Source organism: Hevea brasiliensis, chromosome 14, assembly GCF_030052815.1.
Source record: "Hevea brasiliensis isolate MT/VB/25A 57/8 chromosome 14, ASM3005281v1, whole genome shotgun sequence".
NCBI lineage: Eukaryota > Viridiplantae > Streptophyta > Magnoliopsida > Malpighiales > Euphorbiaceae > Hevea > Hevea brasiliensis.
The window spans coordinates 12433470-12577648 of NC_079506.1; the positions used below are offsets into that span (position 1 = coordinate 12433470).

General features: G+C 32.1%; 11 protein-coding genes, 3 long non-coding RNA genes, 1 other non-coding gene and 1 pseudogene across 16 annotated transcripts; 8 read left to right on the forward strand and 8 right to left on the reverse strand.

Moving 5' to 3' along the window:
* Positions 1 to 15429: 15429 nt before the first annotated feature.
* On the reverse strand, positions 15430 to 15909 carry LOC131172764 (proline-rich receptor-like protein kinase PERK2). The gene has a single exon (XM_058134284.1). It carries the CDS (start codon positions 15907 to 15909, stop codon positions 15430 to 15432), a length of 480 nt encoding a protein of 159 aa, XP_057990267.1.
* Positions 15910 to 21999: 6090 nt separating this feature from the next.
* Positions 22000 to 22106, forward strand: LOC131173463 (small nucleolar RNA R71). Its single transcript, XR_009143779.1, has one exon. It is a non-coding gene; the product is annotated as a small nucleolar RNA R71 (small nucleolar RNA).
* A 2135-nt stretch (positions 22107 to 24241) lies between these two features.
* LOC131173367 (uncharacterized) lies at positions 24242 to 27738 on the reverse strand. Its single transcript, XR_009143677.1, has 2 exons — positions 27249 to 27738; positions 24242 to 24389 (listed from the first exon to the last, which is right to left on the reverse strand). It is a non-coding gene; the product is annotated as an uncharacterized LOC131173367 (long non-coding RNA).
* Positions 27739 to 35475: 7737 nt separating this feature from the next.
* LOC131172765 (uncharacterized) lies at positions 35476 to 38429 on the reverse strand. The gene is made up of 7 exons (XM_058134285.1): positions 38420 to 38429; positions 38282 to 38338; positions 37661 to 37722; positions 37321 to 37334; positions 36942 to 37129; positions 35927 to 36303; positions 35476 to 35787 (listed from the first exon to the last, which is right to left on the reverse strand). Exons 1-7 carry the CDS (start codon positions 38427 to 38429, stop codon positions 35476 to 35478), a joined length of 1020 nt encoding a protein of 339 aa, XP_057990268.1.
* A 10764-nt stretch (positions 38430 to 49193) lies between these two features.
* On the forward strand, positions 49194 to 54237 carry LOC110661831 (disease resistance protein RPV1-like). The gene is made up of 13 exons (XM_058134286.1): positions 49194 to 49599; positions 49816 to 50130; positions 50265 to 50326; positions 50374 to 50549; positions 51014 to 51192; positions 51430 to 51518; positions 51615 to 51762; positions 51866 to 52104; positions 52229 to 52525; positions 52614 to 52956; positions 53063 to 53417; positions 53747 to 53831; positions 54157 to 54237. The coding sequence occupies exons 1-13, from the start codon at positions 49194 to 49196 to the stop codon at positions 54235 to 54237; spliced, it is 2775 nt and encodes a 924-aa protein (XP_057990269.1).
* Positions 54238 to 54397: 160 nt separating this feature from the next.
* On the reverse strand, positions 54398 to 57202 carry LOC131169039 (YTH domain-containing protein ECT4-like; annotated as a pseudogene).
* LOC131173209 (uncharacterized) lies at positions 57077 to 58245 on the reverse strand. The gene is made up of 2 exons (XM_058135193.1): positions 58040 to 58245; positions 57077 to 57411 (listed from the first exon to the last, which is right to left on the reverse strand). The coding sequence occupies exons 1-2, from the start codon at positions 58211 to 58213 to the stop codon at positions 57214 to 57216; spliced, it is 372 nt and encodes a 123-aa protein (XP_057991176.1). The 5' UTR covers positions 58214 to 58245; the 3' UTR covers positions 57077 to 57213.
* Positions 58246 to 67025: 8780 nt separating this feature from the next.
* Positions 67026 to 71345, forward strand: LOC131173208 (disease resistance protein RUN1-like). Its single transcript, XM_058135192.1, has 5 exons — positions 67026 to 67802; positions 68068 to 69133; positions 69254 to 69553; positions 69636 to 69848; positions 69932 to 71345. Exons 1-5 carry the CDS (start codon positions 67318 to 67320, stop codon positions 71318 to 71320), a joined length of 3453 nt encoding a protein of 1150 aa, XP_057991175.1. The 5' UTR covers positions 67026 to 67317; the 3' UTR covers positions 71321 to 71345.
* A 1842-nt stretch (positions 71346 to 73187) lies between these two features.
* Positions 73188 to 75778, reverse strand: LOC131172766 (uncharacterized). Its single transcript, XM_058134287.1, has 7 exons — positions 75721 to 75778; positions 75539 to 75600; positions 74865 to 75006; positions 74303 to 74371; positions 74093 to 74184; positions 73801 to 74007; positions 73188 to 73661 (listed from the first exon to the last, which is right to left on the reverse strand). The coding sequence occupies exons 1-7, from the start codon at positions 75776 to 75778 to the stop codon at positions 73188 to 73190; spliced, it is 1104 nt and encodes a 367-aa protein (XP_057990270.1).
* Positions 75779 to 81974: 6196 nt separating this feature from the next.
* LOC131173108 (uncharacterized) lies at positions 81975 to 85155 on the forward strand. Of its 2 annotated transcripts, XR_009143274.1 has the most exons (5): positions 81975 to 82290; positions 82456 to 82507; positions 82657 to 82929; positions 84228 to 84372; positions 84627 to 85155. It is a non-coding gene; the product is annotated as an uncharacterized LOC131173108 (long non-coding RNA). The 2 variants fall into 2 exon arrangements; XR_009143273.1 differs by lacking the exon at positions 84228 to 84372 and having other exon boundaries at positions 81993 to 82290.
* A 5546-nt stretch (positions 85156 to 90701) lies between these two features.
* On the forward strand, positions 90702 to 95383 carry LOC131172767 (disease resistance protein RUN1-like). The gene is made up of 4 exons (XM_058134288.1): positions 90702 to 91239; positions 92553 to 93615; positions 93736 to 93815; positions 94159 to 95383. Exons 1-4 carry the CDS (start codon positions 90755 to 90757, stop codon positions 95381 to 95383), a joined length of 2853 nt encoding a protein of 950 aa, XP_057990271.1. The 5' UTR covers positions 90702 to 90754.
* A 1843-nt stretch (positions 95384 to 97226) lies between these two features.
* LOC131172768 (YTH domain-containing protein ECT4-like) lies at positions 97227 to 98035 on the reverse strand. Its single transcript, XM_058134290.1, has 2 exons — positions 97841 to 98035; positions 97227 to 97700 (listed from the first exon to the last, which is right to left on the reverse strand). The coding sequence occupies exons 1-2, from the start codon at positions 98033 to 98035 to the stop codon at positions 97227 to 97229; spliced, it is 669 nt and encodes a 222-aa protein (XP_057990273.1).
* A 12069-nt stretch (positions 98036 to 110104) lies between these two features.
* LOC131173109 (uncharacterized) lies at positions 110105 to 113198 on the forward strand. Its single transcript, XR_009143275.1, has 2 exons — positions 110105 to 110305; positions 112565 to 113198. It is a non-coding gene; the product is annotated as an uncharacterized LOC131173109 (long non-coding RNA).
* A 10422-nt stretch (positions 113199 to 123620) lies between these two features.
* LOC131172769 (disease resistance protein RLM3-like) lies at positions 123621 to 124049 on the forward strand. The gene has a single exon (XM_058134291.1). It carries the CDS (start codon positions 123621 to 123623, stop codon positions 124047 to 124049), a length of 429 nt encoding a protein of 142 aa, XP_057990274.1.
* Positions 124050 to 124070: 21 nt separating this feature from the next.
* Positions 124071 to 125579, forward strand: LOC131172770 (TMV resistance protein N-like). The gene is made up of 3 exons (XM_058134292.1): positions 124071 to 124090; positions 124322 to 125393; positions 125514 to 125579. The coding sequence occupies exons 1-3, from the start codon at positions 124071 to 124073 to the stop codon at positions 125577 to 125579; spliced, it is 1158 nt and encodes a 385-aa protein (XP_057990275.1).
* Positions 125580 to 127291: 1712 nt separating this feature from the next.
* Positions 127292 to 129578, reverse strand: LOC131172771 (YTH domain-containing protein ECT4-like). The gene is made up of 6 exons (XM_058134293.1): positions 129522 to 129578; positions 128967 to 129108; positions 128400 to 128468; positions 128165 to 128281; positions 127905 to 128074; positions 127292 to 127765 (listed from the first exon to the last, which is right to left on the reverse strand). Exons 1-6 carry the CDS (start codon positions 129576 to 129578, stop codon positions 127292 to 127294), a joined length of 1029 nt encoding a protein of 342 aa, XP_057990276.1.
* Positions 129579 to 144179: the final 14601 nt, after the last annotated feature.

The window sequence follows — 144179 nt, forward strand, 5'->3', positions numbered from 1 at the left end:
TTGATAAAGCATGAAATTCTTAAAACATGCAAATGCACATAACATTCTAATAGCTTTAATTCTAGCAACCGGAGCAAAGGTTTCATCAAAATCAATACCTTCCTCTTGGTTGTATCCTTGAGCTACTAGTCTAGCTTTATTTCTAACTACATGTCCTTTTTCATCCATCTTATTCCTAAATACCCATTTAGTTCCAATAACAGAGTGCTTTTTAGGTTTAGGAACAAGTGTCCACACTTTATTTCTTTCAAATTGATTTAATTCCTCTTGCATAGCAAAAAGCCAATTTTTATCATTTTGAGCATCATCATATGTTTTGGGTTCAAATTGAGAAACAAAAGCAACATTACCAAAATATCTTCTAAGTTGACCTCTTGTCATCATTCTTTGTGATGGACTATCAAGAATATCATCTTTGGAATGATTTCTATGGTACCTCCATTCTTGTGGAATGTCTTGATGTTGAGATTCCTCAATTTGTAGTTCTTCCACATTTGGTTGAGAGTCATCTTGAATTTCAATATTTGTGGAGCAAGGAAGTTCTTCTTCTTTGTCATTTTGATCATCCTCCACTGGTTCTTTTGATTCAAGCTCATCATTATTCGAACTCTTTGAGTTTAGAATCTGCTCAATTTCATCATCACAAGAATCTTTCCTTTGCAAGGAAGTGTTAGCATCATCAAAAAGTATATGCATTGATTCTTCCATGGTCAATGTTTTTCTATTGAAAATCCTATATGCTTTGTTATTTGTTGAATAGCCTAGAAATATTCCTTCACAAGATTTAGCATCAAATTTCTTGAGATTGCTATCTTTGTTATTCAAAATGTAACATTTGCAACCAAAGACATGAAAATATGCAATATTGGGTTTTCTTCCTTTCCATAGTTCATAAGGAGTTTTCTTTAAAATAGCTCTAATGGAAACTCTGTTCAAAATGTACTTCTGCCCGGAAATATTTTGGTAAACTGTTTTCATTCAGCATTGTTCTTGCCATTTCTTGCAAAGATCTATTTTTCCTTTCAACAACTCCATTTTGTTGCGGAGTTCTAGGAGCTGAAAATGTATGATAAATACCATTTTGAGAGTAGAAATTTTCAAACAAATTATTTTCAAATTCTTTTCCATGATCACTCCTCAAAGATGTAATGCAATATCCTTTTTCATTTTGAGTTCTTTTGCAAAAAGCTTCAAATATATCAAAGGTTTCATCTTTATGAGCAAGAAAGAAAGTCCATGTGAATCTTGAAAAATCATTAACAATTACAAATGTATATGCCTTGCCTCCTAGACTTTTAGGTGTGATTGGACCAAAAAGATCAAGATGTAATAATTCCAATAGTCTAGACGTAGTTACAACATTTTTTGATTTAAAAGATGATTTTGTATGCTTACCAAGTGCACAAGCTTTGCATTGAAATTCTTTTTCAAATCTTAGCTTTGGAAGTCCTCTAACAAGGTTCCTTCTAGAGAGTTTAGCAAGTGTATTCATGCTAGCATGTCCTAATTTTCTATGCCATAACCATGCACTATCATATGAAGTCATAAAGCATGTTTCACAATTTTCTTCAAGACTTGTTAAATCAAGTAGGTAAATATTATCTATTCTAGCACCAGCAAACATGACATTATTTCCATGAATCTCACAATGTGTAAAAGTAAAAATGACTTTAAAACCATTATCACATAGTTGACTAACACTTAAAAGATTATACTTTAATCCTTGTACTAATGCAACATTCTCAATGCAAGGATTTTTACCAATAGTTCCACATCCAATAATTTTAGCTTTACTTTTGTCACCAAATTTGACATAACCTTCTTCTTTTAAAGTAAGAGAGGAAAACTTGCCTTTATTTCCTGTCATGTGCCTAGAGCAGCCACTATCAATGTACCAATGTTACATTTCCAGATACTCCTTAGCGGACACGAAATCGATTAATCTGTTCTTAGGTACCCAAGCAACTTTGGGTCCTTGAGTGTTAGTAACATTAGGTAGGGTTCCTTTAGGCACCCATACTTTCTTTGCCTTAAAGGTTCCTTTCCTAATAGGATAAGCATTAATCATATGACCTTTATGATTACAATAAAAGCATGTAATACTTGGTTGAGAAAAAGATGTAGCTTTAACAAAAAACTGTTTGTATTTTTCATACTTCATAAATCCATCATAACCAATTCCAGATTTTTCATTTGTGGATCTTTGATTCCCAAGAAGTATATCAAGTGTTTCTTTTCCTTTTGTAAATTTAGATAAATCTCTTGTCAAAGATTCAACTTTTTCTTCAAGAATTCTGTTTTTCTCAAGAAGTTGTTCACACACTTCTTTTGATCTTTGAAGCTCATCATTAACTTCCTTAAATAATTTCATTTGAGATTTGTAAAATTCATTTTCTTTTGAAGCCATACTCAAGGAAATATTTTCTGATCTTAAAGCACAATTTTCATGAACTAAAATTTTGCATTTCTTTTTAAAAGTTCTATATTTATCATATGTCTTCACAAATGCAAGTTCTAATTCATCAACATTAGAAAGTTCAAGATTTACCTCATTTTCACTATCTTCGATGTGTGAGCTTTCACTTTTTTCTTCAATTGCCATCATACAAGTGTTTACAGCTTCTTTGTCACTTGTTTCATCATTTGATGAAGAGTCACTATCACTCCATATTGCTGCCATTGCCTTTTTGCTTTTATCCTTTCTAAACTTGTTTTTCTTCTTCAATGTAGGACATTTTGGCTTAATGTGACCTGGTTTGTTACACTCATAACAAACTATTTCACTTGAATGATTTGGAGTCTTTGGAGCATATTTCTTTGTGAACTTCTTGTATTTGCTTCCACCTTTTCTAAATGCTCTTTTGAATCTTTTGACTATCATAGCCATATCTTCATCATCATCACTTGAAGCACTTGAATCATCACTTGAACTAGCTTTAAGAGCAACATTTTTCTTTTTCTCATCTACTTTTTCGGATATGAAAGCTATACCTTTCTTTTTCTTTTGATCACCTTCTTTCTCATCTTTCTTATAAATCATCTCATGTGCAATGAGAGAACCAATTAGCTCATCATAGGTGTATTTTCTGAAATCCTTGGTGTCTTGAATAACAGTAGTCTTTGCTTCCCACGTCTTTGGAAGAGACCTCAGAATTTTCTGTACAAGTTCTTGTTCCTCAAATCTCTTTCCAAGAGCTTTAAGTAGATTGACAAGATCTGTAAATCTGGTACTCATCTCAGCAATAGTTTCACCAGGTTTCATCTCAAATAACTCATAATCACGGATAAGGAGGTTTGCCTTTGACTCTTTTACCACATCAGTTCCTTCATATGTAACTTCTAGTTTGTCCCATATTTCTTTTGCAGTTTGACATCCTGAAATACGATTATACTCATTAATATCAAGAGCACAATGAAAAATATTAATAGCCTTGGCATTTGTAGAAATTTTCTTCCAATCATTATCATCAAATTCAATTTCAGCTTTAGGAATTTGTACCGTTCCTTCACTGGTTTTATAAGGAATATAAGGACCATCTTTAATTATCCTCCAAGCATCAATGTCAACAGATTGTATAAAATTTCTCATTCTAGTTTTCCAAAAGGAGTAATTTGTGCCATTAAAAAGTGGTGGTCTAGTGATGGAATAACCTTCAGCTAAGGGGGGAGGTATACCAGCTGAGTTTCTAGATGAACTAGCCATGTGTATGGATCACTCTAAGGGGTTTAATCCTCAAGCAAGAGAGACAAGCTCTGATACCAAATTGATGTCCCAAAATATGTCCAAGAGGGGGGGTGAATTGGACTTTAAAAACAATTTTCGGTTCTTGCTCAAAACCTTTGAAAATTGCAGCTAGGTTCAACTTAATTGACTAATGTGAAATATGAACAATACAGCTCTATTGACAAGTTGATTCAAAGTTAGGCTATATGCAATCAGTATACTGATCTAACAAATTATATCAGCATTCAGCAGAGATATCAGTATTCTAGATACGTTTTTAACACGACAACGAGGCGTTATACAATATATACTAGCGGCGAGATCAAACAACAAGCAGATTATATCAGATATCAGCAGATTTAGCAGTAAACTGATTTTCTCAGATAGCAGCAAGATCAACAGCAAATGGCCTCAATTTTCATGTCAGCAAAAACATATCAATCATAAAGTTAAAATGCATAAATGTAAAGAGCAAGGGTTGAGAAAATGAACACTGAAATTTTTATAGTGGTTCGGCTTCAACTAGCCTACATCCACTCTCTCAAAGATCCCACTTTGAGTCTTCACTTCACTATTCTTCTCTTTTAAAGGCAAGAGATAAAAGCCCTTTACAAATCTTCTCACCAAAGCTTTTACAAGTAGCTTCACACTTCTACCAAGTGTTATCCCAAACACTTTTTACAACCAAGCTTTAATAGGTGCTTGAATGACCTCTCATAAATGATAATAATGTGTTTAAAACTCACTCTCACTCAATACAACAGAATCTATAAAGAAGAGTTGAGTAAATAAGCCAATGATGAGCATTAAAACACTTTGAGCACTTTGAATGAAAGCTTTTATGATTTTGAATAGTAGAGAGACTTTCATTAAGTGCAAAATGGCCAAAGGAAGGTGTATTTATAGCTTTGGAACATTTTTTACCGTTGGAGAACTCATTTGAACGTTACAGATACGAATTTCAAGAAAATAGCTGTTATTTTATCGTTTTCTGCGATGTTGTGCAGAGTTGAGACAGTTAGCATACTTGAGAAAATAGCAAACTAGTTAGCATACTAAAATAAGTAGCAAACCAGATAGCATACCAGGAAAACTTTTCTGCATAACTTTCAAAACTATAAAACTTTACACCAAATCATAGTCAAACACTTTTTAGGCCAATAATGATATTTAAAAGAAAAATCTTTTGAGGAATTGAAAATAAGCATCATTGACTTTTTCTCCTCAATTCTTTTCACAAGTAATCTTATCAATAAAACTTAACTTCTATACTATGTGTACCTTCAATTCTGATTTTCAATGCAGCCTTAGAAGGTAGCCTTTTCTTCTTTTATCTCCTTTGATTCGTCCTGTGTTATCCTTAGAATGTCATCCTTTCTTCAAAAGCACGAATCCATCATGAAATCCTTGTGTCTTTTTCTTTGAGATACACAACACTTAAAACAATGTTAGTTTGATTCTAGTTGAGTTTTGGTATCATCAAAATCTATGCTCCTTTGAGCTTGTGGGGTCAACACTAATTGCTTGCTTAGCTGACTAATTAAAGTCAATAAAAAATAAATCATAAATTTAACAAAGGCAAAATTGAATACTAATTTTTCAATGAAAATTAAAATTGATAACGTTAACTTGATTAAAAAAGTTAATAAGGTAATAAAATAATTTATATTTTAAATTTATGAAAAAAATTAGCATTTTTCATACTAAAATCTATTTAGTGATTTAAAAAAAAAAAATACAACCCATAATAATAATAATGCAATTTATCTCGTAGAGTTTATTTCATATAAGCTAATCAACTCTTTAATACTATTAATACATATTAAAATATATTTATTTTATATAATTATCACTTTATATGGTACAAACATATACCTATATGTTCCTTTTATACTATATTTATACTTTTTAAATTATTGATATTCTTTTTTTAGAATAATATTAATAGGATTTATTAAAGATAACATTTAATATGTTATATCTCTTTAATATATTAAGTAGATATATAAAAAAAAAATTAATATTTTAAAATCATGACAATCATCATATAATTTAATTAATCTTAAAATATTTAATATCGTTAATCTGTATTTTTATTTTATTGTTATATTTTTTTATTATTTTTTATTAATAATTTTTGTAATATTATAAAATTTTCATTAAAAAAACTATAAAATAATAATAAAAAGTAAATGCAGAATAATTAATGATAAATTTAAAATATTATTTTTTATATATTAAAATTAAAAAAATAAATACATAAACTAAAATTATTTATATATTAAAATTACATGTGCAAAAGTACAGACAATTTTATTGTTTTTAATAATAAATATCATTGTTATTAAATTTAAAATACCTATTGGAATGATAAATCAAAATAGTTTAAATTTATAACCTTATCGGATCAAAAAGTAATCCAGCGTGATCAAATTATTTTTTTTTCCAATAAAATCAATAAATTTTTAATTATTTTTGCAAATAAATTAATTATACTATATTTTTATATATATTAATTATAGAAACTATCATTTATTCAAAAAATTATTGAAGTTACAATTAATTTATGAATTAAAAAATAAATACATTATTTTTAATTAATTAAACTACAAATTAATCTAAAAAAATTACCATTAAAATAGAAGAAAAATCATTTAAATTAAATGAATGGAAGAGAAAATTCTAAATAAAAAGTTATTCATATACAGAGAGAGACTGTGCATAGCACATGCATTTTGCCAGTTGCTAATATTTCGGATGACTTTGTTTGCAGTGGACAAGCTTTGTTAGTTTCAATGCTTAAACATGGATAATTTTTATAATTCATTCCTAAATTTTACCTTATGTTTCACTTCCATTCTTTAATTTTAATTTATTAATAAAAAAATCTTCCATTCCTGAATTTTATTCTATATTTTATTTTTATCCTTTAATTTTAATTTATTAACAAAAAAATCCTTAAACTTTGGCAAATCTCAAATGGAATTTCCTAGTGGGAGTTATGGCCAAATGAACACACAGGTATCAAATGCCATTCTGGGTTCAACTTAACATTTTCTAGATTTCAATTCCCAACTTTGGCTAATATTTTCCCTAGGATGCAATGGTTTCTAGAGCTTGGTCAAAACATAAAAATTGTTGTGCTATGTCTTATAAAACTTTTGGCACTAGTTTCACTCAATTTGCAGCTTTGGAGACCAAGTTATGGCATTTTTGCCAAAACTGGTCAAGCATACCAAAGGAACAGTATTTTGGACAATTTCTGGGTTGGCAGTTTTAGTGACTCAACTTGTGCTAACAATTTGATTTGGTTAAAGGCAAAACTGGGTTAAGTGGTCCTCATGAAAAGTGTAGCCCTATGTCTAAACTTTCCATGGTTAAAATTTTAGGTCATTTGGACCAGTATAGAGAGAGTTATGACCAAATGAACACGTACTGTTCATTTGGTCATTTTCTGGGTTGGCAGTTTCAGTGACCCAACTTGTGCTAACAATTTGAATTTGTTAAAGGCAAAACTGGGTTAAGTGGTCTTCATGAAAAGAGTAGCCCTATGTCTAAACTTTCCATGGGTAAAATTTTAGGTCATTTGGACCAGTATAGAGAGAGTTATGACCAAATGAACATGTACTGTTCATTTGGTCATTTTCTGGGTTGGCCGTTTCAGTGACCCAACTTGTGCTAACAATTTGAATTTGTTAAAGGCAAAACTGGGTTAAGTGGTCTTCATGAAAAGTGTAGCCCTATGTCTAAACTTTCCATAGGTAAAATTTTAGGTAATTTGGACCAGTATAGAGAGAGTTATGACCAAATGACTAGGTTGGGTTGCTGGGAAATCCGAATTTGGGCAGTATTTAGGTCAAGTTTTGGACAGAATTTGGGCATGGTTTCTTCATGGAAAATGGGCTATTTTGGGTCTAGTTTCACCTCCAATTGGCCTCATACCAATTGGGGTCACACAATTTTATTTATGGCCTAAAATGTACACTGCCCTCAACAAACACAACCTGCAGAAAATTGACACTTCCAAAACTCAATCTCCTCCAACTTCCTCACTTCAATTTGCATGCAATACACTTCTATAAGCAACAATCTCATCCCAATAGATCAATTTCAACATTTTATACAAAGTCCTCAACATTTACACAAACCCTAGTTTTCAAAGTTTCAAATTTACACAAACACTACACAATCAAACACCCAAACATTTCAACTAATTACACATTCTCATGGAACCATTTTTCATCACTTAAAAGCAATAAATTTCAAGTTCCATGGCTGCCAAAAATTCAAGGGTTCTTTTCTCTAGATTTTCTTTTTATTTTAATGGTATTTATGCTTAGCTAAACATGCTTTTCATGTTTAATAAAGAGAAGAAGAGGGATTAGTGCACTAACCTCTTGTGACCCACTTCAAACTTTAATCTTTCTTCTTCTTATGGGTATCTAAAGCTTCCTTATGGTGTGGGCTAAATTTTTTGTGAAGGGGTCTATGGGTTTTGGTGAGTGAAAGCTTGGGAAATCAAGCTTTAAGCTTGATAACAATGGTGGGGAGGGAGAGACCAAGGGAGACGGCAAGGAGAGAGAGAGAAGAGGAAGAAGAAGATGGTTGGTGGGGGGTTTTGTCTCTTGTGGTTATTTATATATATATATATATATATATATATATATTTATGTGTACTTTATTGTTTTTAAATTTCATAAATCTATTTCCTTTCTTTTCTTTTCTTTCCTTTTCTTTTCTTTTCTTTTCTTCTTCTTTCTCTTCTCATTTTTCAAATTTAAATTCATAAAATTAATTTATGTTAATTATTCTATTTCCAAATTTTAATTTGACATTTAAGTCAAAATTCACCTCTAGGGGTGAAATGACCAAAATGCCTTTCATGGTGCTCATCGGATTATTTTTATTTTTTATACCAATTAATAAATTCTCTAAATTTTATTTTATTTCTCAAAATTTTTCCTATATTTTTTTTTAATATTTATTTCATTAATTTATGCCTCCTCACTATAGTTTAGGTGTAGTTCCAGACATTTTGACTGTCCGAACAGATATGAGTCGTCGGAACAGTAAATTGTACGGACTACCTATGGTGAGAGCGTTACAATTCTTCCCCTCTAATAGAAATTTCGTCCTCGAAATTTACCTAATGTGAAGAGCTGAGGGAACTGCTACCTCATCGTCTCCTCGCTCTCCCATGTCGCTTCTTCCGTGTTGTGGTGTCTCCACAAGACTTTCACTAGTGGGATCCTCTTGTTTCTGAGTTCTTTCACTTACCGTGCCAAGATTCTGACTGGTTCTTCTTCATATGTCAAATCAGGTTGCACAATTATCTCCTCTGCTGAAATGACATGTGAAGGATCTGATCTGTATCTCCTGAGCATCGACACATGGAATACACTGTGGATCTTGTCCAGCTCAGGTGGTAAAGCTAGCCTGTAGGCTACTGGACCCACACGCTCAATGACATCGTATGGACCAATAAACCTAGGGCTCAACTTACCCTTTTTACCAAATCTTAGCACTTTCTTCCAAGGTGATACCTTTAGAAACACCTTCTCGCCAACCTTATACTCTATATCCTTTCTCCTCAGGTCGGCATATGACTTCTGTCTGTCCGAGGCGACTTTCAAATTGTCTCTGATGAGTTTCACTTTTTCCTCTGTCTGTCTCACTAAATCTGGGCCCACTATTTTCTCCTCACCCATTTCTGTCCAGCATAAGGGAGTTCTACATCTCCTCCCATACAACGCTTCATATGGAGCCATTTTTATACTGGCTTGGTAGCTGTTGTTGTAAGCAAACTCTACCAAAGGAAGATACTTCTCCCAACTTCCTTCAAAATCAATGATGCAGCTTCTCAACATATCCTCCAATACCTATTATGTGATTCATGTCATTTTTAGTAGTCTTTTAACATTTATAATAATTTACTAGGTTCTAAGGGTTACCTGAATCACCTGCTCGATCGGCCCATCCGTCTATGGATGAAAAGCCAGATCTTGAAGTGTAGTTGAGTGCCTAAAGACTCCTGTAGCCTCTTCCAAAACCTCGAAGTAAATCTCGGGTCTCGGTCAGATATGATCGATGTTGGCACTCCATGTAGCCGGACTATCTCATCTATGTAAATTTCTGCAAATCTCTCTAATGAGTAGCTGGTTCTAACTGGTAGGAAATGAGCTGACTTGGTCAATCTATCCACAATCACCCATATAGTATCATGCTTCCTCTGTGTCAATGGTAGCCCAGTCACAAAATCCATGGTAATGCGGTCCCATTTCCATTCTGGTATGGATATAGGTTGCAACAACCCTGATGGAACCTGATGCTCAGCCTTAACCTGCTGGCATGTCAAACATCTAGTCACAAAATCACCAATCTCTTTCTTCATTCCAGGCCACCAATAATGTGTTTTCAGGTCTTGGTACATCTTGGTACTTCCTGGGTGCATAGCATGGAAGCTCTGTGCGCCTCTTTCAAGATATTCTTCTTCAGTTCCTCATCTCTTGGTACACATATTCTGCCTTTATAGTACAGGCACCCATCTCCTTTCAACTCATAATCAGTCTCCTTCCCCTCTTGAGTTCTGCCCATAACAGTTAGCAACTTTTCATCCCTTAACTGTGCCTCTTGTATTTGCTGTAACTGGTGTATGAAAATCCGCAAGTATACGGGTCGTCTCAAGTAATAAAGTAATGAATCTAGTATCGTTCCCACGAGGATTTGCTGTTTGATTACCAAACTATGAATGAAGCGATTATTTGGGCTAATGATTAATGAATAAATGGTAAATGTAAATGAGCAAGATAAATTGATTAATCTAATTGAAATGGGTAAGGAGCAAACAAATAAATTCTAATTCTAGTTCGCAATTAAACTAAAATTAACAATGGGTAATTTAAATGAAGGTCTAATTATGGTAAAAGTGATTCCAGAGTTGGGGTTTTATGCATAAATTAATTTGGATTTGTCTTGGGCATTCCAATTTTTAGGGAAAAATAGAGTTTGAAGGAAATTGATTCTAAATCCCTTTGATATCTTTTTCAAGCAAATCAAAGTGTATTCTAAAATAACCAAACCTACTTTCGTATGTATTTGATTACTTTAAAACCCATTAAGTTTTGTAACCAATAATTAATTCCTCTTAAAATCCTAGTTTATTTCTAAATCTAGGTGATTTTAAGTTCCAATCCATGATTACCTATCAATGACTTTCACCTTTCGGTCCTTCAATCAAAGATTAACACAATACCCAATGGGTACCAACATTAGGCAAGTAAATCAAGCACACAAGGAAGGAATCAAAACTCATATTCATGTAAAATAAGGAAATACCCAGTCCAAATCCACAAATTAATCTAAAACATATTTCCCAACTCTGAAATCTAAAGAAATTACTCACTCATGATGGTATTTACAAGAAATATTGATGGAAAAGTAAAGGAAAACATGATAAGAGGACTGAAATAGAAAAACCCAGGTGGAAGAACCAAAGTCTCTGGTTTCTGGAGCTCCAAAACTGGTGCAGTAGCTCCTCCCCAAAAGAAAATGGCGTCTCCTCCCTTTTCTCTATTCTATTTTTCTTTCCTTTTTGTCTTTCCTCCCCTTCCTCTTGTGGCAAAAATAAGGAAATGATGAATTTATATGGTCCCTAAAAGTTGCCCTAAAAGTAAATAAAAGCCAAGGAGTGGATAGGAAATGAGGTGTAAAATTATCCAAGTCAGCAGCATCTTTCACGTTCTGGGCAGTCGGCTTAACCCTAAGCAGCTTCTTAGCAAATTTTAGCCTCTGGTCGCACTGTCTGCTTAAGGTTAAGCAGACCTTCAGCAAATCTCGGCAGACTTAGAGTAGAATGGACTCTTCTGCTCATGCTTGACTTGTGCTGCTCCTTAAGTACTGCCGCTTTACCCTAAGCATGACCTTAAGCAAAGTCTCAAGCAAATTTCGACTAGTTTGCTCTTTCAAGGCTTGATTTCTTCAACTTTCCTCCATGCTTAAAGAACTTCAAATCTCTTCAAATTATTTCCTATTGCACTCATTGATCTTCGATTTGCCACAAAATCCTATCAAAAACAACAAAATTACAAAAATCAAATATAAAGTATCTAAAATTAACAAATAAGATAAAATAAAGCTAAAAACATAAAATATACTAAAATATGAGGGCAAAATGGATGCAAAACTACCCTAAAATGCCTATATGAATTGAGTATAACAAATTCCCTCAAACTCAAACCTTTGCTTGTCCTCAAGCAATTTAAAAACAATTAATACAATTTGGGGTACCTTACCTTAAATTTATGAAAATTACTTATCCAAACTCTCAAGCTTACCTTTAGCCACCAACACACCATATACCCACTTTCAAGATGCAAAGAATTCAATCCTTACCAAAGTTATCACCGCTTAGCCTTGGGTCAATTATCCATATCATTAAACCCAAACCAATCAATCACAAAGAATAATCATGCCTAAATAGACTAATGGGTAATCCATAAACTAAAGTGTCCCAAATAATGATGGAAGTAAATGAATGGATTAATGATATCCCAATCCCATAGGCAATTCTCCTATTCCAATCTCCACTAATGTAGCAAAACACTATCAAAAGATCAAAAGGACTTTCAAGGGTTGTAATGGGGCCAAGGGGGTGATAATGTGGTTAACAAGGAAAGGATAAAGGTAACAAAATATGAGAATAATCAAATTATTAAAAGATCAAGATACACAAAATATATATATATATATATATATATATATATATATATATATATATATTTTTTTTGAATCAATTGGGAGAAGGAACTTTACAACTTTTCACCAATGCTAGCATATAATTTTGAAGCTTTTAGAGGGACTACATAAATAACATTGACTTTGAATTACAATTGTCCCTTTTCAATTCACCCCCAAACTCATTTCTTTGTGTACTTGGGTGGTGAATTACTTTACATACCATAATTGAATTTGCTAACCTTTTTATTTTAGTCATTTCTCCCAACTAATTGTTATATATTTTTTTTTATGTGTATCTATTACTTAAAGAATTATTCTCATGGAGGGTAAGTAAGTGTTTGGGTTTATGGCTAGGCATTAATGTGGGTTCCAAAGAAATAAGAGAGATAAATGTAGGCTCAAATTGGTTTCAAAGGAAATTTTGAAGTGAGGTTGGCTAAGGCTAAAATATGGGTTTAAAATTCAAAGAATGCCTAGATCATTTCTTTTTCAAGTGTATGCTATGATTTCGCCTTGAAAGGTTTAGAAAGATTGTTCTAGGATTGGTGAGACATCAATTAGCTACTTCTCACCCTAGAGTTTTCTCTAAGCACTCAAAGTCAATGCAATTGATTGGGTGGCCCTTGGCTAAGAAGATATAAACTAAAGCAAGAATCTAACAACTTTGCACCTATCTAGAACTTTCAATCCATCAAACCCTTCTAAAAGTAAGCTTAATTGCTCTTCAAAGCAACTCTCAATCCTCTAAGGACAAGGTAAAAATTTATTTTTATGATATGCATGATCCTAAAATGAATGCATAAATCAAATTAAAATTAAGTGTAATCTATATGAAAACTATATGCAAATGTATGTGTATGAGTATAGACATGTGTGTGGTTTATGTATAAGTGTATGAATTATCTATATATGAATGAATGAAATGCAATAAATGAATGAAAGAAATTTTTTTAAAAAATTTTGCAAAAATTTTGCCCTCACCCCCAAACTCAAATGAAACATTGTCCTCAATGTCTAAAATGAATGCAAAGATGGGCAAAATTGTGTAAACTAATCAATTAATGAAATTTATACAATTGGGGAGTAAATCAATATAAGGTCAAGAATTCCAAAATTAGCTCAAAGTGATATTAACAATGAAGCTTTAGAGAGAAAAATGTGAAAAAGAATCCCAAATGTATGAATTTACACTGCTTAAGATGTTGCTTAACCTGTTGCGTAGGGTAAAGCGAAAGCATAAGCATTGGCAACATACCATAAGCATAAATGGTAAAAGGGTAAGCTGTTACCTCCAAATGATGTGAAACAGATGCGGCTCAAAGAAAATTTGTGCAACTCATCAATGTCAGCAAAATTAGGATTGAAGAAAAAGATAGAGTGCAAAAATAATGTGCAAGAAAATGAAAAAGTGTAAAGAAATAAAATCTAACATTTAAATAAAAAATTAAACCAAAAAGCATTCACAGAGTAACTATGTCCATAGCAGAAAATAAAATAGAGTAAACTAAAAGAAAGAAGTGCAAGTATAATCATAAAAACTAATTACCAAAGTATTACAACTATTACCAAAGTTTGAAAATTAAAATAAACAGATTACAAAATAAACCTAAAACAGAAATTAGAACTATTGCTACTGATCAAGCTCTGCTGTCAAGGCTTTGGTGCTGCGTCAGGATCTGCTTCAGGTTCTGCAGTAGGTTCATTGTGATCCGAAGCTTCAGAAGCAGTTTCCAAATTTTCTGTGAGGTCTTTCATTTCTTGAAGCATGGCTTGGCCCCAATGATATAAATTGTTGTAAGATTGGGCCAGTTTGTTGTAAAGCTCCAACATTTGAAGTTGATGTTGCTTCTGTTTCTTTTTAAGAGATAAAAATCTCTTTTTAAGTTTCTTTTCTAGCTTCTTCTTTTGGTTAACCTGCTGCTGACCCATGGTTTCAATTTTGATTTCTAAGCTCTTCAAGGTAGCAAGAATTTCTGTGGTGTCAGGTGAGGGAACAGATGGTTGGACAGTGAAACTTGCTATTCTGGATTCCAAGGATCTTAAGAGGGACAAAATGTCTGCTGAAAACTGTGGGGTAGTGGTTGGTTGTGGTTCTGCTGGTGCAAAGGTAGTGGGGTCTGTAGTACCAGTGGTATCAGGATGCTGCTGTAACAGAGTATAGGTATGGCCTATTTTCTCACAAACATCCATATGCAGCAACATTGTGCTGTCTATATATGATTCCCCAGAAACTGGCAGCAATTTATATAGACTAGCATCAAAGCTAAATGAGTTTGTTATAGCAGTTATATACCCCCCAAAAACTATACTACCTTTAGTATGCTTTGTGACAATTTGGTGCCAATGAGTAGCTATGAAATGGGCTGTGCTTACTTGTTTTCTCTCCTTCATGCACCACAAGAGAAACAAGTCACCAGCACCCACAATACTGTTACTGTGTCCCCTTCCTAAAACAGTGTAAGAAATGAACCTATGGAGGTATTTCAACACATGATCGACTATCCTAGAGGCTTTTGCAGTCCTTTGTCTATAATAACCCCCAAAAGGTGCAATATCCTTCCAGAATTGAACAGGGTCATAAACAGTTTGCTGCCACTCAATATTTTTATACCCCGAACCTTGAAAACCAAAAATTGCATTCATAGCATCCATATCTAACTCCCTATCAATTCCAGCACATCGAAAATATATCACATCTTTATGTTCAGGCACTGTTGGTTTGAAATTCAGCCTTAAGGAACTCAAAAATTCTAGGGTCAAATCCTTGTACACTGGTTCCCTAATCTTAGCAAAATCAGTCCAGCTAATAGCATCCAAATAGGCAAATACAGAGTCATAAATGCCTAATTCTTTCAAAATCTGCTCATCCATATACTTGTTTGCCAAAATAGGTTTAGAAACTAATTTCTCATAGGCATTTTTCATACCCATATCCTTAAAAGCCCAAGGTAATGGAGAAATTACCTCCTCTATATTATCGGCAGATGACGCAGGTGCTGGAGAGTGTAAGGGAGACTGAGTGCGGAGTTTGGACCATCAGTCTTTGGAGTTTGCGAGGAAGACCTAGTCCTTTTGCTGACTGGTTCAGAGGAAGGTGGAGAATTTAGGTCGAAAGGAACAGAGGGTACTCGTTTTCGTTTTCCGACAGGGGTTTTCTTGGATCTACTTACAGCTTTTTTAGTTTTACCTTTGGTTTTCGTTTGAGTAGGCGCATCCTCAGGTGTTGGTTCTGGGGAATGAGTGTCGAAAATTGGTGTTTCATTTTGCGGTTCGGTTTGCGGCGAGAAGGGAGTTGGCGGAACGAGAGGTGGAATTTGGCTTGGGGGTAGTGGTGGTGACTGAGGTGGTGGCGATTGAGGTAATGGCGGCGTTTGTGGTGGTGGGGACTGAGGGAGCGGTGGACTGGGGCTGGGGTTAGGGTTTGTGGGCAATGAGGATGGAATACCCATTTTCGATTTGACAGAATGTCGAAATCTGCTGAGTTTGGGTTTGTGGGTAGACCACATTTTAGTTCTTACCATTTTAATGAAAAGAAAGAAACCTTTCAGTTTCCCGTAAAAAATTTGCCGGAAAAAATGGCGTTGGAAGGGAGTCGGCGAGGTTTATCGAGAGTGAGGGCGAGGCTTTTATAAAATGGCGGAAGTTTTGGGCTTTTTAAAATGTGGGGCAGACATGTGGTATTATGGGCCATGCTTGGGGTTAAGCATAAGGTTCAGCAGAATTTGCTTAAGACTCTGCTTGACAAGCAACGTCATCAGCAAGTTTCGGCAGGTTTTGGGAAAAATTGTGGTTTTGCTTACCAAAAACAGTCCAAAAGCTATGGAATGCTATTATGACCCTCAGCAGTTACCAAATACACACAAACACCATAAAATTGAGGGATTTAAGTTCATCATCTCTTAGAACTCATCAAACACAATATATTTTCATTTAGCTCATGCAAGCATTTTTCAATTAAGGCACTAATTGTGACTACCTTTTGCACACTTAATGAAATGATCTCCTTTCTGATCTTATACCAAAAGTACATTTCAGCAGCATTTGAGACAAGTTCCAATCAATCAAGAATTGCAGAAAAGACATAGAAATTGACCTTTTAAGCAGCATGAACAGTAGCATAAACAGTAACCAAAATTTGCAGATTACAAAAACTAGCAGCAATTCAAACAAAAACATGTAAATTCCTATCAGACTATAAAATTATATATACACTAAAAGGTGAAACTCAACAAACACTATTTTTGCACTTCAATAAAGCTCACATCAGTCCTAAATATCAAAATTAATCCTCATTCAAGTTACATTTCACAGAATTTACACAAAACACAAAATCAAACATGTGCTATCAAGTAGATTACAATATCAGCAATTTAGCACAAGTTTAAAGGTGTTACTGTTCACAGGCAGTGGATAAATTGCAGAATTTTGCTTATACTTGCCCCCTTTCAATTCTTTCTTTTTGCTACAAGTGTTAATTTGCCCCATCTTCATGAATGACCTACAAAAGATAAACAAATGTCACTTTTGAGTTTAATGAGGGTGAAAACTGAAAATGAAATGAAATGGAAAATTAATAAACTATAAAAGGATACGCTTGGGTTGCCTCCCAAGAAGCGCTTGTTTAAGGTCTTAAGCTTGACCTTCCACTCCAAATCACCTAAGTATCCCTGATTGGAGAACTAAGCCATGAAACCTCTACAACCTTTTGTGTGGGTTCTCCAACAATATAATGCTTTAATCTCTGCCCATTAACTTTAAAAGTCCCTGAGGTTTCATTGCCTATCTCAACAGCTCCATAGGGGTATACTTTTATAACAGTGTAAGGCCCTGACCATCTTGACTTTAATTTTCCTGGAAATAACCTTAACCTAGAGTTATATAGGAGAACAACATCACCTTCCTGAAATTCTTTCCTCCTAATATGCTTATCATGCCATCTCTTAGTTCTTTCCTTGTAAAGCTTGGCATTTTCATAAGCATCCAATCTAAGTTCCTCAAGTTCATTTAATTGCAGCATTCTTTTTTCTCCTGCAGTTTTTAAGTCAAAATTTAGTGTCCTTATGGCCCAATATGCTCTATGCTCCAACTCCAAAGGTAAATGACAAGCTTTCCCATAAACCAATCTAAATGGGGTAGTTCCAATAGGAGTTTTAAAAGCTGTTCTATAGGCCCAAAGAGCATCATCTAACTTTAGTGACCAATCTTTCCTTGAACTATTCACTGTTTTCTCAAGAATTCTTTTCAGCTCTCTATTTGAGATCTCCACTTGACCACTAGTTTGTGGATGGTAGGGTGTTGCAATCTTATGCTTCACTCCATATTTTTGTAATAATCTTTCAAATTGATGGTTGCAAAAATGAGAACCTCCATCACTTATAATGGCACGTGGAGTTCCAAATCTTGTAAAAATGAACTTTTTAAGGAATTTAATCACAACTCTAACATCATTAGTTGGAGATGGTATAGCTTCAACCCATTTGCTCACATAATCTACTCCAACTAAAATGTATTTGTGTCCCAAGGACGATGGAAAAGGTCCCATGAAATCAATGCCCCACACATCAAATAGTTCCACTTCCAATATATTTTGGAGGGGCATTTCATCTCTCTTTGAGATATTACCCATCCTTTGACACCTATCACATGCATTTACAAACTTCCTCACATCCTTAAACATGTGTGGCCAAAAGAACCCTGCTTGAAGAACTTTTTCTGCAGTCTTTGTCACACTCATATGACCCCCATAAAGTGAAGAATGGCAATCTTTAATAACATTCCCTATCTCCTCATCAGCTAAACATCTTCTAATCAGCCCATCTCCACATCTCTTGAACAAAAATGGCTCCTCCCAATCATAATCCTTTACATCAAAAAGAAATTTCTTCTTTTGCTGCCATGTTAGATCAGGTGGAAGGATTCCACACACTAGATAGTTCACAAAATCTGCATACCAAGGGACTTGTGCATTCATGATTACTAACAGTTGCTCGTCAGGAAAATAATCATCTATTGGGGGCTCTTTTCCCAAATTTTCTCCTTGTTCTTGCCTCAATCTAGATAGATGATCTGCTACCACATTCTCTACTCCTTTCTTATCTTTAATTTCCAAGTCAAACTCTTGAAGGAGTAGCACCCACCTTATCAATCTAGGTTTAGCCTCTTTTTTCTGAAGAAGATACTTGATAGCTGCATGATCCGTGTACACTATTACCTTTGACCCCACAAGATAGGACCTGAATTTGTCTACTGCAAATACCACTGCCAAAAACTCTTTCTCTGTAGTAGAGTAATTTATTTGAGCATCATCTAAGGTCCTACTTGCATAGTATATTGCATACACCTTCTTATCTCTCCTTTGTCCCAAAACAGCCCCAATGGCATAATCGCTAGCATCGCACATTAACTCAAAAGGTAATGACCAATCGGGTGGCTGCATAATAGGAGCAGATATCAAAGCTTCCTTTATCCTGCAAAAAGCATTCATACAATTAGTATCAAAATTAAATTCCACATCTTTACTCAATAAATTGGTAAGAGGCTTAGAAATTTTAGAGAAATCCTTGATGAATCTCCTGTAAAATCCAGCATGCCCCAAGAAACTCCTCACTCCCTTCACAGATGTTGGGGGTGGCATTTTCTCAATAATTTCTACCTTTGATTTATCCACCTCAATACCCCTGTTTGACACAAGATGCCCCAAAACAATTCCTTCTTGTACTATAAAATGGCACTTTTCCCAATTCAAAACTAAATTGAACTCTTCACATCTCTGCAAAACCTTAGACAAGTTAGATAAGCATTCATCAAAAGATTTACCATACACAGAAAAATCATCCATGAACACTTCCATAATACCCTCAATCATGTCAGAAAATATGGACATCATACATCTTTGAAATGTAGCAGGGGCATTACATAGTCCAAATGGCATCCTTCGATATGCAAAGGTACCATAAGGACATGTGAAGGTAGTTTTATCCTGATCATCTGGGTGAATAGGGATCTAAAAGAACCCTGAATAGCCATCCAAATAGCAAAAATAAGAATGATGAGCTAGTCTCTCAAGCATTTGATCTATAAATGGTAATGGAAAATGGTCCTTTCTGGTTGCATTATTAAATTTCCTGTAGTCTATACACATTCTCCATCCAGTTACAGTCCTTGTAGGTATTAGTTCATCATTTTCATTTTTCACTACTGTGATGCCCCCTTTCTTGGGTACAACATGAACTGGACTTACCCAATTGCTGTCAGAAACAGGGTAAATAATACCTGCATCAAGCAATTTCAAGATCTCCTTTTTCACAACCTCTTTCATATTTGGATTCAATCTCCTTTGTGACTCTCGAGAGGCTTTATGATTATTTTCCAACAAAATTCTATGCATGCACACAGAAGGATGTATTCCTTTAATATCATCAATGGTATAACCAATTATCCTTCTATGCTTCCTAAGAACTCTCAATAATTTTTCAACTTCACAATCGGTCAATTTAGCACTAACAATCACAGGATATGTAGAATCTTGGCCTAGAAAAGCATACCTGAGATTTGTTGGAAGAGGTTTCAACTCTACCTTCGGTGCTTCACCTTTTTCAAGCTTTGATGATGAAGTTGTTTCTTGCTTCAAGTTCCCAATCTTTTCAATATCAGCCATAGGCAAAGGTGGATTTCCTTCCAAAATTGTAGCATATTCTGCAGCTTCTTCAATCTCATCCCCTTTTCTGATGTTATGAACCAAACAAGCTTCTAAGGGATCTTTAGGATGTTGCTTTTTAAGCACTTCTCTAACCTCTTCATCTATCACATCAACTCTCAAGCATGAGTTTGAATCATCTTTCTTTTTCATTGCTTGAAACAAATTAAATTCAACTTTCTCTTCCCCAACTTCTAATGTAAGCCTCCCATTTTTTACATCAATCACAGCTCCAGCAGTAGCAAGGAAAGGTCTGCCAAGAATAATAGGTATGTGTACATCCTCCTCCATCTCCAATACCACAAAATCCACTGGTATGAAAAATTTCCCAACTTTCAGAGGAACATTCTCAATCACCCCAATTGGAAATTTAATAGACCTATCTGCTAACTGTAGTGAGATGGTAGTAGGCTTCATTTCTCCAATCTTCACTTTCTCATAGATAGACAATGGCATCAGACTAACACTGGCTCCAAGATCACATAAAGCCTTATCTATACTGATATCCCCAATGTGACACGGTATGGAGAAACTTCCAGGATCCTTCAGTTTGGGTGGAAGCTTATTTTGCAAGATAGCACTGCTTTCTTCCGTGAGAGCTACAGTATCAAATTCCTCCAATTTCTTCTTGTTAGATAAAATTTCCTTCAAAAATTTAGCATATGAAAGCATTTTTGCTAAGGCATCAGTGAAAGGAATAGTGACATGCAAAGACTTCAATACCTCCAAGAACTTCACAAATTGTTTATCCAATTTTGCTTTCTGAAATCTTTGTGGGAATGGTAAAGGTGGCATGTAGGCTTTAGGTGCAACATATTTAGGCTCTTCTTCTTTGCTCTCCCTCTCCTTACTTCCTTTTTCTTCCACTGAATTTTCTTTCTCAGCTTCAATTCTAACTTCAGCTTCAGTTTGTTCATCTCCTTCTCTGCTTTTCTTTTCTTCAATTTTCTCTTCAATCTTTTTATCTCCATTTTCCAATATTTTTCCACTTTTCAATGTAATAGCCTTGCAATGCTCCCTTGAATTTTCTGGCTGGCTAGGGAGCTTCCCAAATGCTTTGTTACTTGAAGAGCTAGCTTGTTGAGCTATTTGATTCTCTAACATCTTATTGTGTGTTGCCATTTGATCTACTTTAGATGCTAATTGAGAAATCATTTCTTGTTGACTTTGATGGCTCACAAGTAGAGTTTCAATCATAGATTCCAATCTAGCTGTCTTGTCTAGTTGTGCTTGTTGTGGTAGAGGTGGAGCAAGTGCATTTTGAGGTTTAGAAATTCCAGGAGGAGGGCCTCTATTCTGCTGAAAATTCTGATTTTGTTGATATCCAGAAGGTTGCTGAAAATTCTGATTTTGCCCTTGTCTACCTCCCCAAGAGAAATTTGGGTGGTTTCTCCATGCTGGATCATAAGTTGTAGAAAATGAGTTACCACCTGGTCTTTGATTGTAGTTCCCCACATAATCCACTTGCTCACTTGAAAAATCTTGATTAAGTGTAGAAAAATCTGCTGCACAATTGACATTTGCAGCTCCAACTTCTACTGAATTACTAGAACCTCCGGCTGAAGAATCTACTTTCATGCTTAGCTTGTCCATCTTCCTTGTCAAAGCATCAAACTTAGCGTTAATCATATTCATGGCATCAAGCTCAAACATACCAGCTGGTTTCTTGATCTCACTCCTCTCACAACTCCATTGGTAGTTGTTATAAGCAATTTTATCAAGAGCAGAAAAAGCTTCATCTTCAGATTTCTCCATAAGGTCACCTCCAGAAGATGCATCAATCGTACTTCTAATAGCTGGTGAAACTCCATTGTAAAAGTGTTGAACAAGCATCCACTTAGGAATCCCATGATGTGGACATCTCCTTTGCAAATCCTTGTACCTTTCCCATGCTTCATACAAGCTCTCATCATCTCTAGGTTTGAAAGAAGTCAGCTCATTTCTCAGCTTAGCTGTCTTGCTTGGTGGAAAATATTGAGCTAAAAATGCTTGAGAAAGTTCATCCCATGTTGTGATAGAACCCGGTGGCAAAGAATGTAACCACTCTCTAGCTCGGTCCTTCAGAGAAAAAGGAAATAATCTAAGTCGAATTGCATCATCAGAAACTCTATTTATCTTCAACATATCACTGATCTCAAGAAAGTGTGCTAGATGCACATGTGGACTTTCACTTGCATTTCCTCCAAATTGTGATTGTTGCACCATCTGACAGAGTGCAGGCTTCAGTTCAAAATTATTAGCTTCTACCCTTGGTCTTGTGATACTTGGCATGAAATCTCCAATGTTAGGATAGGCATGATCTTTCACAGAGCGGTTGTTATTGTTGTTGTTGTTGGCCATTTCTTCTTGTAATTCCTCTTGCTCTTGTGCTCTTTCTTGTTGTTGTTGAGCTTTAATTTCAGCTTTTCTCCTCTTAGATTCTGCTCTTAAAGCTTTTGCTGTCTTCTCTATTTCTGGGTTAAAGAATAGATTGATTTCTTCACTTTTTGTCCTTCTCATAAAATAAAGCACCTGAAAAACAAAATAAACAAATTCTCAAAGTAAAATGGTAAAAAAGAAATAAAATAAAATGCCCAAATTAACCAAACAAACAATTGTTCAATATCAAACAAAAATCAAATCCCCAGCAACGGCGCCAAAAACTTGGTGTACGAAAATCCGCAAGTATACGGGTCGTCTCAAGTAATAAAGTGATGAATCAAGTATCGTTCCCACGAGGATTTGCTGTTTGATTACCAAACTATGAATGAGGCGATTATTTGGGCTAATGATTAATGAATAAATGGTAAATGTAAATGAGCAAGATAAATTGATTAATCTAATTGAAATGGGTAAGGAGCAAACAAATAAATTCTAATTCTAGTTCGCAATTAAACTAAAATTAACAATGGGTAATTTAAATGAAAGTCTAATTATGGTAAAAGTGATTCCAGAGTTGGGGTTTTATGCATAAATTAATTTGGATTTGTCTTTGGGCATTCCAATTTTTAGGGAAAAATAGAGTTTGAAGGAAATTGATTCTAAATCCCTTTGATATCTTTTTCAAGCAAATCAAAGTGTATTCTAAAATAACCAAACCTACTTTCGTATGTATTTGATTACTTTAAAACCCATTAAGTTTTGTAACCAATAATTAATTCCTCTTAAAATCCTAGTTTATTTCTAAATCTAGGTGATTTTAAGTTCCAATCCATGATTACCTATCAATGACTTTCACCTTTCGGTCCTTCAATCAAAGATTAACACAATACCCAATGGGTACCAACATTAGGCAAGTAAATCAAGCACACAAGGAAGGAATCAAAACTCATATTCATGTAAAATAAGGAAATACCCAGTCCAAATCCACAAATTAATCTAAAACATATTTTCCAACTCTGAAATCTAAAGAAATTACTCACTCATGATGGTATTTACAAGAAATATTGATGGAAAAGTAAAGGAAAACATGATAAGAGGACTGAAATAGAAAAACCCAGGTGGAAGAACCAAAGTCTCTGGTTTCTGGAGCTCCAAAGCTGTGCAAGAGTTTCCTCCCAAAAGAAAATGTCGTCTCCTCCCTTTTCTCTATTCTATTTTTCTTTCCTTTTTGTCTTTCCTCCCCTTCCTCTTGTGGCAAAAATAAGGAAATGATGAATTTATATGGTCCCTAAATGTGACGCCCCTTACCCGTCTACCGTATAGCCGAGCAAGAAGTGCCACATTCGGTGCCGGAGCACCCTATCTTGTTTTATCATATCTATTGTAAACTTTTTATGTCATTTAAAACATGTATTCTATGTGTAGAAATTTTTTTTTTTTTTTTTATATCTTATTTCTGTGGAGACCCGGACAGAGCCTCCCTTATTTTATTAGCATCTGGCGGATTCCACTAATCACCTGTTAACATGTTCATATTCATTTTACACATTTCCATATCATATTCTCATGTATCATATCATTTACAATTATTTATGAGATCTCAAAATGAAGTATTATCTATTGCATTCATATAGAAATTCATAGATAATAAATTACAAGTTTTCATTTCAATCTCAAAGTTTAATTACAAGTCCAAAATGAAATACATCATAAACTAGTAATTACATCATGACTAGACATAATGAACCAAAATACTAGTCTACACATGGGCCCTACCAAAATACAAAAGACTGATGAGGTGACTCTGATCGGTGGCAGATCTGGTCGGAACTCTGTCCGAATACTACTGTGGCGGCTGCTGATCTTCAGTACCTACGCGATGGAAAACCAACGCGCTAAGCATAACGCTTAGTGGTGCATAATTTATAATAACAATAATTAAACAATTGAAATAATATTTACAAATCATAAATTCTGGGTCTTTTACATTTTTTTATTACACTTTGGAATCAATTAAAATTATTGGGATCTTTCCTGTTTACTTATTGTATATTCAGTATTAATTAATTATTATCAATGCCCAAGAAACCTATAACAAATTATAAAAGCTGGATACACGGGAGTATACGTGTTAGACAGCCATATGTCTGCCCTGTATACATCTGTCGGGCACGAGGCCACCGTCGCACGAGACTCCATCGAGCTTGTAAAGCCAGAAATAAAGTAGGCACAATGGCCAGTAAGTAGGCATATAGCCTGTAGAACAATCATATCAGACATATATTGTCAGTTCATGATTTGCTCTATAAGCAGTACTGCTATCTGTGGTCCCTAATTGGTATACCAATTTATCCAAACTAAATAAATAAGTCTAGGTATACTATGGGCAATTAAACATTTTTAATTATTTTAGCACTATTCACTGTTACTATTTTCTAGTACTGTTCATTGGTACCATTAATTTCATATTAATGGGACATTAGTCCCAATTTACATATTCATATCATTTTTAATATTTAATTATCCTTATGAGTATTTTAATTATCATATATAGCATTTTTCCCATGAACCTTTCTTTAGGTTCATGTTGATGTGTTATCTTTATCTAGGAATTTGACTAGGTTAGGATGTCTATTTAGTCACACTTCCTTCATAACAATTGTTCCTCTATGTTTAAACTTGAATTTCAGTTTTTGAATCACTGAATTTGGAGTTATAGAACTCAAGTTATGGTCAAAATACCATAACTGGTCCCTTTGCCTCTATGCTGTCCAGAATTTACAATTTCTAGTCAACAAACTTTGACCAGTCATTTGATCATTTTATGGTCATTTTTAGACTTAGGTTCCTTCACAAGATATGTTCCTCTATGTCTTAGGGACTCCCAAGTACAATTTCATAATTTTTCAAACTTGGTATAGTGAGTTATGGTCAATGTATTAACCTAGACTCTCAGTCCTATAAGGGCAAAAATCAACTTCAGGGCAGTATGTTTGACCCTCTTTTTAGGGTCTTTACACTTAGAATTTGGCAAAGGTGTCTAAATCAATATTGTAGCCCTAAGTATCATGTTTCTAGATCATATTGGCAAATCTCAAATGGAATTTCCTAGTGGGAGTTATGGCCAAATGAACACACAGGTATCAAATGCCATTCTGGGTTCAACTTAACATTTTCTAGATTTCAATTCCCAACTTTGGCTAATATTTTCCCTAGGATGCAATGGTTTCTAGAGCTTGGTCAAAACATAAAAATTGTTGTGCTATGTCTTATAAAACTTTTGGCACTATTTTCACGCAATTTGCAGCTTTGGAGACCAAGTTATGGCATTTTTGCCAAAACTGGTCAAGCATACCAAAGGAACAGTATTTTGGACAATTTCTGGGTTGGCAGTTTTAGTGACTCAACTTGTGCTAACAATTTGATTTGGTTAAAGGCAAAACTGGGTTAAGTGGTCTTCATGAAAAGTGTAGCCCTATGTCTAAACTTTCCATGGTTAAAATTTTAGGTCATTTGGACCAGTATAGAGAGAGTTATGACCAAATGAACACGTACTGTTCATTTGGTCATTTTCTGGGTTGGCAGTTTCAGTGACCCAACTTGTGCTAACAATTTGAATTTGTTAAAGGCAAAACTGGGTTAAGTGGTCTTCATGAAAAATGTATCCCTATGTCTAAACTTTCCATGGTTAAAATTTTAGGTCAATTGGACCAGTATAGAGAGAGTTATGACCAAATGAACACGTACTGTTCATTTGGTCATTTTCTGGGTTGGCAGTTTCAGTGACCCAATTTGTGCTAACAATTTGAATTTGTTAAAGGCAAAACTGGGTTAAGTGGTCTTCATGAAAAATTTATCCCTATGTCTAAACTTTCCATAGTTAAAATTTTAGGTCAATTGGACCAATATAGAGAGAGTTATGACCAAATGAACACGTACTGTTCATTTGGTCATTTTCTGGGTTGGCAGTTTCAGTGACCCAACTTGTGCTAACAATTTGAATTTGTTAAAGGCAAAACTGGGTTAAGTGGTCCTCATGAAAAATGTAGCCCTGTGTCTAAACTTTCCATGGTTAAAAGTTTAGGTCAATTGGACCAGTATAGAGAGAGTTATGACCAAATGAACATGTACTGTTCATTTGGTCATTTTCTGGGTTGGGTTGCAGGGAAATCCGAATTTGGACAGTATTTAGGTCAAGTTTTGGACAGAATTTGGGCATGGTTTCTTCACGGAAAATGGGCTATTTTGGGTCTAGTTTCACCTCCAATTGGCCTCATACCAATTGGGGTCACACAATTTTATTTATGGCCTAAAATGTACACTGCCCTCAACAAACACAACCTGCAGAAAATTGACACTTCCAAAACTCAATCTCCTCCAACTTCCTTACTTCAATTTGCATGTAATACACTTCTATAAGCAACAATCTCATTCCAATAGATCAATTTCAACATTTTACACAAAGTCCTCAACATTTATACAAACCCTAGTTTTCAAAGTTTCAAATTTACACAAACACTACACAATCAAACACCCAAACATTTCAACTAATTACACATTCTCATAGAACCAATTTTCATCACTTAAAAGCAATAAATTTCAAGTTCCATGGCTGCCAAAAATTCAAGGGTTCTTTCCTCTAGATTTTCTTTTTGTTTTAATGGTATTTATGCTTAGCTAAACATGCTTTTCATGTTTAATAAAGAGAAGAAGAGGGATTAGTGCACTAACCTTTTTGGGTGTCTTGCCAAACTTCAATTTCTCTTCTTCAAATGGGTATCTAAAGCTTCCTTAGGGTGTAGGGAGTATTTTTTGTAAAGGGAGCTATAAGTTTTGGTGTGTGGAAGCTTGGAAAATCAAGCTTGAAAGCTTGACAAAAATGGTGGAGAGGGAGCACAAGGGTGGACGGCAAGAGAGAGGGAGAGTGGGGAAGAAGATGGAGAGAAAAGTAGGTGGGTTTTGTCTCTTGTGCTTTATATATTTATATTTTTATTGTACTTAATTTTGTTTTAAATTTTCATAAGCTTATTTTTTCTTTTCTTTAAATGCCATAAGTCTTTTTATTTTCCTTTCTTTTCTTTTCTTTCCTTTTCTTTTCTTGCCCTTTCCATTTTCCAAATTCAAATTCATAAAATTAATTTATGTTAATTATTCTATTTCCAAATTTTAATTTGACATTTAAGTCAAAATTCACCTCTAGGGGTAAAATGACCAAAATGCCTTTCATGGTGCTCATCGGGTTATTTTTATTATTTTATACCAATTTATAAATTCTCTAAACTTTAATTTATTTTTTCTCAAAATTTTTCCTATATTTTTTTTATTTATTTCATTAATTTATGCCTCTTTACTATAATTTAAGTGTAGTTCCAGACATCCTGACTGTCCGAACAGACATTAGTCGTTGGAACAGTAAAATGTACGGACTTCCTACGGTGAGGGCGTTACACTAAAAGTTGCCCTAAAAGTAAATAAAAGCCAAGGAGTGGATAGGAAATGAGGTGTAAAATTATCCAAGTCAGCAGCATCTTTCACGTTCTGGGCAGTCTGCTTAGGGTTCGGCTTAACCCTAAGCAGCTTCTTAGCAAATTTTAGCCTCTGGTCGCACTGTCTGCTTAAGGTTAAGCAGACCTTCAGCAAATCTCGGCAGACTTAGAGTAGAATGGACTCTTCTGCTCATGCTTGACTTGTGCTGCTCCTTAAGTACTGCCGCTTTACCCTAAGCATGACCTTAAGCAAAGTCTCAAGCAAATTTCGGCTAGTTTGCTCTTTCAAGGCTTGATTTCTTCAACTTTCCTCCATGCTTAAAGAACTTCAAATCTCTTCAAATTATTTCCTATTGCACTCATTGATCTTCGATTTGCCACAAAATCCTATCAAAAACAACAAAATTACGAAAATCAAATATAAAGTATCTAAAATTAACAAATAAGATAAAATAAAGCTAAAAACATAAAATATACTAAAGTATGAGGGCAAAATGGATGCAAAACTACCCTAAAATGTCTATATGAATTGAGTATAACAGTAACAAACTTGGCTTTACACACAACTGAGCCAAAAGTACCCCATCCTGTGCTAAAAACAGTCGAGCATTCAATGCTCTCAAAGCCATCATGGACTTCCTACTTAGGGCGTCAGCCACTATATTTGCTTTTCCAGGATGGTAGTCGATCACACAGTCATAGTCTTTAAGGAATTCAGTCCATCTCCTCTGTCTCAGATTGAGTTCCTTCTGAGTTGGCAAGTACTTTAGACTCTTGTGATCAGTGTAGATGTAACACTTCTCACCATATAGGTAATGCCTCCATATCTTCAATGCAAATATTATTGCCGCCAATTCCAGATCATGAGTTGGGTAGTTCTTTTCATGTGGCCTTAGCTGTCTAGAAGCATAGGCAACTACTTTCCCTTCCTGCATCAGAACACACTCAAGCCCATTATGAGAGGCATCACTATAGATCACATAGTCTTTCTCTAACTCTGGCTGTGTTAACACTGGAGCTTCTATAAGCATAGCCTTCAGCTTCTCAAAGCTAATTTGACATTTTTCATTCCAGTCAAACTTTGCATTCTTATGCAGTAACTTAGTCGATTAAATTGCTATAAGGGAAAATCCTTCACAAATCTCTGTAGTATCCAAATTAACCCCAAAAAGCTTCTAACTTTACATTTACGGGAGGCTTCCATTCAACTATTGCTTCAATCTTCCTTGGATCTACCCTGATTCCATCTGCTGACACAATGTGTCCAAGAAAGGATATCTCATCCAACCAGAAGTCACACTTGGATAACTTGGCATACAACTATTTTTGCCACAGTGTCTGTAGTACTACTCTCAGGTGTTCATCATGCTCTTCCCGGTTCTTAGAATACACCAAGATATCATCTATAAAGACCACAACAAACTGATCCAAGTAGGGATGAAAGATGCGATTCATTAGGTCCATGAAAGCTGCTGGTGCATTTGTTAGCCCAAATGGCATTACTAGGAACTCATAGTGTCCATACCGGGTCCTGAAAGCAGTTTTAGGAACATCTGTCTCCTTCACTCTCAACTGGTGATAGCCTGATCTGAGATCTATCTTGGAGAATACTCCAGCTCCCCTCAATTGATCAAACAGGTCATCTACCCTAGGTAAAGGGTATTTGTTTTTCACAGTCACCTTATTCAGCTGCCGGTAGTCTATACATAGCCGAAGGGTACCGTCCTTCTTCTTCACAAATAGCACTGGTGCTCCCCAGGGTGACACACTAGGGCGTATAAAGCCCTTGTCTAGTAGCTCCTGTAACTGAACTTTCAACTCTCTCAGTTCAGTAGGTGCCATCCTATATGGAGCAATGGACATTGGTGCAGTACTTAGCATAACCTCTATAGCAAACTCCACTTCTCTATTGGGTGGCAAACCCGGCAACTCTTCCGGAAACACATCCGAAAAATCACATACAGTGGGGATCTCCTGCATGCTTGGGCTAGTCTTCCTGGTATCAACCACATGTGCTAAGAAAGCCTCTGACCCTTTCTTATCAATCTTCCGCCGTTGTGGCTGATATGATGGTGGAAAGACAACCCGTTCCTTCACCCACAACTGTAATCACATCCCCATCTACTGTCTGTAGTGACATCCTCTTTAGCCGATAATCTACCATCGCCTGATGACGTGATAACCAGTCCATACCTAATATCACATCGAACTCATGGAATGGTAGCTCAATCAAGTCAGCTAAAAACTCATACCCTTGTATTTTTAGAGGACCACCCTTGTAGACCTTTTTCACCATGACACTATGGCCTAAAGGGTTTGTGACTTGTATGTCCTCCTCTAGCTCCTCTACTTGTACCCCTCTATCAATTGGTGGTGTGATACACACATATGAATGTGTGGAACCCGGATCAATCAATGCACATACTAGCAGGTCATAAAAAGAAAATGTACCTCTAATGACATCACCGGCTCTGGCTCATCTCGAGCTCATGGCATAAGCACGAGGTGCTACCCTAATCTCCGCCTGGACTGTCTCTGCAGAGGCCTCGTGATGTGCCACCAGACAGCCTCGCAGTCTCCTACCCTCTGTCTTTGGGCGCACCTCTCCATCTGAGGTGGAGCAGTGGGAGCACTAGTGTTCCTCTGTGGACAATCCTTCAGGAAGTTATCCATAGACCCACATCTAAAACATCCACCTGTCAACAATATGCACTCTCCTCTGTGGGGTCTACCACAATGTACACAAGCAGTGGTGGGGTGATCTCGTGTAGCCGCACTGGTGAACTACCCACCGATGCACCGATTGTCCTCCTCCTCTCCTTGGAGCAACCGAGACTTTTGTTTCTTGCCCGACCTTGAGTGCATCCCGAGACTCCTTGGGTCTCTTACTACCCGTGTTCGCTGAATCGATGACCGACTGCAGTAACCCTCTTGCGTTGCCTATCTTTTCGGATCGCTCTTCATTTCCGACTCTCCACATCAAGGGTGATGCTATCAACAGAGAAATTGTGAAGTGGTGAGACGTCACTATTAACTCCGATGTTGTCATTCAGTCCATCCTCAAATCTTCGCATTTATCAACCTCTCGGCATCAACTCCAATGCATATTTGCTAAGTCTCATGAATTCTCGCTCATATTCGAGATCGCCACCGCCTCGCTGCAGTGAATTCTCCTTCTGGCCTCCAAGTACACATGACTGATGTATTTCTTTCTGAATTTAGCCAGAAAGAAATCCCAAGTGATCTGTGCAGGCTGTACCACTCTAGATACTGTCACCCACCATCTATATGCATCCTCCTATAGCAGTGACAGAGCACACTCCAACTGCTGCTCTGGGGTATAGTGCAACTGCTGCAGTACCCTCTCTGTCCTCTCCAGCCAATACTCTGCTGCGGCTGGATCATCATCCCTCTTACCTCTGAAATCAATTGCCCCATACTTTCACAGTCTCTCTAGTGGAGATCTGTGTATAGGCTGCGGCTGTGGGGGTGGAGGTGGCTGTACAGGTGGTGGTGGTGGTGGTGACTGTGGCTGTGGCTGTGGAGGTGGAGGTGGCTGTGGCTGTGGCTGTGGCTGTGGAGGTGGAGGTGGCTGTGGCTGGGGAATGGCTCCGGCGAACTGACGGAACAGCTGTGTCATCTGTTCATAGAAGGCCTGCTGTGCCCTACTCACAGTACCTCGAGATGACTCTGCTCTACTGCCACTTCTCCCTCGACTAGGAGCAGGTGCGTGACTCTCTACTTCCTCCACTATCGGTCTTGGAGGTCCGTGCTCTGAAGGATCAGATGCCATCGATCCTATAAAAAAAAGACAAAGAACAGATTTGCATTAGTGTCACCTCGACTCTATCTAAAGGCCCATGCATGTGATGCAACTATTTCTTTCTATCTATCTAGGTCTAGGACCGCCTAAACCTCTGCTCTGATACCACTAAATGTGACACCCCTTACTCGTCTACAGTATAGCCGAGCAAGAAGTGCCACATTCGGTGCCAGAGCACCCTATCTTGTTTTATCATATCTATTGTAAACTTTTGATGTCATTTAAAACATGTATTCTATGTGTAGAATTTTTTTTTTTTTTTTATATCTTATTTCTGTGGAGACCCGGACAGAGCCTCCCTTATTTTATTAGCATCTGGTGGGTTCCACTAATCACCTGTTAACATGTCCATATTAATTTCACACATTTCCATATCATATTCTCATGTATCATATCATTTACAATTATTTATGAGATCTCAAAATGAAGTATTATCTATTGCATTCATATAGAAATTCATAGATAATAAATTACAAGTTTTCATTTCAATCTCAAAGTTTAATTACAAGTCCAAAATGAAATACATCATAAACTAGTAATTACATCATGACTAAACATAATGAACCAAAATACTAGTCTATACATGGGCCCTACCAAAATACAACAGACCGGTGAGGTGACTCTGGACAATGGCAGATCTGATCAAAGCTCTGCATTGCACTCATCGTGTATTGCCGCTGCTCTCCAGTACCTACGCGATGGAAAACCAACGCGCTAAGCATAACGCTTAGTGGTGCATAATTTATAATAACAATAATTTAATAATTTGAAACAATATATGCAAATCATAAATTCTGGGTCTTTTACATTTTTTTATTACACTTTGGAAACAATTAAAATTATTGGGATCTTTCCTGTTTACTCATTGTATATTCAGTATTAATTAATTATTATCAATGCCCAAGAAAACCTATGACAAATTATAAAAGCTGGATGTACGGGTGTATACTGGTTAGACAGCCATATGTCTATCCAGTATACGTCTGTCGGGCACGAGGCCAGCTGTCGGGCATGAGACCAGCTGTCAGGCTTGTAAAGCCAGAAATAAAGTAGGCATATAGCCTGTAGAACAATCATACCAGACATATATTGTCAGTTCATGATTTTCTCGATAGGCAGTACTGCTATCTGTAGTCCCTAATTAGTATACCAATTTATCCAACTAAATAAATAAGTCTGGGTATACTATGGGCAATTAAATATTTTTAATTAATTTAGTACTATTCACTATTACTATTTTCTAGTACTATTCATTGGTACCATAAATTTCATATTAATAGGACATTAGTCCTAATTTACATATTCATATCATTTTTAATATTAAATTTTCCTTATGAGTATTTTAATTATCCTATATAGCATTTTTCCCATGAACCTTTCTTTAGGTTCATGTTGATGTGTTATATTTATCTAGGAATTTGACTAGGTTACGATGTTTATTTAGTCACAATTCCTTCATAACAATTGCTCCTCTATGTTTAAACTTGAATTTCAGTTTTTGAATCACTGAGTTTGAGGTTATAGAACTCAAGTTATGGTCAAAATACCAAAGGAATAGTATTTTGGGACATTTTCTGGGTTGGCAGTTTCAATGACCCAACTTGTGCTAACAATTTGAATTGGTTAAAAGCAAAACTAGGTTAAGTGGTCTTCAAGAAAAGTGTAGCCCTATGTCTAAACTTTCCATGGGTAAAATTTTAGGTCATTTGGACAAGTATAGAGAGAGTTATGACCAAATGAACACGTACTGTTCATTTGGTCATTTTCTGGGTTGGCAGTTTCAGTGACCCAACTTGTGCTAACAATTTGAATTTGTTAAAGGCATAACTGGGTTAAGTAGTCTTCATGAAAAGTGTAGTCCTATGTCTAAACTTTCCAAGGGTAAAATTTTAGGTCATTTGGACCAGTATAGAGAGAGTTATGACCAAATGAACACGTACTGTTCATTTGGTCATTTTCTGGGTTGGCAGTTTCAGTGACCCAAATTGTGCTAACAATTTGAATTTGTTAAAGGCAAAACTGGGTTAAGTGGTCTTCATAAAAAGTGTAGCCCTATGTCTAAACTTTCCATGGGTAAAATTTTAGGTCATTTGGACAAGTATAGAGAGAGTTATGACCAAATGAACACGTACTATTCATTTGGTCATTTTTTGGGTTGGGTTACTGGGAAATCTGAATTTGGACAGTATTTAGGTCAAGTTTTGGACAGAATTTGGGCATGGTTTCTTCATGGAAAATGGGCTATTTTGGGTCTAGTTTCACCTCCAATTGGCCTCATACCAATTGGGGTCACACAATTTTATTTATGGCCTAAAATGTACACTGCCCTCAACAAACACAACCTGCAGAAAATTGACACTTCCAAAACTCAATCTCCTCCAACTTCCTTACTTCAATTTGCATGCAATACACTTCTATAAGCAACAATCTCACCCCAATAGATCAATTTCAACATTTTACACAAAGTCCTCAACATTTACACAAACCCTAGTTTTCAAAGTTTCAAATTTACACAAACACTACACAATCAAACACCCAAACATTTCAACTAATTACACATTCTCATGGAACCATTTTTCATCACTTAAAAGCAATAAATTTCAAGTTCCATGGCTGCCAAAAATTCAAGGGTTCTTTCCTCTAGATTTTCTTTTTGTTTTAATGGTATTTATGCTTAGCTAAACATGCTTTTCATGTTTAATAAAGAGAAGAAGAGGGATTAGTGCACTAACCTCTTGTGACCCACTTCAAACTTTAATCTTTCTTCTTCTTATGGGTATCTAAAGCTTCCTTATAGTGTAGGCTAAATTTTTTGTGAAGGGGTCTATGGGTTTTGGTGAGTGAAAGCTTGGGAAATCAAGCTTTAAGCTTGATAACAATGGTGGGGAGGGAGAGACCAAAGGAGACGGCAAGGAGAGAGAGAGAAGAGGAAGAAGAAGATGGTTGGTGGGGGGTTTTGTCTCTTGTGGTTATTTATATTTATATATATATATATATATATATATATATATATATATATATATATATATATTTATGTGTACTTTATTGTTTTTAAATTTCATAAATCTATTTCCTTTCTTTTCTTTTCTTTCCTTTTCTTTTCTTTTCTTTTCTTCTTCTTTCTCTTCTCATTTTTCAAATTTAAATTCATAAAATTAATTTATGTTAATTATTCTATTTCCAAATTTTAATTTGACATTTAAATCAAAATTCACCTCTAGGGGTGAAATGACCAAAATGCCTTTCATGGTGCTCATCGGATTATTTTTATTTTTTATACCAATTAATAAATTCTCTAAATTTTATTTTATTTCTCAAAATTTTTCCTATATTTTTTTTTAATATTTATTTCATTAATTTGTGCCTCCTCACTATAGTTTAGGTGTAGTTCCAGACATTTTGACTGTCCGAGCAGATATGAGTCGTCGGAACAGTAAATTGTACGAACTACCTATGGTGAGGGCGTTACATAAACGTTGCCTTCCACATTAAGTATGGAATTCAAATTTATGAGGACTTTGTTTGCAGCTTTGTCTATTTACTTTGCCGACAAAATGCTAGCCGTTCCTTTAATTGTTCATTAGGAATTAATATGTTCCTTCCGAGAAGAAGAATATGGTAGCTGTTTCCACTCATCTTCATTATTTTGTCACTTGTCATGGCCGGCTTCTACAGTGATTCCCAAGTCTTCCTTGACAGCAGTCTCCAGAGAAGGAAATTTGTTAGAGCCCCTAGGACCAGAAGTTAGTTCATTTGAGGTTTCAAAATCACTGTTTTTATAGAATCTGTCTCCAGATTTATTTCTATCGTTTCCATTCCATATCCTTCCGTTCTGTCTATAGTTCATAGGACAATTATGCGGGAATGGACCATGTTTTTGGATAGAAAAAGGAGGCAAATTTCCTACAGGATGGTATCCTTTCGGGAGACCTGCTGAGAAATAAGAACCCAATGCAGACACCTGTAACAAAAAAAGTTAAATCAGCAAAAACACTCAAAACTGAAGACTAGTGATGACCAACAAGCACAACAAACTTCAAAATCAATTCTTTTTGGGAAAGTTTAAAGATATAGACATAAAAAGTAAGAATATTTCATACCTTGTTTAAAGGTCTGATTGCTTGTGTATTTGTAGACTTAGAGGATTTGCCAGCAGTATTGTCATTAGACTTCATAGAGTTAAAACCACTGGACTTGGCAAAAGTTGAAGCTGATCCATATTTTCCATTTTGAGAACCAGTATTGCCATTTGAGACATCACTAAAATATGCTGAATCCCGTGAATAGCAAGGCATGGCTTCTGATCCATAGAAAACAGGATGTGGAAGGTATCCAGGTGAAGAAAAATATGCTTGTTGACCAACACTTTGCCCATCTACCCCAACCACTGCCCCAGAAGCATATGGATTATAGCCAGGTAAATAATAGACTAGTGATCCATTGTCTGATTGCATCCCTGATGTGATCAACCGATACACTAGTATCAATTATCAACAAGACACAATTATACAAAACTACCCTTATCAGCCAAGCAGAACGAGACATAGTTTTGCCTAATTTTTGCAAATAGAAATGAAAGTATACGTCAGAAGAACATACCATATGAGATCCATCTGCTTGAAAATAACCATGATCATCCATTTGTGTGAAGGATCCATTATACTCTACAACAAAGAGTAAGTTTAAGAAATAATATACCATAAATTAATCTAATTCTCAAATTATAAACTTCAGAGCTGCAAATCAAACTGAAAAAAAAAAAATCTTTAATTGAAGCAAAGTAAAGTAACTTAATATTTTCAAAATTATCATGCTTGAAGACGTGCTAAAGTATTATCTTTTCATTTTTCAAATGATTGCACCATTAGCCTAAAAATTGATTCTAACTATATGGAAGTCAACTAAGAAATATGAGTACTTAATCACAAGGCCGATTAACATCATCCTATGCAATACATTGAGGAGTATATTACCAGACATCTCAAGTCTCAACTTTGCTGAAAACCTATTATATGAGTACTTTTAACTAAGATTATGACATTCCATTTAATTGACTTTATCACAACTCCAAAAGATTATATATAAGAAGAATATATAACCGTCTCAATATCCCACCTGGGTAGTAATAATTGTAACTACTAGTTGGTGGATTGTAAATACCAAGGTCTCCAACAGACTCTTGGTCAGTCTCCCCTTTGATACCAGAATTACCATCTACTTCACCTTTGGTATTAGAAGTAGCATCCCGTGAAAAAGCAACTGAATGATGTTGAGCCACATGGTAATCCATCTTTTCCAGAAGCCTGAAACAAAGACATACAAAGGAAAATAAGATAATAAATAAGATAATCTTGTTCTACTAAGCATTAAGTAAGTTTGTTGTTAAAATAACCATCTAATATTGTTCTACTAAGCATTAAGTTTGTTGTTAAAATAACCATCTACCATGCACAGAATAAATTTGTGCAATGTGGATGCCTAGAGATACACATACAGAGCCACAAAAATCTAAGATCCAAAAAAATTAAATAAAACACTAGCAATCCTTTTAAACAAGAAGAATGGATCTCATGGTACTCACACAAATAGATCATATTCTTGAACTTATGTTATAATGACCAAAAACATATTTCCTTGACCTTTTAGTGTTTATAATTCTCAGTAATCCAATGCATACCATATACCAAACAGCAAAGTGAAAGTTGGCACAACTACAAGAAAGATAGGAATCCACAATAAATTAAAACCAAGCCTTTTCACCTTCATAACGCCATTTTTCCAAGCAATTATCCACAAGGAAGAAAACAAAAGCAACATAGATTAATATGACATACCACATCACGCCCAGCCAATTTCCTAATGGACTCCGACTTCAATCCTGTAGGAACAGATTCAGCTGCATTATATAGTTAAGAATACAATACTTATTCAATTAGCCAACAAATCATGGAGTTGCCAACAATATCTACACCATTAAACAGTCAATACAGAATTTTTCTTTTTTTTTTTTCCACAGGACAAAGCCAATACGTAATTTTAGCAGCAAGAGGAAGGAATGAAAGGGGCGAAAGGGGCATAAATCAAACAAGCCAAACAATTTACTTTCCATAAAATCAAAATCTTGATCATCCTCGATAATTATTACCCATCTTCAATATAAAATGAACAACCCACATTTTTTTTTCCCATTTTCAGTTAAAAAAAAGTTAACACAAATGAAATTAAAAAACAGAACCCATAATAGCTTTATATTTTAAAAGTTGGGGGGGGTGGCGGGGTGTGTGGGTTTGGAAATTAAAAAACAGAACCCATAATAGCTTTATATTTTAAAAGTTGGGGGGGGTGGGGGGGCGGGGGGGGGGGGGGGGGTGTTTGGGTTTTGTTGGGGGTGGGGAAGGAGGGGGAAGAAGAGGAGGAGGGGGAAAGGGGAAAAGAAACCCAATAAGAGAGGATACGTTTCTCAAGTTCTGTTCCAGCGGCAATCGTCGATCGATAAAAGCCCAAGTTAACACCTGCAAACAGAGAGACAAAAATAAATAGCAAAAGTGTTAGTCAAAGTCAAAGCACCAGTACTTTTATACCAAAAGTCTTACGATTTAGCATTGTATTTTGATGGGTGAAATTAATTTTTTGGAATAAAAATATTATTTTAAATATTATTAAAAAATAATTTAAAAAAATTATTTTATTATTTTTATAATTAAAATAAATTTAATTTAATTTTTAATTATTTTTTAATATTTTATAATTAATATATTTTAAAAATAACTTTTTTAATAATAATTTTAGTAGCAACATCAACCCAACCTAATTCAACCCCTATCGATAAAACAAAATATTTATTCTTATAAAAATTGAATTTTATTGTTTTCCTTTTTATAATAAAATTAAAAAAAAAATCTCATCTTCAAAAGCAAAAACGTTGGTTGCACGCTATCCAGTGTCCACCAGGCACACGTTGGCAACTTACACAGAACGAGAAAAAAAGAGATTCAGATTCCTCTTATTATTAATTAATTAATTAATGGAAATCATAAAATTCTATTTTATTATTATCTTTTGATAGTTTTTTTTTTCTTTTGAGATAAAAATCAAACAGAAAATGGAATTTTGAATATAAATTATAAAAAAAAAATCCTTGGAGAGAAAAATCAAATGCAAATTCTCAACTTTTTAAAAAAAAAAAGAGATCTTTTTGAGTAAAAGTGGGAAATTCAATATATATCTTACAGAAAACAAACAACTTTCAAAGATTTTTCGTTTTTAAAGGGGGGGGGGGGGGGGGGGAGGGAAATCTGCTTGGTTGGAGAGAAATCGCGAGAAAATGAAATTTCATGACTTCAAGTCCGCATAAATAGAATATCAATTTGCAAAATGGAACTTTAAAAAAGAAGTCACCGAATCAAACTACTCATAGAGAGCAAAAAAATTAAAACTTTTCATTTCCTTTAATACGCATACGCTACAGAGGAAGCAATAGAGGACTAAAAACGAAGAAAAATGAGAAATCGGAAGCGGACCTAGAAGCGATGGATCGAGGCCGATACGAAACCGAGAGACCCGATCTGATGTGTCCAGAAAACCGCTTTTCAGTAGAGTAGAAAAGCGGTTTTCCAGAGAAGGAAATAAGAAGAAGCAGTGAAAGTAAGGTCGAGAAGGAGAAGAGGGAAACAAAAGGGTCTAATTATGGAAGGATCGGACAGGTCAGATGAGTTCCTGGTTTGAGAAGAGGAAATAGTGACCGTTGGATGTAGGTTTTAAAGACAAAAAGGGTGGGAAAGCGCCAATATTTTGGGAGTGCGTCCAGTTTTGTGCTAACCTTGCTAGGAAATTAAATTCTCTTTGTTGTTTTTTTTTTTCCCCTCTCTTTTCCAACATGTTTAATAATGAAATATAATTAGTTTTAAAAAATAACGAAATAAAATTAAAAAAAAATATATTTTATGGGTATATTTTGGTTAGTTACTAATTCAAATCAGATTGATTTTGAGTTGAAACCGGCAATTCAAGATTTAATTTTGATTTGATTCTAATTTTAGTTTCAAGTTCGAAAATATTTTAATTCACATTACTCCTTATAAAATTATTTTTTTTTAATTTGATTTCAATAAGATTAAAATTATCTATTCAAACCATCAATTTCAATTTTATAATAAGAGAAAAAAAAAATTAAAACCCATCACTATAAATTATAATCAGCTTGATTCTAATTCAAACTCTTAAATTATTAATTTGAGCCAATTTCATATTTCAATTTCGATATAATTCAAGATTTGTCTAGGTAAGTTCAATGTTATTTTGTTATTGATTTGAAAAAAAAAATTAGATATTAATTTGATTGGTTAAAGATATAATTAAAAATGCACAAAATATATAAATTATAATTTACATTAATTATATATCATTTATAATGGTAAGGCTATATTTATATATTTTATGATATATTAAAAGTTGTTTTTTTAATATAATTCATTAATTAAAATGTCTATGGTTTAAAAAGATAATGTAAATATAATCATTAATATTTTTATATAAATAAGAAAATATTTATATGTAATGAATTTCTAGTATGAAATATTAATTAATTGTTGAGAAAATAGTTCATACCTACATGAGGGATGCTCCATGTGATTTTACTTCATATTATTTTGAAATTTGATGATATGCGTCTGTATTTTATTCATTTTAATTTTTAGTTTATATTTTATTTTTTTAATTATTTATATATACATAATTGTGACAATATATTATTAATTATATAAGATATAATTAATATTTATTTAATAATATACCGACTAAATCTCAGTGGAAGTAAGGAATAGATTTAGTAGGGGGGCAATGGGGCGCTGCCCTCAAATTTCCTTTTAAAAGATAATTTTGTATAAAATTTTAACATTATCCTATATTAAAAGGTATTAATTTACCCTACATTCAAAGATGTCACTTAATTTCTTTTATTAAATAATATTTTCTCCTATTCCATTAAAGTTTGGATTATTCTATTAATTGAAATAAACTTATTAGTTTTCTTAGGAAAATTAAATTTATTAATTGAATGCATATAGAAGTGAAAATACATATTTATATGTTTATATATAATCCCCATTAATAAGAATTTTTAAATTTATCATTGATTTAATTTCAGTTGAATATTAAATTTTTAATTTTTATCCTTTACCAATTAAATAAGCGGACAAATTTAAAAAACATGCTTTGAGCAATTTAAAGCTAACCTTTTATTTTTCAAAAGTTGAGAATTTTCAGCTTTTAGGCTACGTTTATTTTAAAAAAATATATTTTTTAAAAAATACTTTTCATATTTAAGTAAATTAATTAATAGAAAATATTTTTTTATCAAAGAAAAATTAAGTTATTTTTAAAGAAAATGACTTATTTTTTAAAAGAATAAGTCATTTTTCATTTTTTAAACTTTGAATATCTTATTAAAATGTAAGCACACTTATACATACATGAAATAAATAAATATTATTAATTTAATATTACAACCAAATAATAAAAAATATTTTTTATGAAAAATATTTTCTTTATATAAGTCATTTTTCGTAAATCAAACGGAGTCTTAATGAAAATTTATTTTTTAAATTATAAATTTAAAAAATTGGGGATGGAAAATACCAACGTCAGCTTGTACATTCGATTGAAAGTTGCCAAACACCAAATTTTGACTGTTGGACGGATTAACCATTAATCTCCAAAGAGCAAAAGCTCAACCTAGCAGCCACTTAGCCCCGAATTTCATGCATAAATTAGGAATGGCTTTTGCCAATTTACATTATTAGTAATTTTAATTTATACATATTTTTTATTTTAATAATTTTTTATTAATTATTTTATATTTTTTATTATTTATATATAGATTAATTTTTTATTTTTTAAACTTTTTAATAAAATTTCAAATATTAATTAAAGATATGGAATCATTTGAAATTAGTTCAATCATATGGTTATTTTCATATTTTTAATATTATAATATATTTTTAATACATAAAAAGAATATATAGAATATAATACTATGTTTTCATATTAAAAAATATAATATATTATAAATATTATTTTTAGGCCTATGCTTTTGCTTGACTAACTTTTTTTTTTTGTCTCTTTCTTTGCTATCTTGTATTATTTATATGCCTCATTATTATCACACTTAGGTAATTTCTAATACAATTCCCTCTTTCTCTTCACTACTTTTTGTACTTTTTAAATCTGATTTCAATAAGATTAAAATTATCTATTTGAACCATTAATTTCAATTTTATAATAGGAGAAAAAAATTAAAATCCGTCACTCTATAAATTATTATCAATTTGATTCCAATTCAAACCCTTAAATCATTAATTTGAGCCAATTTTGATATAATTCAAGACTTATCTAGGTAAGTTCTTTAATATTTAGTGTTATTTTGTTATTGATTTGAAAAAAAAAAATTGCATATATCAATTTGATTGGTTAAAAATATAATTAAAAATGTACAAAATATGTAAATTATAATTTATATTAATTATATATCATGATGACTAACTCCGCTCAAGTAGTTTGCGCTTAGCCGGTCCCAAGCCCAGATAAAGGAGGAGGGTTACGGTAGGTGACAACCAGCGTAAAAATTTCGTCACACCTTATGATATGGATTCAAATGATATAAACATTGAGGCGTCCTCTACTAACGACACGCTACATTAGAGTCCGAGTGTAGTGAGAAATATGCAAGGGTGTAGAGCGTTCACCGAAAGCGACACTCCATACCGGCGCCCGGGTGTGGTGTTAAGTGAGCAAGGGTTCCCACATCATGGACGAGTGTGGGTAAACAAGTTAGTCCATAGGATAAATAGTAGAATAAATAGTGGAACAGAACACAAGATAGACATAGAAAACAATAGAAGATATCATAAAATGAGACCAATTAGGAAGAAACAGGATAGGAGGAGGATCAGGGTTGGTACTTGGAATGTTGGATAACTTACAGGAAAATTAATGGAGCTTGTGGATACCTTGGAAAGGAGAAGGGTGAATATTGCTTGCATTCAGGAGACTAAATGGGTAGGAGAGAAAAACAAAGAAGTGGGTAATGCAGGGTACAAACTGTGGTTTACCGGAAAGGAGAGAAATAAGAACGGAGTGAGCATAATCATAGACAGGACATTGAAAGACGCTGTAATAGCTGTGAAAAGAGTAGAAGATAAAATTATACTAGTAAAGCTAGTACTAGAAGGAAAAATAATAAATGTAGTTAGTACTTATGCCCCACAAATAGGACTAGATAGTGAGAGTAAATAAAGGTTTTGGGAAGATATGGATGATTTAATGCAAAGCATACCAAATGAAGAGAATATTTTCATTGGTGGAGATTTGAATGGACATGTAGGAAGTGATAGGCAAGGCTATGAGAATGTTCATGGAGGTTTTGGTTTTGGTAGTCGAAATGAGGAAGGAAAAAGCATCCTGGATTTTGCTATGGCATACGACCTAATACTAGCAAATACCTACTTTATAAAAAGAGAGTCACATTTAGTGACTTTCACAAGTGGACAACATAGAAGCCAAATCAACTTTCTCTTAACCAGGAAGACAAATAGAGCTCTATGCAAGGATTGCAAGGTCATTCTAGGAGAGGCTTTAACAAGTCAACATCGGTTAGTAGTCTTGGATGTCAAGTTTAGGAACAATTCAAGTAAGGTCAGAAGAAATAATGTAGCTCGAACAAAGTGGTGGGAGTTCAAAGGAGTAAAGCAAGTGAAGTTCAAAAATGAGCTTCTCGAGTCCGAAGCATGGAAGCTGAATATGGAGGCCAATGATATGTGGATACAGATGGCATCAAAAATTAGAGAAGTAGCTAGAAAAGTACTTAGAGAGTCTAAAGGACATGGACCACCCTCAAAAGAGAGATGGTGGTGGAATGAGGAAGTATAAAAGGCAGTAAAGAGAAAAAGAGAATGGCATAAGAAATTACCTAAATGCGATAATAATGAGGCATATGAACAGTACAATATAGCAAAGAAAGAGGCAAAAAAGGCAGTTAGTCAAGCAAGAGCACAGGCCTTTGAAAAGTTATATAAGAAACTTGGAACTAAAGAAGGGGAGAAAGATATTTATAGATTAGCAAGGAGGAGAGAAAGGAAATATCAAGATCTCAATCAAGTTAAGTGCATTAAGGATAAAGAAGGAAAAGTGTTGGTGAAAGATGAGGACATTAAAGAAAGATGAAGAAATTAGTTTAATGATCTCTTTAATAATAGTCAAAATGGTAATAGCGTGAATATAGACTATAGAATGATAGAAAAGAATGTGAATTATACTAGAAGGATTAGATCTTTAGAAGTAAAGGAAGTACTTAAGAGAATGAAAGTGGGTAAAGCCTATGGACTCGATGGAATATCAATTGAAGTGTGAAAGTATTTGGGAGATATGGGAGTGGCATGGTTAACTAAATTATTTAATAAGATTCTAAACTCAAAGAAAATGCTTGATGAATGGAGGAGGAGTATTTTAGTACCTATTTTTAAAAATAAGAGAGACATATAGAGTTGCTCAAACTATAGGGGAATTAAACTTATGAGCCATACTATGAAGTTGTGGGAGAGAGTTGTGGAGCATTGACTACGTCGTGATACTTCTCTCTCTCTCAATCAATTTGGCTTCATGCCCGGTCGTTCAACTATGGAAGCGATCTTTCTTATTATAAGCTTGATGAAGAAATATAGAGATGTGAAGAAAGATCTATACATGGTTTTTATTGATTTGGAGAAGGCTTATGATAGTGTTCTAAGAGATGTCCTATGGAGTGTGTTAGAACAAAAAAGGGTATCTATTAGGTACATACAAGTGTTGAAAGATATGTATGAAGGAGCAACTACTATTATGCGCATAGTGGGAGGGGACACAAGAGATTTTCTGATCTCAATTGGATTACACTAAGGATCAGCTATAAGCCCTTCCCTTTTTACATTAGTTTTAGATGAATTGACGAAACATATACAAGAGAGTATTCCTTGGTGCATGATGTTTACGGATGATATTGTTCTGATAGATGAGACACGAGAATGAGTCAATAGAAAGCTAGAGCAGAAAATCTTCTGGCAGTTTGGTGCACATTTCAGCAGAGAAGAGACCGTTGATTCAGGAAGTACATGAGTTGATGGATCAAGGTTTAATCCTAGATCTTTTAGATGAAGGGGTATTGTTGGCTCATTTTTCAGTGAGACCAGACCTGCGAGACAGAGTTAGAGTTTCCCAGCACAGAGACCAACAATTGATGAAGATCATAGAAAGAGTACAACAGGGTGAAGGTGGTGAGTTTGGATTTGCCAATGATGGCGCCCTAATGCAAGGTTCTAGGATATGTGTGCCCGATGTGGACAATCTCAGAAATGAAATTATTCGAGAGGCACACTATACATTGTACAATGTCCACCAGGCTCCACCAAGATGTACCATGATGTGAAAGATAGCTATTGGTGGAATTGCATGAAGAGAGACATAGGAGACTTTGTGTCCAAGTGCTTAACTTGTCAGAAGGTGAAGTTTGAACACCAGAGACCGTCAGGGAATCTGCAAGAGCTCCCTATCCCAGAATGGAAGTGGGAAATGATTACCATAGATTTTGTGACTGGGTTGCCTCGTACCACGCGAGGATATGATTCGATATGGGTAATTGTAGACCGCCTAACTAAATTAGCTCATTTCTTGCCTGTGAAGACTACATATTCTATGGCACAGTACGCCCGACTCTACATTCGAGAAATAGTCAGATTGCATGGAGTTCCTACTTCTATAATATCTGACAGAGGGCCCCAGTTCACTTCTCAGTTTTGGAGGAAGTTGCAGGAGGCACTTGGCACACAGTTGAACTTTAGTACTACTTTCCACCCTCAGATAGACGGACAGTCTGAAAGGACAATCCAAACACTGGAAGACATGTTTTGCATGAGTGTTTTGGATTTCGGAGGTCAATGGGATGATCAGCTAGCTTTGGTGGAGTTTGCCTACAATAACAGTTACTATTCCAGCTAGGGATGGCACCCTATGATGCACTATATGGAAGAAAGTGTAGGTCTCCTCTGTGTTGGACGAAAATGGGAGAAGCAAAGGTGCATGATGTAGACCTAGTACAGTACACTTCAGAGATAGTTCCTTTAATCAGAGAACGATTGAAAATAGCTTTCAGTAGGCAGAAGAGTTATGCAGACCCCAGACGGAGGGATGTAGAGTTTGCAGTAGGCGACTACGTATTCCTGAAGGTTTCTCCGATGAAGGGAGTCATGAGATTTGGAAAGAAGGGTAAGTTGGCGTCTCGGTATATTGGACCTTTTGAGGTTACTGATAGAGTTGGAGCAGTTGCCTACCGGTTGGAGCTACCACCCAACCTTTCTCATGTTCATCCTGTGTTTCACATCTCCATGCTCAGGAAATACATTCCTGATCCTTCTCATGTACTACAGCCGGATGTAATAGAGCTGAAAGAAAACTTGACGTTTGAGGAGCAACCTGTAGCCATAGTGGACTACCAAGTGAGGCAGCTAAGATCAAAACAGATCCCTATAGTTAAGGTTTTGTGGAGGAGCCAGTCAGTGGAAGAGTGCACCTGGGAGTCGGAACGAGACATGCGTAGCAAGTACCCTTATCTATTCAATGTGTAATCCTGTACTTTTATTCTGCCTTGTGTAAAAAATTCGAGGACGAATTTTCTGTAAGGGGGGAAGAATGTAACACCCCTAATTTTTAAATTTATTATTTTTGGGTAAATAGTGATATTTTATTTTATTTGAATTTTAGGAAATTATTTGAAATTTTTTCGGATTTTAGAAATTGGGTTCGATTTTACGAAAATAAAAACTTTGATAATTTTTAAAAATTAATTTAAAGACCACGTGGCAAAACTAAAAATATATTTGGAGTTTAAAAATTTTTTGAGTTTTCTAGAATTTTTTTGAAATTTTTGAGCCTCGTTTTCGGTCCCAAGGCAGAGTAAAAATTCAAAATTTTATATCCTGAATCGAACCGACCGAATCGAACCGGACCGGATTGGACCGGTCGAATTGGACTAGTTCCTTCGTCCTTTTTCTTTCTCCTCGCACGCGTCTCGATCTCTCTCTCTCTCTCTCTCTCTCTCCCATTTTCTCTTTCCTCCCTCCTCCCCTCGCCGCGCCGCCACCTCCCCAGCCACCCCAGCTCGCCGGCGCGCTGCACCACCACCTCCCCATGGCCGGCAGACGCCCTAGGCGGCCGAAAAATGCGCGCGAACGTCTCCCCTGTGCGCACGCAATGCTTCGTCTTCCCGGTCGAAATTCGACTGATCCGGCCACCAATCGGGTCGGGTCTTGTGTCAAACACTATCTACACCTCGAGAGCTTTCCATAGACACGAAGAACACCAAAATTCATCGAGCAGTTTGTCCAATTTTTGTCCGGGAAGTTTTAGCCCATTTTGACTTTTGGGCTAGATTTCTCGCAAACCGTAAACCCCACGAGAAAACCGAGAGTACCAGAGCGCTCCACTCGTCGAGAGCTTCGCGGGAATATAAATTTCAAAATTTTCCAACACCATTTTTTGGTGGGTCCCGCGGAACTTCGTAGTGTTTTTTCGAGCATTAAATGAGCTTAGAAAATTTCGTAAAATTTATGTACTAACCCCTGTCTTGTGGGCTTCGTGTAGGTATCTTCAATTCGCGGAAATTCGACAGTTGTCCGGATCTGTGAATTTCCGGTCAGACAAATCGGCTACCGAAAAAGTCTCCGAATTAAATTGAGATTTTGGCTGCCCCACTATTGTCAGACGTCCCGAGCATGTCCCCAGAGTCGGAATTAGCATAGGTAAACCCGAACCTTGCTTTTTCATAATTTTCTAATGCTTAAATGGGATTAAAAATCCATAAAATATTCGTGGTAGCTCAGAAAATTATGATTCTTTTTGCAATAGCCTAGTAATATTGCTAAGTACCGCGGGGCAAAGTTTTAGAATTTTTAGAGCTTATTTGGGCAGTTTTTGCAAAAATGATCAATTATAAGGACTAAATTGTAAATTTACATATTGTGATTGAGACTGTTTGGATGGGCCCAGGAGGGGCTGTGTGATGTGATTGAGTTGTGAGTGTATGAATTGTGAATATAGAAGTGCGTTTTGAGCCCTTTTGCAGGTTGGGTAAGTCCTAGATATAGGGGAGACTCTGCCGGATTTTCAACACGACTTAGGACGTATTTGGTCTTTTCTTAGTTTATATTGAGTCAAATTTATTAAATGATTGTAATAAAATAGTCAGGTGAGCCGAGACAGCCTTCTTCCTCTTGACCACCACAAAGGTGATTCTTTGTCAAGTGCATTAGTAAAATATTAATTTTAATTGTAATTTCGATATTATTATATGTTCAAGTATGCCCATGCATCACTTATATGTATATATCTATGTAGTTAAACTCTAGGCATGTTTTATGTTGCATTCACAACTGTTAAAGTGCCATGTATGTTGTTGTGGTAATTTAGAGCAGTGTGCATGCGTTGGCGTGCATGTGATGTGGTGTTGACTATGGATAGGACGGGTAGACATGGCTTGAGATCTTCCCTGGGACCCAGTCCTTCTGGGTAGACATGGCTTGAGTTCTTCGCTGGGACCCCGATTTGGTTATTAAGTGGAAGTCCGAGCTGAGTTCTTCGCTAGCACAGGTTGGATTAAGAGAGCTGTATAGGGGATCAGCTCCCATATATGTATTGTTTGACATTATCGGGTGTGTGAGTGCTCCAAATTACCTTTTTGCTGTTATGATGTGAAAATATTACTGATGTTGCATTTCACTCTACAGGGTGCATTAGTTTTAGATAGTTATAGAGATTATGGTTAAAATTGATATTTTATTCTCTGAGTCGAACGCTCACTCCTGTTCAATATTTTTCCAGGCCACAGGAGGATATTTTTGAGGTTAACCTGCTTTTCTCCCTCGTAGGTCGTTTATTAATGTTTGTATAAACCTGTTAACTCTTAGAATTTCTGCATGTGTTAGAAATATTTATTTGATTTGGATCTGTAATATAACTTGTTATTTTGGACCTGTAAACTTATTATTTTATGCATGTTTGATGGACTGGATGAGGGAGCTGAGCTCCCATTTATTTTTATATTGTTATGAGTATGTGGAGGGTGATCTGAACTCCCCAATTGATTATATATTGTTTTTACAGGTCGGGTGAGTTAAAAACTCCCCGTTAAAAGGTCCATTTTATGGCTGGACTCATCGATTTAATTCTTAACCCAGGCCCAAATGGGCCTTAGAGTTGGGTTAAGGAATAGTTAGGCTTACTACAGGCCTCGGGGGCTTTAGGCTGGCCCAGGTCCTAGTGCCGGTCCGGCCCATAGGTTGGATCATGACAGCTATGATGGAGCCTACAGGATATGAAGATGCAACAACAGATCAAAAATGGGTAGCTGCAATGAAGGAGGAGCTTAACATGATCGAAAAAAACCAAACGTGGGAATTGGTGGATAGATCGAAAGATAAGAAAGCTATAGGAGTTAAATGGGTTTATAGGAGCAAGCTCAATTCTGATGGTTCTGTAAACAAGTATAAGGCAAGGCTTGTAGTCAAAGGGTATGCTCAAATGTTTGGGGTAGATTTTTCTAAAATTTTCGCTCCAGTTGCTAGGATGGATACCATAAGGATGTTGCTAGCTGTTGCCACACAAAAGGATTGGGTTGTACACCAACTTGATGTTAAATCATCTTTCTTAAATGGGCATTTGGAGGAAGAAATATTTGTGGAGCAACCACAAGGTTTCGTTGTTCAAGGATAAGAAGAGAAGGTAAATCGGTTGAAGAAGGCTCTCTATGGCCTAAAGCAGGCGCCAAGGTCATGGTACAACAGAATTGATGCACAATTGGAGAACTTAGGCTTTGAAAAATGTCTAAGTGAATCTACTTTGTATATCAAGAATGTTTATGATGAAATACTTGTGGTGTCTCTTTATGTTGATGACTTGCTTGTAACAGGAAGTAGAAAGGAGCTGATTGACAAGTTTAAAGAAGAAATGAAAGATGTCTTTGAGATGACAGATCTTGGCAATATGACATTCTTTCTTGGTATGCAGGTACAACAAAAGCAAAATGAAATTTTTGTGTGCCAGCAGAAATATGCAAAAGAAGTCCTCAAAAAATTTAATATGGAGGAGTGCAAGTCAACTGCAACTCCAATGAATCAAAAGGAGAAGTTTTGTCAAGAAGATGGAGTTGAAAAAGTTAATGAAAGGATGTATAGGAGCTTAATAGGCTACTTAATGTACTTGACTGCAACTAGGCGGATATCATGTATGCGATAAGTTTGCTATCGGTATATGCCTTTGTGCTAGTAAAATTCATTTTCAAGCAGCGAAGAGGATTCTCATATACGTTAAAGGCACAGTTGATTACGGAATAAAGTTCAACCAAGTAGAAAATTTCAGTTTTCATGGTTATTCAGATAGTGATTGGGCTGGATGCATTGACGATATGCGAAGCACCTCAGGTAATTGTTTTAACTTTGGTTCTGAAATTTTTTGTTGGTGTTCGAAGAAACAAGAAGTCATAGCACAATCCACAGCAGAAGCAGAATATGTGGCAGCTGTTGCTGCTGTGAATCAAACACTTTGGATTAGAAAACTTCTTACAGATTTGCATATGAAGCAAGAAGAAAGCACACAGATATTTGTGGATAACCAAGCTGCAATTTCGATAGCTAATAATCCGATGTTCCATGGGAAAACAAAACATTTCAAAAAAAAATTTTATTTTCTAAGAGATGTACAGAAAGAAGGAGAAGTGCAGCTGCTCCATTGTAGGACAGAAAATCAATGTGCTGATGTTTTAACTAAAGCTCTGCCTAAAGCTAGATATGAATTCTTAAGACAAAAGCTTGGTGTATGCAGCTCCAAAGCCAAGGAGGAGTGTTAAGTATCATGTCTTTGAATCTGTCAACAAATTCAGTTTATGTTTTGCTATTCTTTAGAAAAATAAACCAGTCAAATATTAGTTGAGATTAGGCTGATATGTAGCAGATTTTCTGCATTTTAGTTTCAACATTATGCTGTATAAATTGGTGGTTTTGGTACTTAATAAAGTATGAGTTTCTAGTAGTTAAAAAAGATTTTTCCAGCTCTTATTACTTACAGAGTCTATCATTACTTACTAGTGTTTGTTGTTCATATGTGACTAGGTTTGAGTCCAAATTAGTTGAGGAAATCGTCAATAATGTTTTGAAGAAACTTAGTTATATGCCTAAAAATGATGATTGTTATGATCACAACTTCATTGGAATTGAATCGCGTGTGGAAAAAATGGAACAGTTGTCAAAAGATAAGCAAGTTGTGGGGATTTGGGGGATGGGAGGCATTGGTAAAACAACTATTGCACAAGAAGTATTTCGTCGAAACAAGAATAAATTTGATGGTCATTGCTTTGTTGAAAATGTTAGGGAAACAATGACAAAGCAATCATTAAAATTAGTACGAGAAAAAATCATTTGTTAATTATTAAGGGAAAAAAATTTACATGTAGACACATTGAATTTGGATGATTTTACAATGAAAATGCTCTGGTGTATGAAAGTATTCATTGTTTTTTATGATGTAGATGATTTTAACCATTTAAAAAATTTAGCAGGAGAGCGCGATTTGTATTGTGAGGGAAGTAGAATCATTGTAACTAGTAGAGATCGGCAAGTACTTAAATATGTTTGTTCAAAGGATGGCATATATAAGGTTGAGAATTTAATTCATTGTCAAGGTCTGAAGCTCTTTAACTTGCATGCCTTTAAGCAAAATCTTTCCAAGGAAGGATATATGGAGCTATCAAAGAAGGCAACAAGCTATGCTGGAGGCAATCCATTAGCTCTTAAAGTTTTGGGATCTCATTTATTTGATATGACGATAGAAGAATGGAAAAGTGAATTGGAAAAATTGAAAGGCGAATCTCTTGAGAAAATTCAAGCTGTTTTGAAAACAAGTTATGATGGGCTACAGAGGAATGAGAAGAAAAATATTTCTTGATATTGCCTGTTTCTTCAAAGGGGAAAATAAATACCGTGTTGAGAGAACATTAGAAGCATTTGGTTTCTATCCAAAAAGTGGAATACCTCGTCTAATTAAGAAGTCTCTCATATCTATTTCATCAGTCAATCAGATTCATATGCACGACTTGCTAGAGCAAATGGGCAAGGATATTGTTAATGAGGAATGCAAACAGCCTGGAGGACGCAATAGGTTGTGGAATTATAAAGATATTAGTCACTTATTGACAATAGAAACGGTAAGGACCAAATTAATCAATGAAGCTTAATTTTTTCATTATCATATTTGAATTTTGTAAGAATTGTAGCTCTTGTGACGAATTAAGTATTAATCAATAATCCTTTTTGCTGTTACTTTATCAGGGAACCGAAAATGTTGAGGGCATATTGCTTTATACGCCTCAGAGTTGCAATTTGAAGCTAAGTGCCACGGCCTTTATGAAGATGTGCAATCTTAGATTTGTCAAAGTCACAAATTCAGGAGGACTAGGCCAAGTGCTTCTTCCTAACAACTTCGAATTTTGTGCACAAACGCTAAGATATCTTTGCTGGGATCATTATCCTCTAGAATCTTTGCCACTAAACTTTTGGCCAAATAATCTTGTAGAACTTCATATGCGGGGTAGCAGGCTCATCCAACTGTGGAATGGAGGAGATAAGGTACAGTTTATAAATTTTAGATACATTTTATAAAAGTTAATTTGTATCTTCTAATTTATTGATATTTTTCCATTAATTACCGACACAGCCTCTTGGAAATTTGAAATTAATGGACCTTAGCTGCTCTGATGACCTGATCAGGATTCCTGGCTTGTCTAGCATTGCCCCAAATCTTGAGTTTTTATATTTGGAAGGATGTGAGAGTTTGGTTGAAATTCCCTCTCTTCAAAATCTGGGCAAGCTTACTGAACTTGATCTATGTGAATGCCATAAAGTCAAAGATTGTCCAGAGATTCCGTGTAATATAAAGTTTTTAAATTTAGATTACACTGGAATAGAGCAACTGCCCTCATCAATTAGGCATCTGTCTCAACTTGCCATATTGTCCTTGCAATGGTGTAAAGCACTCGAGAGTCTTCCAAGCGGCATTGGCAATTTGAAATCTCTCTGGATGTTCAAGACTCGTGACTATTCCAACTAGCATAGGCGAGTTGGAATGTCTTGAAACATTACTTCTCTATGAATGGTCAAATTTAGCAAGTCTTCCAGAAAGCATCAAACAACTTTCGAAGTTGAAAGAGCTTGGTTTAAGTGGTTGTGAGAGTCTTATAAGTTTACCAGAGCTTCCATCATGCTTAGAACTCTTATTTGCAAGTGATTGCCACTCTTTGGAATCTGCATCAATTTCTTTCCATTCCTTGGAATATGAAGATGAAAATGAAGAGGCAGACAAAATTGAAGATGAAAGTAAAGATGAATATGAAGAAGCAGATGAAAATGAAGGAGGTAAAAGTGAAGATGAATATTTTTTTGAAGATTGCAAATTTCTTAATTTTAGTGAAGGCGTCAATTTGAATAAGAAAGTAATGGAGGATGTTTTTGAAGCGCATCTGTTAGGTCAGAAAGTTAGATTATTGATGGCAGTAGGTGAAGTGCCAGAAAGGATGAGACATAAGAATAAGGATCCTCGCTTTCATTCAAACTTGACCTTCGTCACTTAATTGCCTTCTCTTTCTGCGTTGTTATTCATTCCACACATTCTAATTGTTTACTTGAAAGAATGAATTGTGAGGTGGATTTCATATATGAATATGAAAATAGGCAGGAAAGATATATATTCATCTTATATAACCGTGAGGATTTACGGAATTACGATGGTTATTTTGAAGGTCTGTTTTTTTGAGACTTACCAAACGTGTTGCTTTCATTCAATGGATTCAGGACACGTTTTGATGAAGAGTGTATTGTTAAGGCCTCATTTTACTTCACCATTGACGATGACATTGATGATATTGCTGAGTGTGGGGTACATCCTATATATAGTAGAAATAAAAGGAGAAGCAGAAATGAAGAGCATCAGGATGACGAGCATCAGGATGACGAGGATCACCAATCACTTCTTCAAATATTGGAAGACAACTTGAAGAGAAGAAGAATAAATAATGAGGAAGAAGAAAAGGAAGAAGAGGCTCTTCTTCTTCACTCGATCTAAATCTCTCTCTATCTCTTCCTGCTTCCTCGTAACCAAACCCTACTCACTTTCACTACAGGTAAAACTAATTTCTAGTTTGCTGTTACTTTTTAGCATTCATAATTGCTTTACTCTTACAAATACTTGCAATCTTTTGCAGCTCTATCATCTCCTTGTTTGGTTCTTAACAACCTTCCGCTCCGCATTTGAGAAAGAGATGGAAGACTATACAGGAGAATAATTAAGCTCAAATCAGGGGCAAAAAAACAGGTGACATGATAAATACTTTTTTTTTTATATGCAATGTCAACAATATTGCAATATGATATGATGTTATGTGAACATATAATCTATTCTGTCATCCACATTACAACATTAACTTCCAAATGTAATGATTTGACTGAAACTGAACCCCACTTCACTTCCAAATGAACTAAGATAAAAATAGCAAGTAAACTACAAAACTATCACCTGAAGAATAAATAGAAAGTTAAAGAAATGATAAAACAAGGAAGAGGAACAACATCACATTAGAGGAAAACCCCTCTAGTAGAATAAACATTGTAAATAACTCAAAAAGCTATAAAATGCCTATGGTGCAGCAACAACGGGAATTGAATTTTCTATTGGCTTCTTTACATAATTACTCTTTGGATTGTAGCCGTGGAGAGAGAGATTCTTTGTTAGATTGATAAGTCATGGGATTAGTCGCTTTCTTGATCCTCAAATCATCATCGCATTTCCTATCTCCGGCTTTTGTATGCTTCTGCACGATGAAAATAGAGTTGCACTTCCATAGCAGTCCGCAAACTTAAAATTGGAGCACTGATACAATTCACAGCAGTCATTCAATTTTAGTTAAGTATCTAGGCAAGACTTAAGGCTGAGTTGTTGTTGTTGTATCTAGGCAAGATCCCTAACATAGCACAGCAAAATTCATATAATTCAGCCACTAGTCCAAAACTGATAAAAATAACATCATGATTTTAACAATAGCAAATTTTAGGGGAAAAAATGCATCTCCTCAGAAGATGCAACGGTAAAACCTGAATTGTTGACAAAACTATAAGGTTAGTTTTTGAAAGTGAACTTACCAGAAAATCACCATTTTCATGTATTTCCATTCGCAGAGTAGCAGGCTTATTGCTCTTTTTAGTGTGTAGAGATTTCTCTGGATTTTCATAGAAATTGAAGTCATCTAACAATGAGGTCTTAGCTGAATAACTCTTAAATATATTCAGCATTTCCAAACCTTGCTCAAGTCCAATACTCCAATCTGCAAATTATTATAACAAATCGTGTCAATCCATCCTTTAATATATTCAACAAGAACGGAGGCGACTATGCACAAGTTTCTATTCTAGCAGCATCTTTTGCCAGATATATTGGATCAAAGCCTAACTTGTATAGTAGAGCCACTGAAAATAACAGAAAAATGGCAACATACTCTGCAAAGGTGAGTTTTTAATGCAGGGGAACCACATGCAGAGCATATTGCAGAAGACTTCCACAAATAGAAGCTGTTGTGTAAGAGAACAGGTCTTTTCTCGAAATCAAGAACTTCCAAAATAGAGATTATTTTTTTAAATGAATTTAAAATTATTTCTGCTTGATTCCCAATATGACAAGGACAAGTATAACAAATATTCATTGTAAAGCAGTACTACCATGAAGTAAACACAATTTTCGACAATCAATATGTATTTAGTTCTAGCCATATTTCTTAAAATATAACATAACAAATTAGAAGATGCAAATGTCGAGCAGACTGGCTTTCACAACAAAGACATCAGAATCCAATTGAGTTCAAAAGAAAAGGAGATACCTCTTGACTGCCTCTGCTATAAGTTACAGGCTGCCCATCATTATTTTCAAGAATGATATGCCGCAGATGACTGTTAGTAATGTCTTTTATGACATGCCATCTAACTGGGAAGAAACCATTCCACTTGTCAAGTTGCCAAAAGTCCATATCTTTATCGAAATCCACCTCCCCAACCATCTCAGCTATCCCAACAAATTGTCCACTTCCATTAACCTGAAGTTATGATCAAGAGAAAATGAGGACTTGAAACAAAGTATTTTATGTTAGACATGATAATAAATTAGGATTTAGGCACAACAGGAGATAGAAGACATGATTTTCAACTCACCGAAAAAAAGAGGAAAATTGGACATTTTGTGCCAGTTCCACCTGATCTCTGTTCTGCTTCACGGAATGCTGCATCCAACTTCTTATTGCCGTTTAGAGTGCTTGCCTACACATCATATTTAATGCTCTTATGAATGTCATCTTCATTGTAAGATTTGATAACATAGAACTTAGCATCTGCGTACTTAGTTTCAAAATCTGGTTTGTTATATTGATCCCTTTGTTCAGTGATTCCCAAGTCTTCCTTGGCAGCAGTGTCCAGAGAAGAAAATTTGTTAGAGGCCCTAGGACCACAAGTTAATTCAGTCGAGGTTTCAAAATCACTGTGTTCATAGAATCTATCTCTAGATTTATTTCTATCATTTCCATTCCATATCCTTCCATTCTGTCTATAGTTCACAGGATCATTATGCGGGAATGGACCTTGTTTTTGGATAGAAAAAGGAGGCAAATTTCCTACAGGATGGTATCCTTTCAAGAGACCTGCTGAAAAATCAGAACCAAATGTAGACACCTGTAACATAAAAAGTTAAATCAGCAAAAACACACAAAGCTGAAGATTATTGATGACCAACTAGCACAACAAACTTCAAAATCAATTCCTTTTGGGAAACGTTTAAAGATATACACATAGAAAGTAAGACTATTTCATACCTTGTTTAAAGGTCTGATTGCCTGTGTATTTGTAGACTTAGAGGATTTACCACCAATATTGCCATTAGACTTCATAGAGTTAAAACCATTGGACTTAGCAAAAGTAGAACTTGATCCATATTTTCCATTTTGAGAACCAGTATTGCCATTTGAGACATCACTAACATATGCTGAATCCCATGAATAACAAGGCATGGCATCTGATCCATAGGAAAAAAGGATGTGGAAGGTATCCAGGTGAAGAAAAATTTGCTTGTTGACTGACACTTTGCCTGTGTATTTGTAGACTTAGAGGATTTACCACCAATATTGCCATTAGACTTCATAGAGTTAAAACCATTGGACTTAGCAAAAGTAGAACTTGATCCATATTTTCCATTTTGAGAACCAGTATTGCCATTTGAGACATCACTAACATATGCTGAATCCCATGAATAACAAGGCATGGCATCTGATCCATAGGAAAAAAGGATGTGGAAGGTATCCAGGTGAAGAAAAATTTGCTTGTTGACTGACACTTTGCCCATCTACCCCAACTACTGTCCCAGAAGCATATGGATTATAGCGAGGTAAATAACAGACTAGTGATCCATTGTCTGATTGCATTCCCTGATGCGATCAACATACACTAGTATCAATTATCAACAAGACACAATTATATAAAACTACCCTTATCAGCCAAGCAGAACGAGACATAGTTTTGCCTAATTTTTGCAAATAGAAATAGAAGTATACGTCTGCTTGAAAATAACCATGATCATCCAATTGTGTGAAGGATCCATTATACCCTGCAACAAATAGTAAGTTTAAGACATAAATATACCATAAATTGATTTGATCTAAATTCTCAAATTATAAAATTCAGAGTTGCAAATCAAACTAAAAAAACAAATCTTTAATTGAAGCAAAATAAAGCAACTTAATACTTTCAAAATTATCATGATTAAAGACATACTAAAGTATTATCTTTTCATTTTTCACATGATTGCACCATTAGCCTAAAAAATGATTCTGATGATATGGAAGTCAAGTAAGAAAAATCAGTACTTAATCACAAGGCTGATTAACATCATCCTATGCAACACATTGAGAAGTACATTACTAGACATCTCAACTTCACTGAAAACCTATTATATGAATACTTTTAACTAAGATTATGGCATTCAATTTAATTGACTTTATCACAACTTCAGGAGATTATATATAAGAAGAATATATAACTGTCTCAATATCCCACCTGGTTAGTAATAATTGTAACTACTAGTTGGTGGATTGTAAATACTGAGGTCTCCAACAGACTCTTGGTTAGCCTCCCCTTTGATACTAGAATTACCATCTCCTTCACCTTTGGTATTAGAAGTAGCATCCCTTGAAGAGCAACTCGATGATGTTGAGCCAGATGGTAATCCATCTTTTCCAGAAGCCTGAAAACAAAGGCATACAAAGGAAAATAAGATAATAAAAAGATAATCTTGTTCTACTAAGCATTAAGCAAGTTTGTTGATAAAATAACCATCTACCATGCACAGAATAAATTTGCGCCATGTGGATACCTAGAGATACACAAACAGAGCCACAAAAATTTAAGATCCAAAAAATTTAAATAAAACACCGGCAATCTTTTTAAACAAGAAGAATGGATCTCATGGTACTGACACAAATAGATCATATTCTTGAACTTATGTTATAACGACCAAAAACGTATTTCCTTGAGCTTTTAGTGTTTTATAATTGTCAGTAATCCAATGCATACCATACACCAAACCACAAAGTGAAAATTGGCACAACTGCAGGAAAGATAGGAATCCACAATAAATTAAAACCAAGCCTTTTCACCTTCATAACGCTATTTGTCCAAGCAATTTCCACAAGGAAGAAAACAAAGGCAACATAGATTAATATGACATACCACATCACGCCCAGCCAATTTCCTAATGGACTCCGACTTCAATCCTGTAGGAACAGGTTCAGCTGCATTCTATAGTTAAGAATACAATCCTTATTCAATTAGCCAACAAATCATCGAGTTGCCAACAATATCTACACCATTAAACAGTCAATACAGATTTTTTTTTTCCCCTCAGGACAAAGGCAATATGCAATTTTAGCAGCAAGAGGAAGGAATGAAGGGGTGAAAAAGGGCATAAATCAAACAAGCCAAACAATTAACTTTCCATAAAATCAAAATCTTGATCATCGAAGATAATACTCATTTTCACTATAAAATGAACAAACCAATTGTTTTTTCCAATTTTCAGTAAAATAACAAAAAAAGTTACATAAATGAAATTAAAAACAGAACCCATAAAAAAATTTAAAAAAAAAAAAGGATGAAACGAAAGGACATAAAAAGCACACATACAAAATACACCCAAAACCCAAAAAAAAAATAATAAATAAAGCAAATTCAAACAGTAAACCCAATAAGAGAGGATACGTTTCTCAAGTTCCGTTTCAGTGGCCATCGTCGATAGTTAACACCTATAAACAGAGAAAGACAAAATAAATAGCGAAAGGGTTAGTCAAAGACAAAGCACCAGTCCTTTTATACCAAAAGTCTTAGATTATTTTCCAAACTCAACCACGATTGAGAAAACAACTTAAATATTTATTCTCATAAAAATTGAAAAGCGACGGATCGAGGCCGAGACGAAACCGAGAGACCCGATCTGATCTGTCCGGAAAACCGCTTTTCAGTAGAGTAGAAAAGCGGTTTTCCAGAGAAGGAAAGAACAAGAAGAAGCAGTGAAGTGAAGGTCGAAAAGGAGAAGAAGGGAAACAAAAGGGTCCAATTATGGAAGGATCGGACAGGTGCGATGAGTTCCTGGCTTAAGAAGAAGAAATAGTGACCGTTGAATGTAGGGTTGAAAGGCATAAAGGGTGGGAAAGCGCCAATATTTTGGGAGTGTGTCCAGTTTTTTGCTGACGTTATTAGGAAATTAAATTCCCTCTTTTTTTTTTTCCACTTTTTTCCAACATGTTTAATAATCAAATATAATTAGTTTCAAAAAATACAGAATATATATATATATATATATATATATATATATATATATATATATTATGGGTAAATTGAGGCTAGCTATCAGTTCAGATCGAGTTGGTTTTGAGTTGAAATCGACAATTCAAGGTTTAATCAGATAATAAAGTCAATTTTGATTTGATTCTAACTTTAGTTTCAATTCAAAAACGTTTTAATTCACATTACCCATACAAAATTGCCTTTTTTTTTTAATTTGATTTGAATAAGACTAAAATTGGCATTCCAACTATTAATTTCAATTTTATAATAGAAGAAAAAAAAAATTAAAACACTGTCACTTTATAAGATATAATCAGTTTGATTTTGATTTAAATCCTTAAAATATTAATTTGAACCAATTTCAAATTTTAATTTTGATATAATTCAAGACTTGTTTACGTAAGTTCAATATTTAGTATTATTTTGTTATTGATTTGACAAAAAAAAAAAAATTGTAGGAGATATTAATTTGATTGGTTAAAGATATAATTAAAAATGTACAAAATATATAAATTATAATTTATATTAATTATATATCATTAATAAAGATATGACTTTATTTTTATATTTTATGATATATTAAAAGTTTTTTAATATAATTCAATAATTAAAATGTCTATGGCGAAAAAAGATAATGTAAATATAACCATTAATAATTTTATATAGATAAGAAAACATTTTTATGGAATGAATTTTGAATTCTACCGTACAACTACTTCAAATTATTTTTGAAAATTGATGATATGCGTGTGTATTTCATTCATTTTAATTTTTAATTTTTAATTTATTTTTTAATTATTACGAATCGGTATATATATAATTAAAAAATAATTATTTAAGTAACACTTATTATTAAAATCGGATTGATTTAACTAGGAATAGGACTGATAATCAATTTGATTTATAATTAAAATTTTTTTAATTACAAATTTAAAAAAAAATAAAATTGGGGATTGAAAATACCAACTTCAGCTTGTACATTCGATTGGAAGTTGCCAAACACCCAATTTTGACGTTTTGAGCGATTAACCATTAATCTCCAAAGGGCAAAAGCTCAACCTAACGGCCACTCAGCTCGGCATTGCTAGCTTTGAGTATTTCGTATAATAATGGTAAATAATTTTAATTGAAATATATTTTTTTAAATTTTATAATTTTCATATTCTATTTTTATTATCTTTTATTTAAATTAAAATTTTTTTTCTTTATTTTTTTAATGAAGATTTCATAATAAAAATATAATAATATATTAAAAATATTATTAAAGATATGAAATCATTTAAATTAGATTTAATTATATGATTATTTTTAATATCATATCATATTTTTTAATATATTAATAGAATATATAAAATATGATATTATATTTTTAAATTAAAAAATATAATATATTCAAGTATTATTTTTATTTATTAATATTAATATTATTTTTAAAAATAATATTCTTTAAAAAAAATTAATATGATAAAATATTGTTACATGATAATATTAGAAAAAAAAAAAACCGTACCTCAGCTCCTTGGAAACATCTGTTCACTTTATATATATAGATATATATATATATATTAAGTTTCACCACTCACAAAATAAATGCAATTAAGATCCATTTTTCATAGATGCTTTTCAGAAAAGTTCTTTTCAACCAAAAAAAAAAATTAAGTGATAAGAATTTTAATATATTCAAATTAAAGCCAAGAAATTTTATAGTATAAATTGAAATTGAGAGAGGGAGTGATAATAATTTCTAAATTAAAAAGCAGTAGGTGAAATTAAGCTAATAGATGCAATTAAGTTTCTCCCATTGTAGGACGTTCAACGCTATTTTCTTGGCAACACAACATTGCAATGAAAAATAGATGCATTGCTTCATCTTTGGGCACCATTGTTAGTCTGGGATCAACAATGTGCCTCACATTCTCTCCGATTATTTGTTACTCTTTTGCTCCATTGTACAATATCCACCCCTTCGCCGAAATCACCCACTGGTAGCCGTCCGGTTAACAGCTCCAAGAGAACAACTCCAAAACTATACACATCACTCTTCTCGTCCACCTTCAATGTGTATGCATATTCTGCAATATGAACAAAATTTAGTCATGACATAGCTAAACCATGGGATTAGCCAAGCCCAACACAACCCAGTATGCAGCATCTTCATTATCACATGTAACACCCCAGTTTTTGAAAATACAATAAAATAAAATAATAATAGTTATGGATATATTAAAAATTGAATAGTGAATTTACAAAAAATTTTGAAAGAAAGTTTAATGGAAAATTTGGAATAAATCTTAAAGAATTAAATTAAATAAATTATTTGTATTTATAAATGTGATCTTTCATCTTTTTGTGAATTATGATATCACTCTAAGGTGATATTGTTTTGTAAATTAATAAAATTTACTAGTTATTTTATATAAAATATACATGGTTAACTTTATTTGGCTTTTAAGAATATAAAAGGATACTTATATATTCCAATTAGTAATTTTATTTAGAAATATTTTGATTTGAAAAGGAAAAAAAGGAAATATTTAATTTAATTTTATTTAGTTGCCAAGTTGTAATTTTTTTTGACATGTGACAATTTCATTATCACTCATTTTTAGCACATGGGCACATTTCTTTTTGTTTCCAAGAAAAAATAGAAACAGGGAGGAGAGGAGGAAAAAGAAAAGAAGAAAGAGAGGGGAAGAAGAGGAAAGAAAAAAGAGGAAGGAAGGAAAAGAGGAAGAGCAAGAGACAAAAGATTGTTCTAAACTTCATTTTCATGGAGGATCAACCAAATTTTGGTAGGAAATAAGAGTTTATGGTGAGAATTGTAAGTTTTAGAGTGAGAAACAAATGGGTTTGTTTAGAAAGAGAGAGGGAGAGAGTAGAATTAAAGTTAAAATTTACTCTTTCTACATTTTTCCTAGATTATATGGATGATATTGAACTCCTTTGATTCTTGGGTTATTTTCAAATAAAGTACGCATTAATTTTTATGAATTTTGAAATTTATTAGCATATTTTGAATTTTTTGATTCATTGAAGTTTAATGAATTCAAAAGTATACTCTTGAATGTTTGAGTTGTAGAAATACGTAAAAGAAAGATTTCTTTTAATCGGTGATTTTTTTTTTAATTGTATTGTCGTAGAAGATCGATTCCTGCTGCTATTGAAACTTCGATGACGTAGGTACTTTTCGATTACTTCACATTGTCATTACAAAGGATCTGAAGCAATCTTATGCTTTGCCTGGATCAAATATAATGTTACAGTGTGGAATGTTTGACATAAATGCCTACATACCAATGGAATGTCCGGTAGTTAGTGGTTCTTCTCAGCTGAGGATGATAATTTGCTCTGGCACAGTCAGGGTGGGAATGACATACCTTGAGATCGATAACATAATCTTGATTTACAATCCTGAGTCAGCATTTCTATTGGTGTTTCTTATTGCGAAATTGATTCAATATTGACCAAAGATTCTTGCAGAGTGTTATTGCCGGAAACAATAACTTGTGCAACTGTAAATAATTGATCCTTCTTATTTTCACACCTCTATGTTCAGGGACTTTGGATTTTTGAGTGTGCTTACCACAAAATCATAAGCATTCCCCACAAGGATTAAAAATGTGGCAGGAGCCCCTTCATGAACTCAAACCAAAGTTACTATTGCGAATATGTCCAAGCTTAATTAAGGCTTTTTTTTTTTTTTTTTTTTTTCAGAATAGACATTTGTCAATTTCCTCAATCAAAATTGCATTAGCACATTTTTTTTTTTTTTTCCAAATTCTTCAACTTGCCTGGTTAATATAACTTGGGGAAATAAGGTTGCCTTTGATCCATGATTTTTCAACTCATTGTCCGCGCTTTTGTTTTTCAATTATTTTTAGACGTTTTTTACTTTCTCACTCTATCTCAGGACGTAAACTGAATCTCAAAAATGCTAAAAGAAATTTCAAAGATCTGAAATATTTTTAAAGCATAAAATTATTAAAAATTTGCCATGTAATTTTAAAATAAATTAATGAAATAAAATGCAATAAAAAGACAAACTCAAAATTTAAATTTCTGAAAAATTGTAATAAATTTCTCTAATTTTATTACATCTAGATAGACCATAAAATTTAAAAAAAAAAAAATACACTACATTCAAATTCAACTTGCATTTAACTCGTTCATTAAGCTCATGAGCTCATTTTATGTTTAAGTCATTTAATGATAACTGAAAGAGGAATTCCACTTCTTCTCTCTCTATCTATTAGAGAGAGATGAGGTGCCGACTTCTAGTGACCCTTCCCCTTTCTTTTCTAGTTTTTCACAACTCTCCTCCGCTCCTTTCTCCTTTTCACAACTCTATTTAATAAATTTCATATAATTTATATTACTCAATTTAAATTAATATTTTACTAGAAAACCTTTAATAATAATAATTACTTTTTAACAATTTTTTATAATTATTATTATATTATAAAGTAAATATAAATTAAAATATGTATTTTTATTCCCGTTATATTTTATTTTAATTTAATTATATAACATATTAAAAAGTTACAATATAAATTTATAAAAATTTTATGATTAAGCTGAAAATTTTTTATCTGTCATAATAATATCGCAAAATAATTTCACCAAAAATAGGTGGGTAATGGTTTGGGTGCAGTCAAGAATAAATTGTGGGGACCAGATTTGAATTATCTTCCCCAGATTTGAATTATCTTTATGACAACAACATTAATAGCAATAAAGAATATTGGAAAATAAAGTTTACCAAATAAAGTTGTTCAAAAAATAAAGAATGGTAGGAATTTGATTTTTTAGATTATATATTGACTTTGAAATTGAGGAAGATACATGTGGCATGCCTACAATAGAAGAGAATGAAGACAAGCAAAATCAAGAAAAAAGAAGCTAGTCTAAAGTGAAATATGAAAAAATTATCATATTAGGAAATAATTTAGTCAATATAATATTTAATCGTAAATTTTTGTCATAAATCATGAAAAAAATTATGATAGTATTATTTTAGTCATCTTAATTGTAATTGTATGCCATTATAGCCACAAATATTTAATAGGGTTTATAAATTTTAAACATGGATTTGAAAAATGCATCTACAATATGATACAAATATTTTATCACATTAAGAGAGACACCAAAACAGTCGATTTGTTCTTGGATGAAATAGGAAGGGCTAGAAATCATAGAGTCATTATCATCATGAATAAATTGTAGGGGACATAAATTGTATCAATCTTTGAAAGCAAAATTTACCAAAGAAACTAGTTCAAAAAATAAAGAATGGTAGGGATTTGATTTTTGATGTTATTGACATTGAAAATTGATGAAGATACATGTGACATAGCAAGGTTAGAAGAGAAAGAAGGAAAGCTAAATGAAGAAAATAAAAAAAGTTAGTCCATAAAGTTTGTCAAAATCCATCACTTGATTTATTTATTTCAATTTTAAATAATTTAATGCATTAGGTTTCGTTCTGCAATCAAATTAATTGTGAAAATTTTTGGCTAATTTATTGTTTGTTATAGTAAAAATATCAAAATACTGTTAACTTTAATTTTAAGTCGAAACAATTTATAAGTTCCTAAGATTTTGTTTGATTAAAAAAAAATTCCATCCAGTTAAATTTTATATTTAAATAGTTAATAATTTTTATATATGAAAATTATTAAATATTTTATTTAAATAATTATATATATTATATAAATATATTGTGTCTAGAATATAATAAATATGATTTTCTTATTAAGATATCATTTATATTTAGTGTGTTAAGTTATTTAGAATAATGTGCTAAAACATTTTATTGTAATATAAACATATTTTGCATCTATATTTATAATTTATAAACCTATTAAAGATGTGTTAGTGTGTAAGAAACATTTAAAATTCAAAGTGCTAAAATTATTTTATTTTATTTTTCCATCATTTATAGTAAAATTTTACAGGTTAACATTATGTTAAACACATTAATGAACTTGATAATTCTTTATTTATATATGTATATTATATTTTATGTATTCCATTGACTGAATTAATAAATTGTATAATATAAAAATGAGTTATCATGTAAATAAAAGATATATAGTTACATGATTTCTTTAAGCGTTTGGAATTCAAATTTACTTTGCTGATAAAATGCTAGCCGTTCCTTGATTGTTCATTAGTAATTACCGACAAAATGCCTTCCACTCATCTTCTCATGGCCAGCTTCTACTTCATCAGCCATTTCCCTGCAATTTCACATGTAATGCTTTATATTTTAAGTATTTATAAAAAAAAAAATTGTATTTTAAAAATTCTGTGATTTTACTTTTTTTTTTGTCTGACTGTAATTTTACTATTAAAGTTTAATTCAGAATATATTGATGTTAAAAAAATATTCAAATTAAACTTTTATTATTATTTTAATTATAATTATAATTTTAAAATTAAATTATTCATGAAAACTCCGATAAAGCATGAATTTACGATTATTATTATTGGATAAGAAATTAAAATTTATATTTTAACATCAAAATATAACACCTTTTTAGCATAAAAATCAAGATACAATTGGTGTAATATAAAAGATGTACACTTTTTTACTATTATATTTTTATTAAACAAATAAATTATATTAAAAATAATTATTAAAGAAAAAAAAGAGATATAGAAGAAAAACGAAAAAAATTAACTTTATTTTCTTGTCTTTTCCATTCAATTTATATAAAAAACAAAATGCTAAATTTTTAGAGTTCTTTCCCTTTCAGCTTCTAACAAAACAGAATAATTGGAGATTTAATTTTTTTTTTCTTTTTTAATTTTTCCTTCCAACAAAATAAGGTAATTGCTTTTCATCTTCCACAACCATTTTCCTCTCCCTTTCCTTTCACTAACAACACAACAGGCCCCAAGTTTTTCAAGAAGGAAGAAAGGGAAGTAAAGGGCCTCAAAGCTTTTGCTAGTTTCTAGGCAGAGACCCCACGAGCTTTTTAGTTGCCTGCCACTCATAATTTTTAACCATATAATTAATCGTATGGTGAAGCTTGCGAGTGAGGAAACATGGAGGGGTGGGCAGGATTGACAGTATTTGCACGCGTAGCAAAGATGAAAAAAGCTGGAATACATATTATATATATATATAATATAAATATATATTATTAATTTAATATTATAATTAAATAATATAAAATATTATCACAGAAGAGCTGAAAGTAAAGGAAAAGCTTTTGTGAAAGCTGCAATGCTTCAATCCCACACGCAAAGTTTAGAATTGAATCCCAATCAATTATTAGACCCACTCTACTGTTTTGCATTTAATTGTGTGGACCAAATGGAGCTATACGATCCTTCCTGGAAGGCAAATCTGATGTTGACTAAAAGCTCTTCATTTGTTCATAAATTTCTTGCATCAGACTAGTTTACCCAAATATTCATCTCTTGTATTTTGCTTTCTCTACCTTCTCCAAACTCAGCTGCACAAGATCCTTCTGTTATCACTGATCATGGCTTCTACTTCTTCCACTCCTCCCAATCAGGGGAAGAAATGGGATGTTTTTATTAGTTTTAGAGGCGACGATACGCGTTATGGTATTCTCTCCCATCTCTCTAGAGCCTTGAAGGACAAACAAATCAAGACTTTTACGGATGAAGAGCTCCATAAAGGAGAAGAGATCTCACCAGAGCTCTTGAAAATAATCTGGGAATCAAGTGTCTCAATAGTCATTTTCTCTGAAAATTATGCAGATTCTCCATGGTGTTTGGATGAGCTTGTTGAGATACTTAAATGCAAGGAAGAATCAGCACAAATAGTTCTACCGGTTTTTTACAAAGTAGATCCAACTGACGTTCAAAAGCTTTCAGGGAATTTCGGGAAGGCATTTGCTATTGCTATGCATGGGGAAAAAGGCAGTTCACAAAAGGTGGACAACTGGAAGCGTGCTTTGATGGAAGTAAGCAACTTATCAGGATGGGATTCACAGAAAATCAAGTAAGTTAATTACTCTTTACTGCAGTTTTTCTAAGTTTGAATTTAAGGAAATAGAATCAAAATATAGAAACTTTTAATACAGTACATTAATCTTAATACTGAGCACTAATCGAAATATAGATAGCACTAATATGAAAATGGATATTTGTTACCTTATCCTAAAATCAAAGCATATTAATTATATATTACTATTTAGTTAGAGGTGTGGGTCTATCACTGTGATTCTATCATTACTTACTAGTGTTTGTTGTTCACATGTGACTAGATATGAGGCCAAATTGGTTGAGGGAATTGTCAATGATGTTCTGAAAAAATTTAGTGATATGTCTAAAGGTGATGATTCTTATGATCGCAACTTGATTGGAATTAAACTGCGTGTGGAAGAAGTGGAACGGTTGTTAAATGAGAAGCAGATTGTAGGAATTTGGGGGATGGGAGGCATTGGTAAAACAACTATTGCACAAGAAGTATTTCATCGAAACAAGAATAAATTTGATGGTCATTGTTTCGTTGAAAATGTTAGGGAAACAATGACAAAGCAATCATCAAATTCAGTGCGAGTCAAAATCATTCAACAATTATTAAGGGACAAACATGTAGACAGTTTGAATGATTCTACTAGGAGAAGGCTTAAGAGTAAGAAGGTATTGATTGTTTTTGATGATGTAGAGGATCGAAACCATTTAAAAGATTTAGCAGGAGATTGTGATTTGTATGGTGAGGGAAGTAGAATCATCATAACTAGTAGAGATTCACTTGGTTTATCAGAGGAAGACAGATATGAGGTTGAGAAGTTAAGTGATTCTCAAGGTCTGGAACTCTTTAGCTTGCATGCCTTCGAGCAAAATCTTTCCAAGGAAGAATATAAGGAGCTATCAAACAAGGCAAAAAACTATGCTGGAGGCAATCCATTAGCTCTTAAAGTTTTGGGATCTCATTTATTTAATATGCACATAGAAGAATGGGAAAGTGAATTGGAAAAATTGAAAGTTGAACCTCTTGAGAAAATTCAAGCTGTTTTGAAAACAAGTTATGATGGGCTAGGGGATAAGGACAAGGACATATTTCTTGATATTGCATGTTTCTTCAAAGGGCAAAATAAAGATAAGGTTGAGAGAATATTAGAAGCATTTGGTTTCTTTCCAAAAAGTGGAATACCTCGCTTACTTAAAAAATCTCTCATAACTGTTTCGTCACTCAATGAGATTCATATGCATGACTTGCTAGAGCAAATGGGCAAGGATATTGTTATTAAGGAATGCAAACAGCCTGGAGGACGCAGCAGGTTGTGGAATTATGAAGATATTAGTCATGCATTGACAACAGGGACGGTAAGGACCAAATTAATCAATGAAGCTTTTTTCATTATCATATTTGAATTTTGTAAGAATTGTAGATCTCGTGACGAATTAAGTATTAATCAATAATCCTTTTTGCTGTTATTTTACTAGGGAACCGAAAATGTTGAGGCCATATCGTTTCGTTGGGATGGGAGAGATATTGGGAAGCCTTTGAAGCTAAGTGCCACGGCCTTTGCGAAGATGTGCAATCTTAGATTCATCGAAGTATGTGCACTGTGGACCCGAGTGCTCCTTCCTAAGAACTTTGAATTTTGTGCACAAGCACTAAGATGTCTTTGCTGGGATTATTATCCTCTGGAATCTTTGCCGTTAAATTTTTGGCCAAAGAATCTTGTAGAACTTCACAGGACTTCTAGAAAACTCATACAACTGTGGAATGGAGGAGATAAGGTACAATTTATATATTTTAGCTATATTTTATAAAGTTAATTTGTATCTTCTAATTTATTGATATTTTTCTATTTAATTACAGTCTCTTGAAAATTTGAAATTAATGGACCTTAGCTACTCTCGTAACCTGATCCAGATTCCGGACTTGTCAAGTATTGCCCCAAATCTCGAGTTTTTATATTTAAATTACTGTAAGAGTTTGGTTGAAATTCCCTCTCTTCAAAATCTAAGTAATCTTGCAGAACTTCGTATGCGTGGGAGCAAACTCATACAACTGTGGAATGGAGGAGATAAGGTACAGTTTATAAATTTTAGATACATTTTATAGAAGTTAATTTGTATCTTCTAATTTATTGATATTTTTCTATTTAATTACAGCCTCTTGGAAATTTGAAATTAATGGACATCAGCTGCTCTCATCGCCTGATCAGGATTCCGAACTTGTCTAGTATTGCCCCAAATCTCGAGTTTTTATATTTGAAAGAATGTTTGAGTTTGGTTGAAATTCCCTCTCTTCAAAATCTGAGCAAGCTTACTGAACTTCATCTAAGTGATTGCTGCAAAATCAAAGATTGTCCAGAGATTCCGTGTAATATAAGGATTCTAAAATTAGACAGAACTGGAATAGAACAACTGCCCTCATCAATTAAGCATCTGTCTCAACTTGTCATATTGTCCTTGGATCAGTGTACAGCACTCGCGAGTCTTCCAAGCAGCATTGGCAATTTGAAACGTCTTGAAGAACTTCATCTAGCTAAATGTTCAAGACTCGTGACTATTCCAAGCAGCATAGGCGAGTTGAAATGTCTTGAAAAATTATTTATCCGGAATTGCTCAAATTTAGCAAGTCTTCCTGAAAGCATCAAACAACTTTCGAAGTTGAAAAAGCTTGATTTAGAAGGTTGCAAGAGACTTAAAAGTTTACCAGGGCTTCCATCATGCTTAGAATTATTAAATGCAATTGATTGCCACTCTCTGGAATCTGCATCAATTTCTTTCAATTTCTTAGAACATGATGATGAAAATGAAGAAGCAGATAGAAGTAAACATGAAAATGAAGAAGCACATAAAAGTGAATCTGAAGATTGCAAAGTTCTTGATTTTAGTAATTGCGTCAAATTGAATAAGAAAGTAATGGAGGATGTTTTTGAAGCGCACCTGTTGGGTCAGAAAGTTACATTATTGATGGCAGGAGGTGAAGTGCCAGAAAGGATGAGGTATAAGAATAAAGGATCCTCGCTTTCCTTCAAACTTGACCTTCGACACTTAATTGCCTTCTCTTTCTGCGTTGTTCTTCGTCCCAGAGGTTTAATCGATTTTCCCTTCGAATTTGAAGTGGATTTCATATGTGAATCTGGAAATAGGCGGGAACGTAATGCGTTCAACTTTTCTAGCGATAAGGACTTTGCGAATTGGATTGATTCTTATGGAGGTCCGTATGGTTCGGACTCATCACACGTGTTGCTTTCATTCAATGGATTGAGGACACGTTTTGATGAAGAGTCTTCCGTTACGGCCTCATTTTGCTGCAAGGCTGACTATTTCGTGGATCGGCCGGAAATTATGGAGTGTGGGGTCCATCCTATATATAGTAGAGATAAAAGGAGAAGCAGAAATGAAAAGCATCAAGATGACGAGGAATGCCAATCACTTCTTCAAATATTGGAAGACAAATCGAAGAGAAGAAGAATAAATAATGAGGAGGAAGCTTCTTCTTCTTCTTCACTCGATCTAAATCTCTCTCTATCTCTTCCTGCTTCCTCTTAACCAAACCCCACTCACTTTCACAACAGGTATAACTCATTTCTAGTTTCCCGTTACATTTTAGCATTCTTAATTGCTTTACTCTTACAAATAACTGCAATCTTTTGCAGCTCTATCATCTGCCGCTCTATTGTCATTTGAGAGAGGGAAGACCATACAGGAGAATAATTAAGCTCAAATCAGGGGAAAAACAACAGGTGAAATGATAAATAGTATCTTCGTTATATGTAATGTGAACAATATTACAATATAATATGTTGTTATGTGAACATATAATCTATTCTGTCATCCACATTACAACATTAGCTTCCAAATCTAACGATTGACTGAAACTGAACCCCACTTCACTTCCAAATCAACTAAGATACACATTGCAAATAAACTACAACTCTCTAACCTGAAGAACAAATAGCCTTTATAATTATAACAGGCTCATAATGAAAAGCTAAAGAAATGATAAAATAAGGACGAGGAACAACAACATCACATTAGAGTAGAATAAACATTGTAAATAACTAAAAAACCTCTAAAATGCCTATGGTACAGGAACAACAGGAATTGAATTTTCTATTGGCTTCTTTACATAATTACTCTTTGGATTGTAGCCGTGGAGAGAGAGATTCTTCATTAGATTGATAAGAGTCATGGGATTAGTAGTTTTCTTGATCGTCAAATCATCATCACATTTCCTATCTCCTGATTTTATATGCTTCTGCACGATAAAAATAGAGTTGCAAAATTAGCAACTAAAAATGAACAAACATTAAGCAGAATTCAGCTAACTTCCATAGCAGTCGGCAAATTTAAAATGGAGCACTAATACAATTCACAGTAGTCATTCAATTTTAGTTAAGTATCTAGGCAAGACTTAAGGTTTAGTTGTTGTTGTATCTAGGCAAGATCCCTAACATTGCACAGCAAAATTCATAGAATTCAGCTGCTAGTCCAAACTGATAACAATAAGATCATGATTTTAACAATAGCAAATTTTAGGGAATAAATGCATCTTCTCAGAAGATGCAATGGTCAAACCTGAATTGTTGACAAAACTATAAGGCTAGTTTTCGAGAGTGAACTTGCAGAAACTCACCATTTTCGTGTATCTCCATTTGCAAAGTTGCAGGCTTATTGTTCTTTTTAGTGTGTAGAGATTTCTCTTGATTTTCATAGAAATTGAAGTCTTCTAACATTATGAGGTCTTAGCTGAATAACTCTTAAATATATTCAGCATTTCCAAACCTTGCTAAAGTCCAATCTGCAAATTATTATAACAAATCGTGTCAATCCAACCTTTAATATATTCAACAAGAACAGAGGCCACCATGCACAAGTTTCTATTCTAGCAGCATCTTTTGCCAGATATATTGAAATATCAAGCCTAAATTGTATAGTACAACCACTGAAAATAACAGAAAAATGGCAACATACTCGGCTAAGTTGAGTTTTTAATGCAGGGGAACCATATGCATAGCATATTGCAGAAGACTTCCACAAATAGAAGCTGTTGTGTAAGAGAACAGGCCTTTTCTCAAAACCACGAACTTCAAAAATAGAGAGTAGTTTTTTTTTTTTTTTTTGAGGTTAACAAGAACTTAAAAATATTTCTGCTCCATTCCCAACATGACAAGGTCAGGTATAACAAATATTCATTGTAAAGCAGTACTACCATGAAGTAAACACAATTTTCGACAGTCAATATGTATTTAGTTCTAGCCATATTTCTTAAAATATAATATAACAAATTAGAAGATGTAAATGTAGAGCAGACTGGTTTTCACAACAGAAACATTAGAAGACAATTGAGTTCTAAAGCAAAGGAGATACCTCTTGAGTGTCTCTGCTATAAGTTACAGGCCGCCTACCATTATTTTCAAGATCTCTGTTCTGCTTCATGGAATGCTGCATCTAACTTCTTATTGCCATTTGGAGTGCTTGCCCATACATCATATTTAATGCTCTTATGAATGTCATCTTCATTGTAAGATTTGATAACATAGAACTTAGCATCTGCGTACTTCGTTTCAAAATCTGGCTTGTTATACTGATCTCTTTGTACAGTGATTCCCAAGTCTTCCTTGACAGCAGTCTCCAGAGAAGGAAATTTGTTAGAGCCCCTAGGACCAGAAGTTAGTTCATTTGAGGTTTCAAAATCACTGTTTTTATAGAATCTGTCTCCAGATTTATTTCTATCATTTCCATTCCATATCCTTCCGTTCTGTCTATAGTTCATAGGACAATTATGCGGGAATGGACCATGTTTTTGGATAGAAAAAGGAGGCAAATTTCCTACAGGATGGTATCCTTTCGAGAGACCTGCTGAGAAATCATAACCCAATGCAGACACCTGTAACAAAAAAAGTTAAATCAGCAAAAACACTCAAAACTGAAGACTAGTGATGACCAACAAGCACAACAAACTTCAAAATCAATTCTTTTTGGGAAAGTTTAAAGATATAGACATAAAAAGTAAGAATATTTCATACCTTGTTTAAAGGTCTGATTGCTTGTGTATTTGTAGACTTAGAGGATTTGCCAGCAGTATTGTCATTAGACTTCATAGAGTTAAAACCACTGGACTTGGCAGTTGGCAAAAGTAGAAGCTGATCCATATTTTCCATTTTGAGAACCAGTATTGCCATTTGAGACATCACTAAAATATACTGAATCCCATGAATAGCAAGGCATGGCTTCTGATCCATAGAAAACAGGATGTGGAAGTTATCCAGGTGAAGAAAAATATGCTTGTTGACCAACACTTTGCCCATCTACCCCAACCACTGCCCCAGAAGCATATGGATTATAGCCAGGTAAATAATAGACTAGTGATCCATTGTCTGATTGCATCCCTGATGTGATCAACCGATACACTAGTATCAATTATCAACAAGACACAATTATACAAAACTACCCTTATCAGCCAAGCAGAACGAGACATAGTTTTGCCTAATTTTTGCAAATAGAAATGAAAGTATACGTCAGAAGAACATACGATATGAGATCCATCTGCTTGAAAATAACCATGATCATCCAATTGTGTGAAGGATCCATTATACTCTGCAACAAAGAGTAAGTTTAAGAAATAATATACCATAAATTAATCTAATTCTCAAATTATAAACTTCAGAGCTGCAAATCAAACTGAAAAAAAAAATCTTTAATTGAAGCAAAGTAAAGTAACTTAATATTTTCAAAATTATCATGCTTGAAGACGTGCTAAAGTATTATCTTTTCATTTTTCAAATGATTGCACCATTAGCCTAAAAAATGATTCTGACTATATGGAAGTCAACTAAGAAATATGAGTACTTAATCACAAGGCCGATTAACATCATCCTATGCAATACATTGAGGAGTATATTACCAGACGTCTCAAGTCTCAACTTTACTGAAAACCTATTATATGAGTACTTTTAGCTAAGATTATGGCATTCCATTTAATTGACTTTATCACAACTCCAAAAGATTGTATATAAGAAGAATATATAACTGTCTCAATATCCCACCTGGGTAGTAATAATTGTAACTACTAGTCGTGGATTGTAAATACCGAGGTCTCCAACAGACTCTTGGTCAGTCTCCCATTTGATACTAGAATTACCATCTACTTCACCTTTGGTATTAGAAGTAGCATCCCGTGAAAAGCAACTGAATGATGTTGAGCCACATGGTAATCCATCTTTTCCAGAAGCCTGAAAACAAAGACATACAAAGGAAAATAAGATAATAAAAAGATAATCTTGTTCTACTAAGCATTAAGTAAGTTTGTTGTTAAAATAACCATCTAATCTTGTTCTACTAAGCATTAAGTTTGTTGTTAAAATAACCATCTACCATGCACAGAATAAATTTGTGTAATGTGGATGCCTAGAGATACACATACAGAGCCACAAAAATCTAAGATCCAAAAAATTTAAATAAAACACTAGCAATCCTTTTAAACAAGAAGAATGGATCTCATGGTACTCAGACAAATAGATCATATTCTTGAACTTATGTTATAATGACCAAAAACATATTTCCTTGACCATTTAGTGTTTTATAATTCTCAGTAATCCAATGCATACCATACACCAAACCACAAAGTGAAAGTTGGCACAACTACAAGAAAGATAGGAATCCACAATAGATTAAAACCAAGCCTTTTCACCTTCATAACGCCATTTTTCCAAGCAATTATCCACAAGGAAGAAAACAAAAGCAACATAGATTAATACGACATACCACATCACGCCCAGCCAATTTCCTAATGGACTCCGACTTCAATCCTGTAGGAACAGATTCAGCTGCATTATATAGTTAAGAATACAATACTTATTCAATTAGCCAACAAATCATGGAGTTGCCAACAATATCTACACCATTAAACAGTCAATACAGAATTTTTTTTTTTTTTTCCACAGGACAAAGCCAATACGCAATTTTAGCAGCAAGAGGAAGGAATGAAAGGGGCGAAAAGGGCATAAATCAAACTAGCAGCCACTTAGCCCCGAATTTCATGCATAAATTAGGAATGGCTTTTGCCAATTTACATGATTATTAGTAATTTTAATTTATACATATTTTTTATTTTAATAATTTTTTATTAATTATTTTATATTTTTTTATTATTTATATATAGATTAATTTTTTATTTTTTAAACTTTTTAATAAAATTTCAAATATTAATTAAAGATATGGAATCATTTGAAATTAGTTCAATCATATGGTTATTTTCATATTTTTAATATTATAATATATTTTTAATACATAAAAAGAATATATAGAATATAATACTATATTTTCATATTAAAAAATATAATATATTATAAATATTATTTTTAGCCCTATGCTTTTGCTTGACTAACTATTTTTTTTTGTCTCTTTCTTTGCTATCTTGTATTGTTTATATGTCTCATTATTATCACACTTAGGTAATTTCTAATACAATTCCCTCTTTCTCTTCACTGCTTTTTGTACTTTTTAAATCTGATTTCAATAAGATTAAAATTATCTATTTGAACCATTAATTTCAATTTTATAATAGGAGAAAAAAATTAAAATCCGTCACTCTATAAATTATTATCAATTTGATTCCAATTCAAACCCTTAAATCATTAATTTGAGCCAATTTTGATATAATTCAAGACTTGTCTAGGTAAGTTCTTTAATATTTAGTGTTATTTTGTTATTGATTTGAAAAAAAAAAATTGCATATATCAATTTGATTGGTTAAAAATCAAAATATGTAAATTATAATTTATATTCATTATATGTCATGATGACTAACTCCACTCAAGTAGTTTGCGCTTAGCCGGTCCCAAGGCCGGATAAAGGAGGAGGGTTACGGTAGGTGACAACCAGCGTAAAAATTTCGTCACACCTTATGATATGGATTCAAATGATATAAATATTGGGGCATCCTCTACTAACGATACGCTACATCGGAGTCCGAGTGTAGTGAGAAATATGCAAGGGTGTAGAGCGTTCACCGAAAGCGACACGCCATGCCGGCGCCCAGGTGTGGTGTTAAGTGAGCAAGGGTTTCGACATCATGGACGGGTGTGGGTAAATAAGTTAGTCCATAGGATAAATAGTAGAACAAATAGTGGAACAGAACACAAGATAGATATAGAAAACAATAGAAGATATCATAAAATGAGACCAATTAGGAAGGAACAGGACAGGAGGAGGATCAGGATTGGTACTTGGAATGTTGGATCACTTACAGGAAAATTAATGGAGCTTGTGCATACCTTGGAAAGGAGAAGGGTGAATATTGCTTGCATTCAGGAGACTAAATGGGTAGGAGAGAAAAACAAAGAAGTGGGTAATTCAAGGTACAAACTGTGGTTTACCGGAAAGGAGAGAAATAAGAACGAAGTAGGCATAATCATAGACAGGACATTGAAAGACGCTGTAGTAGCTGTGAAAAGAGTAGGAGATAAAATTATACTAGTAAAGCTAGTACTAGAAGGAAAAACAATAAATGTAGTTAGTACTTATGCCCCACAAATAGGACTAGATAGTGAGAGTAAACAAAGGTTTTGGGAAGATATGGATGATTTAATGCAAAGCATACCAAATGAAGAGAATATTTCATTGCTGGAGATTTGAATGGACATGTAGGAAGTGATAGGCAAGGCTATGAGAATGTGCATGGAGGTTTTGGTTTTGGCAGTCGAAATGAGGAAGGAAAAAGCATCCTGGATTTTGCTATGGCATACGACCTAATACTAGCAAATACCTACTTTATAAAAAGAGAGTCACATTTAGTGACTTTCAAAAGTGGACAACATAGAAGCCAAATTGACTTTCTCTTAACCAGGAAGACAAATAGAGCTCTATGCAAGGATTGCAAGGTCATTCTAGGAGAGGCTTTAACAAGTCAATATCGGTTAGTAGTCTTGGATGTCAAGTTTAGGAACAATTCAAGTAAGGTCAGAAGAAATAATGTAGCTCGAACAAAGTGGTGGGAGTTCAAAGGAGTAAAGCAAGTGAAGTTCAAAAATGAGCTTCTCGAGTCCGAAGCATGGAAGCTGAATATGGAGGCCAATGATATGTGGATACAGATGGCATCAAAAATTAGAGAAGTAGCTAGAAAAGTACTTGGAGAGTCTAAAGGACATAGACCACCCTCAAAAGAGAGATGGTGGTGGAATGAGGAAGTACAAAAGGCAGTGAAGAGAAAAAGAGAATGGTATAAGAAATTACCTAAATGCGATAATAATGAGGCATATGAACAGTACAATATAGCAAAGAAAGAGGCAAAAAAGGCAGTTAGTTAAGCAAGAGCACAGGCCTTTGAAAATTTATATAAGAAACTTGGAACTAAAGAAGGGGAGAAAGATATTTATAGATTAGCAAGGAGGAGAAAAAGGAAATATCAAGATCTCAATCAAGTTAAGTGCATTAAGGATAAAGAAGGAAAAGTGTTGGTGAAAGATGAGGAAATTAAAGAAAGATGAAGAAATTAGTTTAATGATCTCTTTAATAATAGTCAAAATGGTAATAGCGTGAATATAGACTATAGAACGATAGAAAAGAATGTGAATTATACTAGAAGGATTAGATCTTTAGAAGTAAAGGAAGCACTTAAGAGAATGAAAGTGGGTAAAGCCTATGGACTCGATGGAATATCAATTGAAGTGTGGAAGTGTTTGGGAGATATGGAAGTGGCATGGTTAACTAAATTATTTAATAAGATTCTAAACTCAAAGAAAATACTTGATGAATGGAGGAGGAGTATTTTAGTACCTATTTTTAAAAATAAGGGAGACATATAGAGTTGCTCGAACTATAGGGGAATTAAACTCATGAGTCATACTATGAAGTTGTGGGAGAGAGTTGTGGAGCATTGACTACGTCGTGTTACTTCTCTCTCTCTCAATCAATTTGGCTTCATGCTCGGTCGTTCAACTATGGAAGCGATCTTTCTTATTAGAAGCTTGATGAAGAAATATAGAGATGTGAAGAAAGATCTATACATGGTTTTTATTGATTTGGAGAAGGCTTATGATAGTGTTCCAAGAGATGTCCTATGGAGTGTGTTAGAACAAAAAAGGGTATCTATTAGGTACATACAAGTGTTGAAAGATATGTATGAAGGAGCAACTACTATTGTGCGCATAGTGGGAGGGGACACGAGATTTTCCGATCTCAATTGGATTACATCAAGGATCAGCTATAAGCCCTTACCTTTTTACATTAGTTTTAGATGAATTGACGAAACATATAAAAGAGAGTATTCCTTGGTGCATGATGTTTACGGATGATATTGTTCTGATAGATGAGACGCGAGAATGAGTCAATAGAAAGCTAGAGCTTTGCAGAAGTACTCTTGAGTCAAAGGGCTTTAAGTTAAGTAGAATGAAGACAGAATACATGCATTGCAAGTTCAGTGAAGGCCAAACTAGTGATAGGGAAGGAGTTAGTTTGGATGGAGTGGTACTGTCCCAAAGTAATCACTTTAAATATCTCAACTCAGTCCTTCAAGTAGATGGGGGATGTGAGGAGGATGTTAGTCATAGGATTAAAGCCAAATGGTTAAAGTGGAGACGTGCCACAGGAGTTTTATGTGATAGCAAGATTCCCAATAAGTTGAAAGGAAAATTTTATCGCACAACCATACGACCGGCTATGTTATATGGTAGTGAGTGTTGGGCATTGAAGAAGTCGTATGCGTCTAAAATAAGAGTTGCAGTGATGAGAATGTTAAGGTGGATGAGTGGCCATACTAGAGTAGATAAAGTCCGTAATGAGAGTATTAGAGAAAAGGTAGGGGTGGTACCAATTGAGGATAAGTTGAGAGAAGGGAGATTGAAGTAGTTTGGTCATGTGAAGCGTAGACAAACGGATGCTCTAGTTAGACAAGTAGAGCATATTAGGTTAGAGGATAGAAAGAAAAAAAGGGGTAGACCTAAATTGACTTTGAGGAGAGTAGTACAACATGACCTAGAAGCATTACAAATTTCTGAGGATTTAACCCAAAATCGTTTAGAGTGGAGAAAGCGAATCCATATAGCCGACCCCAAATTTTTGGGATAAAGGCTTAGTTGAGTTGAGTTATATATCATGATGACTATATTTATATATTTTATGATATATTAAAAGTTTTTTTTAATATAATTCCTTAATTAAAATGTTTGTGGCTTAAATAGATAATGTAGATATAATCACTAATATTTTTATATAAATAAGAAACTATTTACATGGAATGAATTTCTAGTATGAAATATTAATTAATTGTTGAGAAAATAGTTCATGCCTACATAGGGGATGCTCCATGTGAATTCTACCATACAACTACTTCATATTATTCATTTTAATTTTTAGTTTATAATTTATTTTTTTAATTATTATAAATTGATATATATAAAATTAAAAAATAATTAACATTATTGTTATAAGAATCGGATCGGTTTAATTGGGAAAAGAACTAATAATCGATTTGATTTAGATAATAAATATGAAATGTTAGAAAATTAGGGTTCATTGGTTACTCACTCGTGTTTTAAATGATTCAATTAACTCGTTTAAAATAAAATAAAAAATTGAAAATAGTGTGCTAGGAGATTTGAACATAGGACCATATAATCCATAAATGGTTTGTAATCAACTTTAGTGTATGTATATATATTTTGATGACTGTAACAATATATTATTATTATTATTAAGAGATTATTAATTATACAGGATATAATTAATATTTATTTAATTATGGGAATAAATTCATACTTTAATCTACGTAAGATCTTAATTGCCTTTTTTATTGATTTTATACAGATTATAATTAAAAGTTTATTTAAAAAAAATTCAAGTTATTTTTATAAACAAAACAAATTAAGCATCTATAGATTTAATGTGATAATAAATTTTTCAAATTTTTATAAAATTTTAAATTTGTCTTTTATATAAATAAATGAAAAAAATTATAAAATTCAACGGTGACCCCTTCTCTCTTTTGCCTTATTGACCCTTTTCTCCTTCACCATTTCAACGAGTCTCTCTTTAGCTGCATTTCAACGGTGTTTTAATATAGGTTGCTTTATTTATTTATTTATCTAATATATTTGTTTTAAGTAAGTGTTTGAGAAATCTATATATTCTATAATATATGTTCCGTTAGTAAATTGTCAGGTAAAAGCTCTTAATTAGGGAAATTTAGTGTGACAAGAGAAATAGTTGGTTTGCTTCCACACAATAATTAATTGTGACACAAAATTTTATCATTAAAATCTTAGTGAAATTTCTTCCAAAAAAAAGTCTTAGTGAAGTTATCAAAATGATATAGTTTTATGTGTAAATTTAAAAAAATTAATCAATTTATTTTTTCAAATTAAAAAAAAAAAGTTCAAAGATTTTTAAAAGGCTATTAAATTTCCAATTATAATCAATGATTCAATTTGTGATATATATCTGTCTATCTATTAATAATTTGAAGTTAAATTTGCTACTGCACAATTAATCATAATTAATTAATGTAATATTAAATATTTTCTTAAAATAATATTTACAATGATTAAATTTTAAATATTAAAAACACAAAATAGAAAAATAATCATATACAATGAACTTTCAGTATTTAATAATATAATTAATATGGTTAGATATTCAATGTCATAATTAATTATAAATAAATATTAAAATTTTTGAATTAAAAAATATATACTAATTGGTCCAATCAAAATACAGATAAATAAAAAAACTCAAAATTTCTAAAAAATAGAAAAAAAATTACAATTCATAAAAATTACCATGTAGAAGTAGGAAATTCAGATTTTCGTTGGCTATTATATATTTATATAAATATAGATAAAAATATATAGATATAGATGTTAAAGAGTCATTGACAATAGCTAGTAAGACTATGTTGCTTCGTGATCAAGGATATGTCTTTGGCTGCTCTTTGCCTGAGTTTAGCGCGCTCTCTCTCTCAAACAGGCATGCCTTCAATATGCTAATGTTTATGTTGATACTTGTGGATGGATATGATGCCATGTTTGTAATATTTGTTTTGCCACTCCATAAAAGGAGATATTATGATTGTTGTATTACTTTTCATATATATATATATATATATATATATATATATATATATATATATATATATATATATATATATATTTTTTTTTTTTTTTTCTTTTTTTTTGGTTAACTCTTTCTGAGTCCTCTCTACGTTTTTCTAATATGATTGTTGTATTATTTATTTATTTTTTATATGTTTTGTCGCTGCTTCTTTAAAGCATAACTAAAGTTAGTAGATCAAACATGGAGTATGGCTGCTCTGTCAAGGAAGAATTGGGAATTACTTTGCAAAGGGATCAGTATAACCTACCAGATTTTGAAAATGAGTTCGCAAACGCAAAGTTCTGTGTTATCAAATCTTACAATTGAAGATGACAATCATAAGAGCATTAAATATGATGTATGGGCAAGCACTCCAAATGGCAATAATAAGCTAGGTGCAGCATTCCGTGATGCAGAACGAAGATCAGGTAGAACTAGCACAAAAATGTCCAATTTTCCTCTTTTTTTTTTTTTTTCTGTTGAAAAAGCATGTCTTCTATCTTCTGTTGCAAGTGCCTTAATCTTCGTTTATTAACATCTCTAACATTAAATGCTTTGTGGAAGTCATCATTTTCTCTTAATCATAACTTCAGGTCAATGGAAGTGGACAATTTGTTGAGATGGTTGGGCAGAGACACTCAAGAGGTATCTCCTTTTCTTTCAAACTCAATTGTATTCTGATGTTTCTGTTGCAAAAGCTAGTCTGATCTGCGTATACATAATCTCATTTATATTTTAAGAAATATGGTCAGAACTAGATACCTATTGATTGTCTAGTTCACTTCTCTTGAAAGATTGGACCAATTTGAGGAGGATGAGGACCAAAATGCCTTATTTCACTTCTCTACTGACCATGACAAGGAGGGGAAAATTAAGTGTGCGGTCCTTCCAATATAACAACTTGAGATTAATGAGGAAGGCGTTCAAAGATTGGAACAAAATGATGTGGATGAAGACCAAAATGACTTTTTGAATCATAAGGGAGAGGAACCACACCTCCTCTATCAAATTCAAAATCTCTATCTCTTCCTTGTTGCCTATGCTAACCAAACTCAAAATGACAACAGGTAAATCTATTTCTTATATGCTATTTTAGCATTCTTAATTTCTATATTCTCTGTTAGCACACTTGCTTCTTAACTGCTCCTCTATCACATGTGGATTTATTGATTATTTTAAAATTTAATTTATCCTATTTAATTTTAAAATTTAAATTCTCATTTTCCTTTTTACTTTTATATATTTTACTTCCTTCAAAGTTGTAACATTTTTATTTTTGCTTTTTTCCTTATTTTGTTTTTATCTTTTGATTGGTATACATAAATTAATTTAAAATATAATACAAATCATTTATCAAAATTTAAAATTTAAAATTAAATAGTATTTATATCGATTACAATTAAATAATTTATTTATTAATACTAGAAAATAAATTCATTCCTCATTCCTTTTTCTTTTGAATATTGAGTATCTATCTTATTAAAATCTCTCACATTTTTACTTGTTTCTACCGATACTTTAATTGTTTTATTTTTTTTAAATATGTGTAATTATTTTAAAATTATTTATTATTTTTATTTTTCAAATCAAATCTTTTTGGTTGCATGCATAATTATAGAATATATTTTAAAAATATATATATTTTTATAAAAGATATAGAATTTAAAATCAGATGATTAGAATAAAGAGATATACAATTAATTGCATAACTTTCCAATGATTTATATAAAAAAGCAAATATTGTTTTAAAAAAAAAATACAAAATATTATATAGGAAAAATTAAGCAATGAACATTTGCAATGTTGGTAAGTGTAAAAAATTCAATTTTAAAAGGACAAACTTAAGACCTCAAAAAAAAAAATACAAATCATAAATTAAAAAATTATTTGGCATATTATTATTATTTCTTGGATATTTGTTGCTTGACCAACTTATTTGATGTGTATATATATATATATATATATATATATATATATATATATATATATATATAGTGGATATTCTCCTTTCATTTATTGATTTTCACTCGCATTTTTGTGACATAATATTTCTGCTGCATTTAGATCTATTCCTTAAATAAGAAAAAAAAGAAAACCACAGTTAGATTCACTCAAGTGTCTTAAGTATGTAATGGCGGTCAATTGGCATTAGATGCCTGGTGCCCTGACAAGTCCTGCTTTAATTTTCATAGAAGCAATACGTACGTGCATTTTGGTCCCCCTGAAAAATTAGGCTTAGGCTGTGTGAAATTCCCAAATCAGTAATTCGCCATTCTCTCATTTTTATCTTTTCCAAGCTTGCAGTTAATTTACATTTTATTTTAAAGATGAGTTTCCTACAGTTGGATTCAATTTCCTATTACAGAGGGATGCAAATTCAAGCATGAATAATTGCAAATATGGACATCAAATTTCAATGATAAGCATTGAAAATTTTGGTGCAATCATTCTGGCGAAAGAACTCAAACTTACACTTGGATCTAGTGCAAAGATTGGCTACACTTGATAAGGTCTGTTTTGTTGGGACTGTTTAGGTTGACACAATGGCTGCATTTTATGTTGTAATTTTAGGGGTTTTTTCACCAGCGGTGTTGGTATAGAAATTGTTTACTATAGGTTGGGCGTATGAGACATGTGTAAAATTGATAAAATTAAAAGTATTAGCTAAAATTGATAATTTGATATTCTTTTCCCCCAATTTTACAGCAGGCATAGCATAACTTCTCGTTTGGTATACTGAATCCATAATTTTACATGGTTACAGGAATCACAAGAAAGACGCAGAAGGCTATAATGTTTGAGAAGTTTCATTCTGAAAATCCATTGCTTCTCAGTCTGTGCAGAACTCTCTTCCCTAACAACCATAAGTCTGTCTGGTGTGGACCTCACACACTGGTTCAGCGCGACGTTTATGCTCGTACAAGTTCTATTCTTGCTGCTATTGAAACTTTGATGACGTAGGTACTTTTTGATTACTTCACATTGTCACTACAAAGGATCTGAAGCAATCTTATGCTTTGCCTAGATCAAATATAGCGTTACAGTGTGGAATGTTTGACATAAATACCTACATACAAATGGAATGTCCGGCCGTTAGTGGTTCTTCTCAGCTGAGGATGATAATTTGCTCTGGTATAGCTAGGGTGGGAATGACATACCTCAAGATCGATAACATGATCTTGATTTACAATCCTGTGTCAGCATTTGTAGTGATCTATTGGGGATGAGGGAAAATAGATACATTGGTATTTCTTATTGCGAAAATGATTTAATATTGAGCAAAGATTCTTGCAGAGTGCTATTGCTGGAAACAATAACTTGTGCAACTGTAAATAATTGATCCTTCTTATTTTCACACCTCTATTTAAGGTGGAAGCCTAAGAAATTCTGTTCAGGGAAGTATTCCCCACAAGGATTAAAAATATGGCAAGAGCCTCTTCGTGAACTGAAACCAAAGCTACCATTGCGAATATGTCCAAGCTTAATTAAGGCTTTTTTTTTTTTTTTTTAAGAATAGACATTTGTCAATTTCCTCAATCAAAATTGCATTAGCATTATTGTTTCCAAATTCTTCAACCTGCCTGTTTGATCCATGATTTTTCAAATCACTGTCCACGCTCTTGTTTTTCAATTATTTTTAGACCTTTTTTTTAAACTTTCTCACTCTATCTCAGGACCTAAACTGAATCTCAAAAATGCTCAAAGAATTTTCAAAGATCTGAAATAATTTTAAAGCATAAAATTATTTAAAATTTGCCACATATTAAAATAATTTAAAATAAATTATCGAAATAAAATTCCATAAAAATGCAAACTCAAAATTTAAATTTCTGAAAAATTGTACTAAATTTATCTATTTTTATTACATCTAAATACACCATAAAATTAAAAAAAAAAAAAACTTTCGAATTCAACCTGCATTTAACTCTTTTATTAAGTGTATGAGCTCATTTTATATTTAAGTCATTTAATGATACGCTCAATGAATTATAATAACTGAAAGAGGAATTCCACTTCTTCTCTTGAGGTACCGTCTTCTAGTGACCCTTCACTTTTCTTTACTGGTTTTTCACAGCTCTCCTTCATTTCTCTCTCTTTTCGAGCAGGGAAGGAATTTTCCCCCTGCCCGGAGAGTGGATTATCCCTTCCCGCCTTCGAGCAAGATTACAAATAGGCTTTTATGGGTGTATTTCGGATGTAGATCCAATGGCACCGAGGAGAGGGTTACTTTGGATCTACTCAGCTTTGGTTCCCTCCACAGAATAGCCATCGAATTTAGGAAATTGAAAATAAATTATTAAAGATATTTCAAATATGAGCCTTTTATATACTAAACATGTCCATTAAATTTAAAAAATAAATAAATAAAGGACCTAAAATCTTAGATGAGTCTATCACATAATTAATAAGACCATAGTCTAAATTAAAAGTTATGTACTACTTATTTACTATTAATTATTTATTGCTAATTTTTAAAATAAAGAAATAAAGTTAGTTATCTCATTTTTTAAAATTTATTTAAGATTTAAAAAATAATTTTAAATTGTTTTTCAACTGTTAGCTAAAATTATATTATAGCTTTTTTATAATTAATATTAAATAATTATTTAAAATATTTATTTATAATGATAAAAAATTAATTATTATAATAAAATAAATGAATCAAACAAATTAAAAAAATTAAAAATAAAATAAGATTTAAATATATTTAACTAATAATCTCTTTTCTAATTATGAAAGATATTAATAAATTTTAATTTTTGAATTAAAAAATTATTTTCTATTAGTTCCAGGTAAACATGTTTTTCCTTATCTTTAATGAAAAATAAAAAAACAAAAATTTATTTTCAATAGTAAACGAGCCTTTATTTACTTTCTTCCTCTTTTGAAAAAGGCAACTAGAAACGAGCCCTTATTTACTTTCTTCCTCTTTTGAAAAAGGTAACTAGATTTCTATTTAATAAATTTAATATAATTTATATTAATCAATTTAAATTAATATTTTACTAGAAAACATTTTCTTTGAATTATGACTCAAAATCCTAATGGGATTTGGAGAGAAATCTTTTCCTAATTTGAGTGGGAGAAATATTTTTCAATAGGATGGAGGAATATTTTCTATAATGAGTAGAACTCTTATTTTAGGGTTATTCCTAAATTGAGTAAGACTCCTAATCAGATAAGAATTGAGGGAATTAACACTATAAATAGGAGAATGATGCAAAAGGTTATTTTGCTTTTGCCCATTGAAGAGAGTGGCTTTCAGCCCATGAAGTGAGGCTGTCACACATTATAGAGAAGGGCTTTGCCAATTGCTGAGGATTTGGCTCTGCCCATTAATGAGGGGCATTTGCTTTTTGCAGTGGATAGAGGCTTTGGCCTAAGGTGGAGTAAGAACATAGAATTCAAGAGGAAGGAATTCTTATCTATTGGTGAGAGGGCTCTTGCAAATATAGTTGAAGGCACTCTTTGTGTTGTAATAGTAAATATATTGGGTTATATCTAGAGGAGACTGAGAGGGACTAACTAATATATTTATTATGAGCAGTTTGATGTACTGTTGGATCTCTTGGGTGTAATTGGGTTGATGGGTAATATAGCTATGAGCTTGTAATGATGATTTATTTAGTAATGATAGTGTAATATGGCATGCCCATGGATGTAGCCCTATGTTGAGAGGGTGAACCACGTAAATATTGGTATTTTCTGTGTAGTTTGCATGCAGAAAGGAATTCTTGTCTATTGATGAGAGGGCTCTTGCCCATATAGTTGAAGGCACCCTTTGTGGTATAGCATTGTAATAGTAAATATATTGGGTTATGTATAGAGAAGACTGAGAGGGACTAAATAATATATTTACTATGAGCAGTTTGATGTATTGTGGGATCTCCTGGGTGTAATTGGATTGATGGGTAGTATAGCTATGAGTTTTTAATGATGATTTATTTATTGATGATAGTGAAAGATGGCATGCCCATGAATGTAGTGCCATGTTGAGAGGGTGAATCACGTAAATATTGGTGTTTTGTGTGTTTACTTTATTTCTTTGCAGTTTACACGCTTCCGCGGTACACAACAAGTTGGTATCAGAGCACGAGATGATCTTGATGAGTTTGGTTGAAGGTGGAGCTGGTGCAACATGTAGAAATTTGCACATGCAATAATGGTGGTGGTGGAGAGTTGAAATTGAGGTGTAAGCTGAAATTTATTAATCGAATCTATCACTCAAGTTGAAGCTGGACTAATAAAATAAATAAGCGGAGGTGGGAGCAGCTCTGTACAAGCAAAGAAGAAGCAATTGGAACGAGCATAGTGGAAGAAGTTGCATTGAGTTTTTCTACAAGGAAGAGTGGAAAATAAAGGGCAAAGCTTTAGCTAATTTCCATGCTCAGACCCCACAAGCTCTTCCATTTATAATTTTTAAAGATATAATTAATCATATGGTCAATACTGAAAGTAAGAAAACATGGAGGGGTGGGTATGATTGCCACAATTTGCACATGTAGCAATATGAAGGAAGAAATTGCCTTCTTCTTTGCTGGGAGGAAGAGTAGAAAATAAAGGGAAAGCTTTTGTTAATTACACTGGAAAATATTTTTTATATTCTTTAGTGTTGGGATAATTTAAAAATTTAATATCAACGAAAAATATTTTTAAGATTAAAAGAAAAATTAAGTTATTTTTAAGAAAAATGACTTTTTTTAAGAGAACGTTATTTTTTAAATTTTGATAATCTTATTAACGTGTAAACACTTATATATATATATATATATATATATAAGTTTAATATTACAACTAATAAATATATTTATTGTTAACTTAGTTGTTGTTATTATTATTGTTATTATTATTATGCTAAGGGGTCATTCATTTATAAGATATAATTAATTTAATTATATTAAATTTTCTCTATTTTTTGTTAATTAGTTATTCAATTGCTTTAAATGACTATTATTTATTAAGTTTATAATTCTATAATTATGTATATATAAGTTATAAATTGTTAAATGATTACCTTTTTAATGATATAATAAGTAACCATTATTGTTAGGTAAGTTATAATATATGAAAATATATTTATTCTATTTACTTATAATTTTGTATAGTGCATACATATAATTTTGTTTTCATTTTTTTCCTTTTGCACTACTTTTATGATTTTCAGATTACTAATATTACTTTTAGAATAATATTAATATTACTAAATAAAAATAATATTTCAATATATTATATTTTTTATTATTTTTAGAGGATATAAAATTTTTTGATATTTTAAAGTGATGAAAATAATTATATAATTTAATTAATTTTATATTTTAATCGATATTTCTATTATATTATTGTATTTTTTATTTTAATTATAAAATTTTTATTAAAAAAATTTGAGAGATAAAAAGCTTAATCGACATAAAAAGTAATAAAAAAATAAAATATGATGCAATTAACAATAAATTTAAAATATTATTTTATTTTTATATATTAAAATTATAATTAGTAATGTGTAAAATCGCGGCATTTTGCTAGTTAATTATATTAGGGAGATAATATTTTATATTTTCTATTTATTGTTACTATTATTTTAGGAAATTATATACATTTATATTTTATTAAAAATTTTAACGCTCTGCAAGTGCACTTAAAAAATGCTATATATATATTATTGCGGTTAATTTATAATCTATAAATTTTTATTTCCTTAGGATTTACTACGTTGTAAAATAGAACTTGAGAGCGCTGTAGAAATAAAAAATTAAAGTAAATAAATAAAAAAACCAACTTGGTATCATATATATATATATATATAGAAACCAAATGCAAACAATGAAAAAAAAAAAAGTAAATAAATAAAAAACCAACTTGGTATCATATATATATATATATATAGAAAAGAACATTGATATAATAGAGAATTGCAGGCAATTTAATTAAAAGCTTGGCTTATGTGAGCATAGATGGTGGAAAAGCTTTCGATAGTTTTTACGATTGAACGTTGCCTTCCACATTGAGTTTGGAATTGAAATTTCAGATGACTTTGTTTGTAGCTTAATTTCTGCTTTACCTTGCTGACAAAGTGCTAGCCGTTCCTTTAATTGTTTATTGGTAATTAATATGTTCCTTCCAAGAAGAAGGATATGGTAGCTTTACATATATATATATATATATATATATATATATATATATATATATATATATATATATATATATATATATATATATATATATATATATATATCATGGCTGGCTTCGTCAACCCTTTTCCTGCAATTTGACATGTAATGCTCTATATTTTAAGTATTTATTATATGCATGGCATTCTAGAAAAGAAAAAAAAAATGAATTAGACAATAAAAATAAATTTTAGGTATTTCATATTTTAAATTTTCTCGTTTCTTAAATTTCTTTTAAAATTAGACAATAAAAATAATAAAAAAAGGAATTATTCTTAGGAGTTCCTAAATTTTGCTTGAAAACATTTGTCCAAGTCAAGTCATCAATTGTCTTTAATACGCAATTTTTTTTAATAGTTATATATGTACCAATTTAATTAAATCAATAACTTGATAAAATGCAATAGATTAATGCCGGCCATAAAGACCAAAAAATAAGACAGTGACCATTGAAAACGTACTTTGGACGAAATGATTTCTTATTGTTTTGCTTAACCTCTTCATAATTTCTTTCACGCTAAATGATTTCTTCGTAGAAGGCCAATGTGGTGTTTCCACTCGCCTTCTTTTTTTTATTCCCCTTAATTTCTATATCTGTTGTTTATAAATTTCATGTCTCAGAATAGTTTACCACACAGCCACAATATATTCATCTCTAATACTATTTTGCTCTCTATACCTTGTTCAAACTCAGTTGCACAAGACCCTTCTTTCATCCCTTCTAATGGCTTCTACTTCTTCCACTCCTCCCAATCAGTGGAAGCCATGGGATGTTTTTATTAGTTTTAGAGGCGACGATACGCGTTATGGTATTCTCTCCCATCTCTCTAAAGCCTTGAAGGACAAACAAATCAAGACTTTTACGGACGAAGAGCTTCATAAAGGGGAAATGATATCACCAGAGCTCTTGAAAATAATTCGAGAATCAAGCGTCTCAATAGTCATTTTTTCTGAAAATTATGCAGATTCTCCATGGTGTTTGGATGAGCTTGTTGAAATACTTAAATGCAAGGAAGAATCAGGACAAATAGTTCTACCAGTTTTTTACAAGGTAGATCCAACTGACGTTCAAAAGCTTACGGGGAATTTTGGGAAGGCATTTGCTATTGCTACGCATGGAGAAAAAGGCAGTCCACAAAAGGTCGACAACTGGAAGCGTGCTATGATGGAAGTAAGCAACTTATCAGGATGGGATTCACAGAATATCAAGTAAGTTAATTACTCTTTACTGCAGTTTTTTTTTAGTTTTTCATTTTAAGGAAAGAGAATCAAAATATAGAAACTTTTAATAGATTACATTAATCTTAATACCTAATTCGAATATAGGCAGCACTAATATGAAAATCGATATTTGTTAACTTATTCTAAAATCAAAACATATTAATTATATACTAATCGTTTTGCCTTATGTTGAGCATATTGTTTATTTTTTTATTTAATAACATAATTTAATATATTTTTTTATATTTTTATATTTTCATAATTATATTATAAAATGTTAATAATAAAATTTTTAATTAATTATAATTTTATCTCAAGTGTTAATAAGTAAATAAATTGATTAATATCTTAATTTTTGTTATTTTTAAGTTATCTGACATATATAAGTAAAATAATAAATAAAATAAGAAAAATTGGATGACAGGTGATAATTTTTAAAACACCATTATTAAAATTTTTTAAATTTTAAATATAATAAAAAATATTTTTAAAATAAATGCCTGAATTTTATAAATAATTTTTAGTGAACAAATTGTTTTTAATTTCATTTTTACTAACTTAGAAAAACAATGAATTATTTTTAAAAAAAAATTATATCAATAATATATATTTAATAAAATAATTTAATGTGTATTTTTCTATATTTTTTATTTTTATAATCATATTGTAAAATTTTAATAATACAATTTTTAATTAATTATAATTTTATTTCAAGTGCTAACGTATAAATAAATTGATTAATATATTAGTTTTTCTTATTTTTAAACGTAGCAATATTTTAAATATTATTTTTAAATTTTTTCAATTTTAAATATAATAAGAAATGTCTTTAAAATTAATTACTTAAATTTTATAAATAATTTTTTAGCGAATAATTATTTAGATATAAACATGAATATATTAATATAATTTTAAATGAATTTAAAAATGATTAATTTTTAAAAATATTATGATCAATAGAAGTTCAAAAATTTTAATTTTTTTTTAAAAAATAGGAAAATGAATTTTAAATAGTTATTAATATTTTTGTATTTTAATGGTCGAAATTCTAAAATTTTTGGATAAAAAGTTAATTTTTCATGTGATACAACTAGTTATGATATAACAAAATATAAAAACAAAAATAAAAAGGTTGTGCCTCATGTGCCCTTTTCTAGGCAGCACACACATGTAAAGTCATTTTAAGGCTTAGCGTGTATATATATATATATATATATATATATATATATATATATATTAGTATTTACTTACAAGTGTGAGTCTATCTTACTTATCAGTGTTTGTTGTTTATATGTGACTAGGGATGAGGCCGAATTAATAGAGAAAATCGTCAATGATGTGTTGAAAAAATTTAGTGATATGTCTAAAAGTGATGATTCTTATGATCCCAAATTGATTGGAATTAAATCGCGTGTGGAAAAAGTGGAATGCTTGTTAAAAGATAAGCAAGTTGTAGGAATTTTGGGGATGGGAGGCGTTGGTAAAACAACTATTGCACTAGAAGTATTTCGTCGAAACAAAAATCAATTTAATGGTCATTACTTTGTTGAAAATGTCAGGGAAACAATGATAAAGAAATCATCAAAGTCAGCACGAAAAAAAATAATTTGTGAATTATTAAGGGACAAACATATAGATGATTTGAATGATCATGTTTGCAAAAGGCTCAAGAGTATGAAGGTATTGATTGTTTTTGATGATATAGAGGATCGAAACCATTTAAAAGATTTAGCAGGAGAGTGTCATTTGTATGGTGAGGGAAGTAGAATCATCATAACTAGTAGAAATTCACTTGGTTTATCAAAAGAAGGCATATATGAGGTTGAGAAGTTAATTGATTCTCAAGGTCTGGAACTCTTTAGCTTACATGCCTTCGAGCAAAATCGTCCCAAGGAAGAATATAAGGAGCTATCAAAGAAGGCGACAATCTATGCTGGAGGCAATCCACTAGCTCTTAAAGTTTTGGGATCTCATTTATTTCATAGGACGATAGAAGAATGGGAAAGCGAATTGGAAAAATTGAAAGGCAAATCTCTTAAAAAAATTGAAGATGTTTTGAAAAGAAGTTATGATGGGCTAGAAAAGAATGAACAGGAAATATTTCTTGATATTGCATGTTTCTTCAAAGGTGCACATAAAGATTATGTTGAGAGAAAATTAAAAGCATTTGGTTTCTATCCAGAAAGTGGAATACCTCGTCTAAGTGAGAAGTCTCTGATAACTATTTCAAACAATAGGGTAGATATGCATGACTTGCTAGAGCAAATGGGCAAGAATATTGTTAATGACGAATGCAAACAGCCTGGCGGACGCAGCAGGTTGTGGAATTATGAAGATATTAGTTATGTATTGACAACAGAGACGGTAAGGACCAAATTAATCAATGAAGCTTTTATCATTATCATATTTGAATTTTGTAAGAATTGTAGATCTCGTGACGAATTAAGTATTAATCAATAATCCTTTTTGCTGTTATTTTACTAGGGAACCGAAAATGTTGAGGCCATATCATTTCGTCGGGTTCGGAAGCCTTTGAAGCTAAGTGCCACGGCCTTTGCGAAGATGTGCAATCTTAGATTCATCGAAGTATATCCAATACCGAACAGAGTGCTCCTTCCTAAGAACTTTGAATTTTGTGCACAAGCACTAAGATGTCTTTACTGGGATTATTATCCTCTGGAATCTTTGCCGTTAAATTTTTGGCCAAAGAATCTTGTAGAACTTCACATGACTTCTAGCAAACTCATACAACTGTGGAATGGAGGAGATAAGGTACAATTTATATATTTTAGCTATATTTTATAAAGTTAATTTGTATCTTCTAATTTATTGATATTTTTCTATTTAATTACAGCCTCTTGAAAATTTGAAATTAATGGACCTCAACTACTCTCATGACCTGATCAGGATTCTGAACCTGTCTAGTATTGCCCCAAATCTCGAGTTTTTATATTTGAAAGATTGTTTGAGTTTGGTTGAAATTCCCTCTCTTCAAAATCTGAGCAAGCTTACTGAACTTGATCTAACTGGACCCAATAAAATCAAAGATTGTCCAGAGATTCCGTGTAATATAAGGATTCTAAATTTAGATTTCACTGGAATAGAACAACTGCCCTCATCAATTAAGCATCTGTCTCAACTTGTCACGTTGTCCTCGAATTATTGTAAAGAACTCGTGAGTCTTCCAAGCAGCATTGGCAATTTGAAACGTCTTGAAGAACTTGATCTAGCTGAATGTTCAAGACTCGTGACTATTCCAAGCAGCATAGGCGAGTTGAAATGTCTTGAAAAGTTATTTCTCCCGAATTGCTCAAATTTAGCAAGTCTTCCTGAAAGCATCAAACAACTTTCGAAGTTGAAACTGCTTGATTTAGAAAGTTGCGAGAGACTTAAAAGTTTACCAGGGCTTCCATCATGCTTAGAATTATTACATGCAATTAATTGCCACTCTCTGGAATCTGCATCAATTTCTTTCAATTTCTTAGAACATGAAGATGAAAATGAAGAAGCATATAAAAGTGAATCTGAAGATTGCAAATTTCTTGATTTTTGTAATTGCGTCAAATTGAATAAGAAAGTAATGGAGGATGTTTTTGAAGCGCACAAGTTGGGTCAGAAAGTTACATTATTGATGGCAGGAGGTGAAGTGCCAGAAAGGATGAGGTATAAGAATAAAGGATCCTCGCTTTCCTTCAAACTTGACCTTCGTCACGTAATTGCCTTCTCTTTCTGCGTTGTTCTTCGTCCCTATGGTGAAGTTGATTTTCCTGGATTTGAAGTGGATTTCACATGTGAATCTGGAAATAGGCGGGAACGTAATGCGTTCAACTTATTTAGCGATAAGGACGTTGCGAATTGGAATGGTTATTATGGAGGTCCGTATCCGTATCTTTCGGACTTATCACACGTGTTGCTTTCATTCAATGGATTGAGGACACGTTTTGATGAAGAGTGTTTCGTTGAGGCCTCATTTTGCTTCAACACTGACTATTACATGGATCGGCCGGAAATTATGGAGTGTGGGGTCCATCCTATATATAGTAGAGATAAAAGAATAAATAATGAGGAGGAAGCTTCTTCTTCTTCTTCACTCGATCTAAATCTCTCTCTATCTCTTCCTGCTTCCTCTTAACCAAACCCCACTCACTTTCACAACAGGTATAACTCATTTCTAGTTTGCCGATACTTTTTAGCATTCTTAATTGCTTTACTCTTACAAATAACTGCAATCTTTTGCAGCTCTATCATCTGCCGCTCTATTGTCATTTGAGAGAGGGAAGACTATACAGGAGAATAATTAAGCTCAAATCAGGGGAAAAACAACAGGTGAAATGATAAATAGTATCTTCGTTATATGTAATGTGAACAATATTACAATATAATATGTTGTTATGTGAACATATAATCTATTCTGTCATCCACATTACAACATTAGCTTCCAAATCTAACGATTGACTGAAACTGAACCCCACTTCACTTCCAAATCAACTAAGATACACATTGCAAATAAACTACAACTCTCTAACCTGAAGAACAAATAGCCTTTATAATTATAACAGGCTTATAATGGAAAGCTAAAGAAATGATAAAATAAGGACATTTCTTAGAGTAGAATAAACATTGTAAATAACTAAAAAACCTCTAAAATGCCTATGGTACAGGAACAACAGGAATTGAATTTTCTATTGGCTTCTTTACATAATTACTCTTTGGATTGTAGCCGTGGAGAGAGAGATTCTTCATTAGATTGATAAGAGTCATGGGATTAGTAGTTTTCTTGATCGTCAAATCATCATCACATTTCCTATCTCCTGCTTTTATATGCTTCTGCACGATAAAAATAGAGTTGCAAAATTAGCAACTAAAAATGAACAAACATTAAGCAGAATTCAGCTAACTACCATAGCAATCGGCAAATTTAAAATGGAGCACTAATACAATTTTAGTTAAGTATCTAGGCAAGACTTAAGGTTTAGTTGTTGTTGTATCTAGGCAAGATCCCTAACATTGCACAGCAAAATTCATAGAATTCAGCTACTAGTCCAAAACTGATAACAATAAGATCATGATTTTAACAATAGCAAATTTTAGGGAATAAATGCATCTTCTCAGAAGATGCAATGGTCAAACCTGAATTGTTGACAAAACTATAAGGCTAGTTTTCGAGAGTGAACTTGCAGAAACTCACCATTTTCGTGTATCTCCATTTGCAAAGTTGCAGGCTTATTGTTCTTTTTAGTGTGTAGAGATTTCTCTCGATTTTCATAGAAATTGAAGTCATCTAACAATGAGGTCTTAGATGAATAACTCTTAAATATATTCAGCATTTCCAAACCTTGCTAAAGTCCAATCTGCAAATTATTATAACAAATCGTGTCAATCCAACCTTTAATATATTCAACAAGAACAGAGGCCACCATGCACAAGTTTCTATTCTAGCAGCATCTTTTGCCAGATATATTGAAATATCAAGCCTATATTGTATAGTACAACCACTGAAAATAACAGAAAAATGGCAACATGATCTGCTAAGTTGAGTTTTTAATGCAGGGGAACCATATGCACAGCATATTGCAGAAGACTTCCACAAATAGAAGCTGTTGTGTAAGAGAACAGGTCTTTTCTCAAAACCACGAACTTCAAAAATAGAGAGTAGTTTTTTTTTTTTTTTTTTTTTTTTTTGAGGTTAACATGAACTTAAAATTATTTCTGCTCCATTCCCAACATGACAAGGTCAGGTATAACAAATATTCATTGTAAAGCAGTACTACCATGAAGTAAACACAATTTTCGACAATCAATATGTATTTAGTTCTAGCCATATTTCTTAAAATATAATATAACAAATTAGAAGATGTAAATGTAGAGCAGACTGGCTTTCACAACAGAAACATCAGAAGACAATTGAGTTCTAAAGCAAAGGAGATACCTCTTGAGTGTCTCTGCTATAAGTTACAGGCCACCTACCATTATTTTCAAGATCTCTGTTCTGCTTCACCGAATGCTGCATCTAACTTCTTATTGCCATTTGGAGTGCTTGCCCATACATCATATTTAATGCCCTTATGAATGTCATCTTCATTGTAAGATTTGATAACATAGAACTTAGCATCTGCGTACTTAGTTTCAAAATCTGGTTTGTTATACTGCTCTCTTTGTACAGTGATTCCCAAGTCTTCCTTGACAGCAGTCTCCAGAGAAGGAAATTTGTTAGAGCCCCTAGGACCAGAAGTTAGTTCATTTGAGGTTTCAAAATCACTGTTTTTATAGAATCTGTCTCCAGATTTATTTCTATCATTTCCATTCCATATCCTTCCGTTCTGTCTATAGTTCATAGGACAATTATGCGGGAATGGACCATGTTTTTGGATAGAAAAAGGAGGCAAATTTCCTACAGGATGGTATCCTTTCGAGAGACGTGCTGAGAAATCAGAACCCAATGCAGACACCTGTAACAAGAAAAAGTTAAATCAGCAAAAACACTCAAAACTGAAGACTAGTGATGACCAACAAGCACAACAAACTTCAAAATCAATTCTTTTTGGGAAAGTTTAAAGATATAGACATAAAAAGTAAGAATATTTCATACCTTGTTTAAAGGTCTGATTGCTTGTGTATTTGTAGACTTAGAGGATTTGCCAGCAGTATTGTCATTAGACTTCATAGAGTTAAAACCACTGGACTTGGCAAAAGTAGAAGCTGATCCATATTTTCCATTTTGAGAACCAGTATTGCCATTTGAGACATCACTAAAATATGCTGAATCCCATGAATAGCAAGGCATGGCTTCCGATCCATAGAAAACAGGATGTGGAAGGTATCAAGGTGAAGAAAAATATGCTTGTTGACCAACACTTTGCCCATCTACCCCAACCACTGCCCCAGAAGCATATGGATTATAGCAGGTAAATAATAGACTAGTGATCCATTGTCTGATTGCATCCCTGATGTGATCAACCGATACACAAGTATCAATTATCAACAAGACACAATTATACAAAACTACCCTTATCAGCCAAGCAGAACGAGACATAGTTTTGCCTAATTTTTGCAAATAGAAATGAAAGTATACGTCAGAAGAACATACCATATGAGATCCATGTGCTTGAAAATAACCATGATCATCCAATTGTGTGAAGGATCCATTATACTCTGCAACAAAGAGTAAGTTTAAGAAATAATATACCATAAATTAATCTAATTCTCAAATTATAATCTTCAGAGCTGCAAATCAAACTGAAAAAAAAAAAAAAACTTTAATTGAAGCAAAGTAAAGTAACTTAATATTTTCAAAATTATCATGCTTGAAGACGTGCTAAAGTATTATCTTTTCATTTTTCACATGATTGCACCATTAGCCTAAAAAATGATTCTGACTATATGGAAGTCAACTAAGAAATATGAGTACTTAATCACAAGGCCGATTAACATCATCCTATGCAATACATTGAGGAGTATATTACCAGATATCTCAAGTCTCAACTTTACTGAAAACCTATTATATGAGTACTTTTAACTAAGATTATGGCATTCCATTTAATTGACTTTATCACAACTCCAAAAGATTATATATAAGAAGAATATATAACCGTCTCAATATCCCACCTGGGTAGTAATAATTGTAACTACTAGTCGGTGGATTGTAAATACCGAGGTCTCCAACAAACTCTTGGTCAGTCTCCCCTTTGATACTAGAATTACCATCTACTTCACCTTTGGTATTAGAAGTAGCATCCCGTGAAAAGCAACTGAATGATGTTAAGCCTCATGGTAATCCATCTTTTCCAGAAGCCTGAAAACAAAGACATACAAAGGAAAATAAGATAATAAAAAGATAATCTTGTTCTACAAAGCATTAAGTAAGTTTGTTGTTAAAATAACCATCTACCATGCACAGAATAAATTTGTGCAATGTGGATGCCTAGAGATACACATACAGAGCCACAAAAATCTAAGATCCAAAAAATTTAAATAAAACACTAGCAATCCTTTTAAACGAGAAGAATGGATCTCATGGTACTCACACAAATAAATCATATTCTTGAACTTATGTTATAATGACCAAAAACATATTTCCTTGACCTTTTAGTGTTTTATAATTCTCAGTAATCCAATGCATACCATACACCAAACTGCAAAGTGAAAGTTGGCACAACTACAAGAAAGATAGGAATCCACAATAAATTAAAACCAAGCCTTTTCACCTTCATAACGCCATTTTTCCAAGCAATTATCCACAAGGAAGAAAACAAAAGCAACATAGATTAATATGAAATACCACATCACGCCCAGCCAATTTCCTAATGGACTCCGACTTCAATCCTGTAGGAACAGATTCAGCTGCATTATATAGTTAAGAATACAATACTTATTCAATTAGACAACAAATCATGGAGTTGCCAACAATATCTACACCATTAAACAGTCAATACAGAATTTTTCTTTTTTTTTTTTTCCACAGGACAAAGCCAATACGCAATTTTAGCAGCAAGAGGAAGGAATAAAAGGGGCGAAGGGGGCATAAATCAAACAAGCCAAACAATTTACTTTCCATAAAATCAAAATCTTGATCATCCACGATAATTATTACCCATCTTCAATATAAAATGAACAACCCAGATTTTTTTTTCCCATTTTCAGTTAAAAAAAAGTAACACAAATGAAATTAAAAACAGAACCCATAATAGCTTTATATTTAAAAAGTTTGTTGTGGGGGGGGAGGGGGGGCGGTGTTGGGGGTGGGGAAGGAGGGGGAAAGGGGAAAAGAAACCCAATAAGAGAGGATGCGTTTCTCAAGTTCTGTTCCAGCGGCAATCGTCGAACGATAAAAGCCCAAGTTAACACCTGCAAACAGAGAGACAAAATAAATAGCAAAAGTGTTAGTCAAAGTCAAAGCACCAGTACTTTTATACCAAAAGTCTTACGATTTAGCATTGTATTTTGATGGGTGAAATTATTTTTTTTGAATAAAAATATTATTTTAAATATTATTAAAAAATAATTTAAAAAAATTATTTTATTATTTTTATAATTAAAATAAATTTAATTTAATTTTTAACTATTTTTTAATATTTTATAATTAATATATTTTAAAAATAACTTTTTTAATAATAATTTAGTAGCAATATCAACCCAACCTAATTCAACCCCTATCGATAAAACAAAATATTTATTCTTATAAAAATTGAATTTTATTGTTTTCCTTTTAATAATAAAATTTAAAAAAAAAATCTCATCTTTAAAAGCAAGAACACTGGTTGCACGCTATCTAGTGTCCACCAGGCACACGTTGACAACTTACACGGAACGGGAAAAAAAGAGATTTAGATTCCTCTTATTATTAATTAATTAATTAATTAATGGAAAGCATAAAATTCTATTTTATTATTATCTTTTGATAGTTTTTTTTTTCTTTTGAGATAAAAATCAAACAGAAAATGGAATTTTGTATATAAATTATAAAAAAAAAATCCCTGGAGAGAAATCAAATGCAAAATCTCAACTTTTTTTTTTTTAAAAAAGAGATATTTTTGAGTAAATGTGGGAAATTCAATATATATCTTACAGAAAACAAACAACTTTTAAAGATTTTTCGTTTTTAAAGAGGGGGGGGGGGGGGGAATCTGCTTGGTTGGAGAGAAATCAAGAGAAAATGAAATTTCATGACTTCAAGTCCGCATAAATAGAATATCAATTTGCAAAATGGAACATTAAAAAAGAAGTCACCGAATCAAACTACTCATAGAGAGCAAAAAAATTAAAACTTTTCATTTCCTTTGATACGCATACGCTACAGAGGAAGCAACAGAGGACTAAAAACGAAGAAAAATCAGAAATCGGAAGCAGACCTAGAAGCGACGGATCGAGGCCGATCTGGCCGAGAGACCCGATCTGATGTGTCCAGAAAACCGCTTTTCAGTAGAGTAGAACAGCGGTTTTCCAGAGAAGGAAAAAAGAAGAAGCAGTGAAAGTAAGGTCGAGAAGGAGAAGAGGGAAACAAAAGGGTCTAATTATGGAAGGATCGGACAGGTCAGATGAATTCCTGGTTTGAGAAGAGGAAATAGTGACCGTTGGATGTAGGGTTTAAAGACAAAAACGGTGGGAAAGCGCCAATATTTTGGGAGTGCGTCCAGTTTTGTGCAAGCGCCAATATTTTGGGAGTGCGTCCAGTTTTGTGCTAACCTTGCTAGGAAATTAAATTCTCTTTGTTGTTGTTTTTTTTTTTTTCCTCTTTTTTCCAACATGTTTAATAATGAAATATAATTAGTTTTAAAAAATAACGAAATAAAATTAAAAAAAAAATTATATTTTATGGGTATATTTTGGCTAGTTACTGATTCAAATCAGATTGATTTTGAGTTGAAATCGGCAATTCAAGATTTAATTAGGTAATAAAATTAATCCTGATTTGATTCTAATTTTAGTTTCAAGTTCAAAATGTTTTAATTCACATTGCACCTTATAAAATTATTTTTTTTAATTTGATTTCAATAAGATTAAAATTATCTATTCGAACCATCAATTTCAATTTTATAATAAGAGAAAAAAATTAAAACCCATCACTATAAATTATAATCAGTTTGATTCTAATTCAAACTCTTAAATTATTAATTTGAGCCAATTTCATATTTCAATTTCGATATAATTCAAGATTTATCTAGGTAAGTTCAATGTTATTTTGTTATTGATTTGAAAAAAAAAATTAGATATTAATTTGATCGGTTAAAGATATAATTAAAAATGCACAAAATATATAAATTATAATTTACATTAATTATATATCATTTATAATGGTAAGGCTATATTTATATATTTTATGATATATTAAAAGTTGTTTTTTTAATATAATTCATTAATTAAAATGTCTATGGTTTAAAAAGATAATGTAAATATAATCATTAATATTTTTATATAAATAAGAAAATATTTATATGTAATGAATTTCTAGCATGAAATATTAATTAATTGTTGAGAAAATAGTTCATACCTACATGAGGGATGCTCCATGTGATTTTACTTCATATTATTTTGAAATTTGATGATATGCGTCTGTATTTTATTCATTTTAATTTTTAGTTTATATTTTATATTTTTTAATTATTTATATATACATAATTGTGACAATATATTATTAATTATATAAGATATAATTAATATTTATTTAATAATATACCGACTAAATCTCAGTGGAAGTAAGGAATAGATTTAGTAGGGGGGCAATGGGGCGCTGCCCTCAAATTTCCTTTTAAAAGATAATTTTGTATAAAATTTAACATTATCCTATATTAAAAGGTATTAATTTACCCTACATTCAAAGATGTCACTTAATTTCTTTTATTAAATAATTTTCTCCTATTCCATTAAAGTTTGGATTATTCTATTAATTGAAATAAACTTATTAGTTTTCTTAGGAAAATTAAATTTATTAATTGAATGCATATAGAAGTGAAAATACATATTTATATGTTTATATATAATCCCCATTAGTAAGAATTTTTAAATTTATCATTGATTTAATTTCAGTTGAATATTAAATTTTTAATTTTTATCCTTTACCAATTAAATAACCTTTTATTTATCCTTTACCAATTAAATACATAATTAAAAAACATATTTAGAGAAATTTAAAGCTAACCTTTTATTTTTCAAAAGTTGAGAATTTTCAGTTTTTAAGCTACGTTTATTTCATAAAAAATATTTTTTAAAAAAATATTTTTCATATTTAAGTAAATTAATTAATAAAATATATTTTTCTGATCAAAGAAAAATTAAGTTATTTTAAAAAAAAAATGACTTATTTTTTAAAAGAAGAAGTCATTTTTCATTTTTTAAACTTTGAATATCTTATTAAAATGTGAGCACACTTATACATACATGAAATAAATAAATATCATTAATTTAATATTACAACCAAACAATACAAAATATTTTTTATGAAAAATATTTTCCTTATACAAGTCATTTTTCGTAAATCAAATGGAGTCTTAATGAAAATTTATTTTTTAAATTATAAATTTAAAAAATTGGGGATGGAAAATACCAACGTCAGCTTGTACATTGGATTGAAAGTTGCCAAACACCAAATTTTGACTGTTGGACGGATTAACCATTAATCTCCAAAGAGCAAAAGCTCAACCTAGCAGCCACTTAGCCCCGAATTGCTAACTTAGAGTTTTTCATGCATAAATTAGGAATAGCTTTTGCCAATTGACATGATTATTAGTAATTTTAATTTATACATATTTTTTTATTTTAATAATTTTTTTATTAATTATTTTATATTTTGTTATTATTTATTTATAGATTAATTTTTTATTTTTTAAACTTTTTAATAAAATTTCAAATATTAATTAAAGATCTGGAATCATTTGAAATTAGTTCAATCATATGGTTATTTTCATATTTTTAATATTATAATATATTTTTAATACATAAAAAGAATATACAGAATATAATACTATATTTTCATATTAAAAAAATATAATATATTATAAATATTATTTTTAGGCCTATGCTTTTGCTTGACTAACTATTTTTTTTTTTGTCTCTTTCTTTGCTATCTTGTATTATTTATATGCCTCATTATTATCACACTTAGGTAATTTCTAATACAATTCCCTCTTTCTCTTCACTGCTTTTTGTACTTTTTAAATCTGATTTCAATAAGATTAAAATTATCTATTTGAACCATTAATTTCAATTTTATAATAGGAGAAAAAATTAAAATCCGTCACTCTATAAATTATTATCAATTTGATTCCAATTCAAACCCTTAAATCATTAATTTGAGCCAATTTTAATATAATTCAAGACTTATCTAGGTAAGTTCTTTAATATTTAGTGTTATTTTGTTATTGATTTGAAAAAAAAAATTGCATATATCAATTTGATTGGTTAAAAATATAATTAAAAATGTACAAAATATGTAAATTATAATTTATATTAATTATATATCATGATGACTAACTCCGCTCAAGTAGTTTGCGCTTAGCCGGTCCCAAGCCCGGATAAAGGAGGAGGGTTCTGATGAGTGACAACCAGCTTAAAAATTTCGTCACACCTTATGATATGGATTCAAATGATATAAACGTTGAGGCGTCCTCTACTAACGACACGCTACATCAGAGTCCGAGTGTAGTGAGAAATATGCAAGGGTGTAGAGCGTTCACCGAAAGCGACACGCCATGCCGGCGCCCGGGTGTGGTGTTAAGTGAGCAAGGGTTCCCACATCATGGACGGGTGTGGGTAAACAAGTTAGTCCATAGGATAAATAGTAGAACAAATAGTGGAACAGAACACAAGTTAGACATAGAAAACAATAGAAGATATCATAAAATGAGACCAATTAGGAAGGAACAGGATAGGAGGAGGATCAGGGTTGGTACTTGGAATGTTGGATCACTTACAGGAAAATTAATGGAGCTTGTGGATACCTTGGAAAGGAGAAGGGTGAACATTGCTTGCATTCAGGAGACTAAATGGGTAGGAGAGAAAAACAAAGAAGTGGGTAATGCAGGGTACAAACTGTGGTTTACCGGAAAGCAGAGAAATAAGAACGGAGTGGGCATAATCATAGACAGGACATTGAAAGACGCTGTAATAGCTGTGAAAAGAGTAGAAGATAAAATTATACTAGTAAAGCTAGTACTAGAAGAAAAAATAATAAATGTAGTTAGTACTTATGCCCCACAAATAGGACTAGATAGTGAGAGTAAACAAAGGTTTTGGGAAGATATGGATGATTTAATGCAAAGCACACCAAATGAAGAGAATATTTTCATTGGTGGAGATTTGAATGGACATGTAGGAAGTGATAGGCAAGGCTATGAGAATGTTCATGGAGGTTTTGGTTTTGGCAGTCGAAATGAGGAAGGAAAAAGCATCCTGGATTTTGCTATGGCATACGACCTAATACTAGCAAATACCTACTTTATAAAAAGAGAGTCACATTTAGTGACTTTCAAAAGTGGACAACATAGAAGCCAAATTGACTTTCTCTTAACCAGGAAGACAAATAGAGCTCTATGCAAGGATTGCAAGGTCATTCTAGGAGAGGCTTTAACAAGTCAACATCGGTTAGTAGTCTTGGATGTCAAGTTTAGGAACAATTCAAGTAAGGTCAGAAGAAATAATGTAGCTCGAACAAAGTGGTGGGAGTTCAAAGGAGTAAAGCAAGTGAAGTTCAAAAATGAGCTTCTCGAGTCCGAAGCATGGAAGCTTAATATGGAGGCCAATGATATGTGGATACAGATGGCATCAAAAATTAGAGAAGTAGCTAGAAAAGTACTTGGAGAGTCTAAAGGACATGGACCACCCTCAAAAGAGAGATGGTGGTGGAATGAGGAAGTACAAAAGGCAGTAAAGAGAAAAAGAGAATGGTATAAGAAATTACCTAAATGCGATAATAATAAGGCATATGAACAGTACAATATAGCAAAGAAAGAGGCAAAAAAGGCAGTTAGTCAAGCAAGAGCACAGGCCTTTGAAAAGTTATATAAGAAACTTGGAACTAAAGAAGGGGAGAAAGATATTTATAGATTAGCAAGGAGGAGAAAAAGGAAATGTCAAGATCTCAATCAAGTTAAGTGCATTAAGGATAAAGAAGGAAAAGTGTTGGTGAAAGATAAGGACATTAAAGAAAGATAAAGAAATTAGTTTAATGATCTCTTTAATAATAGTCAAAATGGTAATAGCATGAATATAGACTATAAAACGATAGAAAAGAATGTGAATTATACTAGAAGGATTAGATCTTTAGAAGTAAAGGAAGCACTTAAGAGAATAAAAGTGGGTAAAGCCTATGGACTCGATGGAATATTAATTGAAGTATGAAAGTATTTAGGAGATATGGGAGTGGCATGGTTAACTAAATTATTTAATAAGATTCTAAACTCAAAGAAAATGCTTGATTAATGGAGGAGGAGTATTTTAGTACCTATTTTTAAAAATAAGGGAGACATATAGAGTTACTCAAACTATAGGGGAATTAAACTTATGAGCCATACTATGAAGTTCTGGGAGAGAGTTGTGGAGCATTGACTACGTCATGATACTTCTCTCTCTCTCAATCAATTTGGCTTCATGCCCGGTCGTTCAACTATGGAAGCGATCTTTCTTATTATAAGCTTGATGAAGAAATATAGAGATGTGAAGAAAGATCTATACATGGTTTTTATTGATTTAGAGAAGGCTTATGATAGTGTTCCAAGAGATGTCCTATGGAGTGTGTTAGAATAAAAAAGGGTATCTATTAGGTATATACAAGTGTTGAAAGATATGTATGAAGGAGCAACTACTATTGTGCGCATAGTGGGAAGTGACACAAGAGATTTTCTGATCTCAATTGGATTACACCAAGGATCAGCTATAAGCCCTTACCTTTTTACATTAGTTTTAGATGAATTGACGAAACATATACAAGAGAGTATTCTTTGGTGCATGATGTTTACGGATGATATTGTTCTGATAGATGAGACGCGAGAAGGAGTCAATAGAAAGCTAGAGCTTTGGAGAAGTACTCTTGAGTCAAAGGGCTTTAAGTTAAGTAGAATGAAGACAGAATACATGCATTGCAAGTTCAGTGAAGGCCAAACTAGTGATAGGGAAGGAGTTAGTTTGGATGGAGTGGTACTGTCCCAAAGTAATCACTTTAAATATCTCGACTCAGTCCTTCAAGTAGATGGGGGATGTAAGGAGGATGTTAGTCATAGGATTAAAGCCGAATGGTTAAAGTGGAGACGTGCCACAGGAGTTTTATGTGATCGCAAGATTCCCAATAAGTTGAAAGGAAAATTTTACCGCACAGCCATACGACCGGCTATGTTATATGGTAGTGAGTATTGGGCATTGAAGGAGTCGTATGCGTCTAAAATAAGAGTTGTAGATATGAGAATATTAAGGTGGATGAGTGGCCATACTAGAGTAGATAAAGTCCGTAATGAGAGTATTAGAGAAAAGGTAGGAGTGGTACCAATTGAGGATAAGTAGAGAGAAGGGAGATTGACGTGGTTTCGTCATGTGAAGCGTAGACAAACGGATGCTCTAGTTAGACAAGTAGAGCATATTAGGTTAGAGGATAGAAAGAAAAAAAGGGGTAGACCTAAATTAACTTGGAGGAGAGTAGTGCAACATGACCTAAAAGCATTACAAATTTCTGAGAATTTAACTCAAAATCGTTTAGAGTAGAGAAAGTGAATCCATATAGCCGACCTCAAATTTTTGGGATAAAGGCTTAGTTGAGTTGAGTTATATATCATGATGACTATATTTATATATTTTATGATATATTAAAAGTTTTTTTTAATATAATTCCTTAATTAAAATGTTTGTGGCTTAAAAAGATAATGTAGATATAATCACTAATATTTTTATATAAATAAGAAACTATTTACATGGAATGAATTTCTAGTATGAAATATTAATTAATTGTTGAGAAAATAGTTCATGCCTACATAGGGGATGCTCCATGTGAATTCTACCATACAACTACTTCATATTATTCATTTTAATTTTTAGTTTATAATTTATTTTTTTAATTATCATAAATTGATATATATAAAATTAAAAAATAATTAACATTATTATTATAAGAATCGGATCAGTTTAATTAGGAAAAGAACTAATAATCAATTTGATTTAGATAATAAATATGAAATGTTAGAAAATTAGGGTTCATTGGTTACTCACTCGTGTTTTAAATGATTTAATTAACTCATTTAAAATAAAATAAAAAATTGAAAATAGTGTGCTAGGAGATTTGAACATAGGACCATATAATGCATAAATGGTTTGTAATCAACTTTAGTGTATGTATATATATATTGATGATTGTAACAATATATTATTATTATTTTTAAGAGATTATTAATTATACAGGATATAATTAATATTTATTTAATTATGGGAATAGATTCATACTTTAATCTACGGAAGATCTTAATTGCCTTTTTTTATTGATTTTATACATATTATAATTAAAAGTTTATTTAAAAAAAATTCAAGTTATTTTTATAAACAAAACAAATTAAGCATCTATAGATTTAATGTGATAATAAATTTTTCAAATTTATGTAAAATTTTAAATTTTTCTTTTATATAAATAAATGAAAAAAATTATAAAATTCAACGGTGACCCCTTCTCTCTTTTACCTTATTGACCCTTTTCTCCTTCACCATTTCAACGAGTCTCTCTTTAGCTGCATTCCCTTTTTTTGGTACAATTTCAGATCTTTCTTTGAGGCAGAAGATTGAGAAGCATAACTAGCCAATGATATGTATATTTTTTCTCTGCCTCTTCTGTAAAGAACTATTATATTTTTTTTCTCTTTTCTTTTAAATTATATGTATATTATATGACTAATAATATGTTTATTGGTGTATTTTGATTGTTCTATGAACGACCTGACTTGTTGCTTTATTTATTTATTTATCTAATTTATTTGTTTTAATTAAGTGTTTGAGAAATCTATATATTCTATAATAGGACTTTATGTTCCGTTAGTAAATTGTCAGGTAAAAGCTCTGTCAGTTTGTATCTAAGTTATACATGTCTTAATTAGGGAAATTTAGTGTGACAAGAGAAATAGTTGGTTTCCTTTCACACAATAATTAATTGTGACACAAAATTTTATCATTAAAATCTTAGTGAAATTTCTTCCAAAAAAAAGTCTTAGTGAAGTTATCAAAATGATATAGTTTTATGTGTAAATTTAAAAAAATTAATCAATTTATTTTTTCAAATTAAAAAAAAAAGTTCAAAGATTTTTAAAAGGCTATTAAATTTCCAATTATAATCAATAATTCAATTTGTGATATATATCTGTCTATATATTAATAATTTGAAGTTAAATTTGCTACTGCACAATTAATCATAATTAATTAATGTAATATTAAATATTTTCTTAAAATAATATTTACAATGATTAAATTTTAAATATTAAAAACACAAAATAGAAAAATAATCATATACAATGAACTTTCAGTATTTAATGATATATTAATATGGTTAGATATTCAATGTCATAATTAATTATAAATAAATATTAAAATTTTTGAATTAAAAAATATATACTAATTGGTCCAATCAAAATACAGATAAATAAAAAAACTCAAAATTTCTAAAAAATAGAAAAAAAATTACAATTCATAAAAATTACCATGTAGAAGTAGGAAATTCAGATTTTCGTTGGCTATTATATATTTATATAAATATAGATAAAAATATATAGATATAGATGTTAAAGAGTCATTGACAATAGCTAGTAAGACTATGTTGCTTTGTGATCAAGGATATGTCTTTGGCTGCTCTTTGCCTGAGTTTAGCGCGCGCTCTCTCTCTCAAACAATTATGCCTTCAATGTGCTAATGTTTATGTTGATACTCGTGGATGGATATGATGCCATGTTTGTAATATTTGTTTTGCCACTCCATAAAAGGAGATATTATGATTGTTGTATTACTTTTCATATATATATTTTGGTTAACTCTTTCTGAGTCCTCTCTACGTTTTTCTAATATGATTGTTGTATTATTTATTTATTTTTTTATATGTTTTGTCGCTGCTTCTTTAGAGCATAACTAAAGTTAGTAGATCAAACATGGAGTATGGCTGCTCTGTCAAGGAAGAATTGGGAATTACTATGCAAAGGGATCAGTATAACCTACCAGATTTTGAAAATGAGTTCGCAAACGCAAAGTTCTGTGTTATCAAATCTTACAATTGAAGATGACAATCATAAGAGCATTAAATATGATGTATGGGCAAGCACTCCAAATGGCAATAATAAGCTAGGTGCAGCATTCCGTGATGCAGAACGAAGATCAGGTAGAACTAGCACAAAAATGACAAGGAGGGGAAAATTAAGCGTGCGGTCCATCCAATATAACAACTTGAGATTAATGAGGAAGGCGTTCAAAGATTGGAACAAAATGATGTGGATGAAGACCAAAATGACTTTTTGAATCATAAGGGAGAGGAACCACACCTCCTCTATCAAATTCAAAATCTCTATCTCTTCCTTGTTGCCTATGCTAACCAAACTCAAAATGACAACAGGTAAATCTATTTCTTATATGCTATTTTAGCATTCTTAATTTCTATATTCTCTGTTAGCACACTTGTTTCTTAACTGCTCCAAGGTTAGACATTACACAATATGCTGCCCCCATATCAATATATATGTATATATATTAAAGCTGAAGCAGAAAAATGGCCTTATAAAATTAAGTCATTTGGCTTATTAATGTACTTAAAAACTATTCATTTGAAAACTTACCATGTATCATATTTTGTAATCCACATAGCTTAATGATTTGTCATAATATTCATCTGTTATAAATATTAATTATTTTAAAATTTAATTTATCCTATTTAATTTTAAAATTTAAATCCTCATTTTCCTTTTTATTTTTATATATTTTACTTCTTTAAAGTTGTAACATTTTTATTTTTGCTTTTTTCCTTATTTTGTTTTTATCTTTTGATTGGTATGCATAAATTAATTTAAAATATAATACAAATCATTTATCAAAATTTAAAATTTTAAATTGAATAGTATTTATATCGATTACAATTAAATAATTTATTTATTAATACTAGAAAATAAATTCATTCCTCATTCCTTTTTCTTTTGAATGTTGAGTATCTATCTTATTAAAATCTCTCACATTTTTACTTCTTTCTACCGATACTTTAATTGTTTTATTTTTTTTTTAAATATGTGTAATTATTTTAAAATTATTTATTATGTTTTATTTTTCAAATCAAATCTTTTTCGTTGCATGCATAATTATAGAATATATTTAAAAAATATATATATATTTTTTTATAAAAAATATAGAATTTAAAATTAGATGATTAGAATAAAGAGATATACAATTAATTGAATAACTTTCCAATGATTTATATAAAAAAGCAAATGTTGTTTTTTAAAAAAAAAAGTACAAAATATTATATAGGAAAAATTAAGCAATGAACATTTGCAATGTTGGTAAGTGTAAAAAATTCACTTTTAAAAGGACAAACTTAAGACCTCAAAAAAAATTACAAATCATAAATTAAAAAATTATTTGGCATATTATTATTATTATTATTATTATTATTATTTCTTGGATATTACTATAATATTTAAAAAGTTTTTGAGCATATTTATTATTATAGTTATTATGGACAAACTATTTTTAATAATATATGGTTTTTTTTTAAGATGCAATTATACTCTAACAATATTGTATTGTTACATTTTTATGAAAGAATATTTTTAAAAAATTGATAATTATTTTAAAAATAAAAATTTAATTTAATTTTAATAGAATATAATTATTTAATATTTTAATAAAAATTTTAGTTGTATTTAATAATTAATTAAAAATGTTATCATTAACAAAAATTTATAGCATGGTTGTAAAATATAAATTTTATAAAAATAAATATTAAATTATATATTAAAATAAAAAATAAATAAGTTGCGTAATGCACGATAAAATGACTAGTTGTATTTATAAAGCCTAAATTTTATCAAATTGGACCTCAATTTCCTCTAATTAATCTGTTCATATTGATGTATATATATATATATATATATATATATATACAGTGGATATTCTCCTTTCATTTATTGATTTTCACTCGCATTTTTGTGACTTAATATTTCTGCTGCATTTAGATCTATTCCTTAAATAAGAAAAAAAGGAAAACCACAGTTAGATTCACTCAAGTGTCTTAAGTATGTAATGGCGGTCAATTGGCATTAGATGCCTGGTGCCCTGACAAGTCCTGCTTTAATTTTCATAGAAGCAATACGTACGTGCATTTTGGTCCCCCTGAAAAATTAGGCTTAGGCTGTGTGAAATTCCCAAATCAGTAATTCGCCATTCTCTCATTTTTATCTTTTCCAAGCTTGCAGTTAATTTACATTTTATTTTAAAGATGAGTTTCCTACAGTTGGATTCAATTTCCTATTACAGAGGGATGCAAATTCAAGCATGAATAATTGCAAATATGGACATCAAATTTCAATAATAAGCATTGAAAATTTTGGTGCAATCATTCTGGAGAAAGAACTCAAACTTACACTTGGATCTAGTGCAAAGATTGGCTACACTTGATAAGGTCTGTTTTGTTGGGACTGTTTAGGTTGACACAATGGCTGCATTTTATGTTGTAATTTTAGGGGTATGAGGCATGTGTAAAATTGATAAAATTAAAAGTATTAGCTAAAATAGATAATTTGATATTCTTTTCCCCCAATTTTACAGCAGGCATAGCATAACTTCTCGTTTGGTATACTGAATCCATAATTTTACATGGTTACAGGAATCACAAGAAAGACGCAGAAGGCTATAATGTTTGAGAAGTTTCATTCTGAAAATCCATTGCTTCTCAGTCTGTGCAGAACTCTCTTCCCTAACAGCCATAAGTCTGTCTGGTGTGGACCTCACTCACTGGTTCAGCGTGAAGTTTATGCTCGTACAAGTTCTATTCTTGCTGCTATTGAAACTTTGATGACGTAGGTACTTTTTGATTACTTCACATTGTCACTACAAAGGATCTGAAGCAATCTTATGCTTTGCCTAGATCAAAATAGTGTTACAGTGTGGAATGTTTGTCATAAATACCTGCATACAAATGGAATGTCCGGCAGTTAGTGGTTCTTCTCAGCTGAGGATGATAATTTGCTCTGGTATAGCTAGTGTGGGAATGATATACCTCAAGATCGATAACATGATCTTGATTTACAATCCTGTGTCAGCATTTGTAGTGATCTATTGGGGATGAGGGAAAATAGATACATTGGTATTTCTTATTGCGAAAATGATTTAATATTGAGCAAAGATTCTTGCAGAGTGCTATTGCTGGAAACAATAACTTGTGCAACTGTAAATAATTGATCCTTCTTATTTTCACACCTCTATTTAAGGTGGAAGCCTAAGAAATTCTGTTCAGGGAAGTATTCCCCATAAGGATTAAAAATATGGCAAGAGCCTCTTCGTGAACTGAAACCAAAGCTACTATTGCGAATATGTCCAAGCCTCTGCAGAATAGACATTTGTCAATTTCCTCAATCAAAATTGCATTAGCATTATTGTTTCCAAATTCTTCAACCTGCCTGTTTGATCCATGATTTTTCAAATCACTGTCCACGCTCTTGTTTTTCAATTATTTTTAGACCTTTTTTTTTAACTTTCTCACTCTATCTCAGGACGTAAACTGAATCTCAAAAATGCTCAAAGAATTTTCAAAGATCTGAAATAATTTTAAAGCATAAAATTATTTAAAATTTGCCATATATTAAGATAATTTAAAATAAATTATCGAATTAAAATTCCATAAAAATGCAAACTCAAAATTTAAATTTCTGAAAAATTGTAATAAATTTCTCTAATTTTATTACATCTAACTCTTTTATTAAGTGTATGAGCTCATTTTATATTTAAGTCATTTAATGATATACTCAAAGAATTATAATAACTGAAAGAGGAATTCCACTTCTTCTCTTGAGGTACCGTCTTCTAGTGACCCTTCACTTTTCTTTACAGGTTTTTCACAGCTCTCCTTCATTTCTCTCTCTTTTCGAGCAGGGAAGGAATTTTCCCCTTGCCCGGAGAGTGGATTGTCCCTGCCCGCCTTCGAGCAAGATTACAAATAGGCTTTTATGGGTGTATTTCGGATGTAGATCCAATGGCACCGAGGAGAGGGTTACTTTGGATCTACTCAGCTTTGGTTCCCTCCACAGAATAGCCATCGAATTTAGGAAATTGAAAATAAATTATTAAAGAGATTTCAAATATGAGCCTTTTATATACTAAACATGTCCATTAAATTTAAAAAATAAATAAATAAAGGACCTAAAATCTTAGATGAGTCTATCACATAATTAATAAAATAAATGAATCACACAAATTAAAAAAATTAAAAATAAAATAAGATTTAAATATATTTAACTAATAATCTCTTTTCTAATTATGAAAGATATTAATAAATTTTAATTTTTGAATTAAAAAACTATTTTCTATTAGTTCCAGGTAAACATGTTTTTCCTTATCTTTAATGAAAAATAAAAATGAAATTTTTCTGAAAAAATATAAAATAAAAAACAAAAATTTATTTTTCAATAGTAAACGAGCCTTTATTTACTTTCTTCCTCTTTTGAAAAAGGCAACTAGAAACGAGCCCTTATTTACTTTCTTCCTCTTTTGAGAAAGGTAACTAGATTTCTATTTAATAAATTTAAAATAATTTATATTAATCAATTTAAATTCATATTTTACTAGAAAACCTTTTCTTAGAACTATGACTCAAAATCCTAATGGAATTTGAAGAGAAATCTTTTCCTAATTTGAGTGGGAGAAATATTCCTCAATAGGATGGAGGAATATTTTCTATAATGAGTAGAACTCTTATTTTAGGGTTATTCTTAAATTGAGTAGGACTCCTAATCAGATAAGAATTGAGGGAATTAACATTATAAATAGGAGAATGATGCAAAAGGTTATTTTGCTTTTGTCCGTTGAAGAGAGTGGCTTTCAGCCCATGAAGTGAGGCTTTCACACATTATAGAGAAGGGTTTTGTCAATTGCTGAGGATTTGGCTCTGCCTATTAATGAGGGACATTTGCTTTTTGCAGTGGATAGAGGCTTCGGCCTAAGGTGGAGTAAGAATATAGAATTCAAGAGAAAGGAATTATTGTCTATTGGTGAGAGGGCTCTTGCCCGTATAGTTGAAGGCACCCTTTGTGGTATAGTGTTGTAATAGTAAATATATTGGGTTATATCTGGAGGAGACTGAGAGGGACTAACTAATATATTTACTATGAGCAATTTGATGTACTGTGGGATCTCTTGGGTGTAATTAGGTTGATGAGTAGTATAGCTATGATCTTGTAATGATGATTTATTTATTGATGATAGTGTAAGATGGCATGCCCATGAATGTAGCCCTATGTTGAGAGGGTGAACCACGTAAATATTGGTATTTTCTGTGTTTGCTTTGTTTCTTTGTAGTTGACACGCAGGAAGTAATTCTTGTCTATTGGTGAGAGGGCTCTTACCCATATAGTTGAAGGCACCCTTTATGGTGTAATGTTGTACTAGTAAATATATTAGGTTATGTCTAGAGGAGATTGAGAGGGACTAACTAATATATTTACTATGAGCAGTTTGATGTACTGTGGGATCTCTTGGGTATAATTGGGTTAATGGGTAGTATAGCTGTGAGCTTGTAATGATGATTTATTTATTGATGATAGTGTAAGATGGCATGCTCATGGATGTAGCCCTATCTTGAGAGGGTGAACCACGTAAATATTGGTGTTTTCTGTGTTTGCTTTGTTTCTTTGTAGTTTACACGCAGGAAGAAATTCTTGTCTATTGGTGAGAGGGCTCTTGCCCATATAGTTGAAGGCACCTTTTGTGGTGTAGTGTTGTGATAGTAAATATATTGGGTTATGTCTAGAGGAGACTGAGAGGGACTAATTAATATATTTACTATAAGCAGTTTGATGTACTATAGGATCTCTTGGGTGTAATTGGATTGATGGGTATTATAGCTAGGAGCTTGTAATGATGATTTATTTATTGATGATAGTGGAAGATGGCATGCCCGTGGATGTAGCGCTATGTTGAAAGGGTGAACCATGTAAATATTGGTGTTTTGTGTGTTTACTTTATTTTTTTGCAGTTTACACGCTTTCGCGGTACACAACAAATTGGTATTAGAGCACGAGATGATCTTAATGAGTTTGGTTGAAGGTGGAGCTGCTACAACATGTAGAAATTTGCACATGCAATAATGGTAGTGGTGGAAAGTTGAAATTGATGTGGAGCTCTTGATGCAAAATCAAGAAGATGATGTGAAATTTTTTTAAAGAAAGAAGCAAGTTACACCCAAGATGAAGATTAAAGAATTGATGATTTGAAGGGTTCAAGCTCAAGCATGGAGATTTGATGATTTGATGATACCCAAGAATTTGAGGTATGCAATGGTTGATGGATTTTGAGTCAAGGTGAAAATTGTTAGAATTATGACTCAAAATCCTAATGGGATTTGGAGAGAGATCTTTTCCTAATTTGAATGGGAGAAATATTTCTCAATAGGGTGGATGAATATTTCCTATAATGAGTAGAACTCTTATTTTAGTATTATTCCTATAATGAGCAGGACTCCTAATCAGATAATGATTGAGGGAATTAACACTATAAATAGGAGAATGATGCAAAAGGTTATTTGGTTTTTGCCCATTGAAGAGAGTGGCTTTCAGCCCATGAAGTGAAACTGTCACCCATTGTAGAGAAGGGCTTTGCCAATTGCTGAGGATTTGGCTCTGCCCATTAATGAGGGGCATTTGCCCATTAAAGTGGAGAGAGGCTTTGGCCTAAGGTGGAGTAAGGACATAGAATTCAAGAAGAATGAATTCTTGTCTATTGGTGAGAGGGCTCTTGCCCATATAGTTTAAGGCACCCTTTGTGGTGTAGTATTGTAATAGTAAATATATTGGGTTATATCTAGAGGAGACTGAGAGGGACTAACTAATATATTTACTATGAGTAGTTTGATGTACTGTGGGATCTCTTGAGTGTAATTGGATAGTATAGTTATGAGCTTGTAATGATGATTTATTTATTGATGATAGTAGAAGATAGCATACCCGTGGATGTAGCCCTATGTTGAGAGGGTGAACCACGTAAATATTGGTATTTTGTGTGTTTACTTTATTTATTTGCAGTTTACATGCTTCCGTGGTGCACAACACCTTTAATAATAATTAATTTTTAACAATTTTTTATACTTATTATTATATTATAAAGTAAATATAAATTAAAATATGTATTTTTATTCCCGTTATATTTTATTTTAATTTAATTATATAACATATTAAAAAGTTACAATATAAATTTATAAAAATTTTATGATTAAGCTGAAAATTTTTTATCTGTCATAATAATATCGCAAAATAATTTGACCAAAAATAGGTGGGTAATGGTTTAGGTGCAGTCAAGAACAAATTGTGGGGACCAGATTTGAATTATCTTTATGACAACAACATTAATAGCAATAAAGAATATTGGAAAACAAAGTTTACCAAATAAAGTTGTTCAAAAAATAAAGAATGGTAGGAATTTGATTTTTTAGATTATATATTGACTTTGAAATTGAGGAAGATACATGTGGCATGCCTACAATAGAAGAGAATGAAGACAAGCAAAATCAAGAAAAAATAAGCTAGTCTAAAGTGAAATATGAAAAAAATTATCATATTAGGAAATAATTTAGTCAATATAATATTTAATCGTAAATTTTTGTCATAAATCATGAAAAAAATTATGATAGTATTATTTTAGTCATCTTAATTGTAATTGTATGCCATTATAGCCACATATATTTAATAGGGTTTATAAATTTTAAACATGGATTTGAAAAATGCATCTACAATATGATACAAATATTTTATCACATTAAGAGAGACACCAAAACAGTCGATTTGTTCTTGGATGAAATAGGAAGGGCTAGAAATCATAGAGTCATTATCATCATGAATAAATTGTAGGGGACATAAATTGTATCAATCTTTGAAAGCAAAATTTACCAAAGAAACTAGTTCAAAAAATAAAGAATGGTAGGGATTTGATTTTTGATGTTATTGACATTGAAAATTGATGAAGATACATGTGACATAGCAAGGTTAGAAGAGAAAGAAGGAAAGCTAAATGAAGAAAATAAAAAAAAGTTAGTCCATAAAGTTTGTCAAAATCCATCACTTGATTTATTTATTTATTCTGTCTAAATTTGATCAATTTACCGTTAACTACATAGCAAAAATAATTATAATATACTAAGCTTTATTTTTCTTTTTAAAATAATTAAGTACATATGAGATTTTATTTTGTTGATAAAATAGTCCTTTCATATGAATTTTGTATTTAAATTGTTAATATATTTTCAATATATTTATTTATTTTCGGTCAATGAAATTTTCTTGGGAGTATGTATCTTCAAAACAGAAAATAAATGGGCCAATATTTCACTGGATATAAATTCGGTAAGAACCCTTTGACGATCAAGTTAGAGCTGATATGAGAAAATAATGTATCAGATTGATTAGGGAGAAGAACAGACTTTCATAGATGATCAAATCTCTTTATATAAGACATAGACAATAGTTATTTATGAACACACTTTCATAGATGATCAAATCTCTTTATATAAGACATAGACAATAGTTATTTATGGTAAATCAACTCTGTAATTATATGAATATTATTAGTTAATATAATTATAGAATTATATTTCTATTTATAGTGCATAATTATAGGGATTGTTATATTTAGCAATCCTACCAAAATTACTTATTTTTAATCAAGATTTTTTTCTTTTTATTGAGTGGGTATTATAGTAGTTGAACTGACTAAAAGAATCTCATTACTGAACCATTAAGTATGATTAGACTTGTAGGCTATTTGAAAATCTGAATTACTGAGTCAATATATATATATATATATATATTGGTAAAAATATAATGTGTTGGATTGAAAAACTCTGAAGCTATTTTTCAATGTACAACCGCAGTGAAACTGTGTTAATAAATTCATTATTGCTTTGCTATATAAATATATTAATTTAATAATATTATAATTATTTGTAAAATTATAAATTTAATAGTAAATATCACTATATATTTTCTTTGTAATGCGCCAAGCCAAAATCAGTAGTCTCAGTCATATTCTTTCGTGGAAGGCATATGTGAGTGTTTTTTTTTTTTTTTTGGGGTTATAATTATATTTTATTATATCTTATGATATTTTGTCTAAAAATTTTAATTTCATTCTTTAATTATATTAAAATTAAGAAATTTACAATTTTAATTTTGAATTTTAAACCCTAAAATAAATGAGTAATATTTAAAATAAAATAAAAGACCTACATGAAAGTCGGCGAAGACACCAGATTGACTAACTAAATTATTTTCACAAGTAAACAGCATTTGAATTATCTTCATTCACGACAACAACATTGTGGCGATAAAGAATATTTGAAAAATTTTTTTAAAAATTTCAAAGGTCAGAAATAATTTTTTAAATATAAAAATCATTTAAATTATATTGTACAATCTTAAAATATTTTAAAATAAATTATTCAAATAAAATCAATAAACTTTCAAAACTTTTAAATTATTCAATTAAAATCAATAAAATTTCAAAACTAGAAATTTAAATTCAGAAAAAATTTTAATAAATTGTTATAATTTTAATACATCTAAAAAAAAAAAAATCAAGTCGTTACACTTAAACTCAGCTTGCATTTATTTAAATCATTCAATGATACACCCAATAAATCATAATAAATAATTAATAATAATATAATGACACTGTTAATTCAATTATTTATAATAACCACAAAGTATATACTTTTTTATATATAATTACATATTTTAATTTTACACTTAATTTTTTTTATATTTATATTATTTATAGTTTAATTATTTTAGAATTAATTGTAATTATATATAAATAAATTGATTCATGAACCAATAAATAAATCAAATTAAAAACTTATAAATCAACCAACTCGAGAATTTAAATATTTGAGTAATTTTAAGCTGAAATATAACTCTTTTATTAATGGAACAAGCATAGAGTGGAAGAAATTGCATTCAGACAGAGAAATAATGAAAATAGTCTTACCCGAAGTTTATCTGTGTCTCAAAAATTTCAAAAATTTATGAGGAAGCCTCTGAAAGTTGAATAATCTCTATAGCCCACCGGAACCATCGCCGGAACCACCGCGCATGGTGGCCGGTCGCCGGCGACATTTGCCGGATCTGATCATAACACTATGTTCCTCTCCTCTTCCTCAGTCCATAGGTGGTCTCGGATCGTCGATCCAACGGTCGGATCGTCCTAGATCTGACGAAAAAGCTTGAAAAATCAGAAACTTCTCTCCTCCATATCTCAGTCATCTGACCTCCATTTGTTGCAAAATTGGTATCAAAAGAAAGCTCTCGGAACAAGCTTTCCAACGCCACCTGAATCGCCTCGATCGGACGTCGGATGAAACTGGAATCGCGCCGGAAAGCCGCTGCCCACTGTGCGCGCGTTTTCTCTCTCTTCTCCCTCTCTTGCTGCCATTTCTAGTGGTTCTGGCCGTCGCTGGAGGGTCACCGGCCGGGTGGGGAGCCGCTTGGGAGGTCGCCGGCCGGTTACCGGAGAAGGAAAGAAGAAGAAGAGAGGGGAGGAGAGGAAAGAAGAGAAATTGGGGTGTCCTCCTCCCGATTTTGGACTCTTTTATTTTTTTTTTTGACTTGGCAGTGACAATGGAAATCCACTGTCACATGCCAAGTCTCATCCTTTTTTTTTTTTTTTGTTACACTAGCAATTTTAATAATTAAGAATTGCACCTTTTTGTTAATATATAATTCCAATTCACATGACTTTGTGAACTAAATGCCAGTCGTTTTCTGTTGTCCATTAGTGATATGTTCTTTCCTGGAAGAATATCATGGTCTTCCGATCATCTTTGTCTTCCTCCCTTCTTTTTTTTTTTTTTTTTCTTCCTATACTTCTTCATTTCTTCATAAATTTCTTGTATGAGACTAGTTAGTAAATTTAATTTTGTTTCACTAAAATCTCTTTAATCTGGTATATATAGATTTTTATATTAAAAAAATAAAATAATTTATTTTTATTCTCTTTTCTTTCACATTCAAAAAATTTGATCATTCTAATAATTATCTGAACCTCATTATAAAAATATTAATATGATCACAATAATTTATTTTTTATAAAATAGGAGAATTTATCTATTGATGAATAGTATTAAAATTATATTTGTAAACATCGTACTATAATTTAGAGTGATTTTTTAATTTAAAAATTTGTTATAGATTAGCATTTTTTAATAAAAAGTTAAAATTAAGAAAGAGAAATAGGGCTATAAAAATTACCCTTTAAGCGTTGCCTTCCACATTGAGTTTGGAATTCAAATTTATGAGGACTTTGTTTGCAGCTTTGTGCATTTACTTTGCTGACAAAATGCTAGCCATTCCTTGATTATTCATTAGTAATTGCTGACAAAATGCCTTCCACTCATCTTCTCATGGCCATCTTCTACTTCATCAGCCATTTTCCTGCAATTTCACATGTAATGCTTTATATTTTAAGTATTTATAAAAAAAAATTATATTTTAAAAACTCTGTGATTTTTACTTTTTTTTTGTCTGACTGTAATTTTACTATTGAAGTTTAATTCAGAATATATTGATATTAAAAAAATATTCAAATTAAAATTTTATTATTATTTTAATTATAATTATAATTTTAAAATTAAATTATTCATGAAAACTCCGATAAAGCATGAATTTACGATTATTATTATTGGATAAGAAATTAAAATTTATATTTTAACATCAAGATATAACACCTTTTTAATATAAAAATCAAGATACAATTGGTGTAATATAAAAGATGTACACTTTTTTACTATTATATTTTTATTAAACAAATAAATTATATTAAAAATAATTATTAAAGAAAAAAAAGAGATATAGAAGAAAAACGAAAAAATTAACTTTATTTTCTTGTCTTTTCCATTCAATTTATATAAAAAACAAAATGCTAAATTTTTAGAGTTCTTTCCCTTACAGAATAATTGGAGATTTTTTTTTTTCCTTTTTAATTTTTCCTTCCAACAAAATAAGGTAATTGCTTTTCATCTTCCACAACCATTTTCCTCTCCCTTTCCTTTCACTAACAACACAACAGGCCCCAAGTTTTTCAAGAGGGAAGAAAGGGAAGTAAAGGGCCTCAAAGCTTTTGCTAGTTTCTAGGCAGAGACCCCACGAGCTTTTTAGTCGCCTGCCACTCATAATTTTTAACCATATAATTAATCGTATGGTGAAGCTTGCGAGTGAGGAAACATGGAGGGGTGGGCAGGATTGGCAGTATTTGCACGCGTAGCAAAGATGAAAAAAGCTGGAATACATATTATGTATATATAATATAAATATATATTATTAACTTAATATTATAATTAAATAATATAAAATATTATCACAGAAATTTTTTTTTTGAAATGATTTTTATAAAAAATATTTTTTATATATAAATTATTTTTTATAAAAAAAATAGAAGTTAAGTAATAAAAGGTATTTCTAGGGCTGAGCACAATACGGTTCAAACCGAAAAATCGAACCGAACCGATTCAATTCGGTTCAATCGGTTCAGTTTTAAAAGTTAATCGGTTCGGTTTTAATTTATAAAAATTTCAGTTATTTCGGTTCTGTTCGGTTTTGAAGAGAAAAAAATCGGTTAAACCGAACCGAACTGAATAGTGATTTATATAGTCAAATCGAACAAAATCGAACCGTATCGATTTTTGAATTAATTTATTTTTATGGAAAATTTATGAATTATATTTAATTTTATATATATTAATTATTTAATTTCATTGATTAATGGTTATTAGGTTCAAACCAAAGTTAAAATTAGACCAAATAACTTGAAAATCAAATCTAAATTAAAAAATCAATTAAAAATCAAATCGATCGGTTTAAACCGAACCGAACCGAATTAAAGCGGTTCGGTTTGATTCGTTTTTCACTAATTTCGGTTCGGTTCGATTTCTAAAATTGGCGGTTCGGTTTTAATAATTTAATTCGATTCGGTTCGATTTGAACCGATTGCTCACCCCTAGGTATTTCTAACTACTTAATAAATTTACTTTCACTTTGCTATAAACCTTGTCAAAATAGATTTTCTTTTTAACTGAAATTTTGAATTTTAAATTACGACCTTTTTTTTTGAGCCAAACATGCCTTATTTTTCTTTTTTTATAAGTAAAAATTTTATTAATAAAAGATGAATAAAAATTTAGCACATTTTCTAGTATTTTTTTTTTTATGATAGTTGATAATTAATTTAATAATAATTTTTATTTTGAAAACTATAAAATTATAAATTTCCTAAAGTGTCAAGTCAAAATTAATACTCTCAATCATGTCCTAGGGTCGTAATTATATTTTTTAAAATAAAATAAAAGAAATGAGCTTAATAAAATGTGAAGTTGGTGAAGACTCCACATTGGTGGCAAGAAGCACAGTGGAAGAGCTGAAAGTAAAGGAAAAGCTTTTGTGAAAGCTGCAATGCTTCAATCCCACACGCCAAGTTTAGAATTGAAGCCCAATCACTTATTAGACCCACTCTACTGTTTTGCATTTAATTGTGTGGACCAAATGGAGCTATACGATCCTTCCTGGAAGGCAAATCTGATGTTGACTAAAAGCTCTTCATTTGTTCATAAATTTCTTGCATCAGACTAGTTTACCCAAATATTCATCTCTTGTATTTTGCTTTCTCTACCTTCTTCAAACTCAGTTATCATGGCTTCTACTTCTTCATCAGCCCCTCCCTGCAAGTATGATGTTTTTATTAGTTTTAGAGGCAAAGATACCCGTTATGGTATTCTCTCCCATCTCTTTGAAGCTTTGCAGCAAAAGCAAATCAATGCCTTCTTGGATGAAGAACTTCGTAAAGGAGAAGAGATCTCACCAGCTCTCTTGAAAATAATCCAAGAATCCAGTGTCTCAATAGTCATTTTCTCTGAAAATTATGCAGATTCTGCATGGTGCTTGGATGAGCTTGTTGAGATACTTAAATGCAGGGAAGAATCAGGACAAACAGTCCTACCAGTTTTTTACAAAGTAGATCCGACTGAGGTTCAAGACCTGACAGGGAATTTCGGGAAGGCACTTGCTATGCATGGAGAAAAGGCAATTCACGAGAAGGTGGACAATGGAAGCGTGCTTTGATGGAAGTAAGCAACTTTTCAGATGGGATTTACAGAAATCAAGTAAGTATATTACTTTTTAATTACTCTTTCTTGTAGTTTTTCTAGTTTTCAATTTAAGGAAGGGAATCAAAATTTAGAAAATTTTAATCGAGTACATTAATCTTAACACAAAGCACCAATTCAAACATAGACAAAGACTTATACGGAAAACATAGTAATTATATATTACTGTTTACTTAGAAGTGTAAGTCTACCATTACTTACTAGTGTTTGTTGTTCACATGTGACTAGGTATGAGGCCAAATTAGTTGAGGGAATTGTCAATGATGTTTTGATCAAATTTAGTGATATGTCTAAAGGTGATGATTCTTATGATCGCAACTTGATTGGAATTAAACTGCGTGTGGAAGAAGTGGAACGGTTGTTAAATGAGAAGCAGATTGTAGGAATTTGGGGGACGGGAGGCATTGGTAAAACAACTATTGCACAAGAAGTATTTCATCGAAACAAGAATAAATTTGATGGTCATTGTTTCGTTGAAAATGTTAGGGAAACAATGACAAAGCAATCATCAAATTCAGTGCGAGTCAAAATCATTCAACAATTATTAAGGGACAAACATGTAGACAGTTTGAATGATTCTACTAGAAGGCTTAAGAGTAAGAAGGTATTGATTGTTTTTGATGATGTAGAGGATCGAAACCATTTAAAAGATTTAGCAGGAGAGTGTGATTTGTATGGTGAGGGAAGTAGAATCATCATAACTAGTAGAGATTCACACGTACTTAATTCTGATTTTTCAGAGAAAGGCGTATATGAGGTTGAGAAGTTAATTGATTCTCAAAGTATGGAACTCTTTAGCTTGCATGCCTTCAACCAAAATCTTCCTAAGGAAAAATATTTGGAGCTATCAAAGAAGGTGACAATCTATGCTAGAGGCAATCCACTAGCTCTTAAAGTTTTGGGATCTCATTTATTTCGCAGGACGATAAAAGAATGGGAAAGTGAATTGGAAAAATTGGAAGGCAAATCTCTTAAGAAAATTCAAGATGTTTTGAAAACAAGTTATGATGGGCTAGAAAAGAATGAACAGGAAATATTTCTTGATATTGCATGTTTCTTCAAAGGGCTTCATAAAGATGAGGTTGAGAGAAAGTTAAAAGCATTTGGTTTCTATCCAGAAAGTGGAATACCTCGTCTAATTGAGAAGTCTCTTATAACTATTTCAAACGGTGCGGTAGATATGCATGACTTGTTAGAGCAAATGGGCAAGGATATTGTTAATGAGGAATGCAAACAGCTTGGAAGGCACAGCAGGTTGTGGAATTATGAAGATATTAATCATGTATTGATAACAGAAACGGTGAGGACCAAATTAATCACTGAAGCTTTGATCATTATCATATTTGAATTTTGTAAGAATTGTAGATCTCGTGACGAATTAAGTATTAATCAATAATCCTTTTTGCTGTTATTTTACTAGGGAACCGAAAATGTTGAGGCCATATCGTTTCGTCCGGGTGGGAAGACTATACAGGAGAATAATTAAGCTCAAATCAGGGGAAAAACAACAGGTGAAATGATAAATAGTATCTTCGTTATATGTAATGTGAACAATATTACAATATAATATGTTGTTATGTGAACATATAATCTATTCTGTCATTCACATTACAACATTAGCTTCCAAATCTAACGATTGACTGAAACTGAACCCCACTTCACTTCCAAATCAACTAAGATACACATTGCAAATAAACTACAACTCTTTAACCTGAAGAACAAATAGCCTTTATAATTATAACAGGCTCATAATGGAAAGCTAAAGAAATGATAAGATAAGGACGGGGAACAACAACATCACATTAGAGTAGAATAAACATTGTAAATAACTAAAAAACCTCTAAAATGCCTATGGTACAGGAACAACAGGAATTGAATTTTCTATTGGCTTCTTTACATAATTACTCTTTGGATTGTAGCCGTGGAGAGAGAGATTCTTCATTAGATTGATAAGAGTCATGGGATTAGTACTTTTCTTGATCGTCAAATCATCATCACATTTCCTATCTCCTGCTTTTATATGCTTCTGCACGATAAAAATAGAGTTGCAAAATTAGCAACTAAAAATGAACAAACATTAAGCAGAATTCAGCTAACTTCCATAGCAGTCGGCAAATTTAAAATGGAGCACTAATACAATTCACAGCAGTCATTGAATTTTAGTTAAAATATCTAGGCAAGACTTAAGGTTTAGTTGTTGTTGTATCTAGGCAAGATCCCTAACATTGCACAGCAAAATTCATAGAATTCAGCTACTAGTCCAAACTGATAACAATAAGATCATGATTTTAACAATAGCAAATTTTAGGGAATAAATGCATCTTCTCAGAAGATGCAATGGTCAAACCTGAATTGTTGACAAAACTATAAGGCTAGTTTTCGAGAGTGAACTTGCAGAAACTCACCATTTTCGTGTATCTCCATTTGCAAAGTTGCAGGCTTATTGTTCTTTTCAGTGTGTAGAGATTTCTCTCGATTTTCATAGAAATTGAAGTCATCTAACAATGAGGTCTTAGCTGAATAACTCTTAAATATATTCAGCATTTCCAAACCTTGCTAAAGTCCAATCTGCAAATTATTATAACAAATCGTGTCAATCCAACCTTTAATATATTCAACAAGAACAGAGGCCACCATGCACAAGTTTCTATTCTAGCAGCATCTTTTGCCAGATATATTGAAATATCAAGCCTAAATTGTATAGTACAACCACTGAAAATAACAGAAAAATGGCAACATACTCTGCTAAGTTGAGTTTTTAATGCAGGGGAACCATATGCACAGCATATTGCAGAAGACTTCCACAAATAGAAGCTGTTGTGTAAGAGAACAGGTCTTTTCTCAAAACCACGAACTTCAAAAATAGAGCTTATTTTTTTTTTTTTTTTTTTTTTTTTTTTTTTTTGAGGTTAACATGAACTTAAAAATATTTCTGCTCCATTCCCAACATGACAAGGTCAGGTATAACAAATATTCATTGTAAAGCAGTACTACCATGAAGTAAACACAATTTTCGACAATCAATATGTATTTAGTTCTAGCCATATTTCTTAAAATATAATATAACAAATTAGAAGATGTAAATGTAGAGCAGACTGGCTTTCACAACAGAAACATCAGAAGACAATTGAGTTCTAAAGCAAAGGAGATACCTCTTGAGTGTCTCTGCTATAAGTTACAGGCCGCCTACCATTATTTTCAAGATCTCTGTTCTGCTTCACAGAATGCTGCATCTAACTTCTTATTGCCATTTGGAGTGCTTGCCCATACTTCATATTTAATGCTCTTATGAATGTCATCTTCATTGTAAGATTTGATAACATAGAACTTAGCATCTGCGTACTTAGTTTCAAAATCTGGTTTGTTATACTGATCTCTTTGTACAGTGATTCCCAAGTCTTCCTTGACAGCAGTCTCCAGAGAAGGAAATTTGTTAGAGCCCCTAGGACCAGAAGTTAGTTCATTTGAGGTTTCAAAATCACTGTTTTTATAGAATCTGTCTCCAGATTTATTTCTATCATTTCCATTCCATATCCTTCCGTTCTGTCTATAGTTCATAGGACAATTATGCGGGAATGGGCCATGTTTTTGGATAGAAAAAGGAGGCAAATTTCCTACAGGATGGTATCCTTTCGAGAGACCAGCTGAGAAATCAGAACCCAATGCAGACACCTGTAACAAAAAAAGTTAAATCAGCAAAAACACTCAAAACTGAAGACTAGTGATGACCAACGAGCACAACAAACTTCAAAATCAATTCTTTTTGGGAAAGTTTAAAGATATAGACATAAAAAGTAAGAATATTTCATACCTTGTTTAAAGGTCTGATTGCTTGTGTATTTGTAGACTTAGGGGATTTGCCAGCAGTATTGTCATTAGACTTCATAGAGTTAAAACCACTGGACTTGGCAAAAGTAGAAGCTGATCCATATTTTCCATTTTGAGAACCAGTATTGCCATTTGAGACATCACTAAAATATGCTGAATCTCATGAATAGCAAGGCATGGCTTCTGATCCATAGAAAACAGGATGTGGAAGGTATCCAGGTGAAGAAAAATATGCTTGTTGACCAACACTTTGCCCATCTACCCCAACCACTGCCCCAGAAGCATATGGATTATAGCCAGGTAAATAATAGACTAGTGATCCATTGTCTGATTGCATCCCTGATGTGATCAACCGATACACTAGTATCAATTATCAACAAGACACAATTATACAAAACTACCCTTATCAGCCAAGCAGAACGAGACATAGTTTTGCCTAATTTTTGCAAATAGAAATGAAAGTATACGTCAGAAGAACATACGATATGAGATCCATCTGCTTGAAAATAACCATGATCATCCAATTGTGTGAAGGATCCATTATACTCTGCAACAAAGAGTAAGTTTAAGAAATAATATACCATAAATTAATCTAATTCTCAAATTATAAACTTCAGAGCTGCAAATCAAACTGAAAAAAAAAAAAAAATCTTTAATTGAAGCAAAGTAAAGTAACTTAATATTTTCAAAATTATCATGCTTGAAGACGTGCTAAAGTATTATCTTTTCATTTTTCAAATGATTGCACCATTAGCCTAAAAAATGATTCTGACTATATGGAAGTCAACTAAGAAATATGAGTACTTAATCACAAGGCCGATTAACATCATCCTATGCAATACATTGAAGAGTATATTACCAGACATCTCAAGTCTCAACTTTACTGAAAACCTATTATATGAGTATTTTTAACTAAGATTATGGCATTCCATTTAATTGACTTTATCACAACTCCAAAAGATTATATATAAGAAGAATATATAACCGTCTCAATATCCCACCTGGGTAGTAATAATTGAACTACTAGTTGGTGGATTGTAAATACCAAGGTCTCCAACAGACTCTTGGTCAGTCTCCCCTTTGATACCAGAATTACCATCTACTTCACCTTTGGTATTAGAAGTAGCATCCCGTGAAAAGCAACTGAATGATGTTGAGCCACATGGTAATCCATCTTTTCCAGAAGCCTGAAAACAAAGACAAACAAAGGAAAATAAGATAATAAAAAGATAATCTTGTTCTACTAAGCATTAAGTAAGTTTGTTGTTAAAATAACCATCTACCATGCACAGAATAAATTTGTGCAATGTGGATGCCTAGAGATACACATACAGAGCCACAAAAATCTAAGATCCAAAAAATTTAAATAAAACACTAGCAATCCTTTTAAACAAGAAGAATGGATCTCATGGTACTCACACAAATAGATCATATTCTTGAACTTATGTTATAATGACCAAAAACAAATTTCCTTGACCTTTTAGTGTTTTATAATTTCTCAGTAATCCAATGCATACCATACACCAAACCGCTAAGTGAAAGTTGGCACAACTACAAGAAAGATAGGAATCCACAATAAATTAAAACCAAGCCTTTTCACCTTCATAACGCCATTTTTCCAAGCAATTATCCACAAGGAAGAAAACAAAAGCAACATAGATTAATATGACATACCACATCACGCCCAGCCAATTTCCTAATGGACTCCGACTACAATCCTGTAGGAACAGATTCAGCTGCATTATATAGTTAAGAATACAATACTTATTCAATTAGCCAACAAATCATGGAGTTGCCAACAATATCTACACCATTAAACAGTCAATACAGAATTTTTCTTTTTTTTTTTTTTTTTTCCACAGGACAAAGCCAATACGCAATTTTAGCAGCAAGAGGAAGGAATGAAAGGGGCGAAAGGGGCATAAATCAAACAAGCCAAACAATTTACTTTCCATAAAATCAAAATCTTGATCATCCACGATAATTATTACCCATCTTCAATATAAAATGAACAACCCAGATTTTTTTTTTCCCATTTTCAGTTAAAAAAAAAGTTAACACAAATGAAATTAAAAAACAGAACCCATAATAGCTTTATATTTAAAAAGTTGGGGGGGTGGTGGGGGTGTTGGTTTGGTGGGGGTGGGGAAGGAGGGGGAAGAAGAGGAGGAGGCGGAAAGGGGAAAAGAAACCCAATAAGAGAGGATACGTTTCTCAAGTTCTGTTCCAGCGGCAATCGTCGATCGATAAAAACCCAAGTTAACACCTGCAAACAGAGAGAGAAAATAAATAGCGAAAGTGTTAGTCAAAGTCAAAGCACCACTACTTTTATACCAAAAGTCTTACGATTTAGCATTGTATTTTGATGGGTGAAATTATTTTTTTTGAATAAAAATATTATTTTAAATATTATTAAAAAATAATTTAAAAAATTTATTTTATTATTTTTATATTTTCATAATTAAAATAAATTTAATTTAATTTTTAATTATTTTTTAATATTTTATAATTAATATATTTTAAAAATAACTTTTTTAATAATAATTTTAGTAGCAATATCAACCCAACCTAATTCAACCCCTATCGATAAAACAAAATATTTATTCTTATAAAAATTAAATTTTATTATTTTCCTTTTAATAATAAAAGTAAAAAAAAAAAATCTCATCTTCAAAAGCAAAAACGCTGGTTGCACGCTATGCAGTGTCCACCAGGCACACGTTAGCAACTTACACAGAACGGGAAAAAAAGAGATTCAGATTCCTCTTATTATTAATTAATTAATTAATGGAAAGCATAAAATTCTATTTTATTATTATCTTTTGATAGTTTTTTTTTTCTTTTGAGATAAAAATCAAACAGAAAATGGAATTTTGTATACAAATTATAAAAAAAAAAAATCCCTGGAGAGAAAAATCAAATGCAAATTCTCAACTTTAAAAAAAAAAGTGATCTTTTTGAGTAAAAGTGGGAAATTCAATATATATCTTACAGAAAACAAACAACTTTCAAAGATTTTTCGTTTTTAAAGAGGGGAGGAGGGAAATCTGCTTGGTTGGAGAGAAATCGCGAGAAAATGAAATTTCATGACTTCAAGTCCGCATAAATAGAATATCAATTTGCAAAATGGAACTTTAAAAAAGAAGTCACTGAATCAAACTACTCATAGAGAGCAAAAAAATTAAAACTTTTCATTTCCTTTGATACGCATACGCTACAGAGGAAGCAACAAAGGACTAAAAACGAAGAAAAATGAGAAATCGGAAGCGGACCTAAAAGCGACGGATCAAGGCCGATACGAAACTGAGAGACCCGATCTGATGTGTCCGGAAAACTGCTTTTCAGTAGAGTAGAAAAGCGGTTTTCCAGAGAAGGAAAGAAGAAGAAGCAGTGAAAGTAAGGTCGAGAAGGAGTAGAGGGAAGCAAAAGGGTCTAATTATGGAAGGATCAGACAGGTGAGATGAGTTCCTGGTTTGAGAAGAAGAAATTATAATCACTCTATAAATTAAAACCCATCACTCTATAAATTATAATCAGTTTGATTCCGATTCAAACCCTTAAATTATTAATTTGAGCCAATTTCAGATTTTAATTTTGATATAATTCACAACTTATCTAGGTAGGTTCGATATTTAGTGTTATTTTGTTATTGATTTGAAAAAAAAAAATTGCATATGTCACTTTGATTGGTTAAAAATATAATTAAAAATGTACAAAATATATAAATTATAATTTATATTAATTATATATCATTTATAATGACATGACTATATTTATATATTTTATGATATATTAAAAGTTTTTTTTTAATATAATTCATTAATTAAAATGTCTATGGCTTAAAAAGATAATGTAAATATAATCACTAATATTTTTATATAAATAAGAAAATATTTACATGGAATGAATTTCTTCTATGAAATATTAATTTATTGTTGAGAAAATAGTTCATACCTACATAAGGGATGCTCCATGTGAATTCTACCATACAACTAATTCATATTATTTTGAAATTTGATGATATGCGTGTGTATTTTATTCATTTTAATTTTTAGTTTATAATTTATTTTTTTTAATTTTTATAAATTGGTATATATATAATAAAAAAAATAATTACTCTAGTTAACATTATTGTTGTAAGAATCGGATGGGTTTAATTAGGTAAAGAACTAATAATCAATTTGATTTAGATAATAAATCTGAAATGTTAGAAAATTAGGGTTCATTGGTTACGCATTCGGGTTTTAAATGATTTAATTAACTCGTTTAAAATTAAAAAAAAAATCGAAAATAGTGTGCTAGGAGATTTGAACATAGGACCATGTAATGCATAAATGGTTTGTAATCAACTTTAGTGTATGTATATATATTTTGATGATTGTAACAATACATTATTATTATTATTTTTAAGGCATTATTAATTATACAGGATATAATTAATATTTATTTAATTATGGGTATAGATTCGTACTTTAATCTACATAAGATCTTTTCTAATCTTAATTGCCTTTTTTATCGACTTTATACCGATTATAATTAAAAGTTCGTCTTTTTTTTTTAAATAAAGTTAATTTTATAAACAAAATAAATTAGGCATCTATAGATTTAATGTGATAATAAATTTTTGAAATTTATATAAAATTTTATATTTGTCTTTTTTATAAATAAATGAAAAAAAATTATAAAATTCAATGGTGACCCCTTCTCGCTTTTACCTCATTGACCCTTTTCTCCTTCACCTTTTCAATGAGTCTCCCTTTAGCTGCATTCCCTTTTTTGGTACAATTTCAGATCTTTCTTTGAAGCAGAAGATTGAGAAGCATAGCTAGTCAACGCCTAGTTTTTTTTTTCTTTTTTTCTTTTTTTTTTTTTTCTAATTTTAGCACTTTCTCTGCCTCTTCTGTGAAGAACTATCATTTTTTTTCTTTTCTTTTAAATTATATGTATATTATATGTTTATTTGTGTATTTTGATTGTTCTAACTTGTTAAGTGTATTAACATAGGTTGATTAATTTATTTATTGATTGATTTATCTAATTTTTTTTTTTTTTAATTAAGTGTTTGAGAAATCTATAGATGAGAATGTTTAAGGTGGATGAGTAGTCATACTAGATTAGATAAAATCGATAATGTGAGTGTTAGAGAAAAAGTAGGTGTGGTGCCAATTGAGGATAAGTTAAGAGAAGAGAGATTGAGGTAGTTTGGTAAGTAGATATACGGAGGCTCCAGTTAGACAAGTAGAGCATATTAAGTTAGATAATAGAAAGAAAAGAAGGGGTAGACCTAAACTGACTTAGAAGAGAGTAGTACAATATGACATTTTCATATGATTTAACCCAAAATCGTTTAGAGTGGAGAAAGAAAATCCAATATGACATATAATTTAACCCAGAATTCATATAGCCGACCCAAAATTTTTGAGATAAAAGTTTAGTTGAGTTTAAGTGTTTGAAAAATCTGTATATTAATAATTTGAAGTTAAATTTGCTACTGTACAATTCATCATAATTAATTAATGTAATATCAAATATTTTCTTAAAATAATATTTACAATGATTAAATTTTAAATATTAAAAACACAAAATAGAAAAATAATCATATACAATTAACTTTCAATATTTAATAATATAATTAATATGGTTAGATATTCAATATTATAATTAATTATAAATAAATATAAAATTTTTAAATTAAAAAATATATGCTAATTGATCCAATCAAAATACAGAAAAATAAAAAAAAAACTCAAAATTTCTAAAAAATAAAAAAAATATATTTACAATTCATAAAAATTATTATTATCACGTAGAAGTAGGAAATTAGGATTTTTCTTCGCTATTATACATTTATATAGATATAGATATAGATAAATATATATAGATATAGACGTTAAGAGTCTTTGAGTTAGCTAGTAAGGCTATGTTGCTTTGTGATTAAGGATATATTATTGGCCGCTCTTTGCCTGAGTTTAGCTCTCTCTCTCAAACAAGTATGCCTTCAATATGCTAATGTTTATGTTGATACTCTTGGATAGATATGACGCCATGTTTGTAATATTTGTTTTGCCACTCCATAAAAGGAGATATTATGATTGTTGTATTATTTTTTTATATATATATATTTTATTTTGGCTAACTCTTTCTGAGTCCTCTCTACGTTTTACTAATATGAATGTTGTATTATTTATTTATTTTTTATATGTTTTGTCGCTGCTTCTTTAGAGCATAACTAAAGTTAGTAGATCAAACATGGAGTATGGCTGCTCTGTCAAGGAAGAATTGGGAATTACTATGCAAAGGGATCAGTATAACCGACCAGATTTTGAAAATGAGTTCGCAAACGCAAAGTTCTGTGTTATCAAATCTTACAATTGAAGATGACAATCATAAGAGCATTAAATATGATGTATGGGCAAGCACTCCAAATGGCAATAATAAGCTAGGTGCAGCATTCCGTGATGCAGAACGAAGATCAGGTAGAACTAGCACAAAAATGTCCAATTTTCCTCTTTTTTTTTTTTTTTCTGTTGAAAAAGCATGTCTTCTATCTTCTGTTGAAAGTGCCTTAATCTTCGTTTCTTAATATTTCTAACATTAAATGCTTTGTGGAAGTCATCATTTTCTCTTAATCATAACTTCAGGTCAATGGAAGTGGACAATTTGGTCATAATCTCATTTTCTCTTAATCATAATCTCATTTATATTTTAAGAAATATGGTCAGAACTAGATACCTATTGATTGTCTAGTTCACTTCTCTTGAAAGATTGGACCAATTTGAGGAGGATGAGGACCAAAATGGCCTTATTTCACTTCTCTACTGACCATGACAAGGAGGGGAAAATTAAGCGTGCGGTCCATCCAATATAACAACTTGAGATTAATGAGGAAGGCGTTCAAAGATTGGAACAAAATGATGTGGATGAAGACCAAAATGACTTTTTGAATCATAAGGGAGAGGAACCACACCTTCTCTATCAAATTCAAAATCTCTATCTCTTCCTTGTTGCCTATGCTAACCAAACTCAAAATGACAACAGGTAAATCTATTTCTTATATGCTATTTTAGCATTCTTAATTTCTATATTCTCTGTTAGCACACTTGCTTCTTAACTGCTCCTCTATCACATGTGGATTTATTGATTATTTTAAAATTTAATTTATCCTATTTAATTTTAAAATTTAAATCCTCATTTTCCTTTTTATTTTTATATATTTTACTTCCTTTAAAGTTGTAACATTTTTATTTTTGCTTTTTTCCTTATTTTGTTTTTATCTTTTGATTGGTATACATAAATTAATTTAAAATATAATACAAATCATTTATCAAAATTTAAAATTTAAAATTAAATAGTATTTATATCGATTACAATTAAATAATTTATTTATTAATACTAGAAAATAAATTCATTCCTCATTCCTTTTTCTTTTGAATATTGAGTATCTATCTTATTAAAATCTCTCACCTTTTTACTTGTTTCTATCGATACTTTAATTGTTTTATTTTTTTTAAATATGTGTAATTATTTTAAAATTATTTATTATGTTTTATTTTTCAAATCAAATCTTTTTCGTTGCATGCATAATTATAGAATATATTTAAAAATATATATATATTTTTATAAAAGTCATAGAATTTAAAATCAGATGATTAGAATAAAGAGATATACAATTAATTGTATAACTTTCCAATGATTTATATAAAAAGCAATTGTTGTTTTAAAAAAAAAAATACAAAATATTATATAGGAAAAATTAAGCAATGAACATTTGCAATGTTGGTAAGTGTAAAAAATTCAAATTTTAAAAGGACAAACTTAAGACCTAAAAAAAAAAATACAAATCATAAATTAAAAAATTATTTGGCATATTATTATTATTCTTGGATATTACTATAATATTTAAAAAGTTTTTGAGCATATTTATTATTATAGCTATTATGGACAAATTATTTTTAATAATATATGGTTTTTTTTAAAATGCAATTATACTCTAAAAATATTGTATTGTTACATTTTTATGAAAGAATATTTAAAAAAAATTGATAATTATTTTAAAAATAAAAATTTAATTTAATTTTAATAGGATATAATTATTTAATATTTTAACAAAAATTTTAGTTGTATTTAATAATTAATTAAAAATGTTATCATTAACAAAAATTTATAGCATGGTTGTAAAATATAAATTTTATAAAAATAAATATTAAATTATATATTAAAATAAAAAATAAATAAGTTGCGTAATGCACGATAAAATGACTAGTTGTATTTATAAAGCCTAAATTTTATCAAATTGGACCTCAATTTCTTCTAATTAATCTGTTCATATTGATGGATATTTGTTGCTTGACCAACTTATTTGATGTATAATATATATATATATATATATATATATATATATATATATATATATATATAGTGGATATTCTCCTTTCATTTATTGATTTTCACTCGCATTTTTGTGACATAATATTTCTGCTGCATTTAGATCTATTCCTTAAATAAGAAAAAAAAAGAAAACCACAGTTAGATTCACTCAAGTGTCTTAAGTATGTAATGGCGGTCAATTGGTATTAGATGCCTGGTGCCCTGACAAGTCCTGCTTTAATTTTCATAGAAGCAGTACGTACGTGCATTTTGGTCTCCCTGAAAAATTAGGCTTAGGCTGTGTGAAATTCCCAAATCAGTAATTCGCCATTCTCTCATTTTTATCTTTTCCAAGCTTGCAGTTAATTTACATTTTATTTTAAAGATGAGTTTCCTACAGTTGGATTCAATTTCCTATTACAGAGGGATGCAAATTCAAGCATGAATAATTGCAAATATGGACATCAAATTTCAATAATAAGCATTGAAAATTTTGGTGCAATCATTCTGGAGAAAGAACTCAAACTTACACTTGGATCTAGTGGAAAGATTGGCTACACTTGATAAGGTCTGTTTTGTTGGGACTGTTTAGGTTGACACAATGGCTGCATTTTATGTTGTAATTTTAGGGGTTTTTTCACCAGCGGTGTTGGTATAGAAATTGTTTACTATAGGTTGGGCGTATGAGGCATGTGTAAAATTTACAAAATTAAAAGTATTAGCTAAAATTGATAATTTGATATTCTTTTCCCCCAATTTTACAGCAGGCATAGCATAACTTCTCGTTTGGTATACTGCATCCATAATTTTACGTGGTTACAGGAATCACAAGAAAGACGCAGAAGGCTATAATGTTTGAGAAGTTTCATTCTGAAAATCCATTGCTTCTCAGTCTTTGCAGAACTCTTTGTCAATTTCCATAAGCCTTTTTTTTTTTTTTCAGAATAGACATTTGTCAATTTCCTCAATCAAAATTGCATTAGCACTATTGTTTCCAAATTCTTCAACCTGCCTGTTTGATCCATGATTTTTCAAATCACTGTCCACGCTCTTGTTTTTCAATTATTTTTAGACCTTTTTTTTTAACTTTCTCACTCTATCTCAGGACGTAAACTGAATCTCAAAAATGCTCAAAGAATTTTCAAAGATCTGAAATAATTTTAAAGCATAAAATTATTTAAAATTTGCCATATATTAAATAATTTAAAATAAATTATCGAAATAAAATTCCATAAAAATGCAAACTCAAAATTTAAATTTCTGAAGAATTGTAATAAATTTCTCTAATTTTATTACATCTAAATACACCATAAATTAAAAAAAAAAAAGAAAAAAGAAAAAAGAAAAATTCGAATTCAACCTGCATTTAACTCTTTTATTAAGTGTTTTGAGCTCATTTTATATTTAAGTCATTTAATGATATACTCAATGAATTATAATAACTGAAAGAGGAATTCCACTTCTTCTCTTGAGGTACCGTCTTCTAGTGACCCTTCACTTTTCTTTACTGGTTTTTCACAGCTCTCCTTCATTTCTCTCTCTTTTCGAGCAGGGAAGGAATTTTCCCCTTGCCCGGAGAGTGGATTGTCCCTTCCCGCCTTCGAGCAAGATTACAAATAGGCTTTTATGGATGTATTTCGGATGTAGATCCAATGGCACCGAGGAGAGGGTTTCTTTGGATCTACTCAGCTTTGGTTCCCTCCACATAATAGCCATCGAATTTAGGAAATTGAAAATAAATTATTAAAGAGATTTCAAATATGAACCTTTTATATACTAAACATGTCCATTAAATTTAAAAAATAAATAAATAAAGGACCTAAAATCTTAGATGAGTCTATCACATAATTAATAAAACCATAGTCTAAATTAAAAGTTATGTACTATTTATTTATTATTAATTATTTATTGCTGATTTTTAAAATAAAGAAATAAAGTTAGTTATCTCATTTTTTAAAATTTATTTAAGATTTAAAAGATAATTTTAAATTGTTTTTCAACTGTTAGCTAAAATTATATTATAGCCTTTTATAATTAATATTAAATAATCATTTAAAATATTTATTTATAATGATAAAAATTAATTATTATAATAAAATAAATGAATCACACAAATTAAAAATATTAAAAATAAAATAAGATTTAAATATATTTAACTAATAATCTCTTTTCTAATTATGAAAGATATTAATAAATTTTAATTTTTGAATTAAAAAACTATTTTCTATTAGTTCCACTGTTCCAGGTAAACATGTTTTTCCTTATCTTTAATGAAAAATAAAAATGAAATTTTTCTGAAAAAATATAAAATAAAAAACAAAAATTTATTTTTCAATAGTAAACGAGCCTTTATTTACTTTCTTCCTCTTTTGAAAAAGGCAACTAGAAACGAGCCCTTATTTACTTTCTTCCTCTTTTGAAAAAGGTAACTAGATTTCTATTTAATAAATTTAATATAATTTATATTAATCAATTTAAATTCACATTTTACTAGAAAATTTTTTCTTAGAATTATGACTCAAATCCTAATGGGATTTAGAAAGAGATCTTTTCCTAATTTGAGTGGGAGAAATATTCCTCAATAAGATGGAGGAATATTTTCTATAATGAGTAGAACTCTTATTTCAGGGTTATTCATAAATTGAGTAGGAGTCCTAATCAGATAAGAATTGAGAGAATTAACACTATAAATAGGAGAATGATGCAAAAGGTTATTTTGCTTTTGCCCATTGAAGAGAGTGGCTTTCAGCCCATGAAGTGAGGCTGTCACACATTATAGAGAAGGGCTTTGCCAATTGCTGAGAATTTGGCTCTGCCCATTAATGAGGGGTATTTGCTTTTTGCAGTGGATAGAGGCTTCGGCCTAAGGTGGAGTAAGAATATAAAATTCAAGAGAAAGGAATTATTGTCTATTGGTGAGAGGGCTCTTATCCATATAGTTGAAGGCACCCTTTGTGGTGTAGTATTGTAATAGTAAATATATTGGGTTATATCTAGAGGAGACTAAGAGAAACTAACTAATATATTTACTATGAGCAGTTTGATGTACTGTGGGATCTCTTGGGTGTAATTGGGTTGATGAGTAGTATAGCTATAAGCTTGTAATGATGATTTATTTATTGATGATAGTATAAGATGGCATGCCCATGAATGTAGCCCTATGTTGAGAGGGTGAACTACTTAAATATTGGTGTTCTCTGTGTTTGCTTTGTTTCTTTGTAGTTTACACGCAGGAAGGAATTCTTGTCTATTGGTGAGAGGGCTCTTGCCCATATAGTTGAAGGCACCCTTTATGGTGTAATATTGTAATAGTAAATATATTAGGTTATGTCTAGAGGAGACTGAGAGAGACTAACTAATATATTTACTATGAGCAGTTTGATGTACTGTGGGATCTCTTGGGTGTAATTGGGTTAATGGGTAGTATAGCTGTGAGCTTGTAATGATGATTTATTTATTAATGATAGTGTAAGATGGCATGCCCATGGATGTAGCCCTATGTTGAGAAGGTGAACCACGTAAATATTGATGTTTTATGTGTTTACTTTATTTCTTTACAGTTTACACGCAGGAAGAAATTCTTGTCTATTGGTGAGAGGGCTCTTGCCCATATAGTTGAAGGCACCCTTTGTAGTGTAGTATTGTAATAGTAAATATATTGGGTTATGTCAAGAGGAGACTGAGAGGGACTAACTAATATATTTACTATAAGCAGTTTGATGTACTATGGGATCTCTTGGGTGTAATTGGATTGATGGGTAGTATAGCTATGAGGTTGTAATGATGATTTATTTATTGATGATAGTGGAAGATGGCATGCCCATGGATGTAGCGCTATGTTGAAAGGGTGAACCACGTAAATATTGATGTTTTGTGTGTTTACTTTATTTTTTTGCAGTTTACACGCTTCCGCGGTACACAACAAATTGGTATTAGAGCACGAGATGATCTTGATGAGTTTGGTTGAAGGTGGAGCTGCTACAACATGTAGAAATTTGCACATGCAATAATGGTGGTGGTGGAAAGTTGAAATTGATGTGGAGCTCTTGATGCAAAATCAAGAAGATGATGTGAAAATTTTTTAAAGAAAGAAGCAAGTTACACCCAAGATGAAGATTAAAGAATTGATGATTTGAAGGGTTCAAGCTCAAGCATGGAGATTTGATGATTTGATGATACCCAAGAATTTGAGGTATGCAATGGTTGATGGATTTTGAGTCAAGGTGAAGATTGTTAGAATTATGACTTAAAATCCTAATGGGATTTGGAGAGAGATCTTTTCCTAATTTGAATGGGAGAAATATTTCTCAATAAGGTGGAGGAATATTTCCTATAATGAGTAGAACTCTTATTTTAGTATTATTCATACATTGAGCAGGACTCCTAATCAGATAATGATTGAGGAAATTAACACTATAAATAGGAGAATGATGCAAAAGGTTATTTGGTTTTTACCCATTGAAGAGAGTGGCTTTCAGCCCATGAAGTGATACTATCACCCATTGTAGAGAAGGGCTTTGCCAATTGCTAAGGATTTGGCTCTACCCATTAATGAGGGGCATTTGCCCATTAAAGTGGAGACAGGCTTCGTGTAACACCCTAGGCAAATCCCACATCGACAAAACACGGGAGAGATGCTGGGTTTATAAGTTGGTGGTTCGTAACTCCTAGTGACGCGTTTTAAAACCGTGAGGGCTTCGGCCCAGAGCGGACAATATCACTAGTAGGCCGGGCCATTACATTTAGTGGTATCAGAGCAGAGGTTTAGGCGGTCCTAGACCTAAATAGATAGAAAGAAATAGTTGCATCACTTGCATGGGCCTTTAAATAGAGTCGAGGTGACACTAATGCAGATCTGTTCTTTGTCTGTTTTATAGGATCGATGGCATTTGATCCTTCAGAGCACGGACCTCTAAGACCGATATAGGAGGAAGTAGAGAGTCACGCACCTGCACCTGCGTTTAATCTGGGGCGCAGTAGCAGTAGAGCAGAACCATCATTGGGTACTTTAGTAAGGACACAACAGGCCTTCCTAGAGCAAATGACTCAATTGCTTCGTCAGGTCACTGGAGCTATGCCACCACCTCCCCAGCTAGTATATAGGACCCCAGTAGAGAGAGTTAGAAATGATGAGCAGTTTAGGAGAGACAGGCAGTGCAAGAGAGGGTCTGGACCTGGCCAGTCCAGCGTAGCTGCTACAGAGAGCAAGAGACCCAGGGGGTCTCAGGGTTAGATTCAGAGTAGAGAACAGAGGCAGAGGTTCCAATTTACCCGAGGAGAGGAGGTCAGATGAGTGTATCAATTGACAATTCTATGGGTCCTATAGCACGGAGATCAACCCCGATGGTAGTTTGTACACATTATAGGAAGAACCACAGAGGAAAGTGTAGATTACTAACGGGTGGATGTTTCAGATGTGGGTCCATAGAGCATTTTTTTTGAGAGATTGCCCATGGAGGAGTGCTCCCACAGCTCCACCACAGACTCAGAAGTCTGCCTCGACAGTACAGAGGGTAGAAGACCGATGAGACCAGAGATAGCTGGTACATCACAGAGAGCTTATAAGACTATAGAACACCCCGAGGCTGAAGTAGCATCCCGCATGTACGCTATGGCTCGAAAAGAGCCAAATCCGGTAGACGTTATTAGAGGTACATTTCCTAATTATAATACCTTTAAGTATGTATTGATAGACCCTAATTATATTCACCCCTATATATATATATATATATACACATTATATCTCCTGTTAAAAAGAGGATACCAAGAGATGGGTTTGAAGATGACATGCTTGTCACCAACCTTTTGAACCATAAGGTTATGGTAGATTATCAACCGAAAAGGATCGTATCAAAGATAATAAATGGAAATGAGAAGGAAGCTGTATATGAGATGAAAGAAGATGAGTACAGAACGGGTTGAGAAAAAAAAAAGAGTTAGTCTATTGGGATTATACCGTGGTGACTATGCAATGCTCTTAATGTTTGTGCTGTAAGCTGCAGATTACAGTACCGACTTGGGACTATTGTGTAGAGCTACATATTTTCAATAGTAAATCGAGATAAGGATAAGATTGTAGAACAAGGATAAATAAGACAGACTAAAAAAAAAAAAAATTCTACACATAAATTACCTGATTTAAATGACATTAAAATTTACAATAGACATGATAAGACAAGATAGGGTGCTCCGGCACCGAATGTGGCACTTCTTGCTCGGCTATACAATAGACGAGTAAGGAGCGTCACATTTAGTGGTATCAGAGCCGCTCGCGTGTCCTCTTGGGCGATGGTGGGGCAAACCTCAGCGAGGACGCTGAGTCCCATAAGGGGGGTGGATTGTAACACCCTAGGCAAATCCCACATCGACAAAACACGGGAGAGATGCTGGGTTCATAAGTTGATAGTTCCTAACCCCTATTGACGCGTTTTAAAACCGTGAGGGCTTCGGCCCAGAGCGGACAATATCACTAGTAGGCCGGGCCATTACATTTGACAAATGTAATGGCCCGGCCTACTAGTGATATTGTCCGCTCTGGACCGAAGCCCTCACGGTTTTAAAACGCGTCACTAGGCAAATGTAATGGCCCGGCCTACTAGTGATATTGTCCGCTCTGGGCCGAAGCCCTCACGGTTTTAAAACGCGTCAATAGGGGTTACGAACCACCAACTTATGAACCCAGCATCTCTCCCGTGTTTTGTCGATGTGGGATTTGCCTAGGGTGTTACAATCCAACCCCCTTATGGGACTCAGCGTCCTCGCTGAGGTTTGCCCCACCATCGTTCAAGGTTGCACGTGGAGCGGCTCTGATACCACAAATGTAACGGCCCGGCCCACTAGTGATATTGTCCGCTCTAGACCGAAGCCCTCACAGTTTTAAAACGCGTCAATAGGGGTTAGGAACTATCAACTTATGAACCCAGCATCTCTCCCGTGTTTTGTCGATGTGGGATTTGCCTAGGGTGTTACACTTCGGCCTAAGGTGGAGTAAGGACATAGAATTCAAGAAGAATGAATTCTTGTCTATTGGTGAGAGGGCTCTTGCCCATATAGTTGAAGGCACCCTTTGTGGTGTAGTATTGTAATAGTAAATATATTGGGTTATATCTAGAGGAGACTGAGAGGGACTAACTAATATATTTACTATGAGTAGTTTGATGTACTGTGGGATCTCTTGAGTGTAATTGGATAGTATAGTTATGAGCTTGTAATGATGATTTATTTATTGATGATAGTAGAAGATAGCATACCCGTGGATGTAGCCCTATGTTGAGAGGGTGAACTACGTAAATATTGATATTTTGTGTGTTTACTTTATTTCTTTGCAGTTTAAATGCTTCCGCGGTGTACAACACCTTTAATAATAATTACTTTTTAACAATTTTTTATACTTATTATTATATTATAAAGAAAATATAAATTAAAATATGTATTTTTATTCCTGTTATATTTTATTTTAATTTAATTATATATCATATTAAAAAGTTACAATATAAATTTATAAAAATTTTATGATTAAGCTGAAAATTTTTTATCTGTCATAATAATATCGCAAAATAATTTAACCAAAAATAGGTGGGTAATGGTTTAGGTGCAGTCAAGAACAAATTGTGGGGACCAGATTTGAATTATCTTTATGACAACAACATTAATAGCAATAAAGAATATTGGAAAACAAAGTTTACTAAATAAAGTTGTTCAAAAAATAAAGAATGGTAGGAATTTGATTTTTTAGATTATATATTGACTTTGAAATTGAGGAAGATACATGTGGCATGCCTACAATAGAAGAGAATGAAGACAAGCAAAATCAAGAAAAAAGAAGCTAGTCTAAAGTGAAATATGAAAAAAAATTATCATATTAGGAAATAATTTAGTCAACATAATATTT

Bases quoted from the DNA above. Each gene is read 5' to 3' on its own strand.
- LOC131172764 (XM_058134284.1), bottom strand. From the start codon at position 15,909: ATGGGTATTCCATCCTCATTGCCCACAAACCCTAACCCCAGCCCCAGT.
- LOC131172765 (XM_058134285.1), bottom strand. The intron at 37,723-38,281 runs GTATCCTCTCTT...TATATAATGCAG, and splicing joins TGGAACAGAACTTGAGAAAC to CTGAATCTGTTCCTACAGGA. The intron at 35,788-35,926 runs GTATGAAATATT...TTTTTGTTACAG, and splicing joins CAATCAGACCTTTAAACAAG to GTGTCTGCATTGGGTTCTTA.
- LOC110661831 (XM_058134286.1), top strand. From the start codon at position 49,194: ATGACAGCTATGATGGAGCCTACAGGATATGAAGATGCAACAACAGAT. The intron at 50,550-51,013 runs GTTCCATGGGAA...ATATGTGACTAG, and splicing joins TCGATAGCTAATAATCCGAT to GTTTGAGTCCAAATTAGTTG. The intron at 51,193-51,429 runs GTAAAACAACTA...TTTATGATGTAG, and splicing joins TTGGGGGATGGGAGGCATTG to ATGATTTTAACCATTTAAAA.
- LOC131173209 (XM_058135193.1), bottom strand. From the start codon at position 58,213: ATGGATTACCATCTGGCTCAACATCATCGAGTTGCTCTTCAAGGGATG. The intron at 57,412-58,039 runs GTGGGATATTGA...TGATCGCATCAG, and splicing joins TTACAATTATTACTAACCAG to GGAATGCAATCAGACAATGG.
- LOC131173208 (XM_058135192.1), top strand. From the start codon at position 67,318: ATGGCTTCTACTTCTTCCACTCCTCCCAATCAGGGGAAGAAATGGGAT. The intron at 67,803-68,067 runs GTAAGTTAATTA...ACATGTGACTAG, and splicing joins TGGGATTCACAGAAAATCAA to ATATGAGGCCAAATTGGTTG. The intron at 69,554-69,635 runs GTACAATTTATA...ATTTAATTACAG, and splicing joins TGTGGAATGGAGGAGATAAG to TCTCTTGAAAATTTGAAATT.
- LOC131172766 (XM_058134287.1), bottom strand. From the start codon at position 75,778: ATGCCCTTTTCGCCCCTTTCATTCCTTCCTCTTGCTGCTAAAATTGCG. The intron at 74,372-74,864 runs GTATTTACAATC...TCTTTGTTGCAG, and splicing joins AGAGTCTGTTGGAGACCTCG to AGTATAATGGATCCTTCACA. The intron at 74,185-74,302 runs GTTCTTCTGACG...AATTGATACTAG, and splicing joins AGATGGATCTCATATCGTAT to TGTATCGGTTGATCACATCA.
- LOC131172767 (XM_058134288.1), top strand. From the start codon at position 90,755: ATGGCTTCTACTTCTTCCACTCCTCCCAATCAGTGGAAGCCATGGGAT. The intron at 93,616-93,735 runs GTAAGGACCAAA...TTATTTTACTAG, and splicing joins ATGTATTGACAACAGAGACG to GGAACCGAAAATGTTGAGGC. The intron at 93,816-94,158 runs GTGCAATCTTAG...TGACCTGATCAG, and splicing joins GCCACGGCCTTTGCGAAGAT to GATTCTGAACCTGTCTAGTA.
- LOC131172768 (XM_058134290.1), bottom strand. From the start codon at position 98,035: ATGCCTTGCTATTCATGGGATTCAGCATATTTTAGTGATGTCTCAAAT. The intron at 97,701-97,840 runs GTATGAAATATT...TTCTTGTTACAG, and splicing joins CAATCAGACCTTTAAACAAG to GTGTCTGCATTGGGTTCTGA.
- LOC131172769 (XM_058134291.1), top strand. From the start codon at position 123,621: ATGGCTTCTACTTCTTCATCAGCCCCTCCCTGCAAGTATGATGTTTTT.
- LOC131172770 (XM_058134292.1), top strand. From the start codon at position 124,071: ATGGGATTTACAGAAATCAA. The intron at 124,091-124,321 runs GTAAGTATATTA...ACATGTGACTAG, and splicing joins ATGGGATTTACAGAAATCAA to GTATGAGGCCAAATTAGTTG. The intron at 125,394-125,513 runs GTGAGGACCAAA...TTATTTTACTAG, and splicing joins ATGTATTGATAACAGAAACG to GGAACCGAAAATGTTGAGGC.
- LOC131172771 (XM_058134293.1), bottom strand. From the start codon at position 129,578: ATGTTGCTTTTGTTTTCTTCCTTGTGGATAATTGCTTGGAAAAATGGC. The intron at 128,282-128,399 runs GTTCTTCTGACG...AATTGATACTAG, and splicing joins AGATGGATCTCATATCGTAT to TGTATCGGTTGATCACATCA. The intron at 127,766-127,904 runs GTATGAAATATT...TTTTTGTTACAG, and splicing joins CAATCAGACCTTTAAACAAG to GTGTCTGCATTGGGTTCTGA.